Raw genomic sequence first — 144,179 nt, 5'->3', positions numbered from 1 at the left:
GGTCAAGAAACCACCTGGTGACCCGTGGATTCGATTCCTTGTGCAGGGCCATCCACTGTAAAGGTGCATGGTGCGTGACAAGGGTGAATTCCCAGCCCAACAGGTAGTATCTCAGCTGAGTAATTGCCCATTCAATCGCCAAAGCCTCTCTCTCCACCGCCGCATACCTGGTCTCCCAGTCCAACAGTTTCCAGATCAGGAACATGATGGGGTGTTCCACACCATTGACACTTTGGCTCAGTACGACCCCCAGGCCTGTGTCCAAAGCGTTCATCTGGAGGATAAAAGGTAAAGAAAAGTTAGGTGCTTTCAAAATAGGTGCGGACGTAAGGGCCTGCTTTAAGTCACTAAATGCAGCACCTGTCTTTTCAGTCCATACAATGTTTGGGGCCCTCTTCTTTGTCAGATCAATCAAGGGCGCCGCTCTCTCTGAGAACCGGGGCACAAACCAGCAGTAGTACCCCGCTAACCTGAGAAAGGCTTGGACCTGCCACATGGTTCGCGGACAGGGCCATTTCAAAATGGCATCTACTTTGGAGCACTGTGGCTTCACGGTTCCACTACCCACCAGGTAGCCTAAATACTTGGCTTCGCTCAATCCAAAGAAACATTTCTTGGGATTAATCAGAAGCCTGGCCTCAGCAAGCGTCCGCAATACCGCTTTTACCTGCTGTAGGTGTTCCATCCATGAGCTGGAATAGATGACCATGTCACCCGGGTAGGCAGCACTGTATGAGTTATGAGGCCTGAGCACTTTGTCCACCAGACGCTGGAAGGTTGCTGGAGCCCCATGTAACCCAAATGGAAGGACACAATACTGCCAATGTCCGCTAGGGGTGCTGAATGCGGTCTTAACCTTTGCGGAGTCCGTTAAAGGAACCTACCAGTACCCCTTTGTCATGTCCAGTGTGGTCAAATCTTGAGCCTGTCCAAGCCTCTCGAGGAGGTCATCCACTTGTGGCATTGGATAAGCATCAAATTGGGAGACTTGATTAAGTCGGCAAAAGTCATTGCAATACCTCCAACTTCCGTCAGGCTTAGTGACCAATACAATGGGACTTGACCAGGAACTATGACTTTTCTCGATTACATCTAGTTCCAGCATGTGCTTGATCTCAAGCTCCACTTCAGCTCTTTTTGTCACGGGAAGATGATACGGACGTTCTCGGACTATAACCCCGGGCTCTGTCACAATGTTGTGCTCAATCAGAGATGTCCTTCCGGGGTCTTCACTCACCACCTCCAGGACAGACAGGATAACTGTTTTCAGCTCCCGTCGTTGTCTGGGACTTAAATCTGCATCAAAGTTAAGGCTAGCCATGTGAGCAAAGAGCAAGCAGGGCTGACCAGAGGAGGGATCGGGATCCCTGTCCTTCCACGGTTTCAGCAGATTTACATTATAAACCCGCTCCCTCGGCTGACGATTGAGTTGACTCACCAAATAGCCCATGAGTCCTTTCCTCTCCTTAACTTCGTAGGGACCTTGCCAATGCAACTTAGAGTAGGAGGTAGGTACTAGGATCATGACCCGATCTCCCGGGCGGAACTCCTGGAGAGACGTGCCATGGTCGTAATATCAGACCTGTGCTGCTTGTGCCTCTTCCATCTGACTTTTAAGGAGGGGTTAAATCTTACCAAATCTATCATGTAATTGCACGATATACTCCAGTATGTTTGCAGAGGGAAGAGCCTCTTCTTCCAATCCTTCTTTAGGATATCTAATATGTCCCGGGGTTGTCGTCCATACAATAATACAAAAGGGGAGAACTCCATGGAGGCTTGTGGGACTTCCCGGTAGGCAAAAAGGACGAGGGAGAGGAGCTGATCCCAGCTCCTTCCATCCTTGTTGACCACGTTACGAAGCATTTGTTTGAGAGTCTGATTGAACCTCTCTACCAAACCGTCGGTTTGAGAATGATATACCGTTGTCTTTAGATGCTTTATTTTAAGTAACTTGGCAGTGTCTTTGAACGTCTCTGAGGTAAAGGGCGTCCCTTGGTCCGTCAGGACTTCCTTAGGAATGCCGAAACGTGTAAAGACCCCTACCAATTCCCATGCGATGGCTTCAGAAGTAGCTGAGCGCAACGGAACAGCTTTGGGGTATTTGGTAGCATAATCCATGAGGACTAAAATGTACTTGTGTCCTCGGGCTCAGGGCTCTAGAGGTCCGACTAAATTGACCCCAATTCTGTGGAAGGGAACATTAATCAGGGGAATAGGAACAAGAAGAGCACGGTCCTTCCTAGGAATTTGTCGCAATTGACACTCCGGGCAGGAAGTGCAAAAGCGACAAACCTCCTCATTGATTCCTAGCCAATAGAAGCTGAGCTTGATCCACTCCAGGGTTTTCTCGGTACCCAGATAGCCACCTAGACTTAAGAACAGTTTTTACCACCAGGTCATTCGACTCCTCAACAGCAACACCTGAACACTTACATACACTTACATTACACCTACATTGCATTACATCTACATTGCACTAATCACACACAAACTGTACCTGCACACACTCTGAATACTGACTGGAACATGCATCTGCACTTTATGGAATATGCAGCTGTACTTATAAAACATTATCTGTGCAATAACTGTCATTTGAACTTGCTGCTCATTCAACTTATATTGCTCTATAACTTCTTTTAAAATGTACACATTTTATTTTATACAGCAAGTCTATTTTTAACTTGTAATTTTTTTTTAATTATTTTTAATTATTTTTTAGCTTTATTAGATCTAGGCTGAGTGACTTGTTTTTCTCGTCATACACATTTCATTTTATGTTGACCCTGTGTTAACCTATATATGACAAATAAACTTAAACTTACATAGTACATTTTTCCTTGCCTCCACTTCGGATTTCCAAAAATTCTTCCCTTTCCACGTCATTTTGCCATTGTCTTTTAACAAAACATAGAAAGGAAGGAGATATTTATATTGATTTGCATATTAAATATGCAAAATTCTGGGAGGAGTCGGGTTGGGGCTGTAGGCGCTTGCATGTGCGTTAAATTTCAGATTCATTGGGATTTGTAAAGGGGAAATGTGTGGAACTTGGCGTACACAGTTTTATGCATCTGGATTTTTTAATGTGTAGGCACATTTCTGTTTTTGTCCATACGTCATGTTTTAGTGTGAATGCTATGCACAGCATTATACATGAGGCCCCTGAACTGAGTTGTCCTGGTTGGACAGATTCCTGAAGGGCATCATAAAGGTTGCTGTGAAACACCATGGACTAGAGAGAACAAATAAAGAAGGGATTAACCATTGTCACGTATGAGCGTCACAGGATCACCTTCCGGGCTCATCAGAGGTAAGCAACAACCACCCTGAGACACCAGGTGTGATTACTGACTATCTTGTCTCTTCTTCCATTCACAGCTCAGAGAAGACACCCAATGAGGGCAACTGACCACACACTTTCTGGTCCATGAGCTACAAGAGCAAGTCACTCCTGAAAATAGGTGTCTCATATAAGAGTTGAGCAACTTTCAAGAAAGAGCTGCGACCCAGAAGTCTGATCAATTTTTACAGCATCATTACTCAGCCGACGGCTAATTGTGCTTTCTGTTTTTTATAGCACCATTGTGCATGTTATTTTGTTTATCTTTTTATTTCAGTTAACAGGGTGGCTCGGTTGGCACCCCAACATTTAATTTGGACTCACAGTTGATGACACCATTCAGAATTTGATCTCAGAGGCAGAGTGGGTGAAGGTCAGTCTCTTGGCAAACAGTCATTTTTTGCTTAGGAAGTTTCATATACTGTATATCATATTTTAGGGTTCATGTATAAATGTAAAGATGTCTGTTTTTAAAGGTGCCGTATTGCATTTCATTAGATTTTAACATGTCCTAAGCTACAGTACTGGAAACAGCACAACAAACCGATCAACAATTGTTGCAGAGTCAGCCAGTTTCCGCAGTTCCGCTTTCTGTCTTATTACACGCAGACTTTCGGCTTTTCCTCCAAGGGTCATGCTCACACTAGCTAGACATGCTGACAATGATTAAGTGTATGCAAAGCCACGGCCAAACACCTGCTTTCCAGGAGGCAATATTGGACTGAAGGACTCAAGAACAGCACTCTATCGATCACAGCTGGCCATGTGCACCAAAATAAGTACACAGACCTGGGCAAGACATCCAAAACACAGACTTGGCAAATAAATTATAATAGACCTGTTTTAAACAGACATCCATGATCCAAACACAAATCCAAAAAATGAGGGAGGTCATACCCACAAATGCATCAGACAACAAATTCAATAAGGGAAGAGCAAAATGAAAAACTCCAATATCAAGGCCAAAGAAATCTCTAAACTAAGATAAGGAAGCAAGAATGCAAATGCTCTAGAATTACCACTATTTGAGATCCCTCATCTATTCCCCTCTGCCCCTCCAACATGTGACTGCTGCATTATAGATGGTGCTATGCATCAGACACAGATAAGATTAGCCTTAGGCTAAAGGAGTGTAAAAGAAATTACTAGGGATGTGGGCTCCTACCAATTACAGGTCACCAGTTGCAGTTACTATTTCTGAAACTTCTGCATGGTTCTCTAGAGGGTGTGGTATTGACATCACTGAGACAACAAGGAAGAAGAATGTTATACTTTGGATGTGAAACCAAAACAGTTGGTGATTGCAGAATAATTGCTTAAGCATTCAAATATCCTGACAAAGCCATCACTGTACAAGTTCCATAAGTGTATGAAAACAATCGGTATGAAGCTGAAAACAGAATAAGAACAAATATCATTTGCATAAGGAGCAGTTTAACCATACAAAAATTACCAAGTCTACTACTTAAGGATAAAATACTCTCTGATTTGTCCCAACAGATTTACCTATTTATCCAGGTTCTGAATACAGTTTTCCACTAAAAGGTTGCAGGGGGACAGAAGCACTCATGGAAGCAACTGGTGTGAAACAGGAGCAAATCCTGGTTGCTGAATGGTTACATTTCATCTTTTTATGTATGTTTTATTTTTGTCCACATTTGCCTTTAACAAAAGACTATAGCAAATGAACATCAATTAAAAAAAAATACTCATCTTGTGTTAAAATCCTGCCCTGCATGAAAACAAAACCCAAGATTATGGGTTAACTTGTATATAAATCCAGAGCTGCTATGCTAAAAATATACCATGCAGCCATTTTCTTGTATGCAGTCAATTTCATTGTCAAGTTTAATGGAATTATAATAACTGAACAATGTATTAACTTAGACTAGGAAACTAATTAATAGTAAAGAAGCAGTTTAACAGATGTCAATTTTAAATTTTAAATATGAAACTACAAAAAAAAGCTCTACAACTTGAAATTTCCTATAGGCAAATTTTAGGCAGCATTTAGAGACATCTAGCTCTTGCTTAATGTAATGTTGTGTCTGCTTTGTCTTAAATAAGAAAGATAAATATTACAGAAATAAAAAGTATGAATGAGCTTAAGCCACCATAATTTGAGTTGTTCTTAAGAAATGTAATCATTTTCTTCAAGAGGTACATGTACATAATAAACAGGAATAGTTGTGCCATATATTTGAAATATTGAAATGTGTGCTTCAATTTAAATGTTAAAATTCTAAATATTCTCGATAACAGAAATATATATTAATAATCACTGACACTGAAATAGTTCAAAACGAAACCCCACATATGTTTGCCTATGTCTAAAATTTGTAATTTTTAAACTTCTGAGAGTGGCTCTTAGAGAGCCACCAGTAGGACCACAGTACAGAATCAAATATCAAAAATATTATATTTGTGATTCACAACCTCAAAGCAGTTTAAAACCACTGTCCACATGCCTATTGTACTGATCCCAAGTTTTTCAAAGTTTTGTGAAAAGGAGTAACTTTGACCCCTCATACTCGATTATGGGGTGAACCCCTAGGATCGACTGATGTGGCATGCACAATTTCAAGTCCTTCTGATTATTTTTGTTACAGACACCTATTATTGTGAGTTTGTAATTTCCTACATACAGTAAAATATAATCCAAAAAGCAATAAAAAGTCTAGATCTGAAAACCATAGAGTAACTCCAAAAAGTCTGACACCTTGCATAAATAATCAGCAAGACACATCACATGGTATATCATATATAGGGGTTTTCTTGTTCCAGGGAGTCACGAGGTGCCAAACAGAAAAAAAAATTGAGGTGATTTTAAAGTGTTTATAAATAATTCTTTTGTGTAAAAAACTATTTTAAGAAGAATTAACTCCTGTTCACTTGTTATGAATATGTTTTTATGCTGTGCAATTAGGAATTGTACAGTAGGTGCTGGTTAGTGGTGCTGAGGGTAGAAAGGTCTGATCTGAATAGTTTAGTATGCATATCCTAACTGGCATATTGAAAATGTGATAAGATTATGAAACATGACTAGTTCATGCTTTCGCAGAAAGAAGTGTGTTTCATCTCATAAAATGTAATAAATGAAGTGTAAAAAATTATGATACAATATATTACATAAATTATGCACCTGTGGAGTAATAATTTGCAATTTCCACACTTATGTATCATTTTTACAAAAAATTAGTAATTACTGTACCACAATTTCTAATGATTTTTCAATCAGAAAAGATATAGAAAAGAAATATGAAATCATATTTTTGTATCTTCTAAACTAACAAAACACTAAAATGCTTAACAATGAAAGTAGTTCACTATAGTTTGATAACTAAAACTTTCCAGAAAAGCAGTATTTCAAAATCTTGTGTAGAAAGAAATCTTTTATGTAACTAATGACAAATGATTAATGATATAAGAGGCCACGCTATGTCTATAAAAAAATACAAATGACTTGTGGTCCTGGAGTGCTTCATCAGTCGAGATCCACATGATCCTGTGTAATTCTTTAGGCCTTTGTGACTTGTTAAACTGCTGAGAAGCTCCTGGATTGTCTTTACTTTTCCTAGAAGCAAGTTTGTCTTTCAAAGCTGAACCACATTGCCTGATTTGTAAAGCCCTCTTTGTTCTAACCAAATTCGTAAGTATTGCCCTATAAAATGAAAACAACTTATGGACACATTCCAGCTCCCACAGATCCCCAGCTCAAACAAGATAACAATATGTTGTTGCTTGTTTGAAACCAAAGTCCTTTCACGGTTTATTTTACAGCAACTGAAACTGTATTAGTTTACTACTGCGTGCCATGAAGTTCTCTTCCCTGCAATTGCCGAACCCCACATCAGAAATGTCATGCACTTTTCCTAACAAGCAGATGTCAGGCATTTATGAGACCATAGTTCTTTTCTATTTCACTTTTGAATTCTTTTATCCTGGCCATCAGAGACACTGTTATGCAATTTACACTTAAATTGTTTCTGTTATGCCTTATGTAAATGTATAGTATAAATATAGAAAAAAAACAGTTCCAACTTCCGCTTTCCTTTCAAAATTAATAAAAAAGAATAATTTCAAGTGCATTTCCATTTTCTTCTTAATGACATTCATTTTGTTTTGCACTCTTAGGATAATACAGTGTGGCCCCAAAAAGTGAAGCAAAGATTTTGTCCTCAAGCTTCATGAAGATGTCAAAACCCGACATGCAAAACCAAAAGTCTCAAAACTTTAAACAAAATAATACCTTGATTATACAATACTAGTTACATAAGGAATCCCATTATTTAAAGGGCCAAAGATTTATTCAAGGAACAGATTACAACAACAACAACAACATTTATTTATATAGCACATTTTCATACAAAACAGTAGCTCAAAGTGCTTTACATAATGAAGAAAAGAAAAATAAAAGACAAAATAAGAAATTAAAATAAGACAACATTAGTTAACATAGAAAAAGAGTAAGGTCCGATGGCCAGGGGGGACAGAAAAAAAAAAAAAAAAACTCCAGACAGCTGGAGAAAAAACTGAAATCTGCAGGGGTTCCAGGCCACGAGACTGCCCAGTCCCCTCTGGGCTTTCTACCTAACATAAATGAAATAGTCCTCTTTGTATTTAGGGTTCTAACGGAAGGACTTGATGATGATGGTCATGCAGACTTCTGGCTTTTAATCCATCACTGTTGGAACATCACGGTGCTTTGAGTAGATGCACCTCAGCTATCTCAAAAAACCTCTTCTGACAAATTATAAGTCCAATTATACCTCACTAATTAGGAGTATGACCTTCCCTTTCAATTACTGTACATCAGCCAGGATGACTTTTCTTTGAAATCTTAAATAAGATAAAAGTATCTATTAGTGTCTACTTCAATCAAACTATTTCTGTGACATTATTGTTTAAAATGAGCGATATCTTGAATGTTGCCAGTTTTTAATCTTTATGTCACAGAGTCCCAGCTATTTATGCTATACTTGACTATGATTAACTAGTTCTTGACTTGTAATACTGTTTTCCAGTAAGACACATAAACCCGATATAGGTGAAGTATAAAACTGGCAAAGATGTAAGAACAACCTGGCCTGGCTATTACCAAAAGGTGGGTCTTATCATTGATTTAAGAACAGCAATGCATATTGCTACAGATTTTGAAAGCTCGTCTGGTCAAATGTTTCTTGCGTTTTTCATTGTATATGTTAGATACTCTCCCAGCGTTCATGTTGATTAGTGTCTTTGTCTTGTCAGTTTCAAGTCTCCAGCAGGTCACCAGCTTGGACTCATAATATGAAGACCATGAACATGTTTTTAATTTGAGTTATATTTGTATTACAAGGTGTGTTGGTACAAACATGCACTTACTTAATTTACATGGTCTCAGCTATAAAAAACACCTAGGGACAGGTGGGCAAAAACAGATAACCACACACCTATAACATTTCCAAGTGTAGTTCACGCAGACTAAAATCCTGTAGCCAAAGTACCTAAATCAGCCTTCTAGCAGGTGGCTAATGCTTAAATATTTTTGTACCCCAAGAAGCCACACTCTCCACACATGCTGTTTGTGCAGTAAGCATGTTAAAGTAGTCAGCTGCCTTTATTGCCATTGACAAGTTTTCAGTGCTCTTTTGCTTTTATATTAAGATAGTCAGCTTTTAACAAGAGAAAATATATTCCAGTATATGGTGCATCAGAGAGCAGGCACTGGGAACTATAGGGCAGTACACATGCCAGATAGGATACCTTTACCTGGCAATGATGCCATGCCAAGACATCCTCAGCTGGGAATGACACCTACAAGAACAATAATCCCTAAGCAGAATTATCCCAGTGCAATGTCTAAGTTTCCCACACATGCTCCTAGGAATTGTAGTATTAATCCTAGGATTAGCCTTATAAGGGCTTCCACCCCATCACTCAAGTAAGCCAGGAGTTGGGAGAGGAGCAGAGGCATGAGCTCACCTAGCAGAGCAAAAGAGGACACAACTACAGTGAATAAAGAAGTCTGGCAGTTAGAAAGGATCACACTTTATTAAAGAGCTGGGCAGTTAATCCAAGTCTGTTTAAATAGGCCCAGACAGTCATAGTGGTTTGTATTTAATTTTACATTTTATGTATTTCGACCCTTCCATGTTACACTGCCTCGTTTTCAGATTTTTTTGTATAATAATTTTTTTTACTTTCTCGTATAGGGAAAGTATTGTAATCGTCCAAAGATTCAATGTCGAAATTTCAATGAATCTCCACGTTTTAGACATCCCTCACTTTTTTGTATACGAAGGGAAAGTATTGGAATCCTCAAAAATTCAATTTCAAGGTTTTGATGAATCTCGACATTATAGATCCGAAAATACCATTTTTGGAATTATGTCTGTGTGTCTATCTGTGTGTGCATGTAAACACGATAACCTGAAAACACATTCACTTAGGTCAACCAAATTTTGCATACAAGTATTAGGTACAAAACATATATTTCTATCAACTTTTGGTCTATTTAACCTTTAATTACCTTTTATTCATGAAGATGAAGAGTCCAATTTATTCAACTTTAATTTTATTATAATTGTTCAATATATTATTATTTGATTTGATTTGTTGTTAATGGTTCTTTAATGTACATAATATAAAAATATAATCATTGTCTTACAGTTTACTCCTCATATATCCATCCATATACGAGAAAGTCTAGGAGAGGCCACTCCATCCATCCATTATCCAACCCGCTATATCCTAACTACAGGGTCACGGGGGTCTGCTGGAGCCAATCCCAGCCAACACAGGGTGCAAGGCAGGAAACAATCCCCGGGCAGGGTGCCAGCCCACTGCAGGGCACGCACACACACACACACCAAGCACACACTAGGGACAATTTAGAATCGCCAATGCACCTAACCTGCATGTCTTTGGACTGTGGGAGGAAACCGGAGTACCTGGAGGAAACCCAAACAGACACGGGGAGAACATGCAAACTAGGAGAGACCACTAGCAATTTTTAAACTAGAGATTGCACTGACCAGGTGTCTTTTTGGGCTCTGGGAACCCTTCTGAGTGTCTCCATTTTGTCACAATGGCAACAGTTAAATGAGAAAGTTGTAACTTGACCCATCATTACAGATGGTGAAGCATTAAATGGGAGTTTTGGATTTACGTACTGTGTCATTTCCCTAAACACCACATAGGTTACAACTCCATCTGTATATTCTTTATATTCTGTCATCTTCTTTATTTTTTGATGGTAGCATAATATAAGTAGTATATGTGTGTAGTCTTTTTAATGGTTGTTATATTCCCACTATATTTTGTATATTATTAAGCTAGGAAGGCAGAAAAATCCAATGTAAAAACCTATTTTACAAATACAAAATGAATTTGTAGCTAAAACCCACTGAACCTATATATCTATGTTGTTTGTGCACTCAAGTGGAACCTGATGTACTGAGACCCCATTCTGAGTTGTTTCCTACTTTGCAAAAATAGCTCCAGTAACTGTGACTCTAAAGTACATTAAGCAGATTTGAAGATTTTATCCAGCATCCACAGAACCATGCCTAATTTGCGATTCCAAATTGGCCCTGTGTGAGTCTGGGTGAGTGCATGAGTAGCGCCCTTCTTTCTAATGCTGGCTCCTCCTTTGCGTTCATTGCTTTCAGAATAGTTTCCAGACCTCTGTGACCCTGAATTGGGTGAAGTGGGCTTTAAGAATGATACATATACAGTATATATGGGACCATGCATCTCAGTACCTTTCTAAAATTTACTGAAGTAATCTGTAATGTTTCTCTTGTGGCTGGTTGATGCTCCTGCACCTTATTGTTTATTCCTTCTGTTATGTTCATAATTTACCTGCCGTGACCATTGCTATTTAAAAGTAAGCTTGAATGATTAGTGATGGTCCTGATTTCAGAAGCATCATTTAGCAATCAGTTTTACATAAACTAGCAAAGATAAATTTAGAAATGTATCATTAATGTTTTATTTTGAATTTGTCTCCTGAAATAATTTCTTTTTTATTGAAGAAAATCACACATTGAACATTTTGCTTACCTTAGTGGTCTTCCTCAAGAACAAATTAATAATAATATCATTGGCTCTTCTTGAAACTGCCTCATTACTCTTTATGTCCTCTAAATATATTATACTGTAGGTTCAAGTTAAACTCTATATACATAAGAAACACTTTGCAAAATGTGTCAAATATGAAAGTAGCTTTCATGTCAGAAATGTTATTTTGAAATGGCCATATCAAGAAAGAAGGGAAAATCAAAACAGGTCTTTTCATGGTGTAACCTCCTAGAATACAGAAGTCAGTGTTTTTAAATGCCACTGACTTGACAGGCGAGTGAGATGCCTTCGGGACTATTTGCTCTTTTCCTTAGAAAGAATTTGCAAAAAACATTGGCCAATATATAAAAGCTTCTTTGTTCTTATCAACTTGTCTAAATTGAACATTTTAGAATAAGTTAAATATGTGGCCTTGATCCAGTTCCCTAAAGACTACAAATTGGAATGTAATATGTTTAATTTTAAACCAATAAATGCCATTGAAGCTGAAGGGATGTACAGGAAAATGAGTGACAGATTGCGACAAGGGAAGTGATGAAACAAATGAACATATTATTTAATAAAATCATTCCCATAAAGCACATAAACATATAATGAGTCTATCCAATTCAAATTTCCAATTCCAGCTTCAAATAATTAAGTAGTTTAAAAAATAAGCAATAAATGTTTATAAGTGGAGACGCACTTCATTAACTGAAATATTTTGTTAAGTAACTAATACTCAGTGCAAGACCGCTAAGTGAAATATCTGAATAAGGTACAAGCAGCAGTATTCTAATGGTGACTTCCGTAAAAAAATGCAGTTAGTTAGGAAAATGTTTTTAAAACTTTGAGTGCAAAAAAATGCAGTGTCTCAAAAAGTAAATGAAAAATCACATCAAATGAAACTTTTTGTAAAATTAGCGCAAGACCATGGGACCCATAAGAATTAACATTTGATATGATTAAAAACAGTTTATCTTAAACAGAAACATTAACTGGGATATTTTACTGACATTTTACATTGCAAACTCTGATAATACCATATGCTTTTAGTATACACAGAGAACTTTAAAAACTGAGGTTCTTGTATTTTAACTCTGAATAGAACTATATTTCAATTCAATTTTACTTTTTATTATGCTCTTTAAATAGTAGGAATTCACCGCGCCTTCACATATTCATGACTATAATCTGGTAGCAAATAAATATGAAATCTTACAGCATTTAAAAGCATAAGCACTTAATTTAGGGTAAACAAACAGTAAAATGTAAATGTCATATACCAATAAAGAAAATCATATCAATATAAATAATTAGTAATATAGCTGACATAAGAGAACAGGAGAAAAAAATGACAGTTGACAACATTCCTTAAGAAAATAAACCTTTTGGGTTCCACAGTTGTTTACTACAGGCAAAGAGACCATATGGGAATTAAATTATCATTTTCTTCTGGGTTCTGAAATTCCCTACTAATCTGTACTATTCTCTGCTCTCTTTTCCAGTTCTTCTGTGGAGGTGATCTGCGCCACTACCACCTGATCAAGGTACCATACTGCCCTCTGTGTTTATGGATTGAATTGCTGTTGTCCCAAATATCCAGATTACCACTATCATCTTCAATTTCTTCCAAGTGAAGCCTGAAAACCATGAGGGCTGATTTAGAACATCTATGTTAGGTAGAATGCGCAGTGGAGGCAGGACGGTATTTTGGCCTTGGAACCCCTGCAGATTTTGTTTTTTTTTTCCAACCTAACTGGAGTCTTCTTCTTTTGTTTGTTTGTTTGTTTTGTCCTCCTGGGGCCTCATTAATAAACAGTGCGTATGCACAAAAATGTTGCGTGTGCCCGTTTCCACACTCACATCATGATGTATAAAAATTAAACTTGCCGTAAAGCCACGCACATTTTCACGGCAGCTAAATCCTTGGTATACGCAACTTCTCAGCTCGGTTTTGCAAACTGGCAGCACCCAGCGTCAAAGCAGTGCTTTTGTTCCAGTGTGGTTTCTCTTTCTTTTTTAGATCCACATCCCTAACACGGCTTTATCAAATACACTGAAATTAACCGCATATCGTTTATTAGTTTAAGGCATCTGATTGTAATTAACCTGTAACAATATAATGGTCCATGGACTGGCCAAACTATTCCAAATACCATAACTCCTTTAGCATTGTTCCTCTCAATGCACCACTCAGAGTATTTATCCTACTGTGTCTGAGTGTGGAATCACAGCCCTACAGCAGCTGATAGGAAAGAGAATTATCGGGATATAGCATCAAGCAAAAGCTGCCTCAGCCATGAACACAGTCTATTGAACTGCTCCCATACAGCAAATGCTTCAGAGTCTTTCCAGTAGGGACTTCGCTGTTCAGAAACAGTTTCATCCCAAGAACTATAAACGCACTCAATCAGTCCATTAAGTGCTCCTTGTAGAACTGTTTGTACTTTTACCTCACTGTAAACTTGTGATACAGTTATAATATTGCACAACCTGAGCCACTTTATAAAGCGAAATGCAGCAAAATGTTTATTACATTATACAGATACAATTTTAACATAATTTAAATAATGTATATTGTTAATAATTTAATATATGAGGACACGGTGAACAGCGGTAGCGATGAGCTGGCGCCCCATTCAGGGATTGTTCCTGCCTCACTCTGTATGCTTGCTGGGGCTGGTGCAACACTGAATGGATAGAAGGATAGAATAATTAAATATGTACTATGAAGATATTTCAGTGTTCCTTTAAAGTTTTGAAGAATCTGCATTCTAAGCTTACAGATGGATTGGCATCTACTACAGAGCTGATTGTGTGGAGACTGGGTACTTGGAGACAGAAAAGCAAGGACAGGAATTGGGGGTTAGTACGTTTGAGAGAGACAGTACTGCTGCAGTAAATTATTTAATCTAAGGTCACGCATGGCGCAGCAAGCATCTTGCGGAAGGCAGGAACAATTTCTGGATAGAGCACCAGCTCGTCACTATCACTGCGCCATCAGGTTCTCATTATTAATAATATGCTTTAATTCCTATCATCATGAAAATGATATCAAGTATACATCTCAGTATTTAAATTATTCAGAGAGTTGTAATATCATGAATTTAATGAATTCTGTGTCCTGTTGGAGAAAGAGAACGCCCGTTTCAGAAGCGCGTGATTCACATACATAGAGCACATAGAACAACATATACAATACAAAGCATTTAACATGCTACTTTACTAGTTTCTCAAATACCATCGTAACTAAATTAAACAATTTTAAGATGAAGTTTATGACGTTCTACTTTAATGACAAAGTAAACTACATGATTAAAATGGAAATTTCGAGATTAAAGTTGACATTTCGAGCTTTTTTCCCCACCGTGTGTGTATTTTTTTTCTTTTCTCTGTACCCTAATAAGCTTTCATATGACACTCAGACGGTGGGCTATGATTCGCCTTTTCACGGTGACTTTGATACCTGACAACTTCTTTTTTATTTCGGGCACTATGTGACTTTCTGAACTTGAACTTTCAAGATTCTCCGACATGCTATGTTACTCGATCAACTTCCTTTTGTTGTTTATATCACTGTTTAAACCAACAAACAGTTTGTTTTTCCTTGCCTCCACTTGGTATTCGCAGAACACTAAGCTTAAGGGCTATTTATATTGATTTGCATATTCAAAGAGGCATAATTCTGGGAGGAGAAAGGGCGAGACAGCAGATGCTTGCATGTGCGTTATTTTTCACGCTGGCCGGGATTTATGTAGCGGAAGAATGTGGAAGTTGGCATACGCACAGATTTATGCATCTGGATTTTGTGCATGCGCACATTTCCGCTTTTGTCCGTACACCATGTTTTAGTGTGAATTCAGCTGGTTTGAACTAAAGTAAAATGAAAAGCTAGATACAAAATAATTCAAATGCTTGTAAAAAACATACCAGTGTCAATTGTTCTCAATATAAATGCATTAATAAACTCTTTTGTATTCAATACAGTGAAAACTTTAACTGTCATATATTTCTCAGGTATAAAAAGACGGGTTTTGGATCATACAATTCTATGAATGCTTAAGGATAAGCTGGCATCAAAGGTACGAAAAAAGTAATGTTTGGATCATCAGAGTCAGAAAGTGATATTATCCTTTTAGTGTCTGTAAGATTTCCACCAACTCATATGTTATTAATTAACACTGTTTTCTGATATAATTTGAATTGGTCATCTGAGTTCTTTTTGTCAATTTTATATCTTTTTTTTTGTTTCTCTTGAGTTCTCACAGAATTCATTTCTTATGTTATGTTTTAGTTAGGATGCTTTTTAAGTAAGTTCCAAATCTTTTGTTTCTTTCCTGATGCTAATTTGTTTTTCCCCCAAATACCTCCATTTTGTGAATTCATTGCCATGATGCAGTGACCTGCTGTTAGGATTGCAGTTTCTGCCATCTTGAGCCATGTCTCACTGGGTCAATGGTTTAAAGGTTGGCACAATTCACTTCCAAGTATTCAGGTTTACGAATTAAACACAAATTTGTGTGTGTTTGATTAGTATTCAGGGTTTTTTTTCTGCATTTAGACTTTAGGTTTCTGACATAACAACTTTGACTTTTGTGCATTGTTTCTGGGTTTGGCAAAAGATCAGACTGACCTTTAGATTACAGATTTTCTAGCTAGTTTCATGGCGTTTCAACTTCACCTTCATTTACTCAAACTTGCTTATTATCGTGTTTGGCCAAGTTAAGAAATGCTGGAGGTTCTGGAGGGTCTGGAACTGCCTAATTAACCATTAGGTTCACGTCTGTTGTTTGGAGGATCTTCCTATGGCCCATAACAAAAAGAAATTGAAGTACTCATTCTCGTTAAAGTCATAGAGTACAGTGTTGCTGCTTATTATTGCTCTTTAAACAAGCCTAATATTGAGACACACTGCTATTCAGTGTTCTCCGCAGTCCTTCCACCTTAGTGCTTACTACATGATGTTCAAATATCTAATCAGGAAAAGGTACCTGATGTTTCAATTTGTTTTAGCTTGTTTTATCCTTGAAATGACATGTTTCTGCTTTAGGCTGCCATGGTTCTTTACATGGATTACACGTTTTACTGTTTATTTAACTTTTGTGTTTTCAAAATTTGTTTTGTATATTTAGTTATTATTTTTTTGGTTTTGCTCTTCTATATTTATTTAATACTGTGCTATGTATTAATTATTGCATTTTGTTTCATTATGAATTTGCTTTGTTATTGTCAATTGCCCTGTCTCCTGTGTGTTAAACTCAAGGAGACAGGGCCACCTCATTTTGCACCTAGGGTACTGGCCCCAGCAACACTGAAGTTGTTGGTCTTTGAATCTTGATTTAGATTCGTGATTCTTTTACATCTGGATTTACTTGCATCAACCCTTGCTTTTGTTCTCAGGTATTTGTAATTATTTCTGGACTGGACTGGATTTGTTTGCCATTATGTTATATTTTTGCTCCTGCCTATTTTTGTAATAATTTTTTTTATTCTTTTGAATACATCTTTAAGTATATAGGTATCCATCAACTTAGGCATGCCACGTTCCGACAGGCTTATCAAGGAGACACAACCTGGAAGAGATTTAATCAGGCCTTTTGTGTGGGTTTTGTGAGGTCAGCTCCACTTTTTGAGATTGTTGTGGCAGGGATTGCTACGGCTACAGCAGGGTGGAAAGTTAGGACATAGCATTCAATTACCATAACTTGTATAATAAAGTTGCAATTTTAGGATCTGCACATAGTGTCTAAGTGTGTATGTGTCTTGAAAAGTTTGTGTGATGCTAGTCAGAAGTAAAGGTGGTGTGGCTTTTGTTTACAGATTATATATCCATGTATGACTTGATTTGCCTCCATTATACATACCTGTAGCTTGTTTACTGCATAGCACCGGATAGGTTCAGAAATCATATTTTAAATCAACAGTGTTCAGACAATGCTGAAGTGTTAAGGGGAGCTCTTAATTACCACCGGGTATTTTGCACACTGGGCAGAGCAATGTTGAAATGGCCATGATTTTTAAGGAACTTTGTATTTTTAATTTGTAGCATTTTAGTATTCCAAATGAACAAAGTTATAGTTTTGTCATATTTTAAGAATGATTTGTAAATTTACAAGGGGGCTTCGCTCGCCAACCCCCCCGGCCTGCGCTACACGCCAGCCACTTCACATCTCTGTTGCTCACGTATGTGGATTTCACTTTCACCAAACAACAAATCTTTTAATTCTCGTGGATACGCCTCTTCATTGTGAAGAAACACTACTTTTCCCTCATGGCAACATGAATTAGACGATCTACAAGTCTCCGATTTAAAATTTAAATCCAAACAATATAATTTGATCTCTTTTTGCTGTTCCGTTATTTCACTGAGTAATAATTTCTGTTTGTTTGCGCTAACGCGATCTTTACTATCATTTTTTTGAGACTTTCGAATTTTAGTACTCTCATTTTCTCTAACCTGCTCTGCATATGTATCTCGCCAACGTATTTGAATTCTTTACAATGTTCTACTTTTGTCATCTACTCTTTGTCTTTTATTTCCGGCCCCAGGCATGGTTAAATCTCTTGGCATAAAGTCTTGCAGAACATGAAAGTATTTTTCTGAAAAAGTCACATCTCGTCCCAGGCTAAAAAGTCTTGTCTCGTCCCAGGATTTTTTTATTATAATAGAGAGACATAACAATAATCTGCAAAAAACATATTGCAAAGGATATTCATTTTAACAGCGTTAATTCACCCAGCTAACATGAGATGAAGGCCTGAACAGCAGATAACATCTTGTTTAACACCTTCCATCAGGTTACTAATTTTAAATTTGAATAGGTGTTTGCGACATTGTGTGACTGCAATTCCTACATAAGAGAACTGTTGTGAGACAATGAGGGAGAACTGATTAAAATTAACTTCATGTGCAAGACAATTCACAGGATATAATATTATTCAAGCAAATTCTGAACTGTGAAATTTTGTGTAATTTTTTTAATACATGTGATATTTATGAAAATATGTGGCTCAGTAATATACAGTACTATCAACTGCATAAAAGTTTTTTTTCCAAATGCTTGAAACTTTTTACGAGACTTTGAGCTCATTCTAAAGGAGCTGATGTGCTTTTTATAGTCTAAGCTTGACAGTTATTATACTTCTTACAAGTGCAGGAGGTTTACAAATGATGTGCTGTTTCATTGAGGAAAGATTTTAACTATACATATGCAATCAAAAGTGAATGTGATTTGTTTTATGAAATATATCCTGTCATTGAGTGGAGCCCTGTGTGGTAAAGTGAGATCCATGGCTGTTTGACACCATTTTAAATAAATGAATAATAATCGCTGAACTTGCAGCTTAAGCAGAGAGTGATAGTGTGGCAAGAGCGGTTCCTGTGCATGATGCAGGCACAAGCATCCCTGCAGTTAAGTGCACAGGGGCAGAATCAACTGTGCCTGTAATTGATACTGAAAGCTGCTAATCACCACACCTGTGCCACGTCCCCAATTTTTAAGGAGAAGCGCAAGTGTGAGGGGGGAGAAAACAAAATGGAGCAAAAGAGAGCAATTGTGTGTGAGAGGAAGCAGACAGCATGTAGGATGAGAGGCCCAGGAGGAGTGCGTGTGGCCGACACTTGGTGCTGCAGTGTTGGATTGCTCTTCCTGAGCATTACAGAGAACTTGAGTGACCAGGAGTTGTGCCTCCCGCCATTTAACTCAGGAAAGGCAGTGGGAGCTGGCGACAGAGATTCAGAAAGGGAGCCTTTCTGTGTCCATGGAAGGGAAGGACCCGAGCCTGGGTCCAGATCGGGACCTCTGCAGTGAACCATGGAAACGGCAGGGACCCGGACCTGATGACCACGTAGATGGAAGGCTGTGCCTGTCAAGTAGTCGTCTCCTCAGTTGCTAGCACTGTTAGGGCTAAGATGAGGAGACAGTGGTTTTGAAGGGTTGCGCCAAGGCTCATTTTTAGTGGTTAGATTCCTGCCAGCCATTTTAACCTCACTTTTATTAAAAGTATTTATTGGCAATTTTAACCTCCACAATTTACACCTTGTTTTTATGGATTATTTATTTATGAACTTGGAGACCTGCACTTTGGACACTGTTTTGATGTTTATTATTTAATAAAAGCACTGCACACTTTACACCTTCCCCTTGCTCCGTGTGTGATTTGTCCTCATCTGCCAGCTCATTCGGTTATGTTATCGACGGTGTTGGGATCAAGAGGCTCCCAAAACAGGAAGAGGGAACATGGAGCAGGTCCTGCACCATCACACCCTGCTGCAGCAGGTTGTGCAACCAAATCCATTTTTCATAGGATTGACATTGGTCAATGTCTCATCTGTCATGTAAGGAATAATGAAGCCTGGCCTATTCTATGTGCAACTGTTATAGACCACAAAGCACTACAGTGGGTAGTGGTCAACACTAAATATTACTGGCACCATTCTGTTCTGACATAACGATATGCAGTATTTGGCTGATGTCTTTATCCAAGGTAAACTATTAGATCAGAATGCATTACACTAAGCTACCTGTGTAACCAAACACATATATCACATTCTGAATTACAAAGGTAGACAGCATTATTAAAGTGCTCTGCCATTCTCCTCTGTCCTATATTCTAGAAAGTGATACAGGAACATTCATACTCACACCATTAGATGTATGGACAGTTTGTATCTAGAAGTCATAAGGTTGCTCAACAACCACACATATTGATATCCCTGTGAGTGTTTTTTGTATTTTCATTTCCATTTACTTATTTGGCTGACACCTTTATTCAGGACAATTTACAACAATTATGATAAAATTGGTTACATTTCTTTTGGTTTTCCAAGCCAAGGCAGGCCAAGTGACTTGCTAATGTTCACACAGTATCAGTAGCAGGATTTGAACCCACAACATCAGGGTTTGAAGTCCAAAGCCTTAACCATAATACCACGCTGCCTGCTGTGTATGCATCGTCTGATGTTCCAGTTAATGTAGAGTGTATTCTCTGTTGTCGGTGTTTACTTGCTGTCACTTAGGGTGGACAACAATTTCAATGGCCACAATTATGGTTGAAACACATTAGTTTAGCCAGACAAACCTCTTCATAACTTCCCACATTGAAAGCAGTAACAGGATATGCAATGCTTTTGCATAGCATATTTAAGGTGCCTAGAAAAAGTATCCACTGCCTTGGACGTTTTTATTTTTTATTATTATATAACATTGAATCACAATGGATTTAATTTTTATTTTACATTGATCAACGGAAAAACAAAGTGAAAACAGATCTCTGAAAGGTGGTCTAAATTAATTACAAATGTAAAACACAAATTAATTAATCTCATAAGTATTCATCCCTATAATATGACACATCTAAATCACCAGTAGTGCAGCCAGTTGGTTTAAAAGTCACATAATTAGTTCAATGCAGATAACATGTCTGCTGTTTCAGTTGACTGTAGTATAAATACACCTTAACTGAAAGGTCCAACTTGTGATGAGTCATGGCCTGACCTAAACAATGAAGACAAGAAAAGACGCTCCAAGTAAATCCATGAAAAGGTGATTGAAAAACAGGGGATGGAGACCAAAAAATATCCAAGTGGGTGAAAACTGTTTGGAGTCCAATTAAAACAATAATTAAGAAATGGAAAGAGTTTGGCACAGCTGTAGCTTTGCCTGGATGGGACTCTTCACTAAAAAAGAGTGATTGATCATGCAAGAAGAAAACCAGTGAAGGAAAACAGCAACAGACCTATGAGAACTCTAGAGAGACTTTGCATACAATAACTGTTGCCTGAGCGCTTCACCAGTCACAGTTTTACGGGACAGTGGCAAAGAGAAAGCCACTGTAAAAAAATATTTCTCAGAAAGTTTGCCAAAAGGCATATGGGCAACCTTGAACTCAGCTAGGAGCTTCTATGGTCTGATGAGAACAAAATTAAGTCCTTTTTGCCACCAGACTAAACTCCATGTAAACGAAACACTGCACATTATCAAAACACACCATTCCCACTGTGAAGCATGGTGGTGGCAGCATCATGATATGGGGATCTCTTTATAAGGCTCTGGAAGACTTGTGAGGATTAAAAGGAATGCAACAAAATAAATGTAAATCCTGGAGACAAACCTGATGCAGCATGCAAGCAACCTGAATCTTGGGAGAAGATTTGTTTTCCAGAAAGACATCAATCCCAAGAATAAAGTCAATGCTACACAGGAGTTTCTTAAAAACCACAATATTAATATCCTGGAATGGCTGAGTCAGAGTTCAGATCTCAGTCTAACTGAGAATTTGTAGCTGGGCTTGACAGAGGATGTCCACTCGTGATCCTCATACAGCATGACATGGAGGGAAAGTGAAGTGTCCCAATGTGCAAAGCTGATAGAGACCTGTGAACACAAAGTGAAGGCAGTCATTGCTACCAAAGGTGCATCTACTAAAAACTGACTTGAAGAGGATGAATGAATTTAGACCAGTTTGCAGAGATCTGTTTTCGCTTTGACATTCATTTTGATCAGTGTCAAAAAAGCCAAATTAAATCCACTTCGTTGTATAACAATAAAATGTGAAAACTTCCAAGGGGATTAATACTTTTTTAAGCACTGTAGCTGCTTTTAATTTTGGTAAACATGTCATGATTCTTATTCAGAATGTGCTCTTTGTCATAAATCTCTTCACTAATAATTTTTCGTACGGTGGTCTATAGTGTGGTTTAAAATGTTGAAACAACTGCTGTCAAATATTGTCATATTTTCTTGTTGTTTTTTGGTTTAGCCACAAAAGAGAAGCAAACCCTGTACTGAATGGCGCCACTTTTTTTTTTTTTTTAACCAATTGCTGAATTGTGCATTTTCAAGGACCCCAATGGGATAATGTTTCGTGAATTCCTCACATGTGTATTTGAAGGAGCCTTTACAAACCTATACTTCCAGGATAGAAATACATCGTTCCTATAAATATAGCATGACAGAACTACAGAGCTAGCCAACTTCACCTGAACACCATGACGGAGCTCCTTACCATTCACTGGGCTACTTGTTCATGTGCCACCTTGTACTTACTCATCTTACCCTGATTAGCTTAGCACTTCACACAGTAATATAGAAAATGGCTTTACATTCACAGATTACTGTGAATTTTCACATGTGTAAAGACAACAACAACAACATTTATATCTATAGCACATTTTCATAAAAACAATGTAGCTCAAAGTGTTTTGTGACAAGAGTCACAAAAACTGGAGACAAAATTTGTTAAATTATATTCCTTGTCTTCTGCTCTTTGCCTTGTTTTATTCTTCTCACAGCCTGTGTTCTGAGTCTTGGATAGGTTGAAATGGTGATCAGTAACTGCAGCTAGCCTTGGTGGCAGATATTTTCAGTTTTAGTGTTTCTGAAAACTGGGTTCAGAGAATGGATAAGCATAGCCTGAATGCAAGTATGAATCTGGCCTTAGTGATTAACATGATCTGAACATTTGAATGCTACATTTATCTCAAGCAAACATTCTGTAACATTTTACAGGGAGACATATGCGTATGAAAGACTGGAAAGTGAAATGAGAGATGACATCAGAGAGCATGTCCTGGTAATTTTAGGTTCCCAGACTTCCTTCCTTTAAATGGAGAATGTGAACCTTCTCATAGACCAAGCCAAATGATATCTATCAGAGTGTTTGTGTATTCTAAATGGATCATTCTTTGAAGAGATATTAAGCACACATCCCCAGACTCAAGCTTAATGCTGATATTTCTTAGTGCAAAGCTGAACTGGCTGATTTTTTCTGTTTACTTTTGATTTAATAAAAGGGTTATAAAGTGATCAGGAATCATATGCCAATAGGAAATGGGATGTCATCTACATTTTTTATTTGAGATTTTTATGCCTTTAACTACACCTTAGCCATTTTACCATATTACCCCAGATTTGTGCTTTGAATGCGGTGTGGTTTTATATAAACTGGCATATAGATAGATAGATAGATAGATAGATAGATAGATAGATAGATAGATAGATAGATAGATAGATAGATAGATAGATAGATAGATAGATAGATACTTTATTAATCCCAAGGGAAAATTCACAAAGAAAAAATATAATCCAAAAAATATTATCTGTACATAAACATTTGAACAAGCAAAATCAAATACTAGAGTGAAAAATAATTTTGATGACGTCCCTACACGCATTCAGTACATTTCTGTATACCATTGAAAGAATTTATGAAAAAGATCCAGATTGTAAAAGGAATATACAAATAAAAGAATACAAACCTATCGTAACATTGTTAGCTCTGTCTAACCTAATTCAGAGTCACCAGGGGTCAGGAACTGGCCCGGAATAGAATGCCCAACCAATGCAGGGCCAATTCACACATACACCCACACAGAGCCAGTTTAAAGCTGACATTTAAATTATGTCCTCAAATGAAAACAATTCACTTTCTTTTATTAATGCAACAGTTATATTACTGTTTAAAGACTTCAAAGATCTGATACAAATCCAACGTGCTATACATCAATAAAAACAAGTTATCAAAAGCCTTATCACTTTAAAGAGATAAAAGAGAAGTTTATTCATAGAATTAAACTATGGAGCTCATTGTGATATGCAGAAACATGTGAGCCTGAGTGCTAATTTCTGACCACATGCTGATGGTAGTGATTTTTGAATTTGCTGGGCAGTTCAGCTAGTAAGGCAGCTTATGAAATGACACAAAATGGACAGCATTTCTTGGTTTTCTTGGGAGAGAAAGTTTAAGGAAGAAGGGATTCATGGTTATTTTACACTTGCTATGAGAGCTACTGTAACTCAGCACCTAATGAAGCTTTAATTCATACTGATGATAATAAATATAACAGCTATCCAATAAGTGCGGATCTCTCAAAGAAACATCAGCCAGTGTTCTATCCACCAGTCTTTTTGCATTATGGTGCCTAAGACAGTGAAGTCCATCCCAACGTTATAAATAACTAAGACTGCAGTAAAAATGCTACAAAATAATTCATAACAATAAAATTACATTTTAATTAAAATAACTAATGGAAGATTCAGAGTTGAAGGCACAAGAAACAAGTAACGACTGCTCAACCTCAAAAACTGATACAGAGAAACACCTAAAAAAATTAATAATGAACTCATTTATAACAGGGATTTTTTCTTTTTCTAATAATTTTTCATGTAGTCGTCTGTCATTAAAATGGTTGGACAAATGTTGTCATATTTGCACATTGTTTAACACTGTATCCACAAGAGTGAAGCACATTCTATATAAGATCTATATTTGAACAGTCCTTTCTGCAGGGCTGGCTCAAGGGTACATGGTGGCCCTAGGCGGAATTGGGTGCAAGCGCCCATGTTTCATACATGATATCAAAGAGAGAGTCCCACTTGGAGATCATTGTACTTGTGACTGCATGTTAAATCATTGGCTATGGTTCAATGGGGTGGGTTATCTTGCCAACTGCCACGTTCACAACTGCATCTGAAGATCGGTGCCATCATTTTCACATGTGAACTTGAAGACCAGGAGGAGGGCTCTCCTGGGAAATAACCACACTCGTGATGGGATCTGGCACCACACAAGTCAACACGCCCCTGAGGCCAGTATCTACTCGGTCAATGTCTAGCATCGACTCTGACCTTCTGTATTACAGACTACTTGCTTAAGATAATTAGAGCCTCCATATCAGGAACCCTGACCCTTTATTTTTCCCTACCAAGCTATCAAATTTTAATAATGACTTACTTTTTCCTGATTAGCTTAGCATTTCCTAGAGTAATATAATAAAGCTTTATTACAAGGACCATGGTCTCTAAAATGAGGGGAAATTTAATTACATATTTTTCCCATGTCCTTAGAGATTTTTCTAGGAGATTTTTCCCACTTCCCAAATTCTTGTGTGTGAAGTTAATTGGCAACTTGAACTTGGCCCACAATGAGTGAGTGTGGGTGTGTGCATGAGTGGGCCTTGTGATGAACTGGAGTGTGTCAGGACAGGCAGAAGCCTCCTATGAACTAAAAATTAGATTAAGGTAGTTCACTAAATGATTTGGTTGAAGAAAATGTTACAGGAAAAACACAACATAATTTCATGCTCCCTTAAATTTAAATGTACATATCTTTGGACATTGAAGTAAGAACTTCATTGTACTCTGTACATGTTGTAATAAACTTGAACTTGAATTTAGTTTCTGAAGTCTTAAAAACAGTTAAGTCATAGTTCTGTAACAACTGTAGACAAAAGAAGGCACTGCTTTTTGAACAAGTGATGTGCAGAATTTTGGCATTTCACTCACATAAAATATAACAGAAATGACTGTGATGACATGGCGCTAAGTACGCATGGCCTCTTGTTTTCTGCTGCAAATAGGCTTTCCTCTGATTGGTCACCTGTTTTAATTTTCACCAACACACACAGAGATCACAGAAAAGGTGGTGAACAACAACCATCTTGTTTACTGCACCACACAGGTGCTTATTGTGTGTTGGAAAGGCATGATTTGCCTGATTTGCCTTTCTGCATATACTGTATATTTTAATTACACTTTTAGAAAATAAGAAACTAATTATGCTCAAACTAATAAATAAATCCTTCGACTTGGTTTTCTCTGTCATGTTTAAATGAAATCTGTCAGCAACAATTTCAAGTATACACTCATAACATGATTTTCCCCAAACTACTCAGTCCATTTCAGGTTTATGAAGGGCAGCAGCCTATTGTGGCAGAAACAAACCCTTTATGAATTGCCAGCCTAATACAGGAGCCTCACATGCAAAGACCAGAGGGCAAACTAGAATATCAACTTAAAGACCTAACACATGTGACTTTCAGATATTGGAAGCAAATTAGTGCATCCAAAGAAGAATTTACACAGACATGGGGAAAATGTGCAGACTTCACACAAACCACAACACTGAGCACTGAATTTTAATTCAGGCCGATGAATAGATGATACAGAAGTACTGACCACTGCCCTGCAGTGCTGCCCACATATATTGTGACTATGTTAATTTGCTATCTTCCCTTTATTAATTTCCCAGCATTCCTTTGATATCTCTCCATTTAAGAGTCTAAAAAGACAGACTAAAACAAATTATGTTATTACAGCATGTCAGCTGAAATCTTTTTAGTTCCCAGCTAGGATGTCACCATAACCTTAATGCTTATCTAGCCCTCCTATGCAATTCCAAAGAACAAGCCATCATCCTATTGACTTATACTAATAGAGTATGTTTTTATCTTGAGAGGCTTTGTCTTTTTTAATTTTATGCCCTGTGTCATCACTGCATCTGATGCAGGTGGCATCCTCTAGGCCAGGGGTCCTCAATCACAGTCCTGGAGGGCTGCAGGTTTTTGTTCTAACCCGGTTGCTTAATTAGAAAGCAATTCTTGTCAATAATTTAATTTCATGGCTTGTCTGCTATGTCAGGTAATTCTCATATCCTAGATTGTTTTCCCTTTTCTAAGGATATCATCCAAATGATTTGAAGTCTAAAACAAATGAGTTATTTTCTTGTTCTTCCCTTTTTTCTCTTCACTTTCCTTCCAAGTATTTAATTAAACCCAATAGTGCACGATAAATACACACAGGTGTAAATGGAAACAAGCTAAATGGAGAAATGTGGGTCTCTTTTGTCATTTGCATGTTATTGCTAATTAGGAGCAATTAAAAACCAAGAATACAGCTGTATAAGACTAAAATAAGCAATAAGGGTTCAAAATTTTAACGAGAAAGACAACTAAAGTGAAGCAGAAATGTTACTTGAGCAATAAGTGCATCTTATTAAGCAACTGGGATGGAGCAAAATCCTGCAGCCATTGTGGCCCTCCAGGACCGTGATTGAGGATCCCTGCTCTAGGCCATCATCTTGAAACATAATAAAGAACAAAATGGGTAAACAAAGGTATAATATTCAGGAAATGATTTCTTATTAATAAGTCACATCTTCACAGTAAGTCAAACTTTAAAACATGGTCATCATTGTTTATTTTAAGTGTCAGAGAACACACTGAAATTTGTTTATGTTCTTGCCTGGGGAAGACGGGGCAGGTTGTCTCAGGGGTATGTTGTCTCAAGGGTCGTCTAGCAAAAGTTATTACAGCGTTTCTCAACCTTTAAGTATTTGCGACCCGAGTTTTCATAACAGTTTTAATCGTGCCCCCCTAACATTTTTTTGAAACCCTAATAAAATTTATTCCTATATTTTTTGCTGCTGATACACCAGTACAAGTTTAAAATTTTCCTACGAATAGCAACATTCGCGTCCCCAGCGCGCCCCACAGTTTGAGAACCACTGAGTTATTATATCTATGGTGTGCTGACGTCACTGGATAGTGTGTAAACAATACAGTGATGAGTAGCAGACAGTTGGGTAAACAGTAGGATTGTTAGTTACATCACGGATTAAAACTTGTATTTTTGTCAACGAAAAAGCATCTTTTCGTGTATCAGAGTTTCACTTTTCCGGAGAGTATTTCAACACAGGTAACTTTTTCAAGCACTGATTTAAAGATCTTTGAATCCTGAATTTACTGTGCAATGTGCTAGTTGTTTATGTTAACTTCGTTGGTGCTGTTGAAAATTGAAATGTACTGACCTCTATTGGGGCATGTTGTCACATGTCACATGCATCGAATTCCGTCAAAACAAGACTTCATTTTCATCTTCCCGGAAAAGGATGAAATATGGGAGCATGACGCCACTGATATCATCATGAAGTTGCCTGCCCTCATTCGCATTGGTGGAACTGCCAGAAGCAGCAAGCAGTTTAAGTTTCGTTATGGATTGCTGTGCAACTATGGCGCTGACATAGGCCTGGACTAGACCTGTAACAGTGAGCAGCCTATGACTATAAAATTGTGTTTTGTTACAGGAACATGATGCTATTGCAACTGAGTTAGTCTGTAGTAGTTGGTATGTTCTAAAGGCCTACTTGATGACAGCTTTAACTATTCGTGACAACATGCCCCTGCTTGTGAGACAACATACCTCCATCCTGGGGTATGTTATCACATTTCCAGTGTCTCAGTTTAAATTAGTTTATTACATACTAAGTATCTCTGTTGATAATGCTTGTTATTTTGTATCTGTTTAATGGTAATTTACCTAATCAATGCAGGCCTTTGCTTGGCAATAACATTATATAAGTTAAGTAAAACTTGAGACAACTTGCCCCATCTTCCCCTATAATGGAGTGTGACTCAATAAATACTTCATATCTGTTTCAAATATTGTAGTCTTGGTAAATATCACCTCAAAAATGTTGAACAAAAAATCACTGACATTTTCTGATTTAACAGTCATTTTACAATAAAAAAAAGTCACATTGCATTTGAGTGTGCATGCCAAGTCTTTCGTTTATTCTAAAAATAGAGTGGGCTCTACAGCTCCCTCTACTGGCAAAAATGCATTGTTTACGTAACATCAAATGCATAACAGTACTATTATAGGTTTATTGGTATATAGCGGGTTGGATAATGGATGGATGGATGGATGGTTTACACACTTATAGTACAGTGAAATTCTTACCCATATTTGCTAATCAACATGTCTTGCCTGCCCTTATCCTTAGTATGCTGTGACACTCTACTACCTTAATTTAAAAATATATTTTGGGAAATGGCATGGTATGCACTCTTTAAATATGTTACTAGAGAACAAGGAAAATATTTAGGCTTGACAAGGTACAGAGTACAGCTTGTCTGCAAATAATTATTTAGATCTTTATTTATAAATTGCTTTAATTATCTTTAATTGTGCTTGTAATGAGATTTGTGAAAAGAAGCCTCTATATATGTAAAAATGCTCAAGGGTGTTTTTTTTTGGACAGTATTACTTCACTCTGAGTAGTATTTCTTGTCTCTGCATTTCTGCTTAGTTTAATTTTAAATATTTTGCCTTTCATTATTTATGCAAGGGAAAGAATATAAACTTAAAGGAATACTATAAAGAAAAATATTTTTTTACATGTTACCACATTTAGTCTGTAGTGGTGGCTGAGGAAAAAAAATGTAATGTCATGTTTTTATGCAGAACAAAAGGAAAACGTTTTTGATATAAATGAACATAATTGTGACCCATTCTGTCCAATAGCAAATAATGTGAAAAATGTCTGTAGAAAAAAAACAATAGTCATCGCTTAATCCACATGTCTATTATCCATGTGTATGCTCATAACATGCAAAATGTTTGCATTTTTTGCTCAAATATTATTAATACTTAACTTCTGGAAATCTCAACTTAAAAAATAAACAGGAAAGATGTTTTCCCATAATTATGTGCTTTTGAATTGAAGATGCTCCTCTCCACTTCATTTATTGGTCAAGATTCCTGTCTTCAGTCTTAATGGGGATATGAAGATTCTCTAGAAACACAGTGAAAGATGGAAAGAGACTGTGCAAACAAAACAAAAAGGCAAGACTAGAATCAAGTCAAAGTTTAAAAAGGAGTTCAAAAACTTAGCACTTGGGCTTACTTGTTCAGAAACTATGACTATAAGTTGGAAAGAAAAGTAATATGTTACCACCAAGGAATAGTGAGTGTGCGACCACTGCCACATTTATAGCATCATTTTCCATGATATCAGCACTGAGACAGGTGTATGTTAACAAAAATATAAAAATAAACTTTGTAAAATCAACTTCAAATTAAAAAACAGAGTATAAAAATCTAATCCTAAGCACAAAAAAACATGAACAAAGTAAAATTATGCCTATAAAATGCAATTAGCATCATTTGTCAAGTACTATGTACTTTTGTGCCTCTATAACACTCACCATTCTTGAGCTCCTTCAGCGTTTCATGTTTATATTATTTCTTGTGATTATTATGATTTGAATTTATTGGCTGTTTCCATGTAGTTTGTTTAGCACATTGATACTTTTGCCAATACATTGTACATTGTGCATTGGTTTTGCACTGTTTTTGTAAATCTTGTTAACATTAGAACTGGCCTACATTTTTTCAGCACTGTAAAAGTCCAGGATATGCAAGTGACTTCTGAATTCTTTTGTTCTCAATAATTGCCCATCAGCGTGGCATCCTGATAACACTTTCCTACTGCCTTGTGTTAATGTAAAATCATACTCACATACTTCTGTGGACATGCAAACATTAAACAATAAGCTTATGACAAAACAGTTTGCATCTTGGCTTCCTAGTGCCATGGAGGCAGCAGCCTCTTACAGAAGCTCTGTGTTCTGGGTTTTCCACTTGGAGACAAATAAAGAAAGACTCAATTATGAGACAGTACACATATATAAAATTCATGATGGCACTTTCAACAGTTTTCTTTCATTGTGTGTGTATTACTTTGTTCTACCAGAAGGGACCCAAAGGGATGTTTTGACACAAGAGGCAACCCAAAGTTGTGGTTTTGACTGACATAAAGCCACTGCAGTATTTAATCGTAAAAAGCAAAACATGACATTTCAATCAGATGTAAATATAAACTACTAAATGAAATAAAAATCAGCATTTTTCAATATAAAGAGTTAGTATACGAGACAGCCATACTTACGTTTGTCACAGAATATGCAGGTAAAGTTTTGTGTGTTCTCTTTTCTCCATGTCAGATTAGTGCTAACTATGTAACTCATATTTCAAGTTGTGTAAAAAATATTGTGATGTCATTTCAGATGAGTTTATATATGTTTTTAACGAAAGGAACTAACTGGAGCATTGACAGTTTCCAGTTGTATTATTTTCTTCATTACAGTACATTTAGTGAAACAATGTTACTGATTATAAGTGTGACATTTTTTCTGTGATTATTTTCTAGTTGTCCACTGTGGCAACCCCTAACGGGAGCAGCCGAAAGAAGAAGAAAAAGATTTTCTAGTTGTCTGCAGAAGAGAGACACAATTAACATTTGGGCAACAATGTTCAGCCTCATGACTTTTGTGTTTTTCTTTATATTTGTCATTTGTTCTTGGTTAACTTTTTTTTTTTACTATTGGATTTCATTTTTTGGTGTCTTTAGTATTGTTACTTTTGGAAATTCATCTTTGTTGTTAACTTTTGTTACTTTATTAAATGTTGGGCTCTTGGATGTTTTGAATTTTCTTTATTTAATTTAATAACTTAAAAGAAATAAATTACTAGCCTTGTTTATTTGGGCCAGGAGTTTTGATGGTTCTTCTCTCCATTTTTTAGTGTTTTATAGATTTTGGGTATTTTTTAAGATTGTAGACCTTAGGCCTTTCTTTACAATATTCAGGCCTTTTTGAATTTGTTAGACCTCAATGAAATCAGATTACTGTTTGCAACTTATAGATTTCAATAAAAGATATTTTTATACCTGTTTGTCAAGGCTCTTAAACCTTTAGCCATTGTCGGTATCTCAACATTGGTTTCTCCTCCCAACTGTGCCTTACCAAGTGGCATAGCATTTTGTAGTCCTGTGCCTCAGGTTTTTCCTGCAAGAAATCTGGTGCAATGGTGCTGCATGTTTGAGTCTGCTTTTGCAGAAATTAATTCCTGGCCGCAGAAACAGTTAGGGGATTTTTTCAGGAACCTGATCCTTTGCTGGTTCTTGAAGGCCATTTTAGTTCTCCAGTGAACTTGAAGTCAAGAGATGAGTTGGTCTATTATTCAAGTCATAGAAAAAAGGGAAGTCAAATGTTAGAAAAGTGGAAATGTGGACCAGTCGCCCCACTGTATGGACAGAGTATTGACTTGCTGTGTACAAAGGCCTAGAGAGGCATTAAGATTTATTGCTTTCTGTGTATTTGTGCGTGTAGTATGGTGGTCCTGAGGGGCAAAGCACAAAAACAAAAAAACAATCAAAAAAACCACAATATCTCCCTTTTCTCCTTTGTCTAATAGTAATAATAAAAGCACGTCATTTTCACATTTTGGCATCTCTGCCATTTATTATGAGGGTTAGGGATGACTCAAGAATACCCTTGATCTTTCACATCAGATAACTAGATGTGACACAAGAACAACCCTAAAATAACCTAACATAACAGTCTACATACTGCAATTTAAATGATGTTAAATAAGGATTAGGAGATCTGATCCATCCATTGAAAGCCTACATTGTCATCGACAATTCAGAAAGTAAGCCATCTTTTATTTAGAAGTTACAGTACATTTGGCTACATAAGCCGTATTTTAGCACATCAGTCTTTGATAGCTCAAGGACAAAAAGCTAATGCTAAACTAAAATTTTGAAAGGGATTTAATCCTTTTGGCTTTGTTTATTTAGAAAAAGAAACTGTTTAAAAAAATATGTCTGCCCTATTCTAAAACTCAAATCCAGTCGTCTGTGAACTCCATTCTCTCAACAAAAAGAGAGCTCTGACAGGACAGCTTAGTCAGAGTTAAACCGCCGAGTGACTGAATAAATCTGAGTAAATAAATACAGCAAGGGAAACATCACATTCCAATATTATTGTTCATTTCCTTACTGTCAACATTTCAGTTTGATATTTTTAACACATACTTTTCACTACTGTGCTATAATTTAACCTAACATGGGAGCCTTTAAAAGTCTGTTTTAATTGTTATGCCTGCTTAAGTTTGTCAAGAGCTGGATTTCAGGTTGGCTGTGGTATCTTTAATTGAAAGAAATAAAAAAGTTGCACTCTTCAAAGGAAAAGAAACCACGACAAAATGAATTTGGCCCGTGTCTACAGCTAGCTAAATCTTTTTCACATCTGGTCCAACTTTTATCATTATTTTGTTTGTTTAAATAAATGATTATTGTGCCCAGCCAGAGTGCTCTGGGCTTATGTTCTAATCAAACTCACTTTATTGTGAGGCAGTAATTATTTGACCTTTCAAAATCTTTTCATTCCAATTAAAATATTTTCTCATCAAGTTTCAGTCTTTCGCAATTAATGATGAAATATATCCCATAATGTGCTACCGCAGCAATTCTGCAGAATGCTGTCTTTTCTTATATGTCGCCACATAGTCTTTACTCGTCTTAGAAAACAAACTGAAAAGTGAGAAGTCCTGTTTTTTAAAAATTATAACGTCATCCCATTCATCTGTTTCTTAAAATGATTATCCAATTTAGGGTCACAGGGCCTATCCAGGTAGCACTGGGCACAAGGCGATAACAAAACCTGGATGCCAGTAAAAAATCTCCAATTGACCTGACCCTACATGGGCAGTGCCCAGCCTGTGATTCAAGATATGCAAGGAACTAACGTTAATATATTAACCACTTGGGCTAATTAAACCTTTCAGTTATATTACTTTTATTGATGTCAAAAGCATTACAGACTTTTCCATTTTGTGTACTGAATAGATGTTCATTGATTTGAAACATGCACAGAATCCAGTCTCTCAATCTTCTAAGAACACAAGTAAAATTTACAGGCTTGACTATAATCTTACAGACTGTCTAATGGTAAATATCCAACCAGAAATGCAATGTCCACTTCCTTTACATTTGACCCTTCTGATAGCCTTTCATTTACTAGTGTTGCATAATTTGTGGAGAGGATTTCATGGAGACAGTTTTAAAGCCATCCATGCCATATGTAGCCATGAGCAATTTTAATCGACAAGTGCTGGTATACGCAGGATTACCTCTCACAGGTCTTATGAGGATTTCTCCCAGATTGCTGTTTCAAACCTAGCCCACACTAACACGGACAAATTTAAAACATTATTTTTCTTTCAAATCTTTTCAGTCCACTCTAGTGTGCAAAACTTTCCTATTGGACATGCCAGGAGCAATGTTTGTTTGTAGCGCAAACACAAATTCCCAAAGTATGTAGACAACCAACAGCTTGTGAAAAATAAATTACACTGGATGACGCAGTTGCTTTTACTTGTTAGGATACAAACAAGCATAAGAGTTGCCAGAGTCATAGAAAGTATGGGATGGGAGTCCAGCCAAAATATATAAGGCAAAATATTCAAATATTTGAAGTTGGTCATGTGGACAAAGTCTGGATCACACATTTCAGCTTTAATTGTAATATTCTCTTTTTTAGTGCAGTATATCATATTCACGTAAGTCTCCAGACCCTCTCTTACTTTTTCCACTGTGTCTGATTGTATCAGATGTAACCCGTCCAGCATTAAATAGCATATGAATTACGAGGATTAAGCTTGTTCTCCACACTACCCAAAATGCCACAATACCTGAACACTCCGTAACTTGCCGTGATATCCTCTTTCAACTTAAAAAACGATCAATACTGGCCAGTTTTGAATCATTTCCACATTATGTTTATCCTCACTCCAGATCTTTGCCCTTGCCATCCTCAGATGAGCTGTTTCTCTAATACGGTGTAAGATAGATACTTTAAGGTAGTGATCACAGAGCTACTAGCTGAGCATAGGAATATTTTATGTATCCCACTTTACATAAGTCTCTTATATTTACAGATGTTGTGAACATAAGGTTGCCTTTGGATCCTCATTGCTCTCCATGTGGCATCTCTCAAAGTCAACTTTCATCCTCAAGGCAATTGAGACAAGCCAAAGCTCAGGTCAGTGATGACAGCAGCATATCCTCAATTTAAAAATCCATAAAAAAAAATATAGTAACTTATAGTAACAAGCCACAGGCCATCATAACAAAATAGAAGTCAGTGCCTGATCACATGACAATTTTATGCAGGTTTTTTCAAAAACCTACATTTTCTCATCCACACTCCTACGTGCGTCAAAGCATTCCCAGATGCATACACTTTAGAGAATTTTTGACACGATTTATTTTCAGTGATTACAAACACCTTTCCAGTGTGGATGGAAGGATGCACTTTCAGAACTTTTCACGCTAATGTGGACTAAGCCTTATTCATTTACAAATGATGGTCATCAGTCACCATTCTTTATATGGCATTGAAAAGACACAAGGAAAGGAGTGACTGTTTCTGTCCAGTCATAGGAGCACGCACATTCTAAGTCACAGAAGCACATGTAAGTCTCGGCTCTACACCCCTGCTCTTGTGTCTCATGTGCTGATCATCTTAAACCACATGTTGTCAATCAGTCATAGTTTTCATGACGGAACAAGCACACTATTTGGCTACTATGTTTTGTATTTTAACGGCTGGCCCTATCTTCTGAAACTCTGTTGACAGTTTATAATTCATGCTTTGTTTTTTCGCCTGTTACATATACCATATATTTACCTGTTTTTATTTATTTTCCACAGTCTTCATTGCTACTGCTTTTGTCCAAACAGGGAATCTGTTCTACCTTTGGAAGATTTTATGCTATCTGCATGCAAGAAGTTCATCCAATAGCTGCTCCCCTTGAACTTGACTGATATAACTCCCACCCTAGGAGAACAATGATGAGAGCAAGATATGAACCATTAGTGAACAGGAAACCCATCAATTGCAGGGCATTTTCACACAATTACTCACGTCAAGCTAGTTTAGCATTGCCAATAACCGACAGCATCGTGTTTGTGGACTGTGGGAGGAAACCAGAGTCTGCAAAGGAAACCCACGTCAGAGTGAGGAAAACTTAGAAACTGTACACTGAAATCATCACAGTTAGGAGTATAACCAGAGCCAAAATCCCATTTGATCCCAACTCTTTCCACTATCCTGTTCAGTCAATTACTTGACTGCAAAATTTCCTTTTGTGGAATGTCTGTATTACTAACTGCTATTTAAATTTTCACTAGATTAGGCACCAGTGTTCTTCACTGGATGAAGTGAATTTGAAGATTAATTCACAGGAGTGACATGGTCTTCTCTCAATAAAGTAAGTGTCCCACTAAGTTGTAAGCTGACAAGTGAAGCTCCCATTTACCCTTCTCACCACCCATTTCCAGAACCTGTCCACTACACAGTCAAAAGGAGCCAAAGACAGTCAAAACTGGGCACGTAAGGCACAAACAGTTCCGAATGTGACAGCAAGCCATCATAGTTTAGTCATTCACACATCTACCTTCAGTTATACCAGGCCAATTTAGAGTTGCCTGGTAAATAACATGATGGAAATCAAACTATTCCCTGGAACTGTGAGGTAGCAGTCCTAATTGCTGCTTTGGAACAACATTTGTTTATAAATTGAACAGATAAAAATGTACAGATCTATGAAGCTTATTACATCTTGGGGAAGTGATGGACAGTCAAGTCAACATTTAGCAAGCTCTACCATAAACAAAACATAAAAACTTAAAAGCATCAACAGTGAAAGGAATCAGAATCTGAGATTTTATTCATTCACAAAAAAATAGACTTCAGTAAGAACTTAGTTAAGACAATACAATCTTTCCTCCTATAATGAAAACTATTCTGATTTTAAAAAAGGCAAACATAAGAAACCTGGATTATGCTATCTGAGGAACATTTTGACGATAAGATGAGAAGTTGGCTTGATCAAAGTCTGAATAAATTACTTTGTGTCATGGGTAATGTTACAAGTAAATGTCTGGAGCCAAAGCTGTGCATAACTTTAACATATGGCCTGTATTTTTATGTTCTTCATGCTTTAAGGTTTTTGAATACACTGCTATAATTCCTGTATAGGCACTTTCTCACTAGAATTTTTACTCTGGTTATACCTACATATACAGTAGCGTCAAAATGGCTGTGCATGTTTAAAGAAAAACATGAAAAGCACTATGGAAATGCATGGAGGCAATCATGAAACATGGAACAGCCCACCATGAATGTTTAACTTCCATACATGCTATACATTCAAACCTGCTGTAATGAAAGAATCACAAATGAAACATGGAAAGGGTTAGCATCCAAGATGGAAGACAAATTATCAAAGATGCACAGAAGTTTACACCCAGACAACACTGGTGTTGCCTAATATGATGGTCATCAGAGTCACTTTATAACTAGTGGGTTCCTCAAGGGGTGGTGCATGAGGCGGTGGACGAGTGAGGTTACCGATATATGCTTCTGAGTCATCGACTTCCTATGTATGGGAGAGAAGGGCAAGCACTGGGCAAATCTCCAGACCCTTCTGCCATTTCACCCCAAACTTGGTGCTTGTAAGGGCATGTGTCACCTCTCAAAAGTAGTAACCAGCCTTGGAGAATGTGCCAGTCCTGTGCAGGGCACACTCAACAGGTTAAGAGTTGCCAGTTGCATTAACATTAAAATCTTTGGATGTGGGAGAAAAACTGAAGTATCAGGAATAATGGCATGCACACACAGGGAGAATATTCTATCTCCATTCAGTGCCCATGCCGGGATACTAATCATTGTGCTGCTGTGCCATCTATGTAGCTTCCATAGATCACAGGAGTTGGTTTGAATAAAAATACAAGAGCATAAAAAACTGTAATTGGAGACAGTTCACCATCAAACCCATATGGCCAGCTAAGAGCTAAATTGTCCTAATAGCACATTCAGGCATTCTCTATAAATCAGTAGAATCTTATTCATGATCCTATAGGTTGTCACAGATTCTGACTGGTCTGACTGTGAGAAGACGTTTTAAAAATGTGCAGACAACCACTGGGGTTTATTTTAAACTTAAGTGTTTATTTATTTACTGCACATGTTCAGCATGTATACATCAAACATATACATATTTGGATATCTGTGGAACATGATTACTAAATGGTCAAACTAAAAATACCTGAAAGCTCCTTCATAAACAAAAAACAAATTGGGTCACTCAGGAAAACATAGAGTTTGCCCATCATGGGCTTGAGGAGATGCTTCTTTCAATGTATTAGTGCTAACTACAAAACAGACATGCTAGTTCACATCTTGACACTTTACTGGCAAACAAGGTGTTCCTTAGACAGTGTTGGCCTGGTAGGAAGACACATTGCAGGCAGGAAAGTATAGTAAAGGACAGAAAGAAGTAAATATGCTGCGACAGGAATGTCAAAAGTCATCAGGCCAGGACAGAAAGTGAAATATGGCCAGAGGGTGGTATGTCCAATATTCACAATGAGTGCTTTCATGTTACCCTAATGTTAGTTTTTGAATTTAAAGTTAATTGGGAACATTTACATTTTTTAATATTTGATTTCTACGAGCACTAAGCCCATCATCAAGATGTAGGGTCTCATTGCCAAGGTTGAGGTCACAAGGATCACAAAGTCAGGAGTCAATTATGAGAAAGAGTTAAAATGTCTCCTCTGTTGTCTATTGCCTATCCGTGTTTGTGGATAAAAACAAAAACATTGCAATTTTCTAAAAGCCTTTCCAATAACTGCTTTTTTAGTGATGTATGTTTGTATGTACAAGATACAATGTGTGAGGATGTGAGTCCAAAACAAAAATTCAAACCTTTCAATTCAGAATTACGGTGACAGGCTCAAATCTTTTAAATTTCCGTGGATTAACATGATTTAGGCGTCTTTGGTCATTATTTGACCTCTTTTGGAGTGATATATATGTGTATGGTTCTGCAGGTATAAATAAAAAGGAATTACTGTGACAGGGCTGAAATGAACCTGGACACATTAGATTTTCTCTGTTATCTTTGTGTTCATTATTTCTTTGTATTTTCATGGGGTTAAAATTATGTGTTTTAGTTTTTAACAAATTTACACATTTTATGCATTGCTGAACACCATTTAACAAATTTTGGAATGATTTCTGTGTGTACTTTTGTGTTTGTGAGGATGGCAGTTGGACCTGAAAACTCCAAAACAAGTCATTCGATTCAAATGAAATTTGTGTCAGCTATGATCAATGTAAAAAAAATTTGGGTGGAGTGGTGGCTCTGAGGCTAAGGATCTGCACTAGTAGACCCGAAGGTTGCCGGTTCGAATCCCCGTCACTGCCAAAAGGCCACTGCTCTGCTGGGCCCTTGAGCAAGGCCCTTAACCTGTAATTCCTCCAGGGGCGCTGTACAATGGCTGACCCTGCGCTCTGACCCCAAGGGGTATGCAAAAACTACCAAATTCCTAATACAAGAAATTGTATAAGGTGAAATAAAGAACAAAAAGGGAAAGGCCTATGATTTTCATCAAAATCACTCCAATAGATTTTTCTTTACATATATATATATATATATATATATATATATATGGTTGAAAATAGTTTACTGTCAAATAAATGCAAAGAGTACACGACACGTGTTTCACCCTCATTCTGGGCTCATCAGGTGTACACACTCCACTGCACTCCCTCTCGGGAATCGAACCTCGGACGTCAGCGCCAGAGGCGATGCCCCTAACATTGCGCCACGGCGTGTGGTTCGTTTATTTGACAGCATGTAGAGGTTCGATTCCCGAGAGGGAGTGCAATGGAGTGTGTACACCTGATGAGCCCAGAATGAGGGCGAAACACGTGTCGCGTACTCTTTGCATTTATTTGACAGTAAACTATTTCAACCATTCTATGATCTGCTCCTCACAAACTGAGGGCACCGTGGCGGATGTTAGCAGATTGCTGGCCAACCACAAGCGTTACCTGGTAGGTAACCACCCATACAATCAGATTGTGACACAGACTTCGAATGCCGTGAATGTAATTACCCCGATCTACATGCTGTCAAATAAACGAACTACACGCCGTGGCGCAATGTTAGGGGCATCGCCTGTGGCGCTGACATCCGAGGTTCGATTCCCGAGAGGGAGTGCAGTGGAGTGTGTACACCTGATGAGCCCAGAATGAGGGCGAAACACGTGTCGTGTACTCTTTGCATTTATTTGACAGTAAACTATTTTCAACCATTCTATGATCTGCTCCTCACAAACTGAGGGCACCGTGGCGGATGTTAGCAGATTGCTGGCCAACCACAAGCGTTACCTGGTAGGTAACCACCCATACAATCAGATTGTGACACAGACTTCGAATGCCGTGAATGTATATATATATATATATATATATGTTATAGCCAATAGCCAGGACCCTTACCTAACCAGGACTCTTTCAGAAAGAATTATCTCCCCCAGAGCACTAGATGGCAGCCCCCCAGGGTTGCAGCAGTGCCTCAGATACCCAAACGGGGCTTCATGGGAGTTCAGTACAGCCCTGTCGTGGTTCTGTGGGTGCCACCAGGGGGTGTTGCAGGGATTGCGGAGCCCTATTTTGTCGGTCTTCTGCCTCACCTAGAAGTGCTTCTGAATCACGCTAACAGGCCACCAGAAGTATTCCTGGGTGCAGCATAAAAGAAACCTGCTGCCTTAATCCCAGGCACCAGAGTCAGGGGGGAGTTGATGAAGCTTGCTAAAGGAGGAGTGGAGGCGGACCATGAGAAAGAAAGAGAGAGAAGCATGCATTATTATTGTGCTTGTACTTTGTACTGTGTGCTCGCTGGTGGGAAACATAACTATTGTGTTATGAGTGTTGCTGAACTCATGTCTGCATCTGTCTCTGTTGGGTCTGGGGAGCTGGTGCGACCCCTGCAGGCCATAATGTATGTATGTATATAAACATATTCAAATATGTCTTTTATTACATCATTACATCTTGTAATAAACAAACCTACAAAAATAAAGAGAAAGAATTGGAGAACCTGCAATTTATCCATATATATTGTAGAAGTTAACAAAAATAGAAAAATGAGCAATAGACTGTACGTCAGTATATGCTGTTTAATAACATATCAGATGTGAGTCCAGAACTGACTGCCATCTTTTGGTGGTGATTTTATGCAAATTTTATGCAGTCTTAAAAAGAAGAGGAGGTGTTATGGATGGAGGTGGAAGTGATGTCACAGTTTCTTCTACCATCAGTCTTCCATCTGAGAATGGGAAAGAGAAAAGCATGAGGACAACAGCACCAACCCTTAACACGGAGTGCAACTGCCATTATTAAATGAGCCCTGAAACTGTCCTCTCAGCACACATGAGTTACTATATATATTTATTTATTGCATATACAGTACAGAGAAAATATATTGATAGGGCAAAATTAATGTCTGCAATATATTTATATCCCTGAATATGATTTGTTCTCTTTCAGAGTAATATATGCCTCTTTGAGTGCAGGCATAAATATTGAGAAAAAACAGTGATAGAATTAAAGTTTATAAATGAAAATGTTTCATTTGTTGGACATATGAGATTTTCTCTATTACTTTGGCCTCTTTGTAATATAACTGGTTACTGTTCACTATAGTTTAACATAAAAAAGGTTACTGTTGCTGTGATTTCAGCTTTTAATTTTGCTAACAAAAAGAGACACTCCTTGCTGTAAATTCTTCTTAACATTTGCAGTTAAAACTTAAGTAAAAATAATGAATAATAAAATATAATACAACTTATTTAATAAAAAGGGACATCTCAGCCTTCATATTGTTAATTCGTCCTTTTTTAAACAATAGGCTTGTGCCCAAGAAAGCAAAAACACTTACAAAATTAGCCCAAAAATAGCAATGCAACTAAACACATTTTATGATGTGGCAAGATTTGAAAAACTGCCCTGCTTTGGTGGATAAATCTTCCATCTGTCTGTATCTCTACATATTACTTTGCAAACTTTTTTATCAGTAGATCTGCTTGTTATTGTGAAGCTGATATAACTGAAAAGTGTTTGTTTTGTAAAGAATTATACTTTGCAATAATTATGTCTTTAATGAAAGACTAAAGAAAGATGAATTGGACACGTCTTCCTAATTTGTTATAACAGAAGAAAAACAAAATTGTGTTGCTGAGAATGCTTTAATGTCCAAATGGCAATTCATTGTCCTGAAGAATGAATGATCAACTGAAACAGTTGATTCTGTGCTATAATGTGATTCCCTAAAATAAGATAAATGGGTTAATTGTGAAACCTGATGGGCAATCTGTCAGTGGCAAGGACAGAGCCAAAGTGGCTGTGTTAAGTCAGAAACCCAGCCTTGAGCATTTACTGACACCTTATGGCACTTTACAGACAAGAGCAGATTTCCTCGTGCCTGATAGGTGCATCTTGCAGATATTATAATAGTCATCTTTCATATACAATATTATATAAGTAATTTTATGTAACTTAGGCTCAATAAAGCTGTAATTCAAGGTTTGTTTATATATTATATATATATATATATATATATATATATATGTTTTACCTTGGATGCCTGAAAAGAATAGCAGCTCCAGACAATTTCTGCAAACCCCCAGCTTGTATCAGCCTTCTTGGGTCACGGAGGTAGTTGAAAAAATAGTTTTAAATAGTACACACATTTTTATGAATAACTTTAATTTCTCCACCCAAAACTATTCTATTGAATGTTTAGTGCATCCAAATTTGTGTTGAACTGTTGTGTTGTGGGCGGCACGGTGGCGCAGTGGTAGCGCTGCTGCCTCGCAGTTAAGAGACTTGGGTTCGCTTCCTGGGTCCTCCCTATGTGGAGTTTGCATGTTCTCCCTGTGTCTGCATGGGTTTCCTCCGGGCGCTCCGGTTTCCTCCCACAGTCCAAAGACATGCAGGTTAGGTGGATTGGCAATTCTGAATTGGCCCTAGTGTGTGCTTGGTGTGTGGGTGTGTTTGTGTGTGTCCTGCGGTGGGTTGGCACCCTGCCCGGGATTGGTTCCTGCCCTGTGTTGGCTGGGATTGGCTCCAGCAGACCCCCGTGACCCTGTGTTCGGATTCAGCGTGTTGGAAAATGGATGGATGGATGCTGTGTTGTGCTATTTAAAATTCTTAGAGAAATGTCTTTAATTACAGCTTTAGAATTCTCTTCTCTCTTGATCAGTTAGTGAGCCACTTTCTCCTAGCTATTGTATTTAAGAATAATTGGTCTGGAAACACTGGAACATTTTATCAGTAGATGAATAGTCTTTTAAACATCTGTATAAAGTATTCTGTTTCAATCCAGCAAGTTTAAATGAACTTCTGCCTCTCTTTTGTTGTACACAAAACTTTTCATTTTCTCCTGGCATGAGTCCATTTGAACCACAGCTTTTCTGACCCTTTAAATTGCATTCTAAGCATGTGCACTGTGTTTTTATTTTTAACATATTTGGTTTCAATTGTCATATTCAATTCAATTTTCAGTTTCATCTGAACAAACACAAGCACAAATAATAAAACTCTTCAGAAGGCCTGCCTGAAATGAGTATGTGCTCCCCACACCAAACGCATAACGAAGACTTGTACCTTCTGATTATGAATGTGAAAGGTTTTCCTAGCAATGATGCAAAGCTGAATTTTAAAGGAGATGGAGTGTTAATGCTGCTGTTTCACAAGTTCATGGACCAGGGTTCCAGATCCATTCAGGTCACTTGTCTCTGTCCAGTTTGCACTTTCTCCCCTCGTATTTGTGTGGGTGTTTGTTTTGTTGTCATGCATGTTGGGTTGACTGGTGACACTAAATGGGTTGAGGCATCTGGGCCCTCCTACAGACTAATGTCCCTTCCTGGGTTGGTTTCTTCCTTACATATTATATTTCTGGGCTATGCTGCAGTTACCCTTGACTTTTTGTTGGATAAAGTAAGTGGAAGGTTTGCAGCAATTGTTTAATACAGTATCTGACAAGTAAGTATGTTCTGTGTAAGAGCGTCTTAATTAAAATTTATATAGAAATAACTGTTGTCAATAAGTTACTTTCATTAACAGCACCAGGATTCCTTTATTATTAAAAAATATGATTTGTTAGTCAGATGTATGAGGAGCTAGAGTTCCTTTCATTCATTTTCCAGATCCTTTAAAACACACTTTAGCAACATTAGCGGTTTTCCTCAGTTATTTTAGGGACCATTTCTCCCATCAATGCTACATTTTGTGTTTTCGCAGTTACCTGTTCTTTCTATATTGAAAAATCAACAACAAATACAGCAGTCTCTTAGCATATTAAAAAAGGTTTTAAGGCTTGCTATGCCAAACATCATGAAAGGCAGTCACGGAAGAGTCAGTGTCTTTCCTCTGAGTTGTTTAATTATCTAGGAGAGCCAGTGAATTGAAGCCCCATTGAGGGAAGATGCTGGTACTGATAATAGCCACATGTCTCCCATCAGGCTAATTGAAGCAGTGTGCCCCACTTGAGTGAAGCCCCGAAGAACACGACCAAAATAAAAAGGATTTCAGGAAATGGAAACAGCATTGCTTAGATGACATTTTCCTTTTGCACCTCTAATAAAAAGCAGCAATATTTCAAAGTTAGAATATGCCATAAAAGCAACAATAAAGAAATTGTTTTACCCCCTAACGAGCTTCTCTTCCAGGCTTTATTTTGTAGTAATGAGTTAAAAATGCAGGAGTGGTTTTGCAATCTAAAGCCCTAGGAACCCTGGGGGTCCTTTTAAAATTGAGATGGTTCAAGAAAAATCAGAACCTCCTATCTTATGTATTTATATATATTCCTTGCATATTCACATTCCTCAGTGTCTGAAGCAATATAATGTCATACATGCTGCAGTCTACATTTTAATTCAGGCTCAGTATAAACATTTCTTTGTTTAGAGTTTGGCACCATGGTGGTACCTTTGATTCCCTGCAGTTGGGTACAGTTAATTTCCCCTAATAAGTTAAATTGAATTCCTGAGGCTCCAAAAAGTTAGAAACCTATGGCGTTCAGTATTATTGGAATTCCCAAATAATAACAGTAATAATAATAGTACCACAGGGGTACAAAATCGCTCCATCAAAATCTAATATAGTGTTTCTTTTTTAAAGCTTAACATCCTCCTCAAAATATTTGTAAGCGTTTTTGTCGCCAGCAATGTAAACAACCTTAACCTTAACATGTAATTGTACAAATAAAAAAGCCTAGGCAACAAGGAATAAATAAATACATGACTAGCCCCCTTAATATAAAATCCACTTTAAAAAGAAGTCATGTTCTGTTTATTAAAGTCATTAGCAGCTCTGAGGTTTTGTGCTCTTCTGCCACATAATGCAGTAAATAAAGTGGAATGAGCGAACTGATTAATAAAATACTTTTATTAAATAATAAATGTGTTCTTATAAAGTATGAAATAAAGAGAATGTTTTTCTGAAGAAAAAGTCTTCTAAAGGATCACCCTGTTAATTCCCTTACAATGAGGGGGTGTAACTTTCCCGGTGTTGTGAGATGTTTATAACCACTGGCAGCCTGATAAATTCCCCAGATAGAAGATGACCAGGTTCGTTATTTGGAGAAAAACCAGTGGTGCTGGGGGACTCCAGAAAGCGTCCAAGTGGCCCTCAGGTCTCCCATGAGAAATCACACAAAATTACAAGGCCTTAATTTTAACATTTTGGTTTGGTTTAAGAATTTTTTTTCCTTTCAGTTTTTTAAGGGAAGTGTTGAATCTGTACGTTATGGTTTTTAATATCCAGCTGGATCCTAATACAACATTGGGCATTGTTCTGATGATTTGTGGTCACCCTACAGTCTGAGCCTTCCTGTCATTTTAATTTTTATTGTTTAGACATTTGTCTAACTCTTGTACTATACATGCTTACTTACTTAATTATATATAACATTCTAAAGTCTAACCCCTTGACTGTCTGGTACCCCTTGTACTGTAAGGTTGATCCCTGCTATGCACTCTACAGTGCTGGGATGGACCCCAGCCCTCCAAAAATCATTAAGTTAAAGTAATGAGTTCAGAAAATGGATAAGTCTAAACAAGTTTCACAACCTAACTGCTTCTGTATATCAACAATAACTCAAATTGGTTTTAAAAAAAGCAAATATGTAGAAAGAGGTCAGCTTAATCGAAAAGAGTTAAAGTGAGAACTATTATTTAGTTTAAACATTGGTCTAAACAAAAATGGTCCTGGAGATATATATCCAGTTAAAGGATGAATTTGGTATTTTTTCAAATCGAAGTTATTTCTCCATAAACATGCTATATACTGTATATATTTGCCATGCAAAAACTGTGATCTAAGGTTAATTGCTTTATATAAATTTTAAAAAATATCCTGCCTGCACTGGTGCTGTACATTGTAGTCTATGGGGCACAGAGAAAAACCTTAAAAACTTTCCAAATATGTCAGTTTTTCAAGCCAAGACAGTTGGAGAGTATTGATCTGCATCTTGTGATTACAGACACATTGTAAAGTAGTTTATACAGGTCAGTTTTGAACAATAAAACACCAATATTATAAGATCATTTTAAAAGAAGACCAGCAATACACAATACATCAGCACTTTGTACAACAACCTTTCACATCCCCATAGGTGGTTTCTTCCTGACAGAACAAAACACAGTAAACTTTTCAGGTCATGATGTTGGTTTTGTTTTAATTTACTTCCGTAAACAGAAAATGTATCCTTACCATGAGGAAAATAGTACCAGAAATAGGTGATAAAATGTTTATTTTCAGATCCCTTTTTTTGCCACAAACATGTATCAGAAACACGGAAGGTGTTCAAGCCAAGGCTATCTTGGCTTGAAAAATGGATGTATTTGGTAAGTTTTTAAGATTGTCCTCTCTGCCCCATACCCTCCATTGGGCAAGCAGGTAAGATTTTTTTTTTAATTTATACAACTAATTAACTTTAGAACACAGTAATGTGTGTCAAATGCATTATACAACAGCGGTTCTCAATCTGTGGGGCGTGCCCCCCTAGGGTAACAAAAAAGGGGGCACGAATGTTGCCATATGTGGCGTAACTTCGCTATTTGTAGGGAAATTTTAAACTTGTAGAGGTGTATCGGCAGCAAAAATATAGGAATAAATTTTATTAGGGTTTCAAAAAAACGTTAGGGGGGGGCGCGATTAAAGCTGTTATGAAAACTCGGGTCACAAATACTTAAAGGTTGAGAAACGCTGATATACAGTATATCTTGTTTGTGAAGTAATAAATTCAATTTGAAAAATACTGAATGTACAGTATACTTTATAGTTTCCTAGTATCATGATATACTTTTGCATTTGTATTTTGCATTAAATGATTTCAGAATTGGACAGATATAACAATAGAGGAATAACACATGTGAAGTGTTGGGATACCAGAGCAGTCATAAAGAAGACATGGACGAAAAGGTCATGAAAAAAGAAAGAACCAAGGGTCCAATAGCATTGTGCTTCTCTCTGAAAGCATTTTTAACGATAGGGTCTGTCCTTCTTAGTTGGTTGCAGGGTCCAATACGAATGCCATCTTCCAGGTGATGCTCTCCTTAAAGAGGGTAGTGAACAGAATGGGCAGGGCTTCTGGGGGTGGAGCAGAGGTGATGTCACACTTTGCCTGTGTTTTCTTCTTCCATTCTTAGGGAAAAGAGGTACAGGCAGTTATCAACTGTGTTTCACCCTTACCCACATTTCCAACCTGTGCTCCCGTGTCTTGCATTTGTGACAATAAATACAGATACTCTTGTAATGTTTCACTTATACCGTTTGGTAAAAGCAAATAATTATGAAATATTTACACTTTTTTTCTGAATTCTAAAGGTTAGAAGGGATATTATTTTTACAAAATCAGGCTAATTTTATATAATGAATAACTAAAATCTGACCTGATTAACATCTCTGACAGTTTTAATTACATACAACTTGTTATATTCTCATTATATTTTTCATTAAATTTCAATCATTTTCCTTAGCTTTTTGTGTTTTTTTAAACAGTTTTAGTAGTTTTTAAGGAACTCCAAATGTACAAATTGTGTTTAGAGGTATCACGTATTAGTTTACCCAGGACTCATTCCTGCCTTGCATTTCATGCTGCCAGTCAGGTTTCAGCTGGCAAACAGCCTAAATTTGGATTAAGTTGGTTTAGACAATAAGTTAATACATGCATAGGAGTTAGATATTAAATCTAGAAAAGTAACCAAGTATATAAGGATTAACACTTCTTTAATTAATTATTTATTTTTGTGTTAAAATTGTTTTGGGGATGTAAGTATCATCAGTATACAATATACCTTAAAAATAGCCAGTGGTACTAAGGACTCCAGGAAGTGTCCCAGTGTCCTTCAGTTCTCCTATAAGAAATCAGCACCATACACCTGTATCCCCTTGGGCACTCACCACGTTTTCTTCAGTATACTGTATGTATTCTCATGTACCAAAAATGATTGAATTTTTAAAAACTTTAGTGCAACCCTGACAGGTAGTCTGAATTAACATGCATTTCACATACACAAACTAAGCTTTATAGGTACTTTTATTTGAATTTTAGTATAAGGTCTGTCTAAATTTCTGTATATAGTGTACTGATTTGACTAAAACTGTTTCTTGAATTGTTTATTTTGTACTTCAGCAATCTTTTCCATTGAGTACTCTTTTACTTATTTTATAATTTTCTTTCAAACACTTTTATTTTTACTGATCTATCTATGATAATAATTATTGAGAAGAACACAAAATCTTTGTGACAGGTAGTAAGTAAGCTTAGCCTATTGACATTCCAAGAAAAGATGCAATATTGTGATTTTTGCTGCATAAATTAAATTGGTGCATAACAGTAAATCTTTTAGTCATTCTGGAGAATTATCATATAGTTCCATCAAAAGCAGGCTATCAAAAACTCTGTCAGGTTGTGAGACTAGTAGAGAAAGATTTCATCCCATTTTCATCATTTTATCATTTTATTTGTCTGTTTTTCCTTATTTTTTTTCTTCTGGTAATATTTCATTTTTCTCACATGTTAATGATGAGGCAAAATTATGATATCACTGGGACATGGCTTTGTGACTTAGTAGAGAAGTTTCATTAGTCAGCTGGTTTTGATGGTGGGTGAGGTCACATTAGTCAGTTGGCTGTATTTCTTCCTCTAAGAACATTATGGCAAGATTGTCAGATTTTGATTTATTTTGGTCTCCAGACTCAATCTTTTTGAAATTGTGAGGCAGTGCAGTTCCTTTTTTGACTGTGCTTTTGCACATTCTTTTTGTATCATTAGACATATTTATTTGGTGTCCTTTTGTTATGGTAATTCTGTTTTCAGAATTGTACTTGTCTGTACTTCCCAGCCTCCATTCAAATAGGTATGTGCTTGTGCCAGTTATGCAGGACCTGGTGAGTGAAGCATGCTCTTTCAAGCTTACTGTATAATTTCTTCTTATTGAATAGTAGTGGTGCCTGTTTGTTGTATTTTCCATAACATGTGAAATCCTTGTGCACTTTTGTTTCAATTTATTTAAAGAGGCTCATATGTCAATCATGGTACAAAACAGAATATCATACTAAGGTTGTAATATAACATAGAAATGCATGGTAACAAAAAGAAAGGTACTATAAAGATCAACGCCTATGTACAATTTAGCTCTGAATTAAGATGACATGTGTGTTTAGTTATGGGGTTTCCACTGAATAAAATTTCCATTTTGTTTTAACATTTTGCTGCATGACTTTATGTTCTGTACTGCTGCAATTGAATTTCCCTGTGGATGATCTGTCTATCTATCTATCTATTGATTTACGAGGAGATCAATGACCTCACCTTCAAGCCCAGAAGCCTCCTCCAGCCATATCAATGGAGAGAATCCCAGAAGTTTTTGTTCATTTAGGACCAGCCTCTAAAGGAGGTGGATCTTGCCCCATATGCACTCCAATTCAAGCCTAAGCAGCAGTATACTGGATGCTGTAACTTTTCCCTTTTTCCTTTAGTTTATTTTGCAGTAGGCAAATAACGTAATAATTAAATTGGGTTCCCAGTTTTTTGAATGTGCTTTATTTGTAGCATTACTACTTTTTTTGTTTTGTTGGTCCGTTTATGCCACTGTCTTATTGTTATGCACATTTCACCATTAATTGACTGTCATTAAGAAGCTGTTGCTTGCTGGGGGAGTCCCTCCATGCACCGTGGCATGTGATGTCATTGCCACAACACATTAAATACCACCATAATGCTCAGCTCGTTATCTGCTTTTGGATAAACAAAAAAAACTATACCCTTGCTTTGTATCACACTTCTTTAGTCTGATTCTCTGGTTTCAGTTCTCTTGCATGTCCTTTTTGACTGTGAGTTTGCTTAACGTTTTTGACTTTGTTTTCTGTCTGCTCCACTGGTTTTAACTTTCATTTTGTTTTCTGACCTGACTTCGTATCCTGATCATGAATACTTTCATCTTCTTACTAGTTTGGTTTTCACAAGCATGACTTTCTATATAAAAAAGTGTTTCCTAGTTACAGTCTTATTTTCACATCCCCTTAATTTCAAATGGTGTTTTCAAGCACATGATTCACAATGTAAATGAAACAAGTCTAATGGATCAATTTTATTTGAAGACCTCCCTTGATTCATATTCAACAGTTTTCACATTTTAAACCAAATATTTTGTTTGTCTTTAAATTGCTTCTGATGTTTACCTAGATGATGAAAATGTATCATTAACATAAATCCCAAAATCGTTTTCAGAGATTGCTTCTTATAGGATAGAATCAGCGATTTTGTATTTATAATTAATGATCCATTTGCCTATGTTGCGTACGTTGTATGTTTCTACATTAAACTGCATTTTGCAAATGTTCACCCAGTTCTGAAGATTGTCCAGGGATTTTTGAATTGTTTTTGCTGCCTCTTCCGTATTTGCAATCCCTTCAATGTCAGTATGTTCTGTGAATTTCCACAAGTTTACTTATTATGCCAGTATCTACATCATATAAATCAGTGAAGGCAATGATGTATCTCCACTGGTGATCTCACCCCACATGCCACCTTCTTACTATATACTGTACGTAACTCATTGTCTCAGGCCTATTAACCAGCTTGAATTTCAGCTGTAGGCAGAAGCAGATTTTGATTTTGTCTTTAAGTAGTCCATACATCAAGCAGGAGTGACGTACTTGGCAATTTGGTTTGAGGAAGCCAAGCCTGAGGGGGAATCCCCTAAGTAGCATTTGGTTAATTATCGAATGGAAAAGAAGAGAGAATACCATTCTTTCTTATAGTGTGAACTGTCTCTTCAAGTGTTGTGTGACTCCCTGAGTCACTGAAGTCTAAAAAGATGTCAGAACCTACAACCTTAAATGACCATCAAGGGCCAACAGAACTTTCTACCAGAGTCCCAAATGACCTGGTTCATTTTTAAAGAACTAGAAGCATGTGAGCGAGGAAGAAGAAAAAAAGGTGACAAGAAAACAAACTTTGAAGAAGATCTAAAGGTCAGAACCACTTCAACAGGAGAAATGCAGACAGTGGAGAACCTCAAAGTCCACAATAAGCCGGGAGATCAGTCTTTTATCAAACCTTTGCTATATGTTCCTGTGAAAATAAGTATATGCATATTTATTTGTGCATGTGAGGTAGGTCGATTGTTTCCATGATGGTTTGGTGAGTAGTATTGCACTTTGTGGCCCTCAGGTACTGTAAACGCAATTAAAGTAATCAGCAGTGGGTGGTGTGGGTGTCTCAGCTTTTAATCAAAGACCTTGTGGAGACACAAAATGAATCAACAACAGAAATGATAGGTGTATGCTCTAAGTATACTTAAAATTTGAATTGCCAGTTTCAATTGTAAAGTGGAAGAAAACCAGAAGATATGATGGCTTGAATAAGTTGGCTAGGGTGTCAAAAGGACTCAAAAGTGGTAAGTACATTCGGTGGTGATCCAAACTGGTTTATACAGAGGAGTAGAAAACCACAGATGAGGGGGATCCCAAGTGAGTTTTGTTTTATTGTTACTGGGAAACCTATTTCTGAGGTTAAAATAAAACAGTAAGTAACTTGACTCCTACTGCACAACTTTGTTTTCAGGAATCTGGGATTCCTCTGCATTCATTTCTGATAGATATACAAAAGAAATTGTTTCCTTTAATCCTAGTTTTACAAATTGTTTAAATTGTCTCAGGTATTTTTACAGATGATTAAACTGTGAGTCCTGTAGATTGTGAACACAACCTCAAAAGTGTTATGCATTGTGCAGAATTTTCTCTATTGTTCTCTGTTTAACTTCTTTAAAGTAATAACTAGGTAAGCCATGCTTACATCAGACAAGTGGAAACGTCTGAACATGTTGGAGGGTTCATTCTGACTTCTGACTTCTTGTCAGCATATTGGTTATTTTATTTTAAAGAGTATTTATTAGGTCATTATCTTGATGTTAGACAAACCCTCACCTATAAGTAAATGCCTGAGGGAACAGCTAATATCTGAACATTTCTGATGCTTCATATAATCCAACTTGCTTTCAGTTGCTGGAATCAAAGCCTTTTTTCTTTTTTTTTTCAATGATCAGAACAAAAGCATCATTTGTCATCTCCTTGGATTTCTAACCTTGTGGTTCATGTGTTAACAATCTTTAATTTTCCTCTCTTATATGTGAACAAAAATTAGGCCTTTCCAAGACTGTGGTTTTTGCTTCATCTCCTTATGAGAGGCTATAGCAAATTCCTGAAGAGAGCAAATGATTGAACTTTGTTTTGTTCTTTTTTCTTTTGCCTTGCACAAAAAGCTAAAACTAAAGTTAAGTTATTTATTTGATAATAAAAGAAAAAATAAATACATATTTTCCGTTGGTAAGTGAGTTCTCTAAGTTTCACACAAAATGCATGATGTTCTGAAAGAAACCAGCAATAAATTGCTGTTGAGCAACATCCGCAGGAAAGTCTGGCTCCATCAAAAAGCTGATTACATGTCTTCCAAAACCACCTTCCATAACATAGCAATTAGACTACTTGTCACTCGAGGCTCCTTTTATATAGTATTTATTTTGAAGTACAATTTATGGTTTTAATATAACTACTTCTTTGTTATCAGCTAAAATTGTGAAAACTACAAACTGTGATATGAGACATTTTTATGATTATTCAGAATAACTTAATAAAATGTCAGCATTCTCTGGGATACAATTTCTACTATAATCTTGCTAAAATAAATGTAAAAACAAAAGTTTCTAAAAATTAATAAAAATTCAGTTTTACCGGACAAATGTTAATTAATTTGCTTATTAATATTAAAGATCTATTAAATATTCCCATTTTAGTGCTCCAACTTTTAGGTCTGACTTTCTGTTTAAAGGTAAAACAACAATGTTTTTTATTACAAAACTAGCATTGAGTAATGCTTTTGAAACTGTAATGACTAATAGTATTTACCACATGTAAAAATGAATTCATTTAAATATACATATCAACTGGACTGCAGAGGGAGGAAGAGAGAAAGGCATTAGGATGCAGTGCCAACCCCTGGAGTTGCGGTGCAGTCATTGGGGCCCTTCAGCTGTCCCCTATAACAGGAATTCCAGTGTCAGACCAGACCCTTTGGGTCAGGCAGTCCAAACATTGAGACAAACATGATAATGGAGTACTTTGAATCAAAGAGGCTGAAGGTTTAAAAACCAATTGGTGACCCACAAATTCAACTCTTACTCAAGTGTCATCAACTGTAAGAGTGCATGGTTAGTCACAAGAGTGAACTCACAGCCCAGGAGGTAGTACCTCAATTGGTTAATAGCCCATTTTATCAACAGGGCTTCTCTTTCCACCGCAGCATACCTGGTTTCCTGGTCCAGTAGTTTCTGGCTTAGGAACATAAAGGGGTGTTCAACATATTCAATGCTTTGGCTCAACATAGCACAGAGACAAGTGAACGAAATCTTGTTCTATGGGATAAAAAGCAAAGAAAAACCAGGAGTTATCAATACAGGTGCTGAAGTAATGACCTGTTTTAAGTCACAGAATGTGGTGTCAGTTTTAGCATAACATACCACCGTTTTAGGGGCCCACTTCTTTGTAAGATCTGTCAAGTACACCACCTTCTCAGAGAAACGTGGAACAAATTGGCTGTAATACCCTGCGAAACCCAAGAAAGTTTGGACCTTAGACAAAGAACTAGCAATCTCCTCATCTCAAGTTCCACTTCTGCTCGCTTTACCTCCAGGAGGCACAAGCATTATCAGATGACAACCCCTGGCTCTGTGATGATGTCATGTGCAATAAGAGAAGTCCTTCCAGGTCATTCATCCACCACTTCCAGGACAGACAAGATAGCTGCTTTGAGCTCTGGTCGTTGTTTGGGCATTAAATCCATGCTGAAATTAAGGGTTATTTTATGTGCAAAATAGGAAAGAGGCTGGCTGGAGTAGGGATTGGGATCCCTATCCTGCCACAATTTCAGCAAGTTCACATGGTATATCTGTTCCAATGGTCGACAATTCAGTTGTTTCACTAAATAATTAACCAGTCCTTTTCTCTCCTTAATTTCATAGGGGCCTTGCCAATGTGCCAGTAATTTGGAATGTGAAGTGGGAATGAGGACCACAACTCGATCTCACAGACTCATGAAGGGTTGAGCCATGAACATAAATGTGAGCCTGTGCTGTTTGCATATGCTCCATGTTTTCTTTTAGAATAGTTCTGAGTTTTTCAAATCAATTGTTGAACTGTGCGATTTATTCCAAAATATTAGTAGAAGGGTCTGCCCCTTCCTCCCAGCCCTCTTTTAGAATGTCAAATAATCCCCAGAGTTGTCGACCATACAATAACTCAAATAACACAAGGGGGAGTAGCTGATCCCAGTTCCTCCCATCCTCGCTGACCACCTTGCACAGCATCTGTTTGATTAAACCACTCTACTAAACTATCAGTTTGAGGATGATACACTGAGTTTTTAAGTGCTCAATTTTGAGTAATTTGGTAACCTTCCTGAATGTCTCCAAGGTGAAAAGCATCCCTTGATCTGTTAGATGCCAACACGTGCAAAGACCCCTACCATTTCCCGTGTGATGTTTTTGGAATTGGCTACTCTAAGGGGGATAGCCTCTGGGTATCGTGTAGCATAATCAATAATCACTAATATATATTTATTACCACAAGCTAAGGGTTTAAAGGGTGCCACAATATCTACCCTATGCGCTCAAATGGGACATCAATGAGCTTAATGGCGACGATATTTATGTTCTGTTCTGCAGCTGATATTCCAAACAGGAGGCCCAAAAGTAGCAGACCTTGTCATTAATCCTCTCCTAAAAAAATCAGAGCTTAATCCACTCTAACGTCTTCTTGGCTCCCAGGTGGGCACCTAGGAGGTGGGTATGTGCTAATTCGCAAATCTGCCACTGGTAAATTTGCAGGACTAACAGTAATGATTTCACCTCACTCTCATGCTTGGCTACACAATACAACAAATCATTATTAAGTACAAAATACAGACCGAGTGGCATTGGATAAGATATTCATTGTCAATCTATTTGAACAACCGTTTTCTGGGCACATTATAAGGAATCATCGTTCCACGGTTCTATTGAAAGAGGCCGGTGTTTGCAGAAAATGAAAATATAAATCTAAGTGTGGGTCTGGAGTGACCTCAGTGGGCAGGGTAACGACCCGTGATGACTTGGTATGCAACTCCACAGAGGCGGCCATGTCAGCCAGCATTATACCGCCCTTGTCATACTGGGTAGCCACATGACCCTGCTCTTCAGCTGGCTGAAAGTGTGGCCTGAAGACAGCTTGAGATTGGTTTTCACCATCTATTATAAGGCCCAGTGTTTTAAATGGGGTGGTTCGTGTTTCTCTGCATTTACTTTTTGACCAATCCTACCCCAGTATTACAGAATAAGGTGGCTGTGTAAGACAGCCATCCTAATCTTTCGAGTTGCCCATTGGTAGGTGATTATACATGAAGCGGACCTGTAACATCAAGTTAGATTGCTCGATCTGGATTCCCATTGTCACAGTAGCATGTAACGCCATGCAATAATGGAAATGTTGCTGCTGGAGTCTATAAGAGCTGAGATCCCTGTGCCATTGATAATTACCTCCGTGGTGCAAGGAAGAGATAGGAGATTGGCAGTGAAACAATACCTTTCACCCCGCGCCCTATTGCAGTTTTTGTTGGCTCACCGAATTGGGGACAAGTCAAAGTGGGATGGCTCACCTCCCCATACTTTCAATAGTGCGGAAGGGGCACGTACCCCTCCTTTGGTTCTTCTGATGCTTCCATCCTGAGGCGGGTAGGCTTATTAATGTCAACACGTCCCATTGGGGACTTGTGGCAATCAATGGGCCATTCCAACTCCTCTACTTACAAGGCCACTTGGTGCTGCTCGAGGGATGCAATGGGTTGCTGGAATGTTGTTATATTCCAGCCACCGGACTAGCTGGTTGAGTTAATTGGGGAGGGCATTTACCAGGAGGTCAGAGGTTTTGATATTGAGCATTTTTTTAAGGTCATTTATTATTGGCCATAACCAATGACCAACTCTGCTCCAGAGTTCAGATATTTGGGAGCGGGTCAGCTGCTCTGGGTCAAACCTCCACTCCTGACATGGCCTTGCCTGCTGGTCCAGACTAAACCCATATCTCAGCAACACCTTGACTTTGAGTTGGTTGTAATCTGCGGTGACCAGATCATCAAGGTCGTAACAGGCACATTGAGCTGGTCCCTTCAAGAACGACACCAGTATATGCACCCACTCCATACACTTTCAGTAAGGACAGGTAGCTGTACGCTCAAATACTAGAAAGTAAATCTCAATATCGTCATCCATGTGTATTGGGAACAACACCTGGGATGGACTTATCAGTTGTTCCTGCTGGAGGGCAACACGCATTTGACTATGTACCTCTGCCTCAGAGAGCTGAGCCCATTGTTCCACAATCTGGACCTTTAGTGCCCAGAATACAGCTGACATGACCCGAAGTATGGCAGCCACATCCTATTGGTCCATTATCTAGAAACAAATCCTGCTAACTACAATACTGTAACAGAAAGAGAGTACAACGATAAAGAGTTGGGGTACCAAGACGGCCACCCCGTATAGTTGGTTGGTTACAGCAAAATAAAAAAAAACACACAATTATTGCAGAGTTGCCTCTGCAGATGCGAGTTCAAAACTGAACTGTCACAAGATGGCGGAGCTTCCTGTTTTGGTGTGTATAATCCTGTGACCCTGAATTGAGGATAGAATTCTAGATATGTTTGTACTGTAAAGTATTAGGCATAGGTAGGCCTCTGCCCACTCACTTTGCTCATTGGCCCACCTTATTTTGTAGCTTAGCTTTTTTAATTTTTTTTTTTAAATTAGCCTATACAGCATGTGTTTAATAAACTTCTCCCATGATTTAAAGTATCAGTTAATTAAAACCCTCACAGCAAAATAGCCACTGTAACTTTATTACTATAAGAGTTAATTTAAATTATTTGAAGAGCGTATACATGGATAGAGATTTTACTGCATACATTTGTCTTACAATTTTCAAAAAATACATTGACTTTAAATTTTATCAATCACAACCATTTAATATATTTGACATTAACAGGAGGTTTTCAAGTAACTTACTTGTTGTGAAGGTGCATTCACTTGAAAGGAAACATGAACAAAGCATGATAAGTGCTAATGATGTCTTGACAGACAACCCATAAGGTTTTATTACTGAAAGGAAGCGAATGGAACTGTAAAATGTTCCACAGTCTAATAACGTCACTGAAAACTGGCCCAGTGGCAAGTGAAAACCCTGCCACTATTTGCATTAACTTAAGCAGTGGGTTTAAATTAGTGTAACAAAATCATTCAAACTAGACATGAGAAAAAAAAAAACTAATGACCCCATTTATGTTGGTATGACTGGTTTATATTAAATGGATACATATTTAACAATAATAAAAGTAACATTAGTGACAAATTTAGGCTCACCCTGGCGCCGCTACTGCTGTATATAGTCTCAAATGGCGTACAAATAAGTGGCTCCGCAAATTGTGGACCACATGCTGACATGACTTCCTTGACACACCCGTCTGTTGTTCTAATCATCATGTCGACTTATAAGAACTTCTTCCATATCCTGCAATGTTGTCAACAACCTCTGGAGTACAGGCGGAGGGATTTCTTGGTTTTGGCAGACTGTCAGATTAAACAGAACAGAACCTGTAGGAGCCCACCCTTTTACCAGTTTCTGAACTGTGATATTGTTCCACAGATCCCTTGTATGTCAACTTGAAGGAGCCTGTACGACCATACTGTTCCAAACTGTAAACATGCTGAGCTAATGAATATGGCAGTTCTTCTCTCCAGCAAAGCAAACTACCAAAATGAAATAAAATATCCATAGAGACATCTCACCAGCTTCACCAGATTACATTTGATGCTGCCAATACAAGAACTACCATTCACAGGGCTTCTTTTTTATGTGCCACCCTGTACAAAGTGTGCTCTTAAAAAAAGATATTGAATTGAATTTGATAGCGAACAGGGAGGGAATTTTTTGAATGTTATGTTCAATATTTTATCTATCCATTTTCTGAGCTGTTTTGTCTATTGCAGGGTCACAAACATCTGGAATATATTGTCTCTTCACAGTGTTTTGTTAAAGGCAGGAATCAACCATGGACAGGCCACTAGTCCATTGCAAGCATAATCACATGCACATCCAACATTTAAGAGTTATCAACAAGTTCATTTTGGGATTGAAAGAAGAATCAGGTGTACCCCAAAAAAACTTAATGCAATTAAAGAGAGAAATGTGAACAATGCTTCCAGAATTAGATATGGGGTCCCTGGAGCTGTGAGGCAGAACTGCCTTATTTTCAAAGTAGCCATTGTTAAAACATTTCTTGCAACAATAAAATCAAAATAAATCAATTAAAAATAATATGTGAGAGTAATAATATTTCAGTTCATTATTATTATTAAGACTGAAATCATTCATAAAAGAAGGGGATGTCAAGAATAATAGCCATCAAAAATGGTGCGATTAATAAATACAAAGCACATGTTTTAAAGGGGGTGTAGAAAGTAAACAAATGGGAAAAAAAGACCTGTTGCCACTTGAACTTGTTTTAACCCCTCTCTTCCCAGTGGGTTAGCTGAACCGCTTGTCCACCTCATAAATTATTTTTAAAACTCTTCCTTTTCTTACCTCACATTCTCTCAGTACCCTTTTCTTGCACAGTCCTGGCCCGTGTTTCTCAGTTCTTCTACCTACTGAAAGGTCATTTTGTACTAAGTCCAAAAATCAGATTCACGGTCAAGGGGGGCCATGTGTATGCCATCAGAACACCAAGGTGGAACTCTTTCTAGTGGCTACTGGTGTCGCTGCACCCAAGAGTATTTGAGATACCTAATAGGGCCAATTTTCTCAGGTGACATATCTGTGGTGACCATTTTTTGAAGGTTGGCTCTGTTCCATATTTTCCATTTCATTCTAATGGAAAGGAGATATTCTGGCCTTCTGACAGACTTTTATGGGATCAAGTAGGAAATGTCGTGTCTTGCTTTATAAAGACCAACTTCATGTGGCCACCTGATAACCAGGAGATACTGCAACTTCTTTCTAGTGTTTCCTGGCCTCACTTGCTCCTTAGTTTCTTGAGAGAACAATGTAAATTTACACCTATTTTAACTCACGGCTTTTGAATTGTTAGCTGTACAAATCTAGCCATCCATTCATTATCTAACCTTCATTATCCATTTCAGGGTCAATAGTCTGCAAGATCAGGAATGTATATTTAAAAAATATCCTATATAGATAAACCAACCAACCCAACCAACCATTTTACAACCCGCTGAATCCGAACACAGGGTCACGGGGGTCTGCTGGAGCCAATCCCAGCCAGCACAGGGCACGAGGCAGGAAGCAATCCACCAGGAAGCCAACCCACCGCAGATATAGATAACAAAGTTTAGTATATTTTATGACTACATGAGTAAGCAAATAATTTATACTTACCATCCAAACAAGCTGTGTCTGTTGCCACTTTTTGTTTCCACAATTAATTTCATGGTGGATAAAAAGTGTTTCCTACGACTAAGACATTTGTCTTAACTCCCATTATACTGTATTTGCTTGATATATGCAACAGAGTCATATTTTACCAACATTTTAAAGCACAGTGAACATTATTTGATTTTGAGCATTTTATACTTTTTATATCCCACATACACTTTATGATGAAGAACATGTGGAGTTGTAAAATATGTATGACAGTTAAAAGGTGGTTGATGACTTAAGAACATCTATTTTTATAACTTAAAAACCAGACAATAACCTATTGATTGTATTCTTCTAATGAATCCTCAGGATCTGGAAATCACAAGTCAGAGGATTCTGTGGGTAAGATCATGTGCATTTATTTTGTAGGATGCTAAATACGTATACTTATGCAAACAAAGAAAACTATTATGTGGCAACATTTTGCAACAAGCCTCTGTCATCTGATTGTATCATTTGAAGAATGAATATGGGTGCTGCATCTGTCCCTTTCCTAGAAATAATCAATACTCCTTTTATAAGGTACACTTCAGAGAAGGCAATTTCAATAAACACAAAAATAAATTTCAGAAATTCAGCTATTAGCTTTTTAAACTTCATTGTGGCCACTAGGGGGTGTATCAGCACCCCCAAACCCCAGACACAATTGTACCACAACAGTCCAAGATCAATTAAAGTATTTTTAATTTCAACAATACCTTCTGCACAACTATTTATTTTGCTTTTCTCTGTTCTACACCCTCTCCTCCATATCCAATTACAGCACTCACTCTCATACCAAGTGGAGAGCTCGCTTTTAACTCCAGACCCAGGAGTACCTCTGGTGCTTAAGGGGTCTGGAAGGACCTGAAAGGTTCTTTTGCCATTAGAATCCAAGAGCTCCCCTTGTCAGCCCCCACAGAACCCAGCAGGACAGGTCCCTGGGACCACAATTCCCATGCTTCCTTGCATTGGGAGCTCTCCAGGGTTTCTCCAGATGGGATGCTGCCATCCAGTGCATGGGGGAATGTTCTGCCCATAACAGGCAGTCATGCACTCCCCTGACAGTCCTGGTACACAAGCCCAAGCTGTGTCCTTCCAAGGTTGCCGGGATGCCTCCTGCATTCATATCCTGTTACGGCAGGTGAATATCACCACTCCCCAGCTGTTCTTTGTTTCCCATGGCCTTCTGAACGGTTAAGGGAGCAGGCTCTACCCAGCCGGGATACTCTTTGGTCCCTCACAACATATACAGTATATACAGCTGGAAATGATCTGCAACATGCACGTAATGAGTAAAAGTTATAAACATTAGAATAGTTATATTTTTGCCAGAAAAATGCGCATAAATGATAAATGTGAAAATGTGAGATTGAAAAAGGTTATGCTGAGAAGAACATTTGTGTTTGGAAGTATGAAGTTGCTGCCAACACTTATCCAGACCTATCTTTTATTTCTTTGATTCTGTAATATTTTTGAGTGCTTTGTCAATTTGCTCCCCACAAAGTGCTCCATATAAAGTAAAGATGGATCAGAGGCAGACATCTAAGGTGACATCTTTAACATTTGCACATTAGTTTTAAATCTGACTCCCAGATTTAATACCAAGGCCAGTCATTTATCAGCCTGGCATGGAGCTCCAGTCTATCAAAATGGGCATGCACACATCCTAATCATAGCGGGACATTCAGTATCGCCATGTAAGGTACCACACATACATAGGGACAAGAGGAGAATGTGTTTTTACATGTACAAGGTTTGCGTGTCCCATACAGGGACCAATTTAAAACACAGTGGAAGGATTTTGAGGTTGCAGAGCAGCTTACTGTATGTTCTTTCATTTTGCACTCTCTGCCAAGGAGATCTCATCCCCCAGGAAGACCTATGATATCTCCTCAAGACCTTTGTCGCACAAGGCTGGGGGTCAGACCCGGCCGGGACGCCTGGAAGGACTGAGAGGTGGCACATTTGTCCTCTGGGCCATGAGGGGCAACCGCCCTGGAGCAGAAGAGGGCCACAGAAGGGGAGCAGAGAGGCTCAAGCCCGTTGAGGCCTGTATCCACCGCCAGCTGGTGCCCTGAGCCTAATGGAGCCCGGGACATATTTACTTCCGCCACACTCCTGGAGGACGATCCTTCCAGGGACACCCGGAGTGCTTCCGGGTGCTCTCCTGACGCTTCTGCCACACCAGGAAGTGATGTCAGGCAGAGCACCTGGAGCTCATCCGGGTAAGGATAAAAGGGGCCGCCTCCCTCCAATCAGGGAGCTGGAGTTGGGAGCAGGAGCAGGACGAAGCTCCTGTGGAGAGAGGACAGGTGGCCCATGAACAGAGAGAGAAAGGCCCGGAGTAACGGTGATTGGTGCAAGGAGCACAGTGTGCTGTGCGGGACTGAGTTGTGTGTTGGAGAACAGAAAAATAAACATGTCTTTTCTAAAGATGCGGTGTCTGTCTGATGGTGTCCGGGAAAGTCTTACCTCATCTCTGTTTTCTGGTGTGCCATCCATAAAACCCTAATGCATTAACAACTCAATGTATTTTATGGACCAGCCCAGGAACCAGATACCATATTGTTGCCACAGCCTGTTCTCACTCCTCCTCCTCTTACTACTACTAGTACTTACTAGTAATAAATTATTAAATGAGGTAGCCCTTGGTGCCCCAACCTTTCTTAGTACCACTTGTTTCTTTTACATTACAATGTAAACTTAACATAGAGAGAACACTGAACATAGCATTCTGCATCATGATACCTGAATACTGTGCTGTTATGCCCCCTGTTAGTAAACATTAAGAGCTTTATTTCAAGAATCTCATTTTCACTCATTGTCTTGATTGTTATCTTATAAGTGAATTATAGTCATCGAGGACTGAAAAATTTCTTAGTCTGTGGCATTTCTTAGCATTCTCAAGTTGGGTTGTGAGTCAGGATTAGTGATCTTGATTCCCAGTGATAGTTCACCACACTTCTCCACCACACTCACCCTACGCATTATTTTCAAAAGATGTCATTTATGAATCACACCAAGGACACAGAGAGTAAGATATGCTAGACTGTAAATGAAAATAAGGACTGTAAATGAAAGAGAGGGAAAACAGAGAAGGTTTGGGGATCAACCCCGTATATTACATATAAGAAATGATTAGTCTAAAAGGACTGTGTCCAAAATGGAACTGATAGGAAGGGCATATTGACTGGTCTTTATAGGCGGTGGACAGAAACAGGCAGCTCAAAGAGGGAAATGGCAGAAGTGAGGTTAATAGGAGGGCATGGTCTGGAGGGAGATGAAGAAGCTTGTCGGATTTCAGCTGGTCTTTAGAAGAGGGAGAAAAGACATTAATGCACTTTGTCAACCCCTGACTCCACGTCTTGCCCACCAGTTAAACCCATTGATGCCTCCCATGCTGTATGAAAGATGATAACTCTAGGAAGGGTTCTCTTCAGTTTTGATTTCTATTTTAGTTAATTACATTTTTTGAAACTAGGGGTTCATTTTTCCAGTTATGACCGAGCAATGTATTTGTTTCACTTCGGTGCCAGAATGACAGAAGGCCAGAAGTGTAATGCCAAGGTGGCACTGCTATGTTAAGCAAAATGTACTAGTGGAAACTTGGTGTGTCCCCACTCTCCACTATATACTCATAGTACTAGGGTGTTGTACCGTGTTTAGCCATTATGAATGTAGAGAAAAGCCAAGCAAAATGACACCTTTTATTGGCTAACTAAAAAGATTACAATATGCAAGCTTTCGAGGCAACTCAGGCCCCTTCTTCAGGCAAGATGTAATCATCATCAGATTACATCTTGCCTGAGTTGCCTCGAAAGCTTGCATATTGTAATCTTTTTTAGTTAGCCAATAAAAGGTGTCATTTTGCTTGGCTTTCTCTACACTCATATTACTCAGAATTTGGGGATTGGTGATTCTGAATCCATCAATTCATTTTTATGTATGTTAACCATTTTTTGGTTGCAGGGTGCTGGAATGTATACTGGTAGTAACAGACCAAATCAGAAATCAGTTGTAATCAAAATGAGCCATTCTATAGAAATATAATGACATACACACACACATGCACACAACCATCCACACACGGGGTCAATTTAGTGTCAACCAGTTATTCACTAACATGTCTTTGGAAATAAAAGGAAAATGGAATACCACAAGCAATTCTACTAGAGCATAGGAGAATATGAAAATTCCTCTCAGGGGACTCTAGCTAGGAATCAACCAAGAGGCCATGAAGTGTGTGGAATTAATGTTAGGTTTAGCTTTATCATTCAAACCAGTTTTGATTTCTGAGCACAAGAGAAAAGATCATTCCAATGTATGTCTGATGTTCATTTAACACAACAGGCTCAAAGAAGCTCATATATATATATTGTGATATGTGGCCGGCTTTTCATTCCGGCCAATACCCCCAGGCCGCCAGGTGGAGCTTTCCCTGCAGCATGGACGTGCCCCGAGTTCCAGCAGGGACTCATGGACTATGCAGTTTTTACGCACAGCCCTGCTGGATGCCTTGGGGACCACCAGGAGTCGCTGTAGGGAAGCCCGGGGACTCTTATATGCCCTATGATCCGGAAGTACGTCATAATTCCAGGACAGGAGGAAACGGTGTACTTCCGGGTTAAAGAAAAGGACTGTTTACCCTGACCCGGGAGGAATAAGGACTATGGGAAAGCCCAGTACGCCGAGCTGAGCTGGGAGGTAGGGTGGCGACGTGTCTGGGAGTGGTGGTTATTGTATTGTGTATTGATTATTGGTTATTGATTAGTTATATGAGTGTTATAGAGTATAGAGTGCTTGGTGCACATATTGGTTTAAATAAAAGTAATATTTGGACTTTTATATGGTGTCTGACGTCTGCTCAGAGGGTTCAAGGGGTCACGGAGACCTCAATCTTTCACTATATATATATATATATATATATATATATATATATATATATATATATATATATATATATATATTGTCACACACGTGCGATTAGGAGGCAGTCAAAGAGCCTAAAGGTGAGTGAACTATCGCGAGATATAGGTGTCACGTGGTACTTACCTGGATCTCTTCTGTCCACCAGAAAACCAGAAGAAAAATAAGTGCCTCCATTCCGGGCATCAAAATGGCTGCCACTACGTCACTCCGGCCACCCTTAATGACATCACTTCCGGCTCTCCAAAATCACGTCACTTCCGACTCTCCAAGATGACGTTATTTCCGGTTCCTGCTTCTAACATCACTTCCTGCCAACAACTTCCTTTTCCCATAATCCTTTCTGTATAAAAAAGACTCATTTCTCAAAGTAAACTGTCAATTGTGCTTTACAAACTTTAAAGTCTTTTGATCCATTTTTTTTCATTAATATTGTCTTAGGGCAATATACGGGGACGGTCCCCAAACCTTTATCTTGTTTTTTGACTTGTTTTTTCAGGATATTCCCACAATATATATATATATATATATATATATACAGTGGAACCTTGGTTCACGACCATAATTCGTTCCAAAACTCTGATCGTAAACCGATTTGGTCGTGAACCGAAGCAATTTCCCCCATAGGATTGTATGTAAATACAATTAATCCGTTCCAGACCATACAAACTGTATATAAATATATATTTATTCTAAGTTTTTAAGCACAAATATAGTTAATTAAACCATAGAATGCACAGCGTAATAGTAAACTAAATGTAAAAACATTGAATAACAATGAGAAAACCTTGAACAACAGAGAAAACTAACACTGCAATAGTTCGCGCTATAGCGCTACCAACTGCTGGCTAAAAACACTTTTTTTTAATGAGTTTTAAGCACAGGGAAAAAAATGAACATTTGAAAAAATCCGTAATTTAATAAACCACCAAGAAAAGTAACATTGCAACAATGCACGCTACGAACCGATCACTGGAAACAGAAGTGAAAACAAAATCAAGCCTTGTGAATTCTTTAACTGCCTTCTCTACCTTATGAGTCCAGCCCTCTTTCTCGCTCGGGCTGCCTGTGTGTGTGGGTGTCTGTCTCTCTCTCGCGCTGCCTGTGTGTGTGTGCGCGGCGCTCTCTCTCCTGCTGCCTGTGTGTGTGTGATCTCTCTCGCGCTGCCTTTGTGTGTGTGTGTGTGTGTGTCGCTCTCTCTCTCTCGCTCGCTACACAGGAAATGCACAGGGAGAGACTGAACATGTACAAACCGAAAGGGAAACTGGCTTGTTCGTATACCGAGTGTGTAGTCGTGAACCGAGGCAAAAGTTTGGCGAACTTTTTGGTCATAAACCGATTTGTACATGTACTGAGACGTTCGTGAGCCGAGGTCCCACTGTATATATATGCAGCTGGAGATCCACAAAGGGAGAAAATGAATCACGTATCAAAAGTAGTTTTTTATTCCTGAGCTTTCAACCCCTGCCAGGGGTCTTCATCAGAGGATAATGCTTAGACTTACAAGAATCAAAGGCAATATATAGTAAAAAATTATGTGGGGGGTGGCAGGGAGGTGGGGGGTCTAAGTCAGTGTGATCAGGAGGGGGGGTATTGGGTGTACAGTTTATTTATTATGAACATGTTCTTCTTATTCCTCCGGGCGCTCCGGTTTCCTCCCACAGTCCAAAGACATGCAGGTTAGGTGGATTGGTGATTCTAAATTGGCCCTAGTGTGTGCTTAGTGTGTGGGTGTGTTTGTGTGTGCCCTGCGGTGGGTTGGCACCCTGCCCAGGATTGGTTCCCTGCCTTGTGCCCTGTGTTGGCTGGGATTGGCTCCAGCAGACCCCCGTGACCCTGTGTTCGGATTCAGCGGGTTGGAAACTGGATGGATGGATGTTCTTCTTAAGTTTGCATATGCTGGATTTATGTCCAAGTGTCTGTTGTACATTGTCCCAGTTAAATGTATGTCCTGTTGATTTAGTATGTGTGTAGATTAGTGATCGTGAGTCCTTTCTTCTAACTGCGTTGCGATGTTCCTGTATACATGTTGGGATTCTTTTTGATGTTTGTCCTATGTATACCGCTGGGCAAGAACTGCATGGAATGCTATAAACTGTGTTTTTCGTCTTTCTGCTGTTGATTTCTTGTTTTTCCCTATCCCCCCGCCCCCCACGTAATTTTTTACTATATATTGCCTTTGATTCTTGTAAGTCTAAGCATTATCCTCTGATGAAGGCCCCTGACAGGGGTTGAAAGCTCAGGAATAAAAAACTACTTTTGATACGTGATTCATTTTCTCCCTTTGTGGATCTCCAGCTGCAAATATGCAAACCGTATCACAGACCTACCTTCTCTTCCATATATACACTATATATATATACATATATTCATTGCATTCATAGTCTAAGTCCCGACCTGAATTGTGTGCTTGGTTACCTACCAGGTAACGCTTGTGGTTGGTCTGCCATTCGGCAAACATCTGCCATGGTGCCCTGTTCAGTTGCAAGAAGCAGATCATGGAATGTTGCATAGTTTACTGTCAAATAATGCAAAGAGTACATGACACGTGTTTCGCCCTCATTTGGGCTCATCAGGCTCATCACACTCTACTGGTCCCCTCTCAGGGATTGAACCTCGGACGTCAGCATCAGAGACGAAGCCCCTTTTCGCTGTGCCATGGCATGTGGTTCGTAGGAGTACACATGTCGTGTACTCTTTGCATTATTTGACAGTAAACTATGCAACACACACACATATATATATATATAATATATATATATATAATATATATATATATATATATATATATATATATATATATATATACAGTATATATATATATATACAGTATATATATATATACAGTATATATATATATATATTATAACAGTGCTGACAAATTGCATCAGCCTGGAAATAGCATCAAAGAGGAGTCACCAACAGCATAATTGAATTCAGCAGCTTCAGTGCTGGCTTGCAGAGAAACCTATAAAAATGGGAAGTCTGCAAAAGTCATTCAATCTCAAATAAGTGCAGCTACTTAAAAGATCAATGTAAAAGAACATGCTTCACAAAGTACTACTATATACTGGTGTCAAAAGCAGGTTGAAGAGAAGACCTACAGTCCAACACAGCAAAGTGTCAAATACTCATGAGACCCAAGATGATGATAATAAATAATAATAATAATAATAAATTTTATTTATTTGTAGGCACCTTTCTAAACACTCAAAGGACACCGAACAATAGACAAAAACACAGATTATAAACAATAAGTAAAATACAAAAGTTAAAATCAAACAGAGCAATTGTAATCAAGAGAAAAAGCAGTCTTAAACAAATGAGTTTTAGAGTTTAGATTTGAAAGTGAAAATGATTCAATATTTCTAAGCTCAGATGGTAGTGAGTTCCAGAGCTGGGGAGCAGAGCAACTGAATGCTCTGCTCCCCATAGTGGTAAGACGGACGAAGGGGACAGTCAAGTGGATGGAGGAAGAGGATCTAAGGAACGGGAGGGAAATGGCAACATGGAGGAGGTCAGACAGATATGGAGGGGTAAGGTTGTGGATAGCCTTAAAAGTTAGTAGGAGAATTTTGAAATTGAAATTCGGAACTGAACTGGAAGCCAATGAAGCTGCTGCAAAACGGGAGTGATATGGTGAACAGAGGGGGTTCTAGTAATGATGCAGGCAGCTGAGCTCTGGACCACTTGAAGCTTATAAAGAGATTTGCGAGAAACACCAAAGAAAAGGGAATTTGCAATAATCCAGACGAGGAAAGTGACAAGGCTATGAACAAGGATAGCAGTGGTGTGGGGAGTGAGGGAGGGGCAAATACGATTAATGTTACGCAAGTGGAAATCTGCAGACTGGGAGATGTTATTGATGTGGGACTGAAAGGATAAAATACTGTCAAGGATGACACCCAGACTCTTAACCTGTGGGGAAGGGGGAGACAGATGAATTATCAATAACAAATGAAAAATGATCAGTTTTGGATAATGTTGATTTTGTACCAATGAGGGAGAACCTCAGTTTTGTCACTATTTAATTTAAGAAAATTTGAAGAAACCAGGATTTGATTTCTGCTATGTAATCAATAAGTGAGGAGGGTGGAAAGGAAGCAGTTTGCTAGTGAGATAGAGCTGGGTGTCATCAGCATAACAGTGGAAGCTAATGTTATATTTATGAAGGAGCCTGAGCTTGTGCGCGAGGTTCAGAGGTTCCGGCTAGATATAATCGGGCTCACCTCGACGCACAGCTTGGACTCTGGAACCAATCTCCTTGAGAGGGGCTGGACTCTGTACCGCTCTGGAGTTGCCCCCGGTGAGAGGCGCCAAGCAGGTGTGGGCATACTTATTGCCCCCCGACTTGGAACCTGTACATTGGGGTTTACCCCGGTGGACGAGATGGTAGCCTCCCTCCACCTTCAGGTGGGGGGATGGGTCCTAACTGTTGTTTGTGCGTATGCACCAAACAGCAGTTCGGAGTACCCACCCCTTTTTGGAGTCCCTGGAGGGGGGTGCTAGAGGGCATACCTTCTGGGGACTCCCTCGTACTGCCTGGAGACTTCAATGCTCACATTGGCAATGACAGTGAGACCTGGAAGGGCGTGATTGGGAGGAATGGCCCCCCCGATCTGAACCCGAGCGGTGTTTTGTTATTGGACTTCTGTGCTCGTCACGGATTGTCCATAACAAACACCATGTTCAAGCATAGGAGTGTTCATATGTGCACTTGGCACCAGGACACCCTAGGCCTCAGTTCGATGATCGACTTTGTGGTCGTGTCGTCGGACTTGCGGCCACATGTCTTGGACACTTGGGTGAAGAGAGGGGCGGAGCTATCAACTGATCACCACCTGGCTTTAATGATGGGGGAGGATGCCGGTCAGGCCTGGTAGGCCCAAATGTGTTGTGAGGGTCTGCTGGGAACATCTGGCAGAGCCCCTTGTCAGAAGTAGCTTCAACTCCCACCTCCGGCAGAACTTCGACCATGTACAGAGGGAGGTGGGGGACATTGAGTCCGAATGGGCCATGTTCCGTGCCTCTATTGTTGAGGCGGCTGACCGGAGCTGTGGTTGTAAGGTGGTCGGTGCCTGTCGTGGCGGCAATCCCCAAACCCGTTGGTGGACACCGGCGGTGAGGGATGCTGTCAAGCTGAAGAAGGAGTCTTACCGGTCCCTTTTGTCCTGTGGGACTCTGGAGGCAGCTAATAGGTACCAGCAGGCCAAGCGGAATGCAGCTTCGGTGGTTGCTGAGGCAAAAACTTGGGCATGGGAGGAGTTTGGGGAGGCCATGGAGAACGACTTTCGGACGGCTTCGAGGAGATTCTGGTCCACCATCCGGCATCTCAGGAGAGGGAAGCAGTGCAGTGTCAACACTGTATATGGTGGGGATGGTGCGCTGCTGACCTCGACTCGGGACGTTGTGGGTCGGTGGGGGGAGTACTTCGAAGACCTCCTCAATCCCAATAACATGCCTTCCAATGAGGAAGCAAAGCCTGGGGACTCGGAGGTGGGCTCCCCCATCTCTGGGACTGAGGTCACCGAGGTGGTCAAAAAACTCCTTGGTGGCAGGGCCCCGGGGGTGGATGAGATACGCCCGGAGTTCCTCAAGGCTCTGGATGTTGTAGGGCTGTCTTGGTTGACACGTCTCTACAACATCGCATGGACATCAGGGACAGTGCCTCTGGATTGGCAGACCGGGGTGGTGGTCCCCCCTCTTTAAGAAGGGGGGACCGGAGGGTGTGTTTCCAACTACAGAGGGATCACACTCCTCAGCCTCCCTGGAAAAGTCTATTCGGGGGTTCTGGAGAGGAGGGTCCTTCGGATAGTCGAACCTTGAATTCAGGAGGAACAGTGTGGTTTTCGTCCTGGTCGCAGAACAGTGGACCAGCTCTACACCCTTAGCAGAGTCCTGGAAGGTGCATGGGAGTTCGCCCAACCAGTCTACATGTGTTTTGTGGACTTGGAAAAGGCGTTCGACCGTGTCCCTCGGGGAATCCTGTGGGGGGTGCTCCGGCTGTTCGGTCCCTGTACAACCGGTGTCAGAGCTTGGTCCGCATTGCCGGCAGTAAGTCGAACCCATTTCCAGTGAGAGTTGGACTCCGCCAGGGCTGCCCTTTGTCACCGATTCTGTTCATAACTTTTATGGACAGAATTTCTAGGCGCAGCCAGGGCGTTGAGGGGGTCCGGCTTGGTGGACTCAGGATTGGGTCACTGCTTTTTGCAGATGATGTTGTCCTGTTTGCTTCATCAGGCCGTGATCCTCAGCTCTCTCTGGATCGGTTCGCAGCTGAGTGTGAAGCGGCTGGGATGGGAATCAGCACCTCCAAATCCGAGACCTTGGTCCTCAGCCGGAAAAGGTTGGAGTGTCCTCTCAGGGTTGGGAGCGAGATCCTGCCTCAAGTGGAGGAACTCAAGTATCTCGGGGTCTTGTTCACGAGTGAGGGAAGAATGGAGCGTGAGATCGGCAGGCGGATCGGTGCGCCGTCCGCAGTGATGCGGGCCTAGCATCAGTCTGTCGTGGTGAAAAAGGAGCTGAGCCATAAGGCAAAGCTCTCAATTTACTGGTCGATCTATGTTCCTACCCTCACCTATGGTCATGAGCTATGGGTAGTGACCAAAAGAACGAGATCGCGAATACAAGCGACTGAAATGAGTTTCCTCCGCAGGGTGTCTGGGCTCTCCCTTAAAGATAGGGTGAGAAGCTCAGTCATCCGGGAGGGTCTCAGAGTAGAGCCGCTGCTCCTCCGCATTGAGAGGAGTCAGATGAGGTGGCTCGGGCATCTGATCAGGATGCCTCCTGGACGCCTCCCTGGTGAGGTGTTACGGGCACGTCCAACCGGGAGGAGGCCCCGGGGAAGACCCAGGACACGCTGGAGGGACTATGTTTCCCGGCTGGCCTGGGAACGCCTCGGGATTCTCCCGGAAGAGCTAGAAGAAGTGGCCGGGGAGAGGGAAGTCTGGGCATCTCTGCTCAAGCTGCTGCCCCCGCGACCCAACCTCGGATAAGCAGAAGAAGATGGATGGATGGATGGATGGATGGATGGATGGATGGATGGATGGATGGATGGATGGATGGAATGAGAATGAAGTTGAATACGTAACTATTTTTTCAAGAATTTTGGAAATGAAGGGTAGATTAGAAATAGGACGAAAATTACTGAAATTAGTTGGATCAGCACCAGGTTTTTTCCGTATTGAGGTTATTGCAGCAGTTTTAAAAGATGAAGGAACAGTACCAGTAGTGAGAGAAGAGTGGATTATAGCAGAGATAAGGGGGCCCACAGAGGGGAGACAGGCTTTGGCTAGAACTGTAGGGAGGGGGTCCAGTTGACAGGTGGATGGCTTAGACTTACAGACAAGATCTGAGATTTCTCATAAAGTAGGAAGCTGAAAAGAGGAGTTGGTGGGTGAAATTCAAATGAAGTACTGGAGGAATCCTTACAGAGAGATTGATGAATCTTCTGTATTTTTTCATTAAAAAAGGACATAAAGGAATTGCAAAATTCAGTTGAGTAAAGGTGAGAAAGTAAAGAATCCAGGGGTTGTGTGATATTGTTAAGTAGTGAAAACAATGACTTGGACATGCTGGTCTGATCTGAGAGTCTCAAAGTTGAAATCCAGAATGTAGAATGCTGGACTGCTACCGCTTACAGCAATATCACTACTTTTCCATTTACTAAGGTTCATTGGTCTGTGTGTGGCCACTGGCAGAAAGAATTGATTTGGATTGGCTCATGGAGCTGAGGAAAGTGTGGCAGATCATGTTACTACTGACCCCAGATGAGTAGTGTGAGGCAGGTGGCAAAAGTGTGCCTGTAAAGGTTGAGGTAGATCATAGCTGTGTTACAGAACAGTTGAAAACAGAGACACTTGAAGATTGAGTTTCAGGGCCTGAAAATCAGTTGGCAGCATCAGAAGGAAGACACCCAAGACACTACTACATCTGCAATGCCACACAGTCAAAGTGACTGCTGACATTGAAGGGAGAGCTATGCAATGGCACTGAGAAATTCCATCAGCTGGGGGATGGCATCAACAATAAGTCACCAAAAGTATGAGCTTGCATCCCATCATTTAAATGAGCAGCTGAAGTGGAATCTATAAAAACAGCAAGCCTGCCACAGTGACACAATTTCCAATTAGTGTGGTTAAAACGACAACAAGTTATTTGAAAGAGCAATGTAAAAGAGCAGGAATCCATCAGATTAACGATGAGGAGCGCTGCATTGTGCTACAATATATTATGAAGGAAACACAAAAGGGCAGATAAATGGTTGGGGTCCCAAAGCAAACACCTTTCAGTGTCCAGAAATTTGAAAATGGATGGAAGTGGACTGTTGAAATTCTGACGAGATGGACAAGTTGTTCTAAGCTCATAGAGAGCAGAAATAATGCTTTTTGTTATGGAGCTCCATTTCCTTCACAAACAGGTCCCAAAATGAATGCTGACCTCCGCATATGTGGTGGTTTACATGCAGGAGGAGGAGGAGGAGGCAGAAAAAGCAGGCCTTGCAGCTCAAGAATGGAAGTTACGTCACTGGTCTTCCGGGAAGTTATCCTCCATTCAAAGAAGGGAAACAAAAATTGGTTTAGTGACTGTGCACATTTGTTATCCTTCACCATGTGTTTCCCTTTTGCAAAGTCAAAAACACCTAAATCTCAGTGTTTGACAATACAGCATATATGTATGCATTTAACCATTTACTGATCCTGATGATGGAGGATATGAGGCCAGAGGGAAACCAGGAAAGATGTAGTTGGAGAGGTGTCAGATTAAAAGATTGGATCTTGTACCAAAGGATGCATGGGACCATGGAGACTGGAGGAAAAAGATTTCGGGACCGGGAAATGACTGTTAATCTGGTGACGGTGATGATAATGATGATCCTCATCCTGATTAACACGAATTTTAAGATTACAGGGAGCCAGAGCTTTTCCTAACAAAGTCAAATACAAAGCAGGACCAGGGATACCAGTCTTTCACAAAGCACCCTTACTCACACCCAGCTACGTTGAAGTGGGCAGTCAATCTAGCACACACATCTCTAAGGAAAGAAAATGGTGCACATGGAGAAAAGCCAAACATACACAGGGAAAGTATGAAGATCCCATGCACCAAATCAGAGCTATGAGGCAGCAATGCTGTCTCTTTTTATGTATTTCTATTCATAAACCTAAAAAAATTATTACAGTATCCATCATTTTACTGCCATTCATGCAGTAGCTGTTGTTCTTGCCAAATCCCGGCATCTACATTCAATAAAATGCATAATAATATAATTTACAGTACCAGTATAATAATAGTGTATCCTTCAAATGAGTAATACAGAAGGATATTTTGGCTGGCTTGCTTGCAGTGTTTATAAGAACTAGAGAAAACACATGAAATGATTTAAAGCCTTAAAAAAGTGTCTGTTTTGATATACAATGCCAGAAGGTAGATAAGCAAATCAAATTAGCAGACATTAGCTGTAGTGGTGCCAGGAAAGAGTCTGATCTGAAGCCAAGGCTGCTGCTCTTACGGTATGGTTGATTTGACTTTGTCATTCCTGTTTGTGGGCACTGGCTGGTGTGTTACAGTGTAGTACAATTTAATAAAATATGAAGGCTCTGTTTTTTTGAAATGCATCTTTACTTGTCAGAAACAACTTTGGTAATGCATTATTTTTACACAGAGATCCTAACTAGTCTGAGAGTGTTTGCAAGTACATAGTGCTGTTTTCTTGATACAGTTCACTTTTTCAGGTAGCTTAGTGATGCAGTGGCTATCAGTTCTCCATCAAAACTCACGGGACCCAAATTAAGTTTCTGACCTGGCCATTACCTATATAAGGGTTTGTACATTCTTCCCATGTATGTGTTGTTTGTCTCTGGGCAGTCTGGTTTGAACTGCTTGGCAAAGCCAAGCGCGTTAGGCTAATTGGTAAGCTAAACAAAAGACTACCTACTTTAGCAGTTATGCTACTAATATAAGTCCTAGCTCTAGCACTTTATGACCCTATTTTGTATTCAGTAGGCTCAGAAGGGTAGTTGGGCTTAACTTTCCCCCCAAATCCTACAGGGAAATTGCAGTTTTGACCTTTTACCACTGGACTATAATGTATAAATGTGCAACTTCAGTTATTACCATTATCCCACTGTCTAATATGGTGTTAACGTATTTAACATGACAGTACCCCATTGGAGAAATGTGAAAACATTTGTAAAATAACATAACATTTACAAACTCATTTAATTCAATACTGGATGGCTTGTCTTTCCATTTCAAGGCCCAAACAACCTAATAGGGACAACACAGAATCATTTAATGCAAAAACATGATTGAGGAAGTCAGATGAACTTCAGAGTGCCCGGGGAAAAAACTACAGACAACATGGAAAGAATGTGCAAATTCCAAAGAAAAATTTGTACTCTACCTGGGCGGCACGGTGGCGCAGTGGTACCGCTGCTGCCTCGCAGTTAGGAGACCCGGGTTCACTTCCTGGGTCCACCCTGTGTGGAGTTTGCATGTTCTCCCTGTGTCTGCGTGGGTTTCCTCCGGGCACTCTGGTTTCCTCCCACAGTCCAAAGACATGCAGGTTAGGTGGATTGGTGATTCTAAATTGGCTCTAGTGTGTGTTTGTGTGTGTCCTGCGGTGGGTTGGTACCCTGCCCAGGATTGGTTCCTGCCTTGTGCCCAGTGTTGGCTGGGATTGGCTCCAGCAGACCCCCGTGACCCTGTGTTCGGATTCAGCGGGTTGGAAAATGGATGGATGGATTTGTACTCTACACTATTAGTTTATACATTAGGTTCAAAAGAAACGTGAGCTAAATATAATTCTGTGGAGAGCCACCAATAAGCAAAATGGATTGCACTGAACAATGATGTGACAATGAATATTTATGTATTAAACTAAAAGTTTTGTTTTGTAAAGAAAAAGTGCACAAAATGAATTAATTAGGCCTGAGGAAAATGAAAAGTTTGCATTATAACACTAATGTTGATCTTCTCAATTGCCTGAACAGCATGCCATCTTTTATGACCTGTTTTCTCTTTTAATTTCATGCTGGTACTCACTTCACTCTGAATTTCCTTTCCTTCATCACCTCAAGACCAAAAGGCTGTCGTTCTGACTTTTGATCTCATCATTGGTAGAATTCTAAACAGTTATTCTATCTCTTTTGGTAATGCTGCCATATATGATGAACAGGCCAAGTATCTTAATGCTTAATCCTGTATAAAGTACTTTTTAAGTTAAACTTTGAAAATGTAGTATATTTAAAAAGTCACACTTTTAGAGTTAACCTACTGTAATATTTTATTGTCTGTATTTTTGGAGACTTGACTCTTTTGTTTCATTTTCCTTTAACTTTCTAATTACCACCTGCACTATGGCGCCAGTAAGGAGACACAAGAGAAATACAATATGACTCTTTACTAGGAGATACGTATGTTGCATGAATGAAAGAGAAACTCATAATCACAAAACACTTGTGCTGTGTACACTGTATTTTGAAAGTTTAGAAGTTATGGAAATGAGATGATAAGTTGTGCATAAAAGCCAAAAAGGAGACATGGTACATAAATATTCATCATTTATATGCAACCTATGCTATGATTGATTTTCATTTTCTTCACATTTCTTCATTTTCTGAACGTGCTTTTTGCATTACAAGCTTCAGGAGGGCTGGATGACTGTTGGATACATGACAGGAGCCAAAACTGGATTGTTTATCTCTCCTGCATTGTCAACTGGCTAAATCTCAATTATTATGTTAACACTTTCTAATGCCATGATTTGGTTGTGTTAATCATTGAGAATTATTTTTATTTTACTGCTTGTTTACATATGTAAATTTTGTTAGTAATTTACATGTCACCATATTTTAGCTGTAGATATGCTGCATGTAAGCACTCAGGGTTAGCCTCTGAACTCATAAAGCAGCAGCAATGAGCATCATACCACAGAGTCTCACAGCTTTCATTTCCAAAACTCACAATCGTCTCTACACAACTTACTTGTAGTCCCGTGTTTTATTGTAATGTGCACATAGCTATCCTCTTGTTGTCATTGCTTACTGTTCTGTCATTTAAATAAAGAATACCATTACCTTGTCAAAACTGTATTAACTTTGGAGAAGCACTACAGGATTAATTTCTAAGGTTCCAGCAGCATTCCACTAGGAAGCAAGACCTTTTCAGCATTAAACATTAAAAATTATATAATGTTTATTAGACTGTAGTACATGAAAATCAAACAGCAGTATTTGGTATTTCACAATCAGAAATTTTTCAAAGTTGAACATGATGTTGATTTACACATGGCAGCTGTCTAGTTTTATTAATTTTTGGAACTTGCTTAATTTTGTCTAGGGTAAGGGGTATAAGAGCAATCCAGATGCTTTGGGAGCCCAATGGTGTCTAACCCTTCACAAGGTGCCAGTCCATCACATGACACACTCAAACCATGGCTAATTTGGAGATAGCAGTTAACCTAATATGCACTTCTCGTGGATGTTGAGTGAAAACCTAGAGGAAAACCTACAAGAACACATGAAGAATGTGAAAATTCTGCATAAATTCCAACACATTTCCGTGGGGCTGGGAGGCAGCAGCACTATCCTCTGAAAATTCACCATATCACCAAAAAGGAAATAAGTTTACCAGGGTGATGTGCCAACGAGCACTGAAGATGAATTACGTAAAAAACAGTGATTAAGCAACTATGGTACTTCATACTGTTCAGTTCTGTCTACAAAGTGACCCAAATACTTAGAAAAATATTAACCGATTATCTGTTTAATATAAAGAACTAGCCGTCCCCGTGGCTCCGCCCACGTATTAGTGAAACAGGACAGTGAGGAGGACCTTGCCCGGCTTCCTACTCCTGACGTCACACTTCCTCCTCTCCTCGGGACTGCGGCCTCTGTCTTGGATTAGCGTGAATATATCGTTTCTGCGCGCAAACTATGATTCTTAGCGTGATGAGAGAAGTTGTAAAATCAACCAGAATGTTCAGGCAAAGTATAGAAAAAATCCCAATCTAAATCCGTTAAGTAGTTCTCTGATGAAAAGCAGACAGACAGAAAGACAGACATTGGATTTTATATATATAGAGATGACATAAAGAGGCATAGTGAAATAACGACACACTTTCATCTTTTCCCTAGTTCTTTCAGTGGTATAGTATGTTCAAACAAACATATATCAGAAAAAGCTGTAAAATATTTAATTAAGCAGTTCAACCCAAATTATCTTATTACATAATGTTCTTTGTAATGCTTTTACTGTAGTATGTATAACATCTTACAACATTTACATATAGAAATCTTTTAAAAACAGACAGTTAAACAGAAATCAATCAGAAGGACCGGTATGTTAATCCTGAAAGTGGTGAATAAAAATTGCATCAAACACAAGATTCCACAAATATTAAGATCCAAGATATGAGATATGATGAAAGAGAAGAGAAACACAAAAAGTTGCATTAAAAACTCTACTGTTTGAAAAATCATCTGTATGCGATTTTTAAAATAATGCGGACGTTTCCAGTTTCTTCTGTGAAGAAAACTTAAGCAAGCATCTATGCATTTGCTTCATGCTACACTACTGATTAAGAAACAAGAAACTAGAAGATACAGATGGTAAAGATGGTAAAGGACACCTACCATCTACAAATTTGATTCTACATTCTGGAATATTGTCTGTGTCTACTGTCTCTCAGCTGCTTTACTGTGTGGTCGCCACATTGAAAGTTATAACAGCCACTGTACTCTTCATTTCAGATGAGGGTCCAGTTTTTAGTCTTGCTTTCAATTGGCAATAATTTCCAAAGGCTGGTTGCTTTGTTGTTCATACTCACACCAATCATTCAGATTCATGCAACTGAAACTGCATCTCTACTTTAGTCAATTAAAAAAACTGTAACTGTCTGAGCAAGAATGATTTTGTATTGTTGATCATTCATAAGAATCATTTTTATTGTGTTTTAGTGTTGTAGCTTGAAATTCATATACAGCACTAAATGGGTCTGGAGGGCACTAAGCAATGAGGGCACTTGGTGGGTTCTGCTTACATTTTAATTCATATTTTTTAACGGGAATCATGAGGAGATAGGTAAAATAAATACATTCTAAAATAAATAAAAATAAAAACTGTTGTTTTTATATGATTAAACTGCTAAAATATTGTGTCTTGAACATTTGTTTTACATTTTCAGATTTATTTGCAGCTACATGGCAGCACGGTCCTTCATTTATTCCACTATTTAAAAGCGGCACATTAAAAAGAAAAAACGAATGGACACTCTCTCAAGTCAATAATATATTAGATGCTGTGCAATTGACTAAATGGCATCTTGCTGTTATTCTGAAATGCTTTATTTGTAATGTGTTCTCTCCATAGGCCCTGTGTGCACAACACAAATATGTGAACATATTTTATTATAATACATGTTTGTCACATATGGCCATAAAGCAAATAATTAAACATTTCAGAACTGGCAAGTTGCTGCAATGACATTGTGAATGTTCGTCTTAAGCTTTTTTTCTTAGAAAGGAAATGTCCCCATATATACAGCAGCAAAGTTTAACTGCAATTTTTGACTGTCCTTTGAATCAGTGTGTCAAAAGGGATGCTGAATTTTTTTAACAACATCAGTTTTATACATACATGTCTTATTTACACTAATCCAGCCATTCATAATCTGCAGGTTTTGAGCCATTAGAGGAGCTTGGGAATGGATAAAAGTTGCCATTTTTTAAATGGGTATGGTATTTATTTAAAAGCAGATTTATTTTACTTAAAGGGTAAAACCACCACTAGAAACATCAACCACATCCTCCTGCCCTTGGCACAGTAATGTCAGGACTTGCATTCCATAGATTGTTAAGGCTATACTCACTTGCATTGTAAAATCATTGTGTGAACCAACATTTCCCAAATCTGGATGTGGATCATTTATGAAAACCAGGCTCACTTTGGCTCAAAACCATTACTCCCAGCCATGTGGAGCCATTCACCAGTAAACAGTGGAAAGGTTCTCCGTCAAAACTATGGGGTTCAGTTCTATGGTGACCCACGCTGAAATGCATTGCACACAAGGAAGCAGAGAACAAGCCATTCCACTGAGTCTTCACAGGGAATGTATGCATATATATGTATGTATGTATTAGAATATAATATATCTATATTGTCACACACATGCGCATGGGAGGCAGCTGAAAGGCTCACAAAGGGATAATTCCATGCCAGACCAGGGGATGGCAGAGTGCACTAATCCTGCCTTTTTCATTGGCAGACCAACCATGGGAAATTTCGCCTGGACTGGAGGACGTCACTTCTGGCTCCACGCCTGACGGCAACACTTGCGGTTCCAGGCCCAATGACATCACTTCTCCTGCCCGGCTTTAAAACCGCCATGTTTGCGTATTGCTGTCATTCTGTTGTTGGACTGAGATGTCATTTGGAACCAATCTTTCATTTTGGTAGCCTGATTCAAGTATACGGGTGGCTGCCCCCAAATCTCTTTCTGTGTCTGTTCAATCATTTCACTATATATATATATATATATATATATATATATATATATATATATATATATATATATATATATATATATATATATACTATATATATATGTGTGTGGCATGGTGGCGCAGTGGTAGCGCTGCTGCCTCACAGTTAAGAGACTTGGGTTCGCTTCCCGGGTCCTCCCTGTGTGGAGTTTGCATGTTCTCCCCGTGTCTGCGTGGGTTTCCTCCGGGAGCTCTGCAGGTTAGGTGCATTGGCGATCCTAAAATTGTCCCTAGTGTGTGCTTGGTGTGTGGGTGTGTGTGTGTGTCCCCAGCGGTGGGCTGGCGCCCTGCCCGGGGTTTGTACCTGCCTTGCGCCCCGTGTTGGCTGGGATTGGCTCCAGCAGACCCCCGTGACCCAGTAGTTAGGATATAGTGGGTTAGATAATGGATATATATATGTATATATATATAGATGTTTGTAAATTGTAAAGGACAGAGCCCCAAACACGAACACACCAAAACAGTCCCGGGTTCAAATAAAGGGTGTTTTATTACAATTACCTCATATACACAAGCCCCAAAACAAGTTGTCTTTTCTCTCTTTCTCCTCCTCTCCCCTCTCTACAGCTCTGCTCTCTTCCACTCAAGTGTTGCCTTCCATCCTCCCAGCTCTGTCTCATCTGGACAAGGAAGCACGATTCATTTTACTGTGGACTGGGGTTACTTCTAGTGATGTGATGTAGTCAGTTGGAAGCACTTCCAGGTTATCAGAAAGCCAGGGAGTTCCACCCCTGGCAGAGCCCTCTATTGTATGCCAGGGATCTCCATAGAGTGCTCCTCCAGACTCCAACTCCCATGTAGCCCTGTGGGTGTCCAAACTGGGACTCTATATGAGGGACACTGCCACCTATTATAGTGGGGTATGAACTGCTCCCTGTCATGCTCTCCTGCCAGGTCATGCACTCTTCGGGCAACCCACCCTGGACGGGGATCATAAGGCATCTCGACAGAGTATTGCCCCCATGTAGTCCATCCTTCCATTATACCTAACGTGGTAAGGGTTCCACCCCCATGTTGGGTGGGACACCCAACCGTCCTCTGGGGTATCTATTATATATACACTTTGGAAGTGCATTGTTTGATAACGCAAACTGTAGAGGGACCCCTAGATGCGCCCAGATATCTCGTAGCCACTTTACCACTTACTTCACTTTTCTTCTGTCTGCTTCCTAGCTATGCCTTTATCAGCCCTCCGGGAATTACTTTAATGCTAATTAGTTCCACATGTCTGTTGCACGTGGCAATTAAGCTAATTAAGGTCACCGTAACATTACAACATTCTGATAACTCTAACCCTGCTATTTACATGTATCTATATATGTGCGTGGGTGTGCTTTCCTGTTCTCTTATAATCTAGCTATTGTGTAATTTTTAGTATCAGCATAATTGGTTTTTGGAGGGGGTTGCAATGAGTTTTTTATTATTATTTCTTAGCAGAGAACCAAACATGTGACTGTTTTGGGTTACATTTTTCAGTAAAGTCTTCTGTCTACCAGAATGGAAGAGAACTTAGTATGATTCCAGCCCTCAACCCTGAATCCTTCTGATTTATGTGCTCTTGCCACATTTACAATTCTTCACGCATCACATGAATGAAGGCAAAAAGTCAATTTCACATCAATTTATATAATCAAGCAAAGCAATCATTCTGCGGTTACGTTCTTTACAAAGAAAGGCATCATGTGTTTGTTTGCTTTAAAGAAAAAAATAGCATCTTGGAGCTGGCATGGAATTCTGATTTGTAAATTCTCTCCCTTTAATTTAGTTAGCCTGTACTAAAAATACAAAGGTGAACCAATGTAAAACAGTTTGCTTAAAAATGTACACCCAAAAAGAACCAGGATACACCTTTGTTGTAACTAAAATCAAGCTTTGCCTATGATTTAGCTTGAAAACATAGGTTTTGTAGTTAAAGCAAGTATAACATTAAAAAAGTAGATATTCTTATTAAAATGTCAATTATTCGTTCAAGGATAAATGGAGTCTATTAATGAACCCTTTATTGTTATCTCTCCTTGAACTCACTTACCTGATGATCCTGCATCAATCTTATGACATTTTGTCCTTTAATCGCCATCACAGTATGACAATAGTCAACACCATTGTCTAACAGGTTCTGAACACTGGGTTCAAATCTTCCACAGTTTCAGAATGAATGGAGTTTACATAATATCTATATATTTTTAGATGTATTCTGAGGGTAAGTCAATTTCTTCCCCCATCCCAAAGATATACAGGTTAGGTTGATGGTTAACTCTGGTGTGAGTGAGTGTGGATGTGCCTGGGAATGAATGGTGTCTCATTAATGACGAGGTTACTGCCTTGCACCCAAAGATGTCTGAGCAGACTCTGAGCCAACACGACCCTGTATGCTGAAATAACTAATGAATGAATGAATGCTACACACTTCTAGTCACAGGTATCAGTACCATTGAGCACAAAGTTGGAGCCAATTGTTGATATTGCAGCAGTTCATCCCAGGGCACACTCATACACCACATCGACATTCACTCATATGGGACCAATTTAGATTTGCACTTCTTTGGGATGTGAGAGAAAAACATGGTGTACTCAGAGCAAACTCCACATAGATAATGACTGGGCCCTGGTATCAAGCAAAGGACTCTGAAGTCATGAAGCAGCAGCAGCACTATCTACTGCACCATCAATGCAGGCTTTTCAATTCACAAAATACATTTTAACTAAAGTTTTTTTTGTTTTTTTTTTCCAGACCATCAAATTCTTTACGAGCTAAATTTCAGGACTGATTCAAGATTAACAAAAAAACACATAAGTGTGCAGCTAATCAAAGGATCTTGGACCAACATTACATCACACCCATTTCACTTTTTTCACTTTTCTCTTTAGTTTCAATTTTATTTTTATATAGTTTACTATTGTACACACTTTCAAGCAAACTAAAATTAAAGAAAGAAAACCCTCACAACATTTTTCAGTAAAACTCAGCACAATTAGAAAAATAACAGCAGCCCTGTATGTGGTGCAAATCAACTGCAGGGTATACATTGTGACACATCAGATTGTGTCTCCATTGATCTAATATGCTTTCCTTTGTTTTAAGGTCAATGTTTATTGATCCCAATAAACCAAATACAGATATACACTAACAATCACCCTAATGAAACATCTCTGAAATTATGCAAAAAGGAAAATCCCTTCACCAACACCAAACCATTCTCATCTTTGAAGTTTAGGGAGAAAACCAGAAAACTTAAAAACAGAACAGACACAAAGAGAATGTTGTAAACTAAATGAAGGCATGACTAGCCTGGGATTCAAATCTTCACCTTTGTAGCTAACAGTTGAACAACAGTGGTACCTTAGATATGTATACATACATGAATATTCATTAAAAAGAAAATATAAATAATGATAGAAAACTAATAAGAAAGTGAATGCATGCTGATTGGGTTAGGCTAAGGCACGGGCAAGAACTGCATTAGAATGTGTAAGATCAGTAACCTGTCTCTTAACTATAGTGTTAAAACTAGACTGTTACAGAAAATAAAATTTTGCTTTCTAATACCCATAAGTAAAAATTAAAAAGCTTTCAGAAAGGTTAATATTTAATAATATGATTTAATTCTTTTACAACCTGTATATAAGAATGGTGTGCACCTCACTGCCTCTGAAAAGGTAAACATGACAGAGAATAATAAAGCGGTGACACAGTCACAAACGTCCTTTCCTAGTTTCCCAAGAACGGAGGAGGAAGCTCCACCCCTTTCAGTTCCTCATGTTTATAAAGAGAAGACAATCGAACCTTGGAGTTCATTTTAGAATCTGCTGCCTCAGAGGACAGATCCTCCCATGAAGAAGAACCAAGACTTCACGATAGGACTGACAATCCTTCAAGTTTGTGATTACTTTGGTTACCACCACTCTTTGATGATTATTCATCCCTCTTATGACAATCCATACATGTCTTCATATTTTACCTCATTTCTGCAGCTTGAATTTGTGTGGCAGCGAGGCCCCACTCAGCAGCACACATCAATGTCCCACTTAGGGTGGTAGAATACTCCTTCATGTGACATGCTCCAGCACAGCCATATACTGTAGCTAGACACTTGGGCAATTTGGAGAAATCCATCATCCCAATAGCAAAAAGAAAATTTTCAAAAACAATGGGAAAACATGCCAAATCATAGAAAAAATCCCAACTCAAAAAAGGAGCTAACAGAAAAGGAAAGGAGCCTCAACATGCTGTTAAAGTTATATATTAATATATTGATTTAATACAGATGCATATACAGTATTTAATTGTTTTCAGTAAACAGATACATGGATGAAAGAATGAATGGATTTCTAACATGTAAATAAGGTGATAATAAGTGTTTTATGTATATATATACTGTATATACCCTCCTGTGTCTTGTAAGCACTAATGCAATAACACATCAACACAACGGCACTTCATCCATACTGAAGCAGCACAGCTCCTTTAAATTAAGTGGCATTTTATTTGGTGTTGTATTGAGTTTTCAAAGCTCAATAAATAAACTCCTCCATTCATTTTTAAAAAGCTTTTTCCAACATATAGTAGATTCAGAAAGTATTCAGAACCCTTCACTTTTTAAACATTTTGTTATATTGCAACTTTACGCCAAACTAATTTAAATTCATTTCAATTAATGGGACTTTAAAAATTTTCACAAATGTATTAAAATAAATAAAAATTGAAATACTACATTGACACAAGTATTTAAACCCTTTACTCAGTACTTTGCAGAAGCACCTTTGGCAAAGATTACAAGCTGGGGTATTCTTGGGTATGATGTGTTTCACACACCTGAATTTGTGGATTTTTTGCAAATCTTCTCTGCAGATCTTTTCAAGTTCAGACAGACTGGATGGTGACCATTGATGGACAGCTGTTTTCAGGGCTTTCCAGAGATGGTTGATTGGGTTCAATTCGGAGCACTGGCTAGGCAACTCAAGGATATACCATAACTCCTGTGTTGTCCTTGCTTTGTGTTTAGGGTCCTTGTCTTGTTGGTAGTTGAAATTTTGGCCCAGTCTGAGATCCAGAGCACTCTGGAGCAGATTTTCATTAAGGATATCTCTGTACTTGGCTCTGTTCAGATATCTCCAAACTCTGACCAGTCCCTCAGTCACTGCCATTGAAAATCAACCCTAGAGCATGATACTGCCACCACAATGCTTCACTGATGGAATTATATCTTGGTTTCATCAGACCAAAAAATTTTGTTTCTCATAGACTGAGAGTCATGTCTTTTAAGGAGGAAATTCTTCTGCCTGGCCACTCTGTCATAAAGTCCAGAACGGTGGAATATTGTAGTTATGGTTGTCCTTCTGGAAGTTTCTCTCATGCCCACACAGTTTTTTTGGAGTCCTGGCACAGTGATCATTGGGTTCTTGGTCACCTTTCTTACCATGGCCTTTCTCACCCAATTAAGAATAATGAAGACAACTGTGCTCTTGCGTACCTTCAGTGGTACAGGAATTTGTTTTGTCACTTCTCCCAGATCTGTGCCTCAACACAATCTTCTGCAGGCAATTCCTGTGGACTAATGTCTTGATTTTTGTTCTGATATACATTGTGAAATATGGACCTTATATTGACAGGTGTGTGCCTTTCCTAATCACATCCAATCAAATCAATTGTCCTCAATTGGACTCCAAACAAGGTGTAGAAAGTGGACGTACCTGGGCCAAATTTCAAGTGCTTTAGCAAAGTATCTGAGTACCTGTGTCAATGTGATATTTAGGTTTTTTTTGTTTATTTTTATGGCAATTGGAAAAATTTCTAAAAATCCAGTTTTTACTTTGTCATTATTGGGTTTTCAGTGTTGCTTGATGTAGAGTGATGATTTTAGCACAAGGCTACAACATATCAAAATTTATAAAAAGTGAAGATGTCCAAATGCTTCCTGAATCCATTTGTGGACTGCCACACTCTATTCTGAGCACAAGGCAAAAGCCAGCCTTGGTTGGGATGCTTGTCTCCCACTGAGCACACATATACACCCACTAAAACTTGGCCATTTTAGAGACACCAATTAGTTACAAGAATTGGAGCAGAACCCCTCTCAGGTAGAATCAGCAGCCACTGTGCCACTCTGCAATCATACGTGAACACAGCTAAGAAACAGACTAAAAGTGATGACTGAGCAGCCTCCTTATTCATTTCTTTTCCTTCATTTACTCTGATTAGCAATGAAACAGAAATAACCTCCTCCCATTTTACTGGAACTTTCAGACTCCATCTGGGGTCCCCCATTGTCACGAAGTGTTAAAAAAAGGAGGATGAATATCACGTGACAGACCTTAGAGGTTGCAAAAAGGAAATACAACAACATTTCAAATACCTAGTTAGTAATTGCCTGACTATCAAAAATAAAACTACATTACTATCAGTATTTACTTCATTACTGAGAAAAAAAAATGGATCCTATTAAGAAAAAATGTGCAAAAATGCGTAAAATCCTTTAAATTTATAGAAGACCACTTCTGGCTTCCAAAATAAGGCTACTTGGTGGAGGCCTAGTTTTTGGATAATAATTAAGGGGATTTATGTTTCATTATGCAGTGGCATTTTTAAATACATTTTCACAGTGTATATAATAAAACATTTCTTGGCCGCTAGCAATGCCTCCATAAACCTTTGTGCTGTCCCAGAATATACTGTATTATGCTGATTTTGCAATGCCATTGTGCCAATATCCCACACAAAATGGAAAACTTTGGCCGAGGCACTTCCTCATCATCTTGGCTCAGAATAATTGGTACCATTGCATGGTTTTTGTACATTTTTGATTTTGTTTTTCAGTCCCCTTTCTGCTGCATATGCTACATTTCCACTTACTTGGAGGAGGCAGCCTTCCTGACTCCTATAATATATTACACTGTTATGTTGTGCCTCTTGTCCTAAGATTGCTTGAATGGATATGTATCAATTAATTTCATCCATTTATCCACTTTTAACCTATTTAAGTCCAGTTTATTGATTTTGCATAACACTGTAAAGACCATGCACCCTTCAAAGGTGCTTTACAGTTCATACAAGATTACAATAAGGTATTAAAATAGTACAGTTGTGTGTATAAGAAAAATTAAACCTTTAATACAAGTCAACACTGTAAAATTGACAGAATATTTAACTGTTGAAGTGAAATCGAAACTTCCAACTTTAGTTAGCATTAAGTGAAGTTTTGTTTACAGAGTTAATTCAGAATAAAACAGCCTGTGGGAGTGAAAAAGATAAGCCTTCAGCCTCAGCAGTACATCTGATGTGTGGAAAAGTTCCAGAGAGATGCAAAACTAAAATTACATTCAGCAAATGTACACACCAAGAGTTTTGGGGGAGCAGAAAGAATAAAGTCAGCTGATATTAGTTTTAATGGAGGTTAACAGGAATTTATTTTAGATGATTTCGGATTTGAGCACGTGTCTTTATGATAGTGTATTCTCAGAAGGGAGAGGATAACCAATTGCCTTAAGTTGACAACACTGTGCTTTTGTCTGTTGTAAATGACTTTGAATAATCTGTCACCACCCCAAGATGTTTATTTTCTCCAGGAATCTGTTTTACTAGAGTTTTTTTGTTTTTCTCTCCTTCATTACCATGACTTTTTCACAATGGTATAGTAATTATGGCTGCTGCCTAATCAATCCAATGCCCTGGGTTTGAAGCCTTGTCTGTGTGGAGCATACATGGGATTTTTTTTTTGGGTGATGGGGTGTGATAAAAGGTCCATAACAAAACATGATTTTAATAATCAGGAGTCCCAGAACATCCAGTCGGATGCAGGTGCATATGTGAGCATGCACATGCCACTCTGAGGTTGAATGGGGTGCTTGGCTGATCGCGCATTCATGTGCAAATGCAAGCAGGTCATTTAAGTGCTTCATTCACACCTCGGAGTGGGTGGAGAATAGCACCTGTACCCAATTGGGGTTATAAGGTGAGCCTGCATGACAGAAGTGGGTGAACAAGAAAAAGAAAGGAAAAGATGGAATGGAGGTTAAGAGAGAAGGAGAGGGAGGATGACAAGAAGCCCATGCTAGGAGAAAAGGAGGCAGGTGGGAGTATACCCTGGGGAAGTGAGCAGAAGGCCTATCCTTGAGAACGGACTGGAGAAGAGACACTCCTGTTGAGCAATGTAGGGAGAGTAGGAGAGTCCCAGTTGTACAGTGTCTCCAATAAGGACTGGCTGAGGGAGATCTGAGTGGGGTTCAGTGGGTGTCCTGCTAATTCAGAGGGGCTAGTCATGGGAACCCAAAACCAATTTTATGTTGGGTTTATTTATTGAATATTTTAACCTCCACTTTTCACATCATTTTATGGATTATTTATTATATTGAAGAACTTGCATTGCACTTTTGGACACTTTATTGTTTGGTTTCAATAAAAGCACTAGACACTTTTTACCAACTCCATGCTGACTGTATAAGTCCTCATTACCCCAGCTAATCCTTGGGTACATTATCAGCAGTGATTTGCTGAAGCAGCCTTTAAGTATTGCCATATCCCATGCGTGTTGGATTAACTGCTGTCTCTAAACTACAGTATCTTCCTTGTTGGTGAATGTGTATGTGTATGTCAGTTGAACTGAAGCACTATCCAGGGCTGGCGTCTGAATCACTCAAAATTCTAAATCAGTAACAAACAGGAACAGCAGATTACTTTGTACAGTTCACGTTATCAATTAAATTACAATTATTTAAACCCTGTATATGATATATTTGAGCTACAATAATTTCCAACTTGAACTTATAAGCTTTTCATCACAAACAACTGTAAAGATTTCAGCACTTAGAAACCAATTTGTAAATGTGGAATATAGTTAGAGATATCCACCTCAGAAATAATCGATTCAACCACTTGAGCTTTAACATTTTCTCTTTCCATGTCCTGATGGTCAAATCACCTATAACAGATTGATTTTACTCCTAGTTATGCCATAGTGGGCTGCAGGCCCTCACAACAGTGAATTGAATTAAGCATTTTGAGGGCATTGTGTATTTTATGTTATGCCTTTGTTCATATTTAAGAAATTAATTTCAGTTTTACTGTTTGTGTTTTTTATGTCTGCATACATAATCTGCACATAAGATACATATAATTTGTTGTCATAGTCTATTTTTACATTTTATTTATTTTTGTAATTGTCACTTTTCGTTTTATTGTATTATCTTCTTTTTGTACAGAAGGTTAGTCCTTCCACTCAAAAAAAAAAAAAGAATTTCATTATTTCACGAAGATATTGTCTGCTGCGGCTGGTAACATTGTGCATACACGTGCTCCAGCCATCTAGTGACAGCTACAGAAGAAGAGGTTTGGCACGTGCATAGAGTGCAATCAAGTGACAACATCTGAAAAAAAGTCATAGGCACTGTATATACAGGGTATTTGATCCTGAATGTGTTGTGGAGTCTTTTTTTTTCCCAGTTTAGGATCACATGGAGCCAGTGATTATCACACTAGCATTGGGTGTAACGCAAGATGCAAATGTGGTGGACGGTATCCCGCTACTTTGCAGAGCCTTTTCACATAGCCAATCAGAAAAAAATATGCTGCATGCAATCCAGTGACAGAAACCTATATTTAAAGTATCTGTTTAGTTTTAATTCAACTATTTGCAAATGGATATTTTGAAACAGTGTTGTTTGGAGGTACAGTAGTCAATGTTCTTTACTCAAATCTTTGTGGCCTTAAGATGAAGATGGAAAGGGGCTGGATGCCAATCAATACCAATCAATCCACAAACTCTTGGGGAAAACATTCAAAATGGCACCGTGAGGCAGGAATTACAGCTGTTCACCACCACTCTGCCTATATAATATAACAAATGCACTATATTTACTAGGGTAACATGGTGCAGCAGTGGTAGCACTACTGCCTCGCAGTAAGGAGACCTGGGTTTGCTTCCTGGTTCATCCCTGCATGGAGTTTGCATGTTGGGTTTCCTCCGGGAGCTCTGGTTTCCTCCCACGGTCCAAAGACATGCAGGTTAGGTGCATTGGCGATCCTAAATTGTCCCTAGTGTGTACTGTGTGTGTGTGTGTGCCATGTGGTGGGCTGGGGCCCTGCCCGGGATTTGTTCCTGCCTTGCACCCTGTGCTGGCTGGGATTGGCTCCAGCAGACCCCCTTGACCCTTTGTTAGGATATAGCGGGTTGGAAAATGACTGACTGGCTATATTTACTAAACTTTAACCTGATATAAACTAAATGTATACCTGTAACTTTTATTCATATCTTGTCACTTAATTGCAAGCTTACACACGTGATTAATCAATAGTTGTCACCAGACTACTGAAACATGCACAAGCATGAAGGTAATGGCAGCAGCAGGCAGTATCTGTGTGAAATAACAGAATATTTTTTTGAAAAAATTGAATATTTTTGCAAAATAAATTAACAATATATGTTTTTTGAGAGACAAGAATAAGCTTTCATACTTTTGAATAAAAATGTTCAATATGAATAAAAGTTTTGTTGTTGTTATTGTAGAGAAAAGCCAAGCAAAATGACATCTTTTATTGGCTAACTAAAAAGATTACAATATGCAAGCTTTCGAGGCAACTCAGGCCCCTTCCTCAGGCAAGATGTAATACAGAAACTGGAGTTCCCTGTGTTTATATACACACTCTAGGACAAGAAACAACATTGGTAAATATTTAAATGAGAAATTTTAAATGTAAAAAATTAATAGATTCATTCAGGCTAGGGTTAATTTAACAAGAGAGAAAAGAACAATGTATTGTCAAGATCTCTGGATAAGATAACTGTCCAATGAAGTCTTTTGAAGTTTGTAATGAGTTTTTTCAAAACAATGTGGGTCTGTAGACAGGTTGTCTGTCATTCTGAGAGATATAAACAATCCTCATATCTGGCCATAAAACTCTTGTCTTTATTCAATCCATGTTGTAAAGTATTACATTTTAGTATGAGTTTAACTTCCCATTCTTTTCTCTCTTGCTGTGTTTTGAAGTTGCCCATAAGCACTGTGACTTTAAAGTCCTTCTCACAGTGTCCATGGCTGTTGAAGTGGGCCGCTACAGAAACATCTGTGTTGCCATGTTTAATGTGGAACCTGTGTAAATTCATTCTCTGGCGGAGTGTTTGTCCAGTTTCTCCTACATAGAGTGCAGTGTCAGGACATTTCATGCAGAAAATTAGGTAGACTACATTATATGATCTGCAGGAAAATGATCCCTTTATGTGATGTTCAAGTCGGCAGTGTGGTATAACTATACAGTCTGTATCATAGATGTAGGCACATGTTTTGCATCTTTTCTGTAGACATGGAGATGTGCCATTTTCTGTTGGTTCACTTAGGGAGCTTCGGACAATTAGTTGTTGAAGATTTGGTGGTTGTCTGTATGCCAGGAGGGGAGGTTCAGGAAATACATTTTTCAGTGTTTGATCATTGTTTAGTATTGCCTGAAGTTCTTTTATAATTTTTTGAAGTGTTTCAAGATGTGGGTTGTAGGTGACAACAAGGGGGATGAGATCCTTGTTGTCTTTGTTTTTATATTCCAGAAGGTTGTCTCTGGGTATGGCAGAAGCTCTTCTTATTTGAGTGTCAGTTGTTTTGGGGGTGTAACCTTATCTGATGAAATCTTGTCTGAGCTCCTGCAGTTGTTGATCCCGGTCTGTTGGGTCTGAGCAAATACGATTGTACCGTATTGCTTGGCTGAAAATAATGGAGTGCCTTATATGTTTGGGGTGGAAGCTATCACTTTTCAGGTAGGTCCGTCTGTCTGTCGGTTTGTGAAAAACAGAAGTTACAAGGGTATTGTCTTTCAGTTGAACGGTGGTGTCAAGGAAGCTGACTTCTGTTTTTGAGTAATTCAGCTTCAGCTTAATGTTTATGTTATGTTGTTGTTATTGTATAATATGTATATTATATGTATATGTCTGTTAGGCCTTTACTCAGTGAATAACACTATACCATAATACATTTTATTAAATACACAGCATAGTCATATATTCTGGAATATTGCTTTTCATAAACTCAACAGCTGTTTTTTATAGGTTGTTCTGTATATTTCAAAATAATTAATGTAACTGAACCAGCTGGTGAAGAATCAGGATTCTCAAAGCTTACTATGAACCGGTTGTCTAAAAGGGATAGAAGAGAAATGGCTGCCTTGTAAAAAGCCTTTGGCAACCTAGCTTGAACTGCACACTTCAATTCTAATGCAGGTTTTCCTTATATTTTTTCTATTAACTCCACCTTATTTTTTGGTAATATGTCAGAACTCCCAGTAGTAGTACAAAGAGTAGTTCAAAGTGCATATTTGACACACAGTATATCATGGGAATTTGTACTTGCCTAGAGTTTGTTAGTACAGACACATCACGTAATTATCCAATTTCCTTACATTAATGGAAAGTCTACTGCTATTTACTCAAAATCATTGCACGAAGCCAAGGTTCATTTGGGGACAAGCTGTTCACCAGAGTGACTTTTTAAATTCCTATGCCTTATGGTGCAGACTGGAATGGCACAGCAGTGTATAAGTGGCAGTTACGTATCTATGGTGGGTAGCTGTATATAGCTGCAGTGTTTAGAAATAGTTTATCAAAATCATTTGGTTACTTTTTCTGGTTAATTTACTGCATTTTGTGGAACACAGTGGCACAGTGGTTTGCACCATTGCCTGGAGGCTGCTGAGTCCTACGTTTGATTCTACTCAGATGTTGGGGAAGTGTAGAGTTTACATGTTCTCCTTATGGTTGCCTGGATGCTATAGGTTTTCATCATACATCCTATTCTGCTAGGATGAGTCCCCATTCTGAACAGTCCTGACATGGAAAAGGAGTACAAATGGGTAGATGGACTAAAAAAAATGGCATCATGCAGTCTACAAAAGATTGCAAAAAGCTGCTATATTTATTGTATAAACCTGTTGTAACCGCAAGAAGGATTGTGACAACAAAGGGCATTATAGAACTCACTCACAGGACCCTGCAAGGTCCTAAAAATAAACAGTTAAAGTTGTTACTGTATTGACAGGGGACACTAGAAGGATCAATATTATTGAGGATCCAAGCATTTATTCCCTCAAGGGAGTAAAGGGAAAAAAATATCTGGAGCTTGATGATCCACACAAGACAGCATTAGGCATTTGAAAATGTTCGTACTTCCCTACTGGAGAGTGGGAAAAAGTGGACTCCCTGGAGGGTGTCTGTCCTTTTAACTGTTAGTTGGGGATCAGGTGTGCAAGAACACCTGGGTCCACTATAGGGAGCTACAGGCATATGGCCGTAGAGTTTCTGCACAGCATTCAAAACTTCCAAAGTAGTTCCTGGGGTTGCCTTAGACGTGGCCTCAGGTTAAGGGTATAAAACCACCTTCGGACCAGTCTGGTCTGATGGGAAGAAGAAAGGTCATTCTGAAAGAGAAGGAGTCTGGTATATGGAGAGCAGTAGGAAGGGAGTGACACTTTATACATGTGGAAAACTGGATCACCCACCCCACTTGGCAGTGAGAGTCCACCAATTGCATAGGGAGTCCCAGTGTGGTCCCAGTTGCTTTGTGTTTTCCTTTCTATGTCTGTGTTCTCCCCATGCTTTTGCAAAATCCCCTTTTCCTTTATACTTTTGCCTAATTTGTGGTGGGTTTCAAGACTGTTCAAGAGTGTTCACTCATTGTGGGCAAATAAACCTAGGTCACACATCTCTGGAGCTTAAACCCAATGAAGTTGTAGACTGAATATGTAAACCCCGTGTAGGCAGCAACTAAGCTAAAGCAAATCTAACCACTTTACTACCAAGCTCTGTCAAGCAAAATAAAACTATTGAAAGCTTACTAAATTTCAGCTTTCCTGTTTACGACAGGTCAGTTCAAAGTGCTTTTCCTACTGAAGTCAGACCAAAGCAAAGCACAGCATTGACGCCATCTTTCTGGTGAGTGGAGGTTGTGGTCTTGTTTGAGTTAAGCCCTTTGATGCCCTCTTCTCACCCTGTTGGTGTTAAGGAAATGTAGCCGCACCTTAAGTGGTCTATTTTGCCATTTCAAGTGCTCAGTACAGCAAAGAAAGCTGTTGTTAATAAAAGTTAAAAAGGACTGGATGAAAAGAAGGTGAAATTGAGCAGCCCTTGCTGTATTATTTCTTCTCTGTATGGTAGCTGCCCTTTGAGGGGTTGTCTGACTGCTACAGGCTTGAGGGGGGGTCGCTGGGTATGTCGCCATTACTGCCTGAGGGCAAAGCAAATTATTTGCCTCTCTGAGGCTTCAAAGAGAGCAATTATACTTAAGTAACCAAATGAATAGATATCCCAGCTTGCCAGCAGCTTTGAGAAAACAGAAAAGGCCTTTGAGAGAGCACCACACCTTATGAGTAATGTGTAACAGCTCATATGATAATTGCAAAGAAAATGTTCTGCCCCTGAACGAGAGGAGCTTGCGCCAGTCATTGGCTCCTGTCTCCAAGAAAGAAAGCCGAATGGCTCCACTCTGTATGAGCTGCATATTTAGAGGGGCCGGTCATTGTGAAGGCACTTTGAGCAGTGGCACATATGAAGGCAGCTTCCCATTGAAATTCTCAAAGAGCCTTTGATTGGAAATTGCTTTGGCAGGAGGGCTCACCTGCAGAGAGAAGTCTATAGTCTTTTTGAAGGCTCAGCAGCTGCCAGGGCTGTAAGTCTGGGCACCTAGTGGGCGAAATAATAGAGGATGGGGAGCTTTTGAATGCAAGGCCACTTAGTAACAGAAGGCATGTGCCAAGCTTGCAAAATAAGAATGAAAAGTGCCCTTCAGAGTTTACTAAATATTGCTGGAGACATTTCTCAGCCCCCACTAACGCTCTCGGAAAGAACAATGAGAGCAACAAAGGAGCCGCGCTGCAGAAATATAAAAACAATCGGCCTGCAAAGGGGTGAAGAATTTATCTGAAGTGTGGAAGCCATCAATTACACAGAGCAAAAGTTAAAAACCCAGCAGGAAATACGCACAAGAAATACAGAGATGTGCAGGCTGAAGGGAGCAGATGCCACGACATGTGATCTTATATTAAATTACAAAGTAAGCGAACAGTAAAAGAAAAGTTGCAAAATACTCTGGGAAGAATTCTTCTAAAACTCTTTTAAATATGCTGTGCTATGATGGAAGGCTGTGGAATTAGCCAGTTTACTATACCATTTATGTTACTGAGTTATAATTAAATAGTAAAACAGTAACCTCTTAAAAACACAATGCTATAAAAATGTACACATTTTTTTAAAATGTTTGATTGTGTTTTCTTCACCATCATTCTGTTCTTGGTCTGATTTTGTTATTGTGGATGTTCTTGATTGGACGCGCTCATCCCAACAATTGTTCATTTAATAGTTTCTTTTACATCATCCAATAATGGTAATGGTGGGGGGAAATGCCAAAGATGCAAGATTCAGACTTTTTTTTATCTCTGCACAGTCTCTTACAATTACTGTTTATGCCCATTCTGACAACATATATTCTTCTGCATCTAATGTTGTTAATTTAGTCATTGTTTTAGGTAATTCCTGTTACCAACTACAAATGGGACGTCTAATGGGAAATGTAAATTTGATTAAATTGCTTTATTAAGTACAATTTAAGTAGTTATATAAAAACTAACAATTGTGGGTTGTCCCTCTGCAACTAAATTAATATATGTATATGCAAATATGTATGCATACAAACAAGGGGAGTTTTCCGCCTAAAACTGAAAAGGCTGTTCCAAAGTTCATATTAGCCCCCATGTACAAAATTATGTAAATTATATAAGTTTTTGACATTTGTGATTTATAGTATATGTTTCCTGTTTTAGAACCAAGTCAATGTAGATTCTGAAAACCACAAAATCAAGAATTGGACTTTAGACTTCAAATCCTGAGATTGTGAGTTCAAATCCTGCTAAAAAGACAAAAGAAATGTAAACAATTGTATCTCAAATGTTACAGTATAAGACCCCTTGGATAAAAGCATCAGCCAAACAATAAGTAATAATGATAATAATTGTGCTATCACTGAATTTCTAACACTAAAGAACAATCTGCGTTCTTTCCTAATCAGTATATTCCAATATCAGACCAATGTTCTTATATTCTTTATTCTTTATATCATATAAATATTTATTTAATTGTATTATAAAGAATAAATACATACATACATAAATAATTTTTGATTTTGTATTTTTGGTATTCTATATATTTTTATCTTTGTCTAGTGTGGACTTTGAACCCGAACACAAACAGGCAGACACAGAATGTCCCAAAACACACATGTTTTAATTCTTCACAACACAATGCATACACAATATAGTGCTTAATTCACCCTCAATTCAGTCTCTTTCTCCTCCGACTTCATTCTGCCACCTCCACTCCTCCTGTCGCAAGCTCCGTCCTCTGCATCCCGACTCTGGCTCCCCGAATGTAGTGAGGCGGCCTCTCTTATACTTCACCCAGATGTGCTCCAGGTGCTTCCTGATGCTCTTCTGGCAGCACTTCCTGGTGTGACGGAAGTGCTGCCGTCCAAGGCTCCATAATTGTCCGGGCGCCCCCTGGCAGTGGCCACAGGCCCCAACAGGGATGAGCTTCCAAGCCCCCATACTTCCAGGCATCCCGGCTGGGCAGGATCCCCAACCATCAGCCACACTAGATATACATTAAATACATACTACATACTGTAGCGGTGGCCCCAATCCCTCCTCCCATCTGAACAATGAAGAATGCAAGCTCTGTTTCTAATGGCTCCACAGGAACACCTGTTGAAAAGGAGAGTTGCTCTCTGAGACCTAGTCCACCCTAACGTGGAAAACACGTTTTTGATAACATCTATTTTCATTTGTTTTGGCCTTCCATTCACACTGAAATTGCATTTTCAACCGATGAAACACTGACTTTTAATTGTCTTCTCATCAGGCACCGACTTCAGTTTGTTCTGATAATTCCTTTTGTGATCTCATCTTTATTGTAGGGATAGTCATTCTCTATGTACTTTGTCAATGGGTACTGCACTTTGAAATACTCAAATATGTCCCTGCATTATTTTGACAGGACTCTCATTCTATATTTTCCATTGTTTTGGTAACCTTACTCATTTGTAACCTTTAACAACAGTTGTATTTCATCATCTGTTTTGTTTTTTCCTCATTCTTTTTAGCATTTGAATTTATGTTGGGTTTGCTCTGAAAACAAGCTTTGCACTTGACTGATAAACCTCACATGCACAATAGGCAACATTTACTAATTACTTGGCTTTTCAGTGTGGATGAAAAACTTTAAGAAAATGATCTGAACATGCAAATGTGGATGGAAAACGTTTAAAACAAAACCAGTATTTTCTAATTTATTAGTGTTAGCATGAACTTAGCCTGAGGGCACTGAAGTGAAGCTGAATTTTGGAGCGGTGGCATTTGATTTGGCACAGTGTTTACTACTTGTCTGTTGTACAGCGTTAAAGGAGCTATAGTATGTGTCCTTCTTAATGAACTTCTTAACATTTTAAAGGTTAAGAAAATTATGACCTGCATTCTTGTACTCAGTACTGATAGATAGATAGATAGATAGATAGATAGATAGATAGATAGATAGACAGACAGACAGACAGACAGACAGACAGACAGACAGACAGACAGACAGATAGATAGATAGATAGATAGATAGATAGATAGATAGATAGATAGATAGATGATTGATTACTATGCAGACTTGTTACCTTCATTTTAGAAATACCAGCCCATGTGAGAGCAGCATGGACTCACACGTTATGCATTGGGAGAGTAGGCATCATTGAGGAAAGCTTTAACCTGGTGTCCCTAATTGAATTAGAAACCTCCCTTCAACTAGATCTGGTGTGACCAGAACAGACTCTAGAAGAGCTCATGGACTGTCGTTTAAAAGTTTTTCCAGCCATAGTAAGGAGAGAGCCAGGAGTCAAGGGAGCAGGTGGTGAAAATCAGGAAAAAAGGACAGATGAGGTGAAAGGGGTATGGGAGGTGTAAAAGGTACACACTGGTCAGTGCTATGAGAGCTAGAGAGAAATACACCTTTGGAAATACATTCTTACTTTGTTAAACATATATGAAAGTACACAAACACAAATACACAGTATATATTTATGTTTCAGGCTACCTGGGTTTCAGTGACCCTGCATTGGAACATTTAATTAAACAGACAAATATTAAAATATACAATTTGTTTTGTTCTATGTCTGTGTGTATGTTAACCTCACATATGAGTATTTATTATCTCAAAAAGCAGTTTTCTTTAAAAGTAAAATTAAAGGATATTCATAAAAATTATAACTGGAAAGCCTCAAAGCAGTAATACTACCAACATCAAAGGAATACCTTACTGTACCTGAGGATTAGTGAAAGCAGAAAATAAAAGGTGTTATCTTATCTCTCTTTTTTACAGAACCAATTTTGTAAACCTTTTGCAAATTGACTTTAATGGGAACTAAGGGGTTAGATGTTATCTAGGTAGGTCTGAAACAGGACAAAACAAGATTAAGAAAGTTTAACCTGAACGGCACACAATAGATACAGTAGCGTCTGCATGTCTGTCTATCTGAATATGCATTACCTTCCCTTATTAAAAATAAATGTTTAATTTTAGATTTCTTTTCATAAAAAGTTAAAACTTCTACTGTTGTATTGTCTTTCTGTATGTCCACATGAAACAGCTTGCCTCCAAGTATACTATTTTAGTTTTAATTGAATACACTTATTCTTTAAAAAGAAATCTTAAACAGTGCACACTGCACAAAGTTTTCAAATTTCAAAAACAACACTTAAAAGCATTGGTGAATTTTTACAATCGCTTGTTTTAAAATAGAGAAACATTCTGTGCAAATTCAATTATTCATCTTGAAAGAGTTTATTTCAACTTGTATATATGGTATATTTTCCACTTTTATATGTCTGACAGATGCTCCTGATCGCAAAAGTAGATACCGAGTTCAAGTTATTGATACAGTAGTGTAGTCACACAAACCGGTGGGAACTGGTCTTCTCTGCAGCTTGCATGAATATCTGCCACACCATCTCACTGGTACTTGAAGTCATATCAGGTAAGTTAATTGATCTTTGTAATGGTCAAAAGAAAATAATACAAGCAAGGAAAGCAAAAAGTCACTTAATATATATAGAAATAAATCAAAGAGGAATGGAGCTATGTATGCATGGTGACCCCCTTTGGACAATTATAGGACTTTTCAAGCAATTTTCAGTCACAAACTTCAATTACATAATCTTGTCAAGTTGGTCGCAGTACATTCCTGTGACCACTGGTTGTGTAGTCTGACATGTCCAGTGACTCAGTCCAAAACAAAAGCAAACATGTTTGAATTTCTCTGTAGGCAAAGGGCTCTGTATGAGAGCTGACCACCAATCAGCACCCACCCTGAAGTACAACGAATGTCATACAATAACAAGAAATACAGAATGAGAGTGCTTTGGACCTGACAAACAGGAGAGAGACTCTTCTGTCTGATGTTGCATTTTTTAAGTACCGTGATAGAATGGGAAAAAGGAAAAAAGGGAAGAAAATGCCACTGAACGCACTGTACCTGTAAAGCCTTCATACAGCACTGGCTCTGTGAGGCAGCATGTTATTGGCTATCAGAATAAGAGGTGAGCACGCAATTCCGTGGAAGTGTGAAACTGGGCTGAAAAGTCATCACACAGTCTTCTAAATTTACATCCGCACTGATTTCTAGTCGTATAAACTGACATACTCAGGAGACAAGATCAGAAACTGCAGTCACATACTCTCCAACTAGAAGTCATGTAATGTGATGTCAGCTTTAGGTTATGTTGCAATTCTAAATTGTTGTGGAGTGGGTGTGCAAGCCTCGTGATGGATTGTTATCCTTTGGTTGGTTCCTGCTTTGGGCGTGATGCTGTTGTGATTGGCTATAGGCTTCTTGATCCGGACAACGAGATGGATACTTGTTATATACTATATTTACATTATCCATCCATCCATCCATCCATTTCCTAAGCCTGTTTTAATCTAGGACAGTATAGAAGACCTGCATGCACAAACACACACTCATTCATTCATTATCTCCTTCTTTTTCCAAACCACCTTAATCCAATACAGAGATGTAGGGCCTGATGCCTCTTTTAGGTAATAACAAGCTCAAGGCAGTAACCAGCTTAGCAGGTGAAGCCAGTCCACCAGAAGGTAAACTTATGCACACTCCATCTTACATTAGTCTAATTTGAATGCCAATAAATATAGCCTATATATTTTGGTATGTAGGTAGAGAGAAGTTAAGCATTGGCTAACTAGAAAGACTACAATATGCAAGTTTTCGAGACAACTCATGCCCCTTCTTCAGGCAAGATGTAAGCAATCAATCATGTGGTATGTAGAAATCAGAGTACTTAGAGAAAATGTACATAAACACAGCATAAACTATTACAGTAGATTCCAATTAGGCAGTGATGGTGCATGGACTCTTACCCAGTCCTTGAGTCTTCAAGGCAGCAACACTAATCACTATGCCACCCGAACTTTCATGTCCACAATTTATTATCCTCTGGGACAATTTATTCACTTTCCCATTAACAGTTTTTCTGTACAAGTGATCCTCTTATTCCCATTGTATACAATATATATAAGAACCTTATTTATTGCTGCATGGAACTATCCTTCAGGATGGCTTTGGTTTGCAACTTTAACTGATTATATACATATGCAAATGATGAGAAACATGTTGCAAATATATAGAAGTACAAGGTAAATAAAAATGATATGGACTAGAAAAATATATGTTGTTATAAGAAAGACTAAATAATAAACATATAAGTGCATTTAGAAACAGAAAAAATTGTTTAAAAGGGCCACAATGTTTTATTATTTTTTCTGCGGCATTCTCTCGAACACTGGCTATGCATGGAGTATACAAAGGGTGATCAATTTAAGTATCTCCCAGGAGCTAATTTATGGTGCCCTCAAAGCAATTTTCACAGTCAGAAATGTGCAATTGTATTTTCCAGCTCATTAAGCAGCAGAACAACAAAAGATTAAGCCCCCGCCCCCCTTCTCTCCATAGCACCAAAAAATCAGTATTAAATAAAAGTTATACAGGCGCAACTGATCTTTTTCGTCTCACAGAAATCTGACTGCTGCTAAACTGTGGCTATGCTGAAAATCCCTCTTGTCTTTCAAAAGCCAAGCCACTTATTCTGAAGAAAATTTAATGCTTGTTTATTCAGGGTCCCTTTTAACATTCCTCCTTTCTATTGTTAAACGTTTCATGGGAGGAATTCTAAATTGTAATCTCAGGACAATCGAGTCTAATTATTTGTTCTGGCCTTTCTCTTTGGTAATCACAGTGAACCTATAATCACATAAACATCTGTCACAGATCCAGCTCAGAAAGGATTTTATAACCCTGTCTTGGAGACTCCTACGGAGTAATTATAACATTAAACTAAGAAAAAGTCTCTGTCAACAGAGTTAACAAAGGTGGGGGGTATAATCTTCCCTATCAAAGTTGCATGTCTTTATTGCTCTGGAGTCTGTCATCATGATTACATCGCGTTTCCTGTATAAACCCACATACCCAGTTTAAAAGTTTCCTATTTGAATATATTTTTCTATTATTATATCCGTTAGTATGATGTGGTATAGTATACAAAGAACTGCTCAGTGCATAGAGTTTGATGATTTTTCCATTAAATTAGGTACACTCATAATGTTTCTCAGAGTGCATCATACATTCATTTCCTCAGCTTATTGGGGATTAGACTCAAAATCCAAGAGTGTGTAAAGCTTTACTAGAATACAACATTTTACTTTTCTGCTGTTTCTCACATTATTAGTGCTATTTGACCACTCTAGTCAGGGAAATGTCTGAATTCATTAAGCCAGGCTATGGTATTTTGGAATGAAAAGCACCTGTTGAAAGTGGAAACCTTGGCTTGTTTGACATGCAAAATGTTTTCTGCCACTTGTTATTGAAGCCTGTTAACTAACTAGCGGCAATAGCTGCATGTCCTGATAAGCGCAGTTCTTGTCGCACATTAAACAACCCGCTGGCAATTTGGGGCACTGCCATCACTGTAGCCAATCTATGCTGCTTGCCAATTGAAACAGCTGTGTATTTGTGTAGCTATGGCAACAAATGCTGTGAAAATAAAATGTAATTGTTTTATACAGACATTACTTGCTGGTCACACATGCAAGTAAGAATTTCATGTACATGATACCTCATTTAAAATTACTTTGCAAATTAATTTAGTAATGCATTGTTTAACAGATTATATTCCTGATACTTTGTCTGTTCTAAATAGAGTAAACATTTTCTACCAAACTATTTTGCACAACATGAATTTATAACACTAGTGTTTTAAATATTGCCAATAAGATATTAACAGAACTCCACTTATTTAGCCACTGAGAGTTTTGGTTAGAACGAATTCCAGAAAAAGATAATCATTCTTCAGTTTTTGAGCCATCTTTCATAATATACACAATCGTAGAGTGTTATACAAATTGAAAACAATCTCACCCATAGAGAAGAAATTAAACAAAGCATGCTTTTTGTAAGGGTACTATATACAAAGGCACATTAAATGCTAGATGGGATACAGGCAGCCATAGATGAAGAACAGATGCAGACAACCCTTATGTAGAAAAAAATATTACAGCACAAATAACAATGAAACCGAATATCTACGAAGACTCTCTAGGCCTTGGGGATCAGAGTTAAAAATCTCTTCTTTCTAGAGATTTGGCATTCTTCTGGAGAGAAAGAGCTCCCTGTGTGCTGCGCTGCTTTGTCATTAGTGTGTAATCTCGCTTTTGATCTCTGTTCAAATAGGTTTCAGGTGATAAATTGGTGCTCTTTAATTATAGTCTCTACTCCTTTAAACTAAAATTCATTATAATTAATTTAGCAATTTCATCTGGCATTTATATACTTGAAAACATTAAATAAAGTATCATTACTGCTTAAGAGTTATTTTTATTCCATAATGCATTATGTGGGTTCTGTACGAGGACTCACTGGCAAGTGCGAAGCACGTCAGGTTGATTAGTCTAAGGTAACCCCAAATGAATCAGTGTGGGTATTTGTGTGTCTGCCATGCAAAGTACCATTGGTTGGTCCTTACCTTGTGCTTAATGTAGTTGAAACAGGCTTCAGCTCCCCATGACCGTGAAATTGAAATAAAAGGGTTGAGAAAATAAATGAATGCATAGATGTAAAATGTAAACCTTAACTTTCCATCTGTCTTCCCTATCACCTGGCTGAAAAGTACCCAACCAGACACTGACACAAGACAGTATCAAACTAAATAATATCAGGAAATTGTAGGTCAATGTTTTATAGTGTAGGAAAACTGAGATAAGATTGTCCAAGGAGGACAAACCTATTTTTCTTGCTGTTGAACACTGAAACAATGAAGAACAGAATTTAAGAGTAAGTCCAGTTTTAAATTTCTGATATCAAGAAACAAAATTTGTTAAAAGTTTTTATTTCAATCTAGTTGATCTCTAATTAACTTTTTCCAGTTTTATTAATGTAATAAATAATTATTTGATACACTTACATTTTGATTTTATAAGCAATGAGCACATATATGATAAGAGCCCTATTGTTCTCTCTCAATTGACTCTAAAACAAGAAAAAGAAGTGTAAATTCTAGAGGCATAAAAACATGCCATCTGAATCACAAAGATTCTGATAATGACAAGGTGTCAAAGAAACAACACCTAATGTTTAGATTCTTCACATAAGCCAGAGAAATGAAACACACCAACATGTTTAAATCAATAAACAAAATATGCAGCCCATGATATATATTCAAATAAAAATGAATCCGTACTCCAAAATGCAGAAAAATCAATAAAAGAAATTTGTAATAAAATACAGTAATCCCTCGCTATATCGCGCTTCGCCTTTCGCGGCTTCACTCCATCGCGGATTTTATATGTAAGCATATTTAAATATATATCGCGGATTTTTTGCTGGTTCACGGATTTCTGCGGACAATGGGTCTTTTAATTTCTGGTACATGCTTCCTCAGTTGGTTTGCCCAGTTGATTTCATACAAGGGACGCTATTGGCAGATGGCTGAGAAGCTACCCGGCTTACTTTTCTGTCTCTCTTGAGCTGACTTTCTCTGATCCTGACGTAGGGGGATTGAGCAGGGGGGCTGTTCGCACACCTAGACGATACGGACGCTCGTCTAAAAATGCTGAAAGATTATCTTCACGTTGCTATCTTTTGTGCAGCTGCTTCCTGAAATGACATGCTGCACGGTGCTTCGCATACTTGAAAGCTCGAAGGGCACGTATTGATTTTTGATTGAAAAACAAACTCTGTCTTTCTCTCTCTCTTCCTGCTCCTGACGGAGGGGGTGTGAGCTGCCGCCTTCAACAGCTTTGTACCGGCGTTGCTTCGCATACTTAAAAGCAAACAGCCCTATTGATTTGTTTGCTTTCCTCTGTCTTTCTGACAGACTCTGCTCCTGACGCGCACTCCTTTGAAGAGGAAAATATGTTTGCATTCTTTTAATTGTGAGACGGAACTGTCATCTCTTTTGGCAACAGACTCAGGGGATTATGTGATTTTAGTTCTGCTCGATTTAACAGCTGCTTTTGATACTATAGATCATAGTATTTTATTATCTCGTCTGGAGCATTGTGTGGGCATTCGTGGTACTGCCTTGGCGTGGTTTAAATCATACTTGACTCAAAGAACTTTTTCAGTGAGGCTAGATGAATTTAGATCCTCCTCTGCTTCACTATCATGTGGGGTTCCACAAGGCTCCATACTTGGTCCTCTGCTATTTTCTTTGTATCTCCTGCCTCTTGGCTCTATTCTTAGAAAGCATAAAATAGCTTTCCATTGTTATGCAGACGATACTCAGGTTTATGTACCCCTCAAACGCAAGGATGCTTACTCCATACAAACTTTGGTTATGTGCCTAGAAAAGGTGAAAGCTTGGATGGCAGTAAACTTCTTAAATTTTAATGAAAATAAGACAGAGGTTATAGTTTTTGGTCCTGGGAGCACCAGTGGGTCTATTTCTACTTCTGCTCCTGTGGATTTGGGTCCCCTTGCACAATATGGTACACCTGTCATTACAAATCTGGGTTTTAGGATAGATGAGGATTTTAGACTGGACGGTCAGATCAGCGCGGTGGTGAAATCTTGTTTTTTTTCAGCTGAGACGTTTGGCGAAGATAAAAAACATTCTTTCCAAAGATCAATTTACAACAGTAATCCACGCTTTCATTACAACCCGGTTGGACTATTGTAATTCGTTGTATGTTGGTGTTAGCCAGTCCACCCTGTCTCGGCTCCAGCTGGTGCAAAATGCTGCTGCACGCCTTTTAACTGGCATGCGAAAAAATGAGCACATTACACCTGTGTTATCCTCACTGCACTGGCTGCCTGTTCAGTTTAGAGTTCATTTTAAGATTCTTTTATTTGTTTTTAAGTCCTTAAATGGGCTTGCTCCGCCCTACCTCGCTGAGCTGCTGCATATGCACTCTCCTTCCCGCTCACTCAGATCAGCTGGTCAGCTGCTTCTGGATGTGCCTAGGACTCAGCGAAAGCTCAGGGGGAATAGGGCTTTTTCCGTTGTGGCTCCAAGGCTCTGGAATTCACTGCCGATCCACATTAGACAGGCCTCCTCACTGCCCATTTTTAAGTCTGCTCTTAAGACTTACCTCTTTGGTTTGGCGTTTGATCCTGTGTGAGCAGTTGATTTTACTCTGTTTTAACTCTGTTTAGTTGTGTTTACTATGTTTTAATTAGTTTCATTTATTGTATTTTATTTTACTTATTTATTATTTTGTTTTTGTTTAAAATTTATTTTAGCCTATGTTCAGCACTTTGGTCAGCGGCTGTTGTATGTAAAGTGCTTTATAAATAAAGTTGACTTGACTTGACTTGACATCTCTGTCTTGTCATGGAGCACAGTTTAAACTTTTGAAAAAGAGACAAATGTTTGTTTGCAGTGTTTGAATAACGTTCCTGTCTCTCTACAACCTCCTGTGTTTCTGCGCAAATCTGTGACCCAAGCATGACAATATAAAAATAACCATATAAACATATGGTTTCTACTTCGCGGATTTTCTTATTTCGCGGGTGGCTCTGGAATGCAACCCCCGCGATGGAGGAGGGATTACTGTATATACAACATATACAAAGATGGCAATAATGAAATAATGACATGTCAGTTAATGTTTTATCAATGAGTAAAACAACATGTATACATCTAAAAGAAAAAAAAATAAACAGAAAAACATATAAATGGCAAATTATTAACCAAAAAAGATAAGTAATTAGTTCTCATTTACATTTAAAAGAAAAAACACAGAAAATATATAAATTACAAAATAATAACCAAAATGTAAGTCCAAAACAAAGTATACGATTTATGCACTGTCGCACACGTGTGTTTAGGAGACAACTAAAGGGCTTAAATACATGTGATTCCACGCCAGACCAGGGGGTGGCGAAGTGCACTAATTTTCCCTCTCGATCTTTTGCAGACCATTCTAAGGAAATCTCGCCTGGCTCTGGGGCAGCCAATGACGTCACGTCTAGTTCCGGTGTTGATGACATCACTTCCTTCGCTGGCCTTTAAAGCCACCATCTTTTCTCAGGAGAGGCAGTTCTGTTTTGGACTCTTTTGAATAAACATGTCTCTATTTTTGAATCAGTTTTGCAGCCGGGAACTATTAAATGGGTGGCTGCCCCAATCCTTCGCAATGTCTCATGGTCATTATTGTGACAGCACATACACACACACAAACACATATACCCCCGTGCACATAGGGGAAAGCTTAAGGGCTGTGGTAATTGTAATTCCGCACCACTCCAGGGGTTGGCTCTGTGTCTTAATGAATTTTCTCTTCCTCCCTTCACTGACCAGGGGCCTCATGCATAACGCCGTGCGTAGAATTCATATTAAAACATGGCGTACGGACAAAAGTGGAAATGTTCGTAAGCACAAAAAAATCCAGATGCATAAATCTGTGCATGTGCCAACTTCCACGTAAATCCCGGTCAGCGTGAAAAGTAACGCACGTGCACGCGCCTGCTGCCACTCCCCCAACTCCTCCCAGAATTACACCTCTTTGAATATGCAAATCAATATAAATAGCCCTTACACTCAGCATTCTGTGAAAAGGCAATGGCAAAAGCAAGGGGGAAAATAGAAGAATTTCAGTGAATACCAAGTGGAAGCAAGGAAAATTGTACTATTTGTTGGTTTAAACAACAAAAGGAAGTTGATCGAGTGACATATAGTTTCGGAGAAACTCGAAAGCTCAAGTTCACAAAGTCATACAGTGCCCAGAATAAAAAAGAAGTTATCAGATATCAAAGTCGCCCACCATCTGAGTGTCATATGAAAGCTTATTAGGGTACAGAGAAAAGGAAAAAAATAGGGACACAGTGGAAAAAAAGCTCAGTCAACAGAAATGCTTGAATTGTCAACTTTAATCTCGAAATTTCCCCTTTAATCACGTAGTTAACTTTGTCATTAAAGTAGAATATCATAAACTTCATCTTAAACTTGTTTAATTTACTAGTTTCTCAAATCCCATCATAACTAAAGTAGCGCATTAAATACTTTTTTTTGTATGTGTTCTTCTATGTGCTCTATGTGTGTGAATCACTACATGCTTCTTAAATGGGATTTCTCTTCCTCCGACTGGACACAGAATCCATTACATTCATGATATTACAGTTCTCTGAATAATTTAAATACTGAGATGCATACTTGATATAATTTCAGTATTCATATCATATCAATGCATGTATTAAACATGGGAACATGGTGGCGCAGTGATAGTGACGAACTGGTGTTCCATCCAGAGATTGTTCCTGTCTCATGCAAGATGCTTGCTGCACTATGCGTAACCTTCTTCTTCTTCTTATGCACTAACAACATTCATCATCACACCTCCAATTTCCAGCTTCATAATCATCACTCTGTCTGACACTCTTTTCACATACTGTTCCTTCAGAATAACCCCTACTCCATTTCTCCTCCTATCCACACCATGATAGAACAATTTGAATCCACTTCTGATCCACCTGGCCTTACTCCCCTTCCATTTAGTCTCTTGCACGCACAATATATCAACCTTCCTTCTCTCCATCATATCTACTAACTCTCTCCCCTTATCAGTCATACTGCCAACATTCAAAGTTCCTATCCTCAGTTACACTCTCTTTACCTTCCTCCTCTCCTCCTGCCTCCGGACACATCTCCCCCCTCTTCTTCTCCTTCTTCTTCTTCTAGCCGTGCGTGACCTTCAATTAAATAATTTATTGCAGCAGTACTGTCTCTTTCAGACATACTAACTCCCAATTCCTCTCCTTCCTTTTCTTTCTCCAATCACCACACAATCAGCTCAGTAATAGACGTTAAGCTTTCTGTAAGCTTAGAACTCCAATTCTTCAAAACTTTTAAGGAACATTGAAATATCTTCGTAGTACATGTTAAATTATTCTATCCATCTGTCCTTCCAGTATCGCGCCAGCCTCAGCAAGAATACAGCGCGAGGCAGGAACAATCCCTGAACAGGGAGCCAGCTCCTTGCTAGCGCTGCAACACCGTGTCCTCACATGTTTAATTATTAAAAATATAGATTATTAAAATGATGTTAACATTTTATTTGTATAATGTAATAAACATATTTTGCTGCATTTCATCTTAAAAATGATATCGTCATCATATGTAAATACGCGCTTTATAAAGTGGCGCAGGTTGTGCAATATTATAACTATCACAAGTTTACAGTGAGGTGTTTGTACTTATAAGTATAAACAGTTCTACAAGAAGCACTTGATGGACTGATTGAGTGCGTTTATAGTTCTTGGGATGAAACTGTTTCTGAACTTCGAGGTCAGTACAGGAAAGGCTTTGAATTGTTTGCCGTATGAGAGCAGTTCAAATAGGCAGCATGGCGGAGGCAGCGTGTGCTAGATGCTGTATACCAATAATTTTCTTTCCAATCAGCTGCTGTAGAGCTGTGATTCCATATTCGGATAAAGTGATATAAATACTCTGAGTGGTGCAGTGAGAGTAATATGGTAAAAGATGTTTCGCTGTGGCAACCCCTAACGGAAGCAGCTGAAAGAAGAAGAAGAAGGTGCAGTGAAAGTAACAACGCTAAAGCAGCTATGGTATTTGGAATAGTTTGGCCATTCCATGGACCATTATATTGTTACAGGTTAATTACAATCAGATGCCTTAAACTAATAAACAATATGTGTTTAAATTCAGTGTATATGATAAAGCCGAGTCAGGGATGTGGATCTAAAAAAGAAAGGGAAACCACACTGGAACAAAAGCACTGCTTTGATGCTGGGTGCCACCATTTTGCAAAACCAAGTGAAGAACTTGCGTACGCCAGGGTTTTAGCTAGCGTGAAAATGTGCATGGCTTTACGGCAAGTTTAGGTTTTATACATCGTGATTTGAGCGTGGAAATGGGAGTACGCAACATTTTTGTGCATACACACTGTTTATACATGAGGTTCCAGAAGATTAATGGCTGTAACACCACTGATGTCATGTCTGGTGTCTGTCCACCTGGACCCTCCTATTCCTGTAGGAAGGACTTAAGACCAGAAGATTCACTATCTTGAAACAGTTAAATTGGGAACTTGTGTCTTGGAAAGATGTTTCCACAATTATTGCATGTTTTTTTGTGATTATTTAACTTCATTTATACGGGATCACCAGGGTGGTTCCCCAACTCTTTATTGTAGTCTGTCTGTTCTCTTACTAATATAAGTTAAAGGGGTCAGTTAAAATAGACACCTTTTTAACAAATGTTAAAGCAGTGGTGGGAACTCAGTAATTGAAAAACAATTGATATAAACAATATTAAAAAAAACACTGAGAAATAAAGTGAAAAAAATCACAGCAGCACAATAAACGACAATAATGGAACTCAGTAATTGAAAAAAAGCAATTGATATAAACAATTAAAAAGACATTGTGAGAAATAAATTGAAAATAATCACAGCAGCACGATAAACAAGAATAATGGAATAAGAGGTATTCACTGCTATAGTTGGATTAAATATGAGCACAAATGGATAAAATGCTTTATTGAATTACTGACTACAGTCTGAAACAATAAAAAAAGAGAACAATGGCTGAAAATTGAAAAAAGAATAATGGATTAAAGCTAAATACTGAGTTGAAAAGACAATGGATTAAACACAGACTAAACAAACAACTTTAGAATATAATATAACCAGTAAACCCCCAATTATCTAAAGAATCGCAAATCCAAGAATGGCAATTACTTTCTGTTCCCTCCAATCTTTGTAGAGATGTAAGATCATGGAGGGTGGGAGCGTCCTGGGAAAGTTTTCATTTAATGAAAGAAATATATTTGTAGTAAAGCTGTTTCTTTTTGGAGCCATGACTCGTTTGGTTCTGGTGTTTCAGAAGCGCGTTGTAGGCGCCTTCGTTCATTGTTTTTATCCATGCAGTCTCGTTTTTGTTTTTCTATGGGTGTGTTGTTAACTAGACATCGTTTGCTGTTAGGAATCATAATTGAACCCCTGATCGCAGGAACTGTGGAGTAGCTGACTGCTGGCACTGTCAGTAGCCACCACTACCTCAAGTTTAAATACATACACATATATAGATAGACGCCGCATTCACTGTGTTTCCCAGTAGACACGATACGTGAGCCTTATTGCGAGTGGCAAAAGTGCCATTTAAACTAATACAGTTAGACGTGGAAACAGGGTTTTCTGATGAAAAAACAATAATGTTTAAAACAGTATCATTTACATACAATAGATTTTGGCGAATCGTTTAAATGCAATTATTAATATCCATTTATACACTAATAATGGCAATTATTAAATAATAATAATTATAATTATTATTATTATTAACCATTCCTCCCATATAAGTAACATTTCGGGGACTGCCTTCACACTCCTCTCGCTCACTCAGATCTTGTAATTTGAGAGTATTCAGTCTGGCAATATGGTGCAGCCTTAGTTTGTGGAAGACAGACACAACTAAAGAAATGAGCATAAAATGATGGTTGTCAATTTCAAACTGTGTTTCCTCAATGTGCTCCTTGAGAAAAAACACATCAAGTTTGAGACATGTTAACAGCTAACAACAATCTACATAGTGACTAAATACGTTTAGCCAAAACGTTGTTTGGAGGCTCACTTGAGCACATAAATGCATAGCTTTGCTAGCTTAGCCTGGCTTAGCTAAAGTAAAGACTATAAAACGGGATTTTCTAACGGCTAAATATAACCAAAACAATTGTTCAGCCTTACCTATGAAATGTAATCCCCCGGGATCTGGTTTGGAGCATACAACGGTTTGTACAATCCCAAGCAGCACATTATTCATTACTTCACTCCCCAGCAGTGCCACTCACAATATGGCAGCGACGTTGACGTATGATTCTGCTAGTCATGAGGCGTCTAGTTATTCTATGTCAATGTTTAAATATGTCACCATGGCAACTTGTTGGCATACAGTTTAGTTTACAGGTTGTGTTGTGTTGTTTGGGTGCCACTTACTGACTTTGGGAAGCCGCTGGGTTTGACTGTTGGGTGCTGTGCGAGTGCGCATGTGCTTTTGGCACGGGTTGCGTCTGGCGTCCGTGTATATATACAACCTTCGTAAACATTACTAAACGAAGGTTTTATATGCGGTGGTGTGCGCGTTCAGGCGGCGGTTGTATTGTGACCTGAAGTTTAGTTTACAGGTTGTGTTGTGTTGTTTGGGCGCTACCTACTGAATCTGGCAAGCCGCTGGGTTTGACTCTGGGGCGCTGAGTCGCAGTGCGCGTGCGCTTCGATGCATCCGTCGTCCTGCGTCCGTCATCCTGCGTCTGTGCATATACACAACTGTCATTTAGTAATATAGATGTATCAGACCACTGAGGAAAACAGTAAAGAGGTGACACCTTATTTGTCCCCTGCCATTACTGGAAGGACTTGGGGCCGAATGTATAAATGGTATGTAAAGCCACACACATTCTGATGGCAGCTCCCCCGTCTTGCGTATTCAAGTTTAGCAAACTGGCAGCATCCAGCATCAAAGCAGTGCTACACTTCCTTTGTGGTTTCGCTTTTTTTTTTTTAAGATTCACAAACATGACAGGGGGCTTTATCAAATACATTGAAATTAACGTCATATCGTTTATGAATTTAAAGCACCTGATTGTAATCAGCCTGTAACAAATATAACGATGCACAGAATGACCAAGCTATTCCAAATACCATAGCTGCTTTAGCATTGTTACTCTCAGTGCACCACTCAGAGTATTTAACAGCAGATTATGTCAAGAACGCAGAGGATTATCGGGATACAGCTTCCAGGCCTGAAGGACATTTATAGCACACGCTGCCTCAGGAAAGGCACCAGCATCTGCATGGATTCCAGTCAGCCATGCATATAGTCTATTTGAACTTCTCCTATCCAACAAACACTTCAGCACCTTTCCTGCATGGACCTCGAGGCTCAGAAACAGCTTCATCTCAAGAGGTTAAATCGCACTCAGCCAGTCCATCAAGTGCTCCCGGTAGAACTGTTTGTACTACTTACAACTACCTCACTGTAAACTTGCACTACAACTGTAATATTACACAACCTGAGCCACTTCATGAACCATTTGCACTACCTGCACTATATGTACATGCATGTTGTACTTATGTTTTAATATTGTATATTTTTCATTGTTTTTTATCGTATTATCATTATTAATGTTATTGTTATTTTATTGCTTTAGAGGAAAATAAGTTTATGAAGGATCTGCATATTGAATCTCATTGTACCATACAATGACAATAAAGGAATTCAATTCAGTTCAATTTAATTCAATTCAATAGAACGGAGTGTGAATTTACAGATGATGATGACTGGCTTTTACATCGATTTAGACTGGAGCGACCCAGAATGGATAGATGTATGAAATAACTAAACATGTATTATGCAGATTTCTCAATGTTCCTTAAAAAAATTAAGGTTACAGCTAGTTTGACATTTATTACAGAGCTTATTGTGTGGTGATTGGTTATGTGGAGAAAGAAGATGGAAGGACAGGAACTGGGGGTTGGTAAGTTTGACAGACACAGTACTACTGCAATAATTATTTCATTGAGGTTCACACACGTCCCAGCAAGCATTTTGCTGGAGGCAGAAACAATCCCTGTTCCCGCTTATCACCACCATTGCGCCACTGTGTCCCCATGTTTAATACATGCTTTAATGCATTTTATCATGAAAATAATATGAAGTATACATCTTAGTAATCTAAAATGTTCAGAGAGCTGTAACATTATGAATGTAATGTTTTCTGTGTGGGGATCAGTGCCTGTGTGTTCCTGTCTACGAATAAGAAAGCCCATTTAAGAAGCACATAGTGATTCACACACATAGAGTACAAAGCATTTAACGTGCTACTTTAGTTACGATGGGATATTGACAAACTAGTAAATTAAGCATTGATTTTAAGATTAAGTTTATGCCATTCTACTTTAATGACAATATAAACTACAAAATTAAAGTGCAAATTTCAAGATTAAAGTCAATATTTTGACCCTTTTCTCTTTACTGTGTCCCTATTTTTTTCTTTTATTTGTATCCTATTATGCTTACGTATTACACTCAGACAGTGGGCTATGACTTGCCTTTTCACAAAGACTTTGATATTTGACCATTTCTCCATGTCTTCTCAATTCTGTATCACTTGATCAGCTTCCTTTTGTTGTTTATGCCACTGCTTAAGCCAACAAATAGTACGTTTTTCCTTGCCTCCACTTCGCATTCACTAAAATTCTTCTTTTTTCCCTGTGCTTTTGCCATTCTCTTTTCACAAAATGCCGAACTTAAGGGGCTATTTATATTGATATGCATATTCAAAGAGGTGTAATTCTGGGAGGAGTTGGGGAGGGGCAGCAGGCACGTGCATGTGTGTTACATTTCAGGCTGACTGGGATTTATGGAGCAGAATTGAATGAAAGTTGTCTTACACTCAGTTTTGGGCATCTCAATTTTTTTGTGTGTACACACATTTCCACTGTTATCTGTAAGCCATGTTTTAGTGTGAATTCTACGCATGGCATTATACATGAGGCCCCTGTTCTGTTTCCCTCACCACCATCTGCTCAGCAGTCTTTTGGAAGGGACAAGAAAAAACAGTTGGTAAGATGGTACTATTTACTTGGAATATTAACAAAGGGGAGTGATATAGTTCCACCCCCAAAGTATCAGTTGTCAAGAGAATATAAAACACAGTTATGTGCCAAATATTATCCTACTAATTACCAAAATTCCATATAAACTTAAACTAAAAAATTTCTAAGTGACCTCTAAAACATACTGATAGTTGTATACATGGTGATCTGCAGAGATCTGTACTTTGTGAACAGTAACCTCTAGTACTATCTCCAAAGAACTATGAACACGAGTGATTCATGACTTGGTCACCACTCTACCAACTGACACTGTAACAATTGACAATTTGTATTTTTTACTATTTATTTATTTTTGTTCTCTTTGCCTTTTTTTAATAATTTGTAACAATTTTTAATGATGTGCTTGAGCTACTGGACATCTGAATTTCCCTGAGGGGATGAATAAAGTATTTATCTATCTATCTCTATTTAGTTTTATGAACATTCCAAAAGATATATTAACCGGCCTGGGCACTACTTTTATGTTCAGTCTATTTGGAACTTTCAGTAAATGTTTAAAAATAAATCACTTGCATATGTGTGTATATCACTGACAAATGGATTAGTAGAACAGCACAATAAAACTTTAAAAGATTTTTTTACGCACTATGGTGCAAAAAGTTTTAAAGGACTGGTACCACTTTCCACCCCTTCTGTTGTTTGCCTAGGTTTGGAAAACAACCATTTGGGCTTTTGGAGAGTAAATTAAAGATCTGGGAGGAGTAACCCATCTCCCAGTGGAGTGTTATTAACTATATGTTCCACCTACAAGGCTGATTCAAAGGATTAATTCTTCTTGCAAAAGGACACCTTGAAGCCATCTAGTGCAAACTGGATTGACTACATAATTGTACCCTTATGCAAAGGTAGATTATATTACATGGGATTTAATAATATCATGATTAAGAACAATAACCACATTTCATTCATTTTATCATTACTAGGCAAGATTAATTATTAGGCAATGTTCACAATATTAGATTTATGCAGTGCCTATATTTTATTAGGATCAGAGAGGGAATGAAAGTAAGTACAACATCAGGACATTACAAATTTCTAGTGTCACGTATGTGAGCATTGGAGACAGCTTAAGGGTATCTGGTTATGGTAATGCCACACTGCTCCACAGGTTGGCGCTGCTTGCTAACACCTTTTATTTTCCTCCCTCTGCAAACCAGAAGATTGATGGTTTTAACACCAATGACATCACTTCTGGTGTCCCCTGGCTCTTCTTGCTGGAAGTCCTTAAAGATGGAAGAGTTTCAATCTTGACAGTCAAGTTTTAAACATGTATATAAAAAGACATATTTTCTCAACATTGTTTGTAAAACCGCATTTTATTTTCATCTCAGTTACATGGGATTTGTTTGTGGGTTCCCCAAATATTTATGTCTCTGTTTACTTTCTTACAGTAGCTATGCCTTATGATTTAGCCGCTGCTCTGTTTTTGGGACTTTTTAGGTTGCTGCATGTTGGCATAGCCTACATAGATTATACTGTATATTTGCAAATCATTATACTTTTTGCTTCCCAAGTTAGAAAAATTTAGAGCACCCGCTTTAAAACTAATTCTACTCAAATTTAACGTAGACTCCTCCAAGGTGAGTGCTATTGAGGATGGACCAGTTCTAAAGTATGTTAAACAAATTCAATATTTTTTAGCTTTGCTAATTACTAAGTATGTTCTATTAAGAGCTTCTTGCTGTAATACCAAATTACCAATTTCACTTTATAATAATAATAATAATATAAGTATTATTATATTATAATAATAATATTGGAATATATATATATATATATATATATATATATATATATATATATATATATATATATATATATATAGTGAATTTACAAATCTTTAAATAGGTCATTTAATTACTTGGCAGGCACCCTTCTAGAGTGTATTATTATGTTTCATACAAAGAGCGGTTAGTCTGTGCTGGCATTAACTTATTTTAATCGTTAATGGTTAAAATGCAAACAGCATAGCTTTCATAAAAATTGCAAAATGGATATTATGAATTAAAATGAATCTTATGGGCCAGGTTCATTAACTGTGGATGATTTGGGCAGAGACAATCCTAAATAAGCTTTACTGAACAAATACTGAGAGAGCTCCATACATGCAGAGTTATTATTTTTTAATTTTTTTGCTTTATTGTATATATAGATTAGATAAACTATTAATCCCATGGGGAAATTCAGATGCAGAAACATAAAACACTAGGATACAGACTCACAATACAGACAACAAAGCCAATCAATTGATAAGTAAATAAAAAAATAAAAATACATCATAAAAGTACATCGGGTGGAAGCATTGAATTGCCTAATAGCAGTGGGCAGAAAAGACCCCTAGAGGCACTTCTTAGCACCCCATGGTGGAATTAGCCTGTGGCTAAAAGTTGTCCAAGAGATCATCTCCTGGAGGGGATGAAGGGGATTTTTCATGATGGCATCCAATTTTGCCATCATCCTCTTTTCCAACACAGCTTCCAATGTGTCCAGGGTTTGCTCCGTGATGGAACAAACTTCTGATATGTTTGTTCGGGCATTGTGCTTCTTTTGTGCCCAATTTTCTTCCTCAAGAGACTGCAGTGTCGAACACCACACTGTCTACTATGGACTGCTAGAACATTTGTAGCAGCTTGTTGCACATATCAAAAGATCTGTGTCTCCTTAGGAAGTACAGTCTGCTCTGGTCCTTCTTGTACAGCGCCACTGTGTTTGTCAGAATTGTCTGGTTTGTTCTTTATGCAAACCCCCAGGTACTTTTAACTCTACACAACTTCCATGTCCTCTCTCTGAATGTTGAATGTAGGGAATCCATTCCCGAATGAAACTGCTGGAATTCCCAGGTGAACGGGAATGGCCAAGCTCGCATATATAGTGTGTAAAAGTGTAAAAATCAATCAAGAAATAACAGAGTTATAGCTGAAAATAATTAAGGTGACACCATTGCTGCAGCTTGCACTTCATCAGACAACAGCTTTGAACAGCAACTTTAAATTGCAATGCGTCAGTCTGTTGCATCCGCATTATCTGTGCCAAGAAACTTGCCATCACAGAATGATGACAAGAAACTGGATGCATCAGTAAAAGCTGAAATGGCTGTGTTTTAGAGTAACGGTAAGCGCGGGTGTTGTTTAGAACAAGTGTATCAATATCTGATGACTGTGCCGACTACTTCAGTGGAGACAGAGCGTGCTTTCTCAGCGGCTGGCGTACTCTGCACAAAGGTGCGTTCTCATCTGGACGACTGCACGCTGGACATGTTGTGCTTTCTACGCTCTTATTACCGCAACTAACTAGATACATGTACTTATATGACAGCATGAACTGCTTGTAGATAAGGTTAGTCTTTTATTGGTGTCAACATATTGCAGTAGTTTTATTAAAAATAAGTGTTGGTCGTTCTAAAACCGTTCACATGTGAGATGCCCGTGCACTGTGTCATCCCCGGGAGCCCGGGATTCCCGGGAATGACATGCAAGATTCCCGAAATTCCCGGGAATGGATAAACCCATCCGGGAATGGTTTCCCTAGTTGAATGGTCTCAGAATATTCTTGGCACGCTGGAAGTCCTCCACCTGCTCTTCTGTCTTACTCAAGTTGAGTTGCAGATTGTTGTCCTTCACCACAAGACAAAGTTCTCCACAACCTTCCTGTATTCTGATTCGTCTCCATTATTAATGTAGCCTATAATGGAGGACTCATCTGAAAATTTCTGTAGACAGCCAAGTGCTGGTATTGTGCTAGAAGTCTCTTGTGTATGTATGTCCTGCACCCACCATGTTTTTTTCTATTGCTTATAAATACATGTATACCCTGTCTTCATAATGCTCTGTTTTGGTGTTGAGTGTTTGATTAATAAAGTCTTTACCATTTAATTAAAATATTTTATTTGCATAGTTGTAACGGCCGACCCCTTATGCAGACCGGCAGCTACACAACCAAGACCTGTGAGCTGGCTAAAACTGAGGAATCCAAAGACAACATCAAGCCATACCCCTTACAAGCAGTCTTTCCCCCCCAATCAACAATTAAACAGGCCATGCAAGTCAGAGTGTAAAATTAAGTGCAGATATATTGAAAAGTGATAACAAATAATATATATATATATATATATATATATAGAGAGAGAGAGAGAGAGAGAGAGAGAGAGCACTATGGCGGATGTTTGCCAACTTGCAGACCAACCACAAGCGTTACCTGATAGGTAACCACCCATACAATCAGGTTGTGATTTAGACTACAAATGTCATGAATGTATATATACAGTATATATATACAGCATATATATACATACAGATATATATATATATATATATATATATATATATATATACACACACAATTCCCCCACCATTCCAAAGACACAAATGAAGGATGCTATATATATATATATATATATATATATATATATATATATATATATATATATATATATTTTATTTACAACAAGCACACGAATATAAAGCAATCAAAACAATTCAAAGCCCAGAACATGAAACACAGAATACAGATCAAAAACAAACTGCAATGAATGGATGAAGTAGAATGAGTCCAAACTAAAGAATGTACTGAATTAAATGAAAATGAAATACTGTTCGATATGATATGATGTTTGCTCCCTCCCGAAATAACTCAAAACGATCCTCGCAGTGGTTGAAATAAATCCAGACCCCGGGGTTTCTCCAAACTGGCTGACGTACTGATGATCCGGTCAATGAAAAAAGCAGACAGTAAAGTTGCGCAATGAAAACTAAACAATGATTTTGTGAAATAAATACGAAATGGATCCTCTGTCCTCTCAATCTTCTCCTTGATCCTTCCCTTCTTTGATTTTAATATAAATATCCCAGATGAAATTTGTGTGTCAACAGGAAATACCAGTATTGGGGTCGCTGCCTCCCTGCGTCATCCTTCCACGTTTGTTTCCCGGGGACAACATTTACATAGATACAGAACTGATTTAAATGGGACGATGGAAAAAAGACGCGACTCAGCACAAGACACACATCAAATATCTACAATCATCTAACCCCGCTACATAGTCATATAATAACACTCTCCAGTGGTTTTCAAAGCCTTTAATTCATTTATTGGTATGTTGCATTTTTGCATTACTAGCCTGGGCTTAATTCTGTTCTTTGTTTAACTCTAATTTGAAAAGGTGTATTCTGTTGATATTAGTTTATCTGCTAGAGTTTGCATTTCTGACTGATTAGTGAATACGAATTGTTGTTGTTTATTTAATTTACATTCTGTTAACACATATGCTTCATTAAAGAATTCTCAGAACCAAGACCAGGATTAATAAAATATTATATTGGAAATTAATTTATGCATGTTAAGATTTGGTTTGGGTGATGGGTATGAGTGGTGCCCAGCTGCTGATCAATGCACCACTGTATATTTTAAAGTAGCATCCAGCTGGCAAGAAGTTGCCAGGAGCAAAGGCACTGTCACAGTTTAAAACTTGGTTTAAGTGACTGGGAAAGGCACGGTCACAATTTAAGATGTAGTTTGGATGATGGATCTGTGTGAAGTTTAACTGCTAATCAACCTACTATTGTATATTTTGAAGTGGCATCTAGATGGAAAGAAGTTGCCAAGGTCAGAGTTACTGTCACAACCTAGGCAAAAGTCATAACAACTGTAATACTAAAGAAAGTAATTGACAGAAATTACTGTTAAAACAGACCAGAACATGAAACATAGCCTGTATAACAAGCACCAGTCAAAAACAAGGAAAGCAAAAGATCAACTGCCAAAAGTTAATGATGACAGTAGTTTGCAAAGGGTCAAACCACAAAAAGTCATATTCAGAAGTTTGCTATAGCACATATCCAAAGTCTCAGACACCACATGGACTGAAGAGCAGGAATTTAAAAGTGTCACATATTAGACGTCCTTTGGGAAAAACACACCTAGCAAATTACCATCACATCCTAGCAACATGCCCACCAAATGGTGGCACCTGCTAAAGATAAAAAACATAGCTTTAAGAAATATTAAACTAGTTCTAAAATGATTAAATAAAGAAAGCGAGAACATATTTAGACTAGTGTTAACCCCAAGAAGAGTTTTTTTGCCTGGACAATCTTGTCGAAATTTGCCTAACATTAAAAATACAGCCAGAGAAAGTAAACTCCAAATGCAATGCTGGAACGTATTTGGTATAAGTTGTATCAGTCAGTAACTCATGTAATACAGGGAATAAAACTAGTGATTAACTTAAATCACATATTAAAAATGCAAATTAAAAGAAATTTGATGTAGACTTGTAAGTATATTTTCTTTCAATTTTGTGTGAATCATCTCCAAACAATATCCATGTGTTTAGATCTCTTGACATGGTGCCACAGGTTAGGTTATATAAACACATGCCAGTATTTCTGTTTACCTTTAACTTCTAATAACTGCCTTGGAAAAAGCAATGCAAATTATTTCAGTTTGAGTTTTATGGCCCATTTCAGATCTTTTGGCTTGGCACCACCATAAGCAACTGTAATTTTTACTGTTGAGCAAATGATGAAAGTAACTTTATTTGCATCAAATTATTCACATTAAGTTTTTTTTATACAACTTACTTACATTAAAGTAATTCAGATGTGCAATTCTGTGCAAATAATTAAAATGGACTTGGGCATGCATTCATCTGTTTTGGTGCAAGGCAAAACCTCATAAAAAATGTAAAAATAACATTGCCACTTGAAACAGTGATAGTTTCTGTTGGCAATCCTTTGTTTTGACTTTGGGACTTTCGATTTCTTATTAGCGTTTTGTGTTTTGGTGTTAGACAGAACAGATCTTTTGGTTTTGAATTCTTGCCCAGCTTTGTGGCAATGTCTTTCATCTGTCCGCTACTACTTCTAATAGCTGCCTCTTTGAAATAGCAATATCAATTCCTGTTTATGAGCTCTGCTTAGTCCTGACTACTCTCATCTAAGGTTATTTGCCCATCTTTTGATCTCACCTGTTCATATTGCTTAAAAAAGGCTATAAAACAAAAACAAAAAAGTTACACACCCACTTCAAGCAGATCTTAACCAAAACGGCAGGCCTCCTCACTACTCCTAAGCAGTGTATTCTCAATAGCAGGTTGTCACAATCTGTCTCTTCTTTTTGATTATTTGTCATTTCTCCTTGGCCTGTAAATATTTTTGATATTTTACTTTAGGTTTTTAGAGGTCAAGATCTCTAATAGTCACATTTGTTTTTGTACTTGATGGTAAAAATAAAGAATGCTATACAGTGATGTCATGTGACTTTCTTATGAACCTATTCTTATTTTTTGACAGCTGCTATGCATTTACTAGGTTGAGACCAACTAGAAGTGTGCAGTTTGTGACATCACCAGCATCACTGAAGGCATGGAAGTCAAGCCATACACTTCCTGGGTGTCCAAGGTTGTGGATTCTCCCAAAAGATCTTAGTGTTCACTCTTTAATGTTATTCCTGGTTGTAAATATATTTTTCCTACTTTTTGACTACAATTTACAATTTGGCTATTTGTTCCTTTTTACTGTTGGTTACCAAACTTTCCTGCACTGTTTCCTGACTGTAATTCTCTACACATGTTTTGAGTGCTGTTTGCTTATCCTTTTGTCTTTCTGGTTCTGACCTTTGGATTGAAATTTTTGACTTAGCAGTTCCAGTTCCATTGAAAGATACTGGCACCCTGTGTGGTCAGTTCACATGGCTATGGCCTACAGTTGTCCAAAAATTCAGAAAATGGATTTAAAAATTAAAATGGTAACATAAAAATTAAAAAACTCCCCCCACTCATAAAAATATAACAACTGTTCCCTTGATGCTTAAGTATTTATTATAAGGATTCAGAAAACAGAGACAGGAGCAAGAATCAAGGAAACAAACTTAAACTTTAAGTTGCCTTAAACCTAAAAGCAAATAAATTTTAAAAATCAATACTAGAAACAATACCTCAAGACATAAGCAGGGGACAAAACAAAGAAATCCAGGAATGACAAGAAAAGATCTAATTTAATGCAGCAATAGTACAATAATAAGAACTGGTTTTCCTAAATACTATTATAGGCAGATTCCCAGCTGCAGAATAAGGTGGCCCCAACCCCCTAGGTTCAATATAAAGTCCACAAAAAAGATAACATGGAAAAATAAAGCATACATTTTTAACTTAATAAAAAATGCAAAATAATAAACAATATAATATTTTATGAGTAAAATAAAGAAAGAATGAAAACAAAAACATAATTACATAATAAACAACACTTTATTCATTTTTTATGTTAATATTGTTGATCATTAGGTTCCATTTGTTTTGTGAGTGGACCTACAAGAGGTGGAGCCACCTGCTGTTCACTGCCAAAGAACTGCTCTCAGCCCTACAAATGTAAAAACCACAGTCCCAGGCAGTTCATTGAATGCACTTGTGGTGTTGAGTTCTAGTGTCGTTTGCTTTGCTTGATTTATTGTGCTAGATTTTGAACCCTTGCTCTGTTTTTTGACTTTGTCTACTGAATTGTGTACTGGGACTTGTTTGCTTTGGATTGCTTGGTGTTCACTTTGGGATCCATAGGCTGAAGCCAGTTTTGGGCCCCCTGTATCCTTCGTGTTAATCCAGCTGCTTCATCTCTCTGCACTATGCCTTCAGATAGTGACTCGCAAGCATGAAATGCAAATCACTGTGTAGCACTTGATGCACACACCATTGCTTTTAATATACCAACATAACAATATATTATGTCTATAGAAATATGTATTATGAAACATGAATCTGGCTTTTAGACCAATGTATTAGCAACGGTGACTGAAGAAATAAGAAATGAGAGTCAGCTACAAACAATACAGTATGAGAACCAAGGTCATTTTGACCAATTTACACAGTAGTCTACTGCTGTCTCACCACTCAACCCACAACATCTACAAAACTTTAGGTGAATGCACAACACGAAATAGCACAATACCATAATACAGCACCTGTCCCTACTTTAGTAGATTTTTTTATTCTGGTGTTCATGGTCTGTTTGTTAAACTGTTGAGTCACTACTGTTTTCTTGCCGTAGCCCACTTTGATAAAGTGTTCCTCGTTGGTATTAGTGACAGGTAATTAATGATAGATTGGCATTAAAAATTGGCTCAGGACTTTTGTCCAGACTTGCATGCCACAACTGGCCAGACACTATCTTGCGCACTTCAATTCACACACACACGTACAATATTATTCCCAATTGCTTTTTAAGTTAAGTAGTGTAGTACGCTCAGGTTCTCAAGTTCAGTCCTGCAGAACCAAGCTCCAGGGTTTTTGTTTCAAACAGTTTCACAATCAATGAATAATTTTTACCTTTGATTCATCTCATTGTTTAAATTATCTGGCTTTTATTTGTTTTCTTATTTTGCATTAATAAAAGTGCAGTAATGTCATAGTCACATACTGTATGTTTAATTGTTTGGTCATGTTCTTTTTAACTCTGTGGGTTTGTTGCTTAAATGTATCCAAATACTGAGAACTGATGCTAAGGATGCATTCCCTAGGACAGCTATTTCAGTACCATCTGCTTGTGCCCTTATTAATAAAGAATGGCTTAAATAACCAGAACCAACAAAAAGAACAAAATGTTATAAATCAAAAAAAAGTTTTTTAATGAATCTGACACAGAATTTCCTGCGGTGGGCTGGCGCCCTGCCCAGGGTTTGTTTCCTGCCTTGCGCCCTGTGTTGGCTGGGATTGGCTCAAGCAGACCCCCGTTACCCTGTAGTTAGGATATAGTGGGTTGGATAATGGATGGATGGATGGATGGACACAGAATTTCTTGCTTCATTCAGTAAAAAAAAATGTTATAACCAGTTTCTTACTTAGGATTACAAGTACAATTAAAATAAGCTGCTTTAGAGGAAGCCGTGCACCACAGAGAGTCCCCACCATGGGCTAAGTTTGGAACCCCTGATATGGTGGACTCACTGCCATAAAGACAAACGCTGTGCCCCTCTGACACTTCTTCAGCTGTTTTGTCCTCCTTCGTCACACCAGCTCTGCTTTGCTCCCTTGCAGATGCTGCACTTGGACTTATGAAAAATGATGGATGAGGATCTAATATGGACAAAGTGCAGTTTTAGCCTGAACTAAACATCTGTTCATGGCTTGCCAGCTAATGTTAGCTCCACTCCACATGTTTGAAAGTTGGCATCCTTGTAAATTAAAGCATAGGAAAGTTTAGATACACAAGGGGAGAAAATAAAATCAGAGCGAAATCTTCTGACTATGTCATTGTCTTGGAAACACCGGACGTCCTTTAATCTTTCAAATTACCCTTCACCACTGTGGTCAGTGATTAATAAATTACTTATTGTATGTAAGAATATCTATATTGTTTTTTTTGTCAATTATACTGAGGAGATGTGAAAGAATAAATTTAATTTTACCGACCACTACATGTTGACCCAGCCGTATTCCGTTGCACTTCAATCACTAATTTGTGTATTTAATTTTAAAAAGTAATGTTTTCCATCTCTATTCGCTTCTCCCATTTTTTTCTTGGGGTGGCTGATGATCATGTGATTGAACAGGGGCATGTAGGTGGTAACGTGCGCCAATCACATCTCTCTCCTTCTCTTTTGATCTTACAGCTTGTGACTCGGCTACACAGCACAGAGATAGAGCTCAGTTGGGCTTGTCCTGTTAGTCCTAGGGGCCAGTCCATCCATGTAATATAAGGTACATTTGTAAGTAATAATAGTTTCATTTTCTTAAGAAGTTATAGATTTGCCACTAAAAACTTAATCCAAAGATCTCCAGTCCCCCTATGGTGGGGCCCTACAGTAACTTGGGGCGTCCCAAGGCTGCAGTCTAAGTTAACCTATTTATTAATCCGCCCCTGTCCTTTTGTGTTTGTTCTTTTTGGTGCTTATTTTTGTTTAATGGAGCTTCTGAAAAATATTTTTTAAATTTATTAAAATTTTATGTTTGCACTTTTGTGAATAGCCTGGATTTGACTGTTTCCCTACTCTAGTGGGCATCTTGAGTCAATTCTGGGACTATTGTGCTTTGGAACTCTCTAGTTCACAACACAAAATAATATTTAAAACACAACAAAAAATTTAAATAAAAAACATACTTGAGCTAGGGATGAGACCATTTCTGAACCATAGCAGCCACCTCATGCAAACAAAATAAAACAACCTCTTGTTCTTACTAAGGGTCAAATTGGATATGACAAGCACCCCTAAGGCTATCTAGGGCAGATGAAGTCCTGCAGGAGACATAGAGGCACAATCTGGTTGTAGGAGAGGTCCTGTACTTGTCAATATGAAAAAAACAATAGGAATCAGGATTGTACATGTACTGTTTTGTTTGCTCTTTATTTTAATATGCATTGTTTACTGTTATAGAAGCGATGTCACAATCACAACTATAGTAGAGATATTCTGTCACTAGACACTTGCTGCACAGACTTTGTTATACACAAGGTCATTGTGGTTATGTTACATAAGAGCACATCACATTTTTGAAGAGATCTGAAAGTTGTGAAAACGGGTGAACTCTGTAAGTGACCTAATGTTTCAGCAAAAATATCTAATGCAGAATCTGGGACTGACTTAGCTTTTGTTTAACAGCCTTGTGTTTAGTGCTTCCCTTCCACATGAGTGTCAGCGGATCATTCTCCAGGCACCAGAGAGGTATGAACTTCCAACCCGGGTCAAGAAGTGGCAATGGTGATAACCTCATCCTCTTTTGTTCTCTACATAGTGCAGAGAAGATGGCCATTGAGGGCAATTGACTCTGCCTCTTTCTGTCCTGCCGCTACATATCCCATGGGTCCCTGAAAGAGGGGTCACTTGTTAAGACAATGCACCACAGGATTGAGCTCCTTCCCAACATGAATTTAAGAGCCTTTATTAGCCAAGAAAGGTTCCTGAACGAAGGACCCTGATTTTTAATTTGTTTATTGTTATCTAGTGCACCTTTTTTTGATTTTTGCTTTGCGCTCTCCCCCACCATAACCTATCGTCTATGGGGGAGGAGCAAAACCTTTAGATTCATTTAAAATTATCGATCTCTGGTTTTTGACAGATCTCAACATTTTAAGGCACCCAGATACCAAAATCATCGATATCTCAAAAATGTGTGTCTGTCTGTCTGCGTGCGTGTGTGTCTGTGTGTCACAGTTTCTTGAGCTTTCGTTGAGTACCAGAAGAATACACCTATACGTTATTATACAGCACCTGCATCTTGTTTAATTTAATTGCCACATTTAGTATTTCTCTTCCCTTTATGACTAATTGTCTGTAAATGGTCTGGGATTTCATATTACTTGGATTGTGTGACTTCACTTTTAATGACATATGATAATTAGAGAGCAAGAATCATTGGAGACTTTGTAACCTATTATTAGCTAACATTTACTGACTCAGAAAATAAAAAACACAGCAGCATCCTGCACCATGAGCACTTTAGATATCTATATGTTCTTGTATACTTGCAAAATCTATTTAAAGAAAGCTTTCCATTCAAAGAAATGAACAGAAGCACAGAGTAGTGCTGGTGAGTCACATCTCCAGAGACTTAATTTAAATCCCAACCTGGGCACTGCCAGTGGGGTGTTTTACCTGTGTCTGCATGGTTTTCCTCCTACATCCCAAAGACATATTTGGTAAATTATTGGAATAATTCTAGTATGGAACTAGAGTCTGACTAAAGAAAGGAAAGGACAATTTCCAGTCACTCATTTTACCATAACACATCTACATCCATTTTAACAACAATAATGCTATTAATATGTCATCAAAGAAATTACATAATTGTTCTGGTCCACCTGGGGGCATCCAGAAAATGTTACAATTTCTATTTACATGTTAATATAGGTCCTGCGGTGGGTTGGCACCCTGCCCGGGATTGATTCCTGCCTTGTGCCCTGTGTTGGCTGGGATTGGCTCCAGCAGACCCCCGTGACCCTGTGTTCGGATTCAGCGGGTTGGAAAATGGATGGATGGATGGATGTTAATATAGCATTTTGATTTTGACTAAAGCAGCTACTAAAACATTTTTCAGTATATGGTTACCCAGCATATGGGCTATGAGAATAGCTCTAACAGAAAAACAGTTGAAAAGATACAAAGCACACATTTGAAGTGGCTTTGACGAGAATTCTGTTAAAATGAAGTGGCTACTTACAGAATGGGATTTGTAATTAGTGTAAAGTAAAAGGAAACTTCCCATGTAGTGCCATAGGTATCCAAGAAAGAGCACCCTGACTCTGTTAAAATTGAAACTTTGTACTACAGTCAGTATCCATTAATGCCAATAACCTTCCTCATTAGCAATTCTGACATTTTACTGTATGGTCTTGAGCAAAAAAAAAAATTGTCATCTTTTAACAACAAAATTGTTACTCTGTCTTATATGAAGTGGATTAACCTTCCTTCAAGACAACAAATCACCACTTAAAAAAACTGTGCATGAAAAGTGGCATTAAGGTCATTGAATTATGAATCACTAAATTAGATTCAACTTTAAACTTTGCCAAAAATTTGTTGCACCTGTTTAAACAGTGCCACATTCTCCCCTACTCAAAATGCTATACTCAAGGACTAACATCCACCCATTCTTAGTAATTATCTGAAATTACCTGAGACAGGAGAGAAGCCACATCAAGTCATTTATCACAATATGTGGCATTGGAAACTTTGACTACTATATTGCCCTGGGAATAACAAAATTCCTTGCATATTCTTAAAGATTACACACTGTTGTTCTCAATAGCACAGAGTGGAGATATATTTGTGAATGTTCAGCAGACTGAACCTCAGCCCACCTTGGCTGAACTGTCTATCCATGCCTATTATCTGAATAATCAGTAATGAATGGAAATGGAGGACTTGAGACAGCGACACGAGACTTGAGACATATGCATCTTGGTTTAAGAGACAATCCAAAAATGGGCAAACCAACAATGAAGGTCTATGAAAAGACGAAGTGGATAGTAACATGCCAAAAGGTCAAAACTATCAAAGAAGCTTAAAAATTGAGTAAAGGAGACAATGATCTAGAAAATCAGATAACATCAAGCAGTTGGCAAAGTAAAGTAATGAGGTAAGTTAGTTGTTGACAAGTCAGAGCACTGACACATCTTTCTTTTTGATAAGCTTATTCTGAAGCCAGTCTCAATGCCACAATTTAGCATCAGCTATGACAGACTGAAAGATGAGATGATTCCTATACCTTCGGAATTATCAGTTTGCATGGTTCTGGTTGAGGAAAGCCAAAGCCTGTTTTGGTAAAATGCAAGATAGGACAACACTGGATGGGTTTTTAATGAATTAATTAAAATATACTTTTCCACCTAATAAAAGTCTACTGCTTAAATAATATACTTAAGTAGCAAACATAATTTAGTTGTCATATACAGTACTGTAAGAGGTAAAAATAAATTATGCCACTGGAGTGATGTCACATATTGGGTTTACATAGTCAAGGTGGCCATCTTTAAAAGAATGAGATGGATGCTCAGGATGTGTCAGGGCTTTGTTCCTAAAAGAAAAGACTATTATAACAGAAAACATTCTTGATTAGTTTCATCTTGTTTTTAGGCTTTTTGCCTGTCTACAATTTTCAAGTTTGACTTGACTTTTTATTTTGATTTTCGCCTGTTTTCATTCCCCTATTCAGTGTATTGAATCCTGTTACATTTGATCAACATGTGCTATTTTCCCTTTAAAGATTTTCCACTTTGCACATGAAAAGAAAAATACCATTTTAACTTTTTTTTGTTTTGTTTTAAAGAACAAAGTAGTTATGGAATCTACAGTAAGTCAGCTTGGTTTTATTAACACAATTGTTTAAATTTAGTAAATGTAGTCTGTGGAAATGTGCTCTTCCATATAATAGATTTTTGTCATTTCGAATAGAAGAGCTGATAATATTAAGTCATACTAGTCCATGATGTTTGCATTCAAGAAAGATCTGTTGAGATTGGCAATCCACAAAAATGTGGAGATATCAGTATAATAAACTGTTACAACAGTGTTCATTTGACGAAATGTGAAACATCTGAAGTTGTGGTCTTGAGAGATGGGATAAAATATATTTGTTTATTGTTATTGAGTAGGAGGGTCCTGCCCCTTACATTTCCAAATTCCTCCTTCCGAAAGACACTGTAAATCCATTTTAAGACATTTTACTTACCTCCTCCCAATGGCTGCCTGTGCTGCTTTTTTGTATTTCCTTATAATTGTCTGTTTGATTTTTGATGAACTTATAAGTTATATATGTGATATTGGAAAGACACATTATGTTAGTAAAGATTAAATACAGACTGATTGATTGATACATGTGGAATAAAAAGGTAAATAAGTGAAAGCCGGCCATGTTTATTCTTCATGCTGTAAGGTCTAAAAGAATCAAATTAGAATGGAAAATTCGTCCCTCTCACGCAGTGTGTGAACAAAATTAAATTACATTTTATCAGGAAAAAATATTTAAATTACATAAAACATAAACATATGTTTCATACACATTAAATATGTAAGAGAAGAATGTAAAGTATAAACTTTAATATTTATAAATTACTTCCATATGGTCTAATAATATTGCCTAAAGTTATACATATTCTTGTATTTTGAGCACAGACATTTGTTTTATTAATTGCCCAAAACAGATTATTTTATTTGTGTGCCCATTCCTATACCTGCAGGGCATGTTGGGAATTGCAGTTCTGTGGGGCTGACAGGGGGAGCTGCTGAAGAGGACTGTCCCTTCTTTCAGGGGGATCTGTCTGATGCGGGAGTAATTTAACACCAAAAATATTCCTGGGTCCGCATTAAAGGGACTGCGTCTGTCCAGTTAGGGGGTCAGAGTCAGGAGAAGGTAGATGAGACTGCATGGGAGGTGTAGAAAGGGAAACCTATTGCTTGTTCTATGGTTTAGAAGGAAGGAAACTGAAACCTTGTGGAGGTATTATCTGAAATAAACACCTTTTATTTGAACCCAGGACTGTGTTGTGAAGTTGTGTCTATAGTTTTGGGGTTCTCCAACACCCCCTATAGGCCGCAGACTTTAAAACACTTTATTGTACTAGTTCAGTCTACTAAATGTTGATATCTGGCTGCTTCTGACCATCAGAACTCCCTGTAATAATAAGTTTGTTTTTTTTTTTGTTGTTGATGTTCTGGCAACTCTAAAGCACATTATTGTAATTTTAAAAAGCCTGTTCTTTGGCTCTTATCCAGATTGGACTTATCTTCTGCATATCTTAATAGACACCATATAATCTTGATGACCAGAGAAATCAGGGTAAGGGGGTAGGGCTGTAGATATAAGAGTTGATTGCAATGGTATTAGGCTTATTAGATTTCATTTACAGTATGTTATATTTTCATGGCAAGCATCATGGTGGTGCAGTACTTCAAGCTGCTGCCTCCCAGCTTTGCAACACAGGATTTGAATACAGGCCTAACTGTGTGTAGTGTGCACATTCCTCTTTGTCTTTGTGAGTTTTTCTCCTAGGGCTCTGTTTTTTTTTCCAAAGATATGTGAATGAGCTATGTAATAAGTGACAAGAAACAATATGAAAGTTTGGGGATTCAACCCCGTATAGTGTTGGGTTTGCACAAAATAACTCAAAGCAACAGTAGTCATTAAGCCCTGTGTCGTATCATAGACTCCAACTTAAAATAAATGCTCCGGCTTTATAGCTGAGGGAAAGGAAGAGGTGTGTCTTTGGGCGGAAGTGAGGTCAACAGGGTTGTGGGAGGAGATTTAGGCGGGTCTGTCATCTGGAGGTCTGCAGGAGAGGGAGAAGAGGCATTAGTACAGTTAATTAACCCCATACTCTGTGTTTTACTCCTACTTAAGCCCTTAGACTGCTTCCCATGCGCACATGTGTGACAGCTAGAAACTGATTAGTGTGTTTAAGTGTGGGTTTTTTGTTTTTTTTAATTTAATTTTTATTGAAATCACACAACATTCCATACAAATACATTAATTTTACAAGAATAGGATTGAAAACAAATCAACCCCCATCCCTGAGAAAGAGAGCATAGCCAGAAGAATAAAATTTAAACCTAGTAAAAATAAGCCAAATAGATAGAGTTATAAGTGAATATAGATAAATGGAGAAGACAAAAAAGGGAGAGAATCTGCTTCCTCAGTGCTTTAAAAGCTTATTCTAAAATGTTATTGATTAGATCCTGCCAGGTTTGGAAAAATTTCTGCACAGATCCTCTAAGTGAGAATTTAAATTTTTCCAATTTCAAATAATATATAAGATCAGTTACCCATTGACTTAAAAGGGGAGAGTTAGGATTCTTCCAGTTGAGCAAGATAAGTCTACGTGCCAATAGTGTAGTAAAGGCAATTACAGTTTGTTTGTCCTTTTCCACTTTAAGCCCCTCTGGAAGTACACCAAACACAGCTGTTAGTGGATTAGGAGGGATTATGACACCAAGGCTGTCTGAAAGGCATTTAAAAATCTTGGTCCAAAATGATGTTAGTTTGGTGCAGGCCTAGAACATGTGACCCAGTGAGGCTGGAACTTGATTGCTGTGTTCACAGGTTGGATCTTGCCCTGGAAACATTTTGGATAATTTTAAGTGAGACAGATATGCTTGATATATAATTTTGAGTTGAATAATTGTATGCTTTGCACATATGGAGCTCGAGTGAATTCTCTGCATTGCTACCTTCCACTCCTTTTCTGAAATATTGAGTGAGAGATCCTTTTCCCATTGTCCTCTTGGATCTTTGAAAGGAAGGGACTGTAAAATGGATTTATATATTGCAGAGATTCTGTCTAAGTCCTTGAAACTGATGAGTATTTTTTCCAGCATAGAAGGAGGTGGGAGATGAGGGAAATTGGGCAGGTTCTGTTTAACAAAGTTTCTAATTTGAATATAGTGAAAGAAATGTGTTGCTTGAAAGTTAAATTTAGAATGTAATTGTTCATAGGATGCAAAGACGTTGTCTATGTACAGATCTCTAAGTCAGCAGTTCTTAAAGTGTGGTCCGCGGCCCTCCGGTGGTCCGTGGTAGGCTAATTGGTGTTCCGCGAATATGTTCTTATTTATTTATAAAAATAGCTAAGATTTATGTTTATAAATATTTATAGTACATTTATAAGTGTCATAATACTAATTAGTAATAATGTAATAAAAAAGTAATGTCAAGAAAGAATTTTATTGAGACCTAGCAATTACTTTTAAGGTTGTTTTATCCACAGTTTAGTAATAACGCACCTGTGTGAAATTTACCTAGCAATATATAGTGTACACAGCCTGCCGTGAATTTATTTACCAGGGTTCATTAATTAATTCGCTGGAATACTTTGTTAAGGTAAGAGCTGCAGATAAAGGGTTTAATGATACTGAATTTTATTTAATATGTAAATTTTATATTCTGCTGTAGAGATTGGAAGAATAAAGAATCCTCAATGGATCAGTGGCTTAAAAGTGGATTTTTGCCAACGAAAAGGCAAAAACCTGACCAGGAAGAAATGCAAGAAAGTTGTCAGGAAGACGGTGCATGTCAACAAGAAATAGAAGGACAACGTGAGTCTGACGTGGACGGCTATTCAGATAATTCCCATGTTGCTGAAACTGAAAGTGGTGCAGCTAATAAAAGTGCCCTCCGTGTTAGTCAGAAACACGGAAATAAACGAAAAAAAGTGGTAAGAAAATACAATGAAAAATATATTGACTATGGATTCACCTGCATTGACGATGTAAACGAGCCAAAGCCACAGTGCGTTTTGTGCTATGAAGTGCTTTCTAATGAATGTATGAAACCTGCAAAATTAAAGCGCCATATACAGACAAAACATGGAGCAGTACAGGAAAAGCTGCGAGAGTATTTCCTCCGTAAGCTGTCTGAATTGAAAGGCGGTAAGAAGATAATGAAAAAGGCTACAAGTATCAACCTTGCCTTGGAAGCATCTTACGTTGTGAGCAACCTTATTGCAAAGGTGGGCAAGCCACACACCATTGGAGAAGAGTTCATTTTACCCGCTGCAAAGCAACTAGTGACAATAATGTGTGGCGAAAAAATTGCTAGTGAACTGAATGTAGTGCCACTGTCAAATGATACTGTCTCGCTTCGAATTTCTGATATGGCAAATGATGTCCAACAGACTCTTGTGCATCGTGTGAAAAACAGCAAGTTTTACTCATTGCAATTGGATGAGTCAACAGATATTGCCAGTCAGGCTAATCTTCTCGTGTATGTCAGATACATTTGGAACGAGAAAGTGCTGGAAGAACTCTTTTTTTGTCGTCCATTGCCATTAAACACAACCGCAGAGCTAGTGTTTGGTGTATTATCCTCATTCATAAACGAGAATGGCATTCCTTGGGAGAAATGTGCAGGAATATGCACTGATGGTGCCAGAGCAATGTCAGGAATAAACAGTGGACTGATTGCCAGAGTGAAAGAAATTGCACCAGATGTTGTTGGATCCACTGCAGCATCCATCGAGAGGCTTTAGCAACAAAGAAAATGCCCCCACGCCTCAAGAATGTCTCAGTGAAAGTTGTGAATTACATTAAAGCTCGTCCACTTCAATCCCAACTATTCCATATTATTTGCTCACTTACAATTACTCTTGCACACTGAAGTAAGATGGCTATCCAGAGGAAAGGTCCTTACCCGATTATTTGAGTTACGTGAAGAAGTCCGGATTTTCTTCACCGACCATCCATTTCAACACCGCACATCCTTGGATGATCCAGCATGGATTTCTCTGCTTGCTTACCTGGCAGATATTTTTTCATGTCTGAATGATCTCAACAGAGGGTTACAGGGAAATGTCACCATCTATGATGTCCACGACAAAATTGCATCAATGGTGAAGAAATTGAAGTGGTTGCAGAATTGTGTCCAGCAATTGGATTTTTCCGCCTTCCCGAACCTGGACAGCTACCTCAAAGAGAGTACCTTTGCTCTTGACGATGTTGCAAGATCAGATATCGAAGAACATTTGGCAGGCTTGCAACAACAATTCCATACCTATTTTCCCACGACCGTAAATAACAACAACTGGGCTCGAAATCCATTTGCAGTGGACACTGGGGCACTTCCACAAAGTCTGACAGTTTCTGAATGAGAACAGTTGCTGGAGCTATCCTGCGATGGCACATTGGCAGCTGATTTTAAAATACGCCCCCTACCTGAGTTCTGGATCCAGGCCCAGAAGGTGTATCTTTAGCTTGCCAACAAAGCCATCCGCTTGCTGATGCCCTTCGCGACCACATATTTATGTGAAGCTGGGTTTTCCACACTCACAGCTATCAAAACGAAGTACAGAAACAAGTTGGATGTGGAGGCTGATCTGCGATTAAATCTCACCAACATCGAGCCGAATGTTCCTCGCCTTTGTGCAAACAAACAGGCACACCCATCACATTGAACTATATCTGACAGTCCACCCCCTGGCAATCGCCATTACTAATTGAGTATAATATACTGTTAGTTTAAGTGTTAGAAATTCCGTTGTATGTTTATTGCAGGTGAAAATGAATAAAAACGTAACGTAAAGACCTCATGATCAATAGACATGATAACAATGGTAAATATGCTAAAATTACTTTGTCAAGTAATTGGTGGTCCATGTAAAATAAAATTCAAATCTGGTGGTCCGCAAACCTAAAAAGTTTAAGAACCGCTGCTCTAAGTGATTTAATCCCAAATGTTTTCCAGACATTAAAAACTGCATATGTTTGCGATGGTTGAAAAAGGTGGTTCTCGTGCAGTGGTGCCACGGATAAAAGATTCTCTATCTTAAAATGTTTCCTACATTGGTTCCATATTCTGAGTGAGTGAAGCACTATTGGGTTATTAGTATATTGGTGATAATTTGCATTTATTGGGGTGCACAGCAAGGAATATAAAGATGAACTGCAGGATTCTATTTCTATTGCAGACCAAGCCTGCATATGTTCATCTGTTTGTGTCAATGTCCAGGTTTTTATATGTTGTGTGTTTGCTGCCCAGTAGTAAAACTAAAAGTTAGGCAGAGCCATGCCACCTTCTGGCTTTGGCCTTTGTAGGGTCGCTCTTTGGATACGTGGATGTTTTGAATTCCAAATAAATGTGGTTATGGTTGAATCTAATTTCTTAAAGAACGTTCTATTGATGTATATTGGAATATTTTAAATAAAATGAACAATGGTGGTTGTGAAAGCGTTACTGAGAGTAGCATACCATGAATTGGTGGCCACTCTATAGGAAAACATGATCTTGCTTTTTTTTACTACTTAAACTTTGACAGTCTTGAAAACATAACAAAAAATTACACCAGTAGATATCTCTTTAAAAAAAAAAATGTATCTCGTCCTAACAGATGGTACTAATGAATATTTTCAATATAACCTAAATACATGACTAATTTGTAACGTTTTTTAAAGTGAAATATGAGAATGTGCAGTTGGGTATTATGCTTGTATAGTTAAGAGAAATGTAAATTTAAGGTTATTTTAACTTGTTTCAGACTTCAAATATGGATAAAGGCCCACTGTTTCTTAATGATATTTTTTTTAGGTAGTTTACTGCCTAAATGATTTTGTAAATCTTTTTAAATGAATCATGCTGCTATGCTCATCTGGCGATCATGTGCTTTATATCTTGATAGATGAATCTTAGAATAAAATATCTTAATGTTATACAGTAATGAGTTATTGGCGTAACCAATGAAAAGCTACTGCTGTTAGAAGAACCCTAACAAATAGGGAAAGCGCTTTCTTGGTAAAAGCACAGACATTCTGGAAGATTAATGAATACCATCATTCATACACGTCATATTATGCAAATTCAATCCACTAGCTAAGCCTCTCTGTATATTTCTGAAACAACAAATAGAAAGAAAAAAAAGTTAATTGCTCTGAGGCCAAGTTCTCAGAAGTGAGAATTTTCAAAACAGAATGCATGCCAAGCTGGGTGTTTGTTACCCAAACTGACCTTTGCTTTGGTCAGTGGAAGCTTTTTTTCCCATTTTTTTATTGCTCTTGGCACTGATCACACATTCTCTTTTTTATGTTTTCTAAAATGGCAAGTTCTGTTTTGAGTAGATTGCAAAAAAAGATGTTTTTGGCCTGGGAGAGATGATTTGCATAAGTCGAAGAGTGCATATGTATGTAGGTGGAGATAAAAGCTCATATCTCTGCAGACAAAGTCTATCTGGCCTAAGGCTCCTAAATATGGACCTTAGGGGCCTAGAGAACAGTTGAATTTTGTTCTGTCCAAGTACTTTAACAACTAACATTTTTCTAGCCATGTTCTGCTATACCTCTGGTTGGCATTGTGGCACAGTGATTAGAGTTTCAACCTGAAATCCAGCCCTGGACAATGTCTCTGTGGAGTTGTACATTCTTCCCATATCTGTATGACTTCTTCTACGTATATTCTGGTTCTCTTCCCACATCTCAAAGACGTGTGTGTTTTAGGTTATTGAGCAAGTCTAAACTGGCCTGGTATGAATTAGTCAGTGTGCCCTAAGATGCAGTGGCACCACATCCTGGGCTTGGTGCTTGTGCTTTACTTCCCGTGCTGAGGGCATGGGCACTGGCCTCACAACCATGAACAAGATTTGGTAACTTATGTATGGATGAGTGTGTATTTCTCAGTGAAAATTAATAGATAGATAGTTTTTACTCTTTTATTGAAAAAGTAAGATTGCCTTTCAAATTAACTGTTGCCACCTATGATATATTATTGCTATCTTGTCATTTATATTGGACATGATACAAAGTGAGTATCTAAAAAAAAAATTTCATTAATGCAAGACAATTCAGTTTGTGTGACTGTGGATTTGAAGATAACTGAATGGTTTAAGTGCATACATTTGGAAACAACACAATTCATTCTTATTAGAATACAAACAGAAAATGAGTAGAATAAGACCAAACATCACATGGCAATACAATAAAAATGTTGTCAAGCCAAATATACCTTCTCAATCACTGACACTCTTCATTGTGGTGAGGATCTAATAGTGACGAACCAGCTGAGAGGGTTCTCTTGAAATGTTTGTTTGGAAAACAGATTAATGAGCAGCTTAAAGTGAAACACTCTGTGGTTATAAAGGTCTGCTAATTAATTTAAAAATAATAAGAAGAAAAATTAATCAAAGGCATGAACAGACCTTTCATGTTACATGAGAAGGAAACAGAGTCAGTGGATTTCTGTAAAGCATCTCCACCAAAACTGGCTAGCAAATGCACCAGTAAATCATATAACGTCAGTTGCTGCTTGTAGGCAAGTGAAGAATTTTAATTTATTAATTTGCTGTATAATATGTTGATCCAGTTCTTGGTCACAGGAAGCTAAGATGCAAGGTGAAGATGAAGTCTAAACAGGACACCATTTTATCATAGCACAAGGATTTAAATTATTTTCATCTTAATGCTAAGTGCCAAATTTTCATCTGCAATGAATAACACATGAATTTTGCATCTTATAGAACCCATCAGCAAGCATCACTACATTGCACTCCTATGCTTTTGTGTCATCAACAGCATTCTCCTATTCTTTGATCTGAAATGCCACAAACTGCATATCTGTACTTCTTCCCACTTGTGCTCCTGTAAGACTCCTGAAATACAACTGTGTTTTCTGACATTTATTGATTGGGAACTTCCCAAACAATATGAATTCTATGTTACTTCATTTTGCAGTTGTGCTGCAGAAAACAAACAGGTGGTTTGTTCAATTTCAATATAAAAGTGGTAAGTGTTAATTAAAAGTAGGTAACCCACAAATCTTCAGGGAATTATTGCAATTCATGTCAGCAAAGAGAGAACAAGCTGAGAGCTGTGGAGGCAGGAGACCTAAATAGCAGAACTGTGTCACTCCTCATTTTTAAATACTGTAAATAAAAGTCTCACAGACACCCAACCTGCCTATTACTTGATGACTACACAGATAGGGTCAGCGATTACTATAAGGGTAAAGTGCCGTGGTAGCAAAGAAGTAATATGTTGGATGTTGATTTTGTGAGAGCTTGGCAGGCTTAATTATTCAAACTGAAAAACATTGGAGCCTCTACATAGTGATGATTGTGAAAGCTTTACAGTAAGTACCTTCCAAGGAACTGGTGGCCTCCCATTTGGGAAACATGGCCTGTTTTTTTTTTGTTTTTTTTTTTTTTATTACTTAAACTTTTACAGTCTTGCAAGCATAACAATAAATCACACCAGTAGATATCTCATTAAAAATGTAAATGTCTCTGGTTCTAACAGATGGTACTAATACTACAGTATTGTTAATACATGTCTAATTTGTAATGTATTTTTAATGTGAAATATGAGAATGTGCAGTTGAGTATATACATGCAAGAGAAATTTGAATTTAAAGACTTTTTAACTTGGTTCAGACTTCAAATATGGATAAAGGCCCACTCTTCCTTGATGTTGTTTTTTTAAAACTTAGTTTACTGCCTAAGTGATTTTCTGAATCTTTCTAAACGAATCATGCTGCTATGCTCATTTGGCAATCATGTGCTTTTTGTCTTGATAGATGAATATCTTAATCTTGATAGAATAAAATATCTTGTTGTCACACAATACAGTAATGGGTTATTGACATAATCAGTAAAAAGCTACTGCTCTTAAAAAGAGAAATTTAGAATAAGAGCTTAGAAGAAGAAGAACATTTTTCTTTTACTAGCACGTTTTCAAACAAAAGATGTAGCTCAAAGTATAAGACCTGCTAGCACAGGGGTCTTTCCACATGTAAATTAAATCGTCATTTCCCTGGTCACACTTCCTACAGACTCCTTAGCTAACAAAGCATCACTACACTGCACTCCTGTCAGTCTTGGAAACATCAGTACTGTAGTTCTCTGCTACTCTCAGATATGAAACACTGTGTTGTTGAGTGTGCAGGTAGAAAAGAACTGAAAATCTCCTACTGACCTTTAAGTATTTTGACACTTTTTTTTTTTTTTTATATTTTTATTTTATTAATTTTCATTGTAATCATTCCATACAAACAGATCAATTTATAACCCAACAAATGTGAAGACAAATCAAACCCCACCCCTGAGAAGGAGAGCTTAGCTAAAGGAAAATTGCTTAAGGCTTTTTAATAAGGCAACATTAAACAAAGGAAAGGGAGAAGTAAATATATATGTAAATAAGAGATGGAGAAGGGAGTTAAATGCGATAATAGTTATTTCTCTTATTCTAAAATAATATGTATTTTGACACTCTTGTTATCCTTCTGCTGTGAAACATTCTGACCTGTCATTGTTTGCACATGTCTTAAACAACTATTATCATACACTGATAATTTCTGTATTATCTATATCTATTATTTATTTATTATATTACATATCTTACACATCGATATTGCAGCTACTTCTTTGTCTCGTCTTTGCACAATGTCTTGTCTTGTTTGTGTTTTAATATTAATTTAAATTTTAAATTTTAATTTTAATTTAAATATTAATTCTGTTTTTAAATTATTATTTGCACGTCATGTTGTTACACTGTGGACCCTGAGCTTCACAATTTTGTCTATCTGTATACTTGTATATGGTTGAGATGACAATAAAGTTCACTTTGACTTTGACTTTGACTGCACGCCTGTGCTGCTCAACACATTTATTCCTGTGAGACTCCTGACATCCAATTCCATTTTCTGACACTCATTGAACAGGAAAGGGAACTTTCCATCACCAATCAAAAAGAATTCCAACTTCCCATTAGTATAGTTTCACTGTTGTGCTACAGAAGGTTGGCGATTCCTTTGATTTCAGGAGAATTTTAGAATGTGTTCATTCATTAAAAGTAGCTCTCCCACACATCAAAGCAGATTGAGAGTTTTGGGAATAATATTGCAACTCTTAATAACACTGAATTATTAAAGTAGAAGACACACAGAAAAAAAACAAAAATAATGAAATTTCATAATTTATGTTACAAGTGTGATAGTATTATAATATGCCCCAAAAGGGAAGGTAATAACCACAATAAAATCCCTTCAAAACTCCAAAATTCATTAAATAAAAAATTCATAACTCAAAGTTTAACATTACAAAATTCAAACATTGAATAACCAATAATAAATTCAATGAAAAAAAATCAATTATAAATCATAGAGCTTCACTCTCATGGCCCAAGTAATATGAGTCTTCCAAAATGAGCAGGAAAGTAGGCCAGTATCTCCCTGTTCTGCAAGAGGGGATGTACACAAAGGCAGCTTGAGATGAGATTCGCCAAGACAAGACAAAATGTGCTTCTAAATCAAAGTTCAAAAATATATGTTGTTCTAAAGGAGGGATGACTGTCAATTCCTGGGTAGCAGGTGAAAAGATAAAATTAGAAATCTTTATAAATCAAAGATTTATAGCATTAGAACAATCTAGACAAGAACAGGCCATTCAGCCCCAAAAAGCTTGCCGGTCCTATACCCTTAATTAAAAAAAATATCAATATTATGTTCGGTTTTGAAAGTCCCTAAAGTCTTACTATCTACCACACTATTTGGTAGCATATTCCAAGTGTCTATGGTTCGCTGTGTAAAGAAAAACTTCCTAATGTTTCTGCTAAATTTAAACTTAAGTTTCAAACTAGTCCCCATGTTCTTGCTGAAGTCTCGATCCACCATTCTAATTCCCTTCATAATTTTAAACACTTCAGTCATGTCTCCTCTTAATCTTCTTTTGTTTAAATTGAAAAGGCTCAGTTCTTTTCATCTTTCTTCATAATTCATTCCCTCTAGCCCTGGAATGAACATAGTCTAGCGCTGCTATGTCCTTTTTGTAGCCTGTAGATCAAAACTGTACACAGAACTCCAGAAGAGGCATAACCAGTGCATTATAAACCTTGAACATAACCTCCTTTGACTTGTACTCTACACATCAGGGTGCTATATAACCTAAAATTCTGTTAGCCTTCATAATAGCTTCTGAACATTTGCTGGAAGTTGAGAGTGTAGAGTCACCTACAATTCCTAAATCCTTGTCATATTCATAGTCGTATTCAAACCTAACATTTTTACTTCCTACTTGTAATACTTTACATTTACTGACGTTCAATTTCATCTACCAAAATCTGCCCAAGCCTGTATGCTGTCCAGTTCCCTCTGTAATTATTGAACAGATTCCAGATTATCTGCCTATCTTGGTATCATCTGCAAACTTAACCAGCATGTTACTTATATTCCTATCCAAATCATTTATAGCAGTTCCGAGGCCACGAGACCGCCCAGCCCCCTCTGAGCATTCTACCTAACATAAATGATCTAAATCAGTCCTCATGCTTTTCAGGCTACACGTGGAAGAAATTAGATGATGATGGTGATGTGTCATTAAATTATTTGATTATATTGAGCTACTATAAGCTTGTCGCAGATAAAAATGTGTAAAGGTTGGTTAAAATACCATTTTCTTTTTTACCTCATGCAGTTATTGTCTGCAGAAAAAAGCAAGTCTGGAGAATTTTGGATTGATATTTTAGCAATGAACGGTTTATTTAAATTAAAGGGGAAGTCCAAAATAGTAGTCACGTAGCAAGCAAGAGCTGATACATTGATATTTGAACACTAGAAACCAAAACCAAATTGTTGGTCATGGATCTTCTCCAAAAGGTGTAACCAGGAACCTACACTAAAAACATTTGCTTTGCCAGCACTGTCCAACCTTCAGAATACTAGGTCTTTTCTTTGCCTAAAAAGTCAAAGTTTGGACAAGTCCTTGTGAGTCCTGCTATGTTTTATAGTAGAAGCTTGAATAAATCACACGTCATGTGACTTCCACATCACATGATTAGAACTGTTACAAATAATATTGTCGTGCCAATAGAAAACCAAGAAGAAAATGGTAGAACCCTCTAAACAAAATAAGCAATAATAAAAACAGTAACAATAACACCAACAACAATAATAAGACAAAGCAATAACAATTATTACTGAGTTCCTAATACACTGCAGCCCCCCAGGACAATGAAATTATGACCTCAGCACTTCTGCATTTCTCTCATGAGGTGTGCAAAAGCAACAGATTTGCCAGCCTTTTGTCTTGCTGGCAGCACAGACACCAGTTACCTTAAAAATGAATGCAGCATGTTAACATTGTTAATCTTGGTTCTCTTGATACTGCACAAGGTAGCCATTCAGACAGTGTATCATAACACTATGAATATTTTCAAAGAACTCCCTTTACATTTTTAGAATCCAGGATAGGACAATTTTTATGATTAGATACAGCATTTTATTTTTGTTTTGCTTCTTATAAGTCACTAGCTGAAATACCCAGCATTGCCTGGAAAGAAAATAAAGTGTTTTTGTTTTAATTCTTTGAGAAAAATATAATTAAAAAAACACAACTTTAAAAAATAAAAATAAATTAACAAACAATGAAGACTCACTAATGTCCTTGTCTTGCAGTCTTGTATGTATGTTATCATCCAGTTGACGTTCAGAACCAGCCAAGTCTATTTAATTTCAAAAGCAAGAGGGGCGAGGTGGTGCTCAAACATAAAGAATGCCGGCAGTCACCTCCAGTTCGCCCTCTGGTGGTCGTTCCAAGAGTCAACTGGATGATAACATGTATACAAGACTGCAAGATCACCCCCCACCCTACCCAGAAGTGGGGTGGGTTAGGGTTGATTTCACTGTACAGTATTTTAAGTTGACCAATGAGAACATATGTACCAAGTTTCATGAAAATCGCTCCAGCCGTTCGGAAGTGATGCTGGAACATACATACATACACACACATATACATTGACTTATATATATATAGAGAGAGAGAAAGAGAGAGAGAGAGATCAAAAAGTAGTGCATGAGTACCATTGCATCATAATGAAACAATGTATTTATTAATTGAGTTTTCTTTTTTATTAACAGTATTTTATTCACATCCACTTGAGATGCCCATAAAAATCAGATTAGAATACTTTGTTGAAATATCATACATTAATAACAGACAGAGGCATAAGATTGTTGTATGAATAAATTAAATAGACTCTCTTGTAATTTAATAAAGATAATCAATTGTTTCATATTAGCATAATGAAATATTTAAAGTAACAGCTAACTTAAGCACTCGATTTTATTTATATTTTATGCTTGTCCTTTGCTTTGCAGTAATTCACTTATGACAATTATGTTTTGTTCACATTTGAAATTACAGTTCTTTTGAAAGCGTAGTATTTTGTATATTGAGTTATTGCATAATTGAATTATAGGAAAGAACTGTGGTCTCTTCTTTTCCATTTATTGCATCGTTTAATTTAGCATTTCTCTTGAGAGCCATTTGATAATTTTGGAGAAGTATTATTTTGAGGATTTGGAGAACTGTACACAGTGCGTAACTGAGTTATGCTTTAACTGTTTGATTCTAAGAATAAAAATGCAGGAATGATTTTAGCATTATTCATTGTACACTGATCCCATTTAACTAGAAATATTTCTTGGTAGCTGCAGTATGCATTAATATGACTGAGAAAGACAAGGGGTTCATATGTGGTAAGAAAGTTGTGTTCATTTACAGCTACATATCACTTACTTATGTAGAACATGAGCTGAAAAATCAGGAGATCAAAAAGGACAAAGTTAATGAAGAAAAATGGGACAAGCACTGTACCTTGAGGTAAACCACAAGAGACAGAGTATAAGGAGGGTCTTTCCCTTACAGACAGAGGGGACTGTATTAGGCTGGAGGGGTTGAAACACATCCAAAAACAGCATATGCAAGTCAGTCACACCTATGGATGTCAGTCTCTAACCATCTAGAGTGATCTTTTTCATAGCAATGACCAGCTACCTCAGGACTTCCATTTTCATTTTACCACCCATACATAATCAAACTAATATTGGCATGGTCTGTGTTTAG

This window comes from Erpetoichthys calabaricus, chromosome 2 (assembly GCF_900747795.2).
Source record: "Erpetoichthys calabaricus chromosome 2, fErpCal1.3, whole genome shotgun sequence".
Classification (NCBI taxonomy): domain Eukaryota; kingdom Metazoa; phylum Chordata; class Cladistia; order Polypteriformes; family Polypteridae; genus Erpetoichthys; species Erpetoichthys calabaricus.
This window is presented reverse-complemented; position numbering follows the sequence as displayed.